Here is a 144,179-nt window from a genome sequence, read left to right as displayed (position 1 = left end):
GTTGTTTTTGTTTAAATACTATACCTAACAAAGATTGTGAGTCTCACCGTGTGCGTGCCTCGGTTAACAGTCAATCCATTATGGGACATGTATGACTGTAATAGGGTCAGAATAGATGCTGCTGGCAGCTTTCTGGGCCAGAGAAATGCTTGTTGAAGACACGGGGCAGCGAACACAACGCTTCACTCCAACTCCTTCCTGCCAGTCTGTCAAAACTCGGGCTTCACAGTCAGGAGAATGCTAAGATATTAAAACAGCTTACCAGCTGTGTGACTTTGGACAAATGACTTAAGCTCTCCCTGCTGCAGTTTCCTCCTATAAGATGGGAATATAAATAGTACTCACCTCATAGGGTTATTATAAGGATATGTTGCGTTAATATACCGAGAGCTTAAAACCTCTTCTGGCCCAGAGCACGTGCTCAGTAATGTTAATTACTTCTCATTATTATTATCATCACACCAATTCCTTTCTTAAAAATCTTTGGTGACTTCCAATGAGAAGTGTTAAAATGAAAAACAAATGAAGAACAACCTTGAAAATTCCCTGAGCAGACAAAAGCTGTTTCATCATACAAGCAAAGCCTAATTTAGCTTATTTTGCAAGACAACTTGACCTAGGTCATTTCTTGCTTATGCCTCTGGAAATCACAAGCAAAAACTTGAACTATTTCCCAAGGTAACCACTGACCAATTCCCTATATTGAAGAAAACTCTAGTATTGTAACCAATCACTGTGAAGAATAAACAGTCACTACTCTCTCACTAAATAAGCTGCTTTGTAACAATATATCCCCGAGCCTCATTCCATGTTTTGGTTTGAGTGCTCCCAGTTTGCAAAATGTCTTTTTGATGTGGGCACAATAAACTTCTACCAATTACTACTTTGGGGATTCATTGGTTTTACTTCCGTTATTTATGAAATTTTGACAGAAGCATTTAGAATAAAACCCCAGTTCTTCGCCATGACCCTGAAGTCCTTACTCGATCTGGCCCCTGCCTGTCCCTTCAACCTTATCTCAGCCCCACCCATCTTCTTTCTGTGGGTTTTTTTTGTTTTTCTTTTTTGTTTTTTTAGTGCGATAAGCCCCCTCCCACTTCAGGGCCTTTGCACATGCTGTTTCCTATCCCCAGAACGCTTATGGCTATACTGTCGCATCCTCCTGGACATTTACCCTACCTGCCACCTGCTCAAAGAGCCTGAGCTGACAACCCAAACTAGAGCATCCCCCTGGTCTATTTCACTGGCACAGCAACCTGATCATTTCCGTCACAGCCCTCATCACAATGTTATTTATCAATTTGTGAATTTACTTTCTTATTGTTGCCTTTCCCCTGGTGGTTCTCAAGGTGGGAGGGAACTACTGCCCATAATCAGGTGGGCTTTCAGAGTGCATTATTGTCATTTAGGGTGCAGGGCTAGGGATGTTCGGGCAATCCCACTCATAGAAAGGCTGCTAGTGCTCTGGTCTAGAAACACCATCTACAGGAATAGAATGTGAGCTCTTTGAGAGCAGGGACCCGGTATATCTTGTCATTGCTGTGTGCCCACAGCACCTGGCTCAATGACTTGTAACCTGTAGGTATTTAATAAATATAAGATGAAAATGTTCCTCTAGCCTCATTATAATTCTGAGAACTGCCATATGAGTTGTTATCCTTACTAAAAATGCCCTGGTCCTTACGGCTTTTTAGGTAAAATACAACCTCCAATGACTTATTTGCTAAATGATTCAATTTCTTTCAGATTCTGCTTGAAGAAATTGTAGCTGTGCCCATTCTCACCAGGACTGCTGTGGTTTTGTTTTTTTTTTTTAAAGGTTTATTTTTATTTATTTTTTAAAATTTTTTGGGCTTCCCCGGTGGCACAGTGGTTAAGAATCCGCCTTCCAGGACATGGAAGCAACCTAAGTGTCCATCGACAGATGAATGGATAAAGAAGATGTGGCATATATATACAATGGAATATTACTCAGCCATAAAAAGAAACGAAATTGAGTTATTTGTAGTGAGGTGGATGGACCTAGAGTCTGTCATACAGAGTGAAGTAAGTCAGAAAGAGAAAAACAAATACCGTATGCTAACACATATATATGGAATCTAAAAAAAAAAAAAAAAATGGTTCTGAAGAACCTAGGGGCAGGACAGGAATAAAGATGCAGACATAGAAAATGGACTTGAGGACACGGGGAGGGGGAAGGGTAAGCTGGGACGAAGTGAGAGAGTGGCATGGACTTATATATACTACCACATGTAAAATAGATAGCTAGTGGGAAGCAGCCGCATGGCACAGGGAGATCAGCTCGGTGCTTTGTGACCACCTAGAGGGGTGGGATAGGGAGGGTGGGAGGGAGACGCAAGAGGGAGGAGCTATGGGGATATATGTATATGTATAACTGATTCACTTTGTTATAAAGCAGAAACTAACACACCATTGTAAAGCAATTATACTCCAATAAGGGTGTTAAAAAAAAAAAAAGAATCCGCCTGCCAATGGAGAGGACACAGGTTTGAGCCCTGGTCCGGGACGATCCCACATGCCGTAGAGCAACTAAGCCCATGCGCCACAACTACTGAGCCCGCGTGCCACAACTAATGAAGCCTGCGCGCCTAGAGCCCGTGCTCCACAACAAGAGAAGCCACCGCCATGAGAAGTCCCTGCACCACAACAAAGAGTAGCCCCCGCTCACCGCAACTAGAGAAAGCCCGCACCCAGCAACAACCCAACACAGCCAAAAATAAAATAAATTTACTAAAAAAAGAATTAAAACAAAATCAATTCAAATAATACCTTGCATAGAAAGAGCAAGATGCAAATTTACCCAAAGCCAGTTAAGCCTTAGGGCCACTGACTTGCACTGGTCCCCTCCAAGTCCCCACTAATGTGTTCACAAGGGCATTTTTTTTTGTAAATTGTACCAAAGTAAAATATTTTAACTACCATTGGTTAAGACACTTTCTTCGTCTACTTCAACCGTTCCTCTCTTGGGCTTCCTTTGTGTTGGGTGCCGTTGGAGTGGCTGCAGGTATTCTGGGAGTCCGGCCAAGGAGAAGATGAGCTGGGATATATTTGGTTTAGATTTAATAGAATACATTTATGTGATTTGCCATCACTTCCATGTTTGGTTATTACTAGCAGTCCTGGTTTAGGAATGGCTTTCAGAAATTCTTCTATCCACTTTGCTGACTCACCAGCATAAAGATGCAAAGGTCAGAGGTCATACCCCAATAAGGATGTGCCCCTGGGGCACCTGGCACCAGAAGTGTGAGTAGTAGAAGAGAAAGTTTGAAAGGCATGGAGCCAGAGACCATCTGTGGAAAATTCTTCCAGTCATCAGAAATGTAAAATTGTAAAGAGAGAGTTTGGTTCTTATCTGTTATCTGGCCAACATGGAAGCTCTCTCCTGTCTGGACTACACTCTAATAACATTGTGGTGGCTTTCGCAGTGTCGGCCCAGCTCGGCTAGGACCACTTCTCCCAGAATTTCCTTGCCTGTGTGGTACCGGGTTGGGGTCATTCACAAGAGACATTTGCATGAGCTCTGGAAGGTGGAGGTGAAGCAGCAGGTCACGTGCGCTCACCCTGCTGACACGGGGCAGTCAGTGTTAACTTCCTCTCTTTTGAGATTATCTACAGATCTCATTACTTTATATCCACCCATTTTTTTTCAACTCAAACATTTATCGACATGATTCCTGACCTCAAGAAGCTAATCTGAATGAAATTCAGGCACGTGCTACAACATGGATGGACCTTGAGGACATCATGCTAAGTGAAATAAGCAAGTCACAAAAGGACAGATGCTGTAAAATTTCACTTATATGAGTTTCCTAGAGTAGTCAAATTCATAGAAACATAAAGGAGAATGGGGGTTACCAGGGGCTGGAGGGAGGGGAAATAGGGAATTAGTGTCTAATGGGTACAGAGTTCAGTTTTGAAAGATGAAAACAGTTCTGGGAATGGATGGTGGTGATGGTTGCACAACAGTGTGAATGTACTTAATGCCACTGAGCTGTACACTTAATATGGTTAAAATGGTGAATTTTATGATGTTCATATTTTACCAAATAAGAAAAAAGATTTTATTTACTTATTTATTTTTATTTATTTATTTTTAAACGGAAGTATAGTTGATTTATAATATTATGTTAGTTTCAGGTGTATACCATAGTAATTCAATATTTTTATATACTACGCTCCATTTAAAGTTACTATAAAATATTGGTTATATTCCCTGTGCCATACATTACATCCTTGTATGTTATTTATTTTATACCTAGTAGTTTATACCTCATAATCCCCTTTATCTTGCCCCTCCCCCCTTCCCTCTCCCCATTGGTAACCACTAGTTTGTTCTCTGTGTCCATGAGTCTGTTTCTGTTTTCTTATATTCATTCATGTGTTATTTTTTAGATTCCACATATAAGTGAAAACATCTAGTATTTACTTGTCTTTCTCTGTCTGACTTACTTCACTAAGCATAATACCCTCCAGGTCCATCCGTGTTGTTGCAGATGGCAATTTTTTATTCTTTTTTTTTTTTATAGCTGAGTAATATTCCATTGTATGTATATACCACATCTTTATCCATTCACCTGTTGATGGACGCTGAGGTTGCGTCCATATCTTGGCTATTGTGAATAATGCTGCTATGAACATTGGGTTGCATGTATCTTTTCTAATTAGGGTTTTCATTTTCTTTGCATAAGAAAATGCAAACAGGAGTGGAATTGCTGGATCATATGTAGTTCTATTTTTAATTTTTTAAAAAGGAGATTTTGAGAAGAAGCTATCCATGAAAGAGGTAGACAGGTGTAAGTGGGAAAAATGGGTGGGTTCTGAGGTCTGCTGGTGATATGGAGAAAAGGGATATGGAAATAGAAAGGATGCTGCAATTCCCTCTATGTGAGAGGGGCAGGGAAACCAGGAGGCTCTGCAGAGACGGGACAGCTCCCGGGACGTGGAGAGTGAGCCTGAGAGTGTTAGGAGAAAAGCAGAGCAAGCAGAGTGAACACTGCTCCAGGTTGTAAACCACAGGAATGCCCAAGTCTCAACCAATGTTGCCCTACAACATACAGGTCTCCTGAGTGGAAACACGTTACATTGTTACCACGTGGTGTTATGTCATGAGACTCGAATAACTCTCACCGCTAACCGTCGAAATATTGAGTTTTTGTACTGGCTCAACTACAGCTACAGTTTTGGAAAATAGTCACACCCAAGGAGATAGTGGATAAAAATATCTGATCAAACCATGGTTTACTATAACCATTTCGAGCTTAAATAACTTAAATAACCACTTAAAGCCGTAACAGTTAGGAAAATGAGGCTGCATTATTCTTTTGTTACAAACACCAAAGCCTCTTTATCATAATTCATTTTCCCCTTCCTTTTGGTGTCTGGCTGATGTAGGTTATTTTCGCCAAAGTTGCGTCTCAAAGGCTGGAGGGCCAGTGTCACTGATTCAAGACTTCAGAATGTTGCACTTAGAAAGAGGAATATTAGAAGTTCTGTGGAATAATTTTTCAACAGTGGCATAGATGGAACTGCACTCTGAAATCATCCATCCCTCCTGCTGCTCTGATACAAAACCCTCCCAGCCTTACCTCCTGGCAGGCGCTGCCTTTGATAAGGTGATGACTATGTCTGGCTTTCCTGGGGAGAAAGGAGACTGTCTCTCAAATTTAGGCCAAATGCAAAATAACTAGCGACCACATTGTGGACCTTCTGAGCCTTAGCTTTCTCTCTATAAACTGAGGAAGTTAGACTAGCTGACCTCTAAAATTCCTTCTGGCTCTCAAATGCTGATTGTATAAGATCCTTTTCTAATCTCAGCCTCCAAAACTGTGCTGCAGTGCCGCCTAGTGTCATAGGCAGGTTCTCCCCACCCCCCCGCCCCCACCCCGCTTCCCACACACTCTCTGGGGACTCTCCCAACCCTTCCCCTGATCCACTTTCTTTTTTACAAAGCACTTATCCACTTCTAAATTACTAGATAATAGGCTTATTGGTAATGTCTTTGTTGAATGTAAGCCCTATGAGAACAGGGATTTTTGCCTGTTTTGTTCACTGGTGTATCCCAAGCCCCTGGAACATATCCTGGCACAGGGCAGATGTTTAGAATTAATTTGTCCAACTCAAAGTGTTGAATCTTGAGGCATCCTCTGCCAAGATTATCCTTTACATCAGGGAGTCTCCAACCCCTGGGCCACAGACCTGTAATGGTCTGTGGCCTGTTAGGAACTGGGCCGCACGCACAGCAGGAGGTGAGCGGCAGGCCAGCAAACGGAGCTTCATCTGTATTTACAGCTGCTCCCCCATCACTTGCATTACCACCTGAGCTCCGCCTCCTGTCAGCATTATGGTGAGTTGTATAATTATTTCATTATATAGTACAATGTAATAATGATAGAAATAAAGTGCACAATAAATGTAATGTGCTTAAATCATCCCAAAACCATCACCCTGCCACCACCCCGTCCATGGAAAAATTGTCTTCCACGAAACTGGTCCCTGGTGTCAAAAAGGTTGGGGGCTGCTGCTTTACATAATTTTCCCTGTTATTTTAATTCACTTTATATGTTAAAAGTTATCTTCAGTTGCTGTTTCTTAATTGCCTACATGGTGGGGTGAATAATAGCCCTGAAGATGTCTGCATGCTAATTTCCAGAACCTGTGAATATGTTATTTTGCAGTTTTGATGAAATTATGGATCTTGAGATGGGGAGATTATCCTGGATTATGTGGGTGGGCCCAATGTAATCACAGGGTCCTTGGGACGGGGAAGCAAGAGGATCAGAGTCAGAACAAGATGTGACATGGACTCAAGGTCAGAGTGATGAGAGGCCACAAGGCAAGGAATGTAAGCAGCCTCTAGAAGCTGGACACGGCGAGGAAACGGCTTCTCCCCTCCGGCCTCCAGGAGGGACAGAGCCTTGCCGACACCTTGATTTTATCCCTTTGGACTTGTGACCTCCAGAACCCTAAGATAATAAAGCTGTGTTGTTTTAAGCCACCAAGGTTGTGGTCATTTAATACAGCAGCCACAAGAAATGAATATACTTGAAACGGAGCAGGACCCTGTGGTCCTTCCCCCTCACGTCCTCCACCTGCCTTTGTCTATGGAAAAACTTTAGCCAAATAAGTTTAATCAGAGAAGTGAGAAAATGCAGAAACAAAGGAAAACAGTTCAACAGGACTGAATACTAATAGTTTAGTCATTAGCATAGTCAAGGACCTGTTTTATAGATACTGAAACCCTCACCAGGTGGAAGAAGTTAACTACATGATGACCAGACTGTAGCCATGACATAAGCTGCCACAATTCCAAGAACTGGCCTCGAGGAAATGGGAAAAAACTGACCCCGGAAAGGAAGATTAACTGTACTTAAAACAATCAAGATGACACCAGTCAGACCACCACATGACCAATTTCAAGATGACCGTCAGAGCTGACTGTGCTGTTTCTACATGTAGCCTCCTCCCTCCATCTATAAAAGCTCTTGCCCACTGATTGTCAGTGAAGGGGAGTCGGCCTTTGGACAGGCGTCCACACCCCCCCTCGCACCCATTGCCAGCCTCTGAAATACAGCAAACTTTCCTTTCCACCAACATTGCCTCTTTATTGGCTTTTGAGTGGTGAGCAGCCCGACCCCACTTCCGGTAACACACCTAGTAAAAAGAAAACCTTCCCAAGCACACCTCCACAGACAAACTGGCTCTTAAAGAGTGCTTTTAACGCCAGTTCCAAGTCCAAAGTGACACTGTTGGTTCAAATGACCACAAATGTCTCTGTTAGTGTCAGACAGAATCAACAAACTTTTGCTCTGGCCAGAACCTCCTTGACTGAAAGTTTCTAAAGAGAGCAGCTTAAGTAATTTTTCAAGCCAGAATTGGAATCCTTTTTCTGTATGTCATTTGAAAAGGACTCTCCACCCCTGAACTGATTAAATAGAGACACCAAGCACTTACCACTGCCTGAAGTCACATTACACACTTATTTGCTTATTGCCTGCCATTTCTGTCATTCGTTTATGGTGTGTTGCTTTCCATTAGAATGTAAGCCCCCTGAGGGTGGGAACTGAGTTTACTTTGTTTGCTACTGTATTTTCAATGCCTAAAATGATGCCTGAGACACAGTAGATGCTAAATAAATATTTGTTGAGTGAATGGCTGCGAAGTTGACTTGCTAAGAAGATGTAAGAAATCCTTCAGCACCACTTTGCCCTACCTCTGAGAAAAAACAAATGATAGCAATTCAAATGCAGCTGAAAATGATGAGATTAAGAAGAAGAAAAAAAAAAAAGCAAGCAGTCCCAGGTTGTTAGTTTTGAGTGATGGGAGGAAATGAAGGAGTCACATGAAGGTAAGAGTGAGAATGCGGGTGGCACAGGAGTTACAGACAGGCTTCAAAATGATCCCTTGCCTGTCTCTTCACAAATTACGCATTGAGGAAATAAAAGAGATATTTGCCTACTGTAAGAATCTATTAGGTTCAGCAATCCCACTGCTGGAGTGGGATATCCGGAGAAAACTATAATTCGAAAAGATATATGCACCCCTATGTTTGTTGCAGCACTATTCACAATAGCCAAGACATGGAAGCAACCTAAATGTCTGTCGACAGAGGAATGGATAAAGAAGATGTGGTACATACATACAATGGAATATTACTCAGCCATAAAAAGAATGAAATAATGCCATTTGCCACAGCGTGGATGGACCTAGAGATTATCATACCAAGTGAAGTAAGCCAGCCAGAGAAAGCCAAATATCATGATATCGCTTATATGTGGAATCTAAAAAAATGATACAAATGAACTTGTTTACAAAACAGAAACAGACCCACAGACATAGAAAACAAATGTATGGTTACCAAAGGGGAATGGTGGGGAGATAAATTAGGAGTTTGGAATTAACATATACACACTACTATACATAAAATAGATAACCAAAAAGGACCTACTGTATAGCACAGGGAACTATACTCAATATTTTGCAATAACCAATAAGGGAAAAGAATCTGAAAAAGAATATATATATATATATATATATAAAACTGAATCACTTTGCTGTATACCTGAAACTAAACCAACATTGTAAACCAACTATACTTCAATTTAAAAAAAAAAGAATCTATTAGGAATTTTGGTTATTAATGTATGGAGCCAGGGAGAGAGGCCCATGTCTTGGCCACTACCAGGTAGCCCTATGAAAAGTAAACAGTAAAGATGTTAAAAAAAAAAAAAAAGTAAATAGTAATAACGTGAAAGAACTAATGTGCAAGGTTATTCCCTATATCATGGTTTGTTATCACAAAATATTGGGGAAAAAAAATCTAAATGTTCATCACCAGGGAACCGATTTTTTAAAGTATGGTACATGAAACAACAGAAAAGTATGCAACCATAAAAAGAATAAGGAAATAAATTATTTCCTTAATAGTTTATTTCCTTATTCTTTTTACTAATATAATGTACTAATATAGAAACTATTTTGTTATGTATAATAGAAGACATTGCTAGTGAAAAAAGACAAGGCACAGAACAATTGTATTATATTCTATCTTTTGTGTAAAAAGAAGAGTAAAATAAAAATATGTTTCATATTTTCTCATAGTCAATTATTTAAAAACTCTGAAAGGATAAAATAATGCTGCTAATGACAGGGGTTACCTGTTGGAGAAGGCAGGAACAAGGCAAATGGAGAAAGGGAAGGGAAAGGTTTTCACTGTATCCCTTTTGCAATTTTAAAACTTTTGAATCATGTATATGTATCATTTACTCAAAACACTAAATTTAAATCATATGAACAACAAGGCAAAAAGAAGAAAAGAGAAACCACAGTCTCACCCAGCTAGACCTGGGTCCCTAACTCAACCTGATGCAGAGCTCCCTGCACCGTGTTTGTATGTGGACAGTGGGATACCATATACATTTTAGCATCTTTGTGGCCACCGAGCTGTGTCTGTTTCATATCCCATATTGGATTAAAAACTCCCAAAGTCCCAGCCTGTTTCCCGGAGTGAGGGCCCAGGGACTTGCACAGCTGACAGAGTCTTCACAGCCTCTATGGACAGGAGACTTGATAAAATGTGTAACGTTGAAACATATAATGAAAGCTGGTTGGTTAAGACCCTCTGGCTTTGGTGGAGTAATCTTTAATGCACCAGACAAGAAGATTGCTAACCAGCCTTATTACTGACAATTTCCTAATATCCCTGATAGGGCAGGCAGGTGATTTGAGGATTATCCAGACGCTGACAAATCCCCTGGGCCCTGACAGTCTCGTTTACAAAAGAATCAAATCTGTTTATTGCTGATAATAGATGGTACGCCTTAAGGTTTGCTTGTAAGTAACATGTGCGTCGCTTTTTTTTTTTTTCTTTTCTTTTGGCAACAGGAACCAAACTTGGATTCATCCTGATGAACTGGGCATTTGGGACTTTATGGGATGTAATTGCTCTAACAGTTTCCTAATCCCCATTTGCTAAACCTTTGCACCCCAGCTCACCATGGCATAAACGGCCTTGATCCAGGGCAAAATGGTCCATGTAACCAAAGAGCCTATTCTTGTGGCTGACATTCACTAATCATTCTTCCTCGTTTTTATGTGTAGTTCTGAGAATTATTTAAAAGGACAAAGCAAGTCTTGAATTTGTAGGTGTGACAAGCTGAACTCTCTTCATTTGTCTCTGTATTCCTTGCAACAGGTACAGTAGCTAACACACTGTAGATTCTCAAAACCAGTTGTGGGATTGCCTTGTTCATAAACTATCATCATTTCTCCAGTGAAATGTTCTCAGATATCTAAATTTTAGCAAACTACAATTGGAAACCCAAATAGAGAGTAATTTAAATTAGCTTTGTCATTCCTTTTGATTTATAAGTAAAATGTCATCTGCCAAATTCTAAACCTATGCATATTGTCAGTATTTAATCTTATCCATAACACCTCAGTGAAGGTGGTTATTTTTTAAAGTATTGCTGCATAAGAAAAATTTTCTAAGCATAAGTTAATATCTCACTTAGCAAGATCTGCCTGACCTTTGATCTTATGACTATTTTCCTATGTAAGTTGCACCTGAAACTGATAACACTAGCCCAGACCCGGAGGGAACTCTGGGCATCTATACTTTTTTTTGGAGGGGGAGGCACCTATACTTCTGCACTTTGCATACTAGTCTAGCGATCCATGAGGACCTGCCTGGTGAAGAATGCAATCGTTGGTATCCAAACTCATCCTATCCCATCTGTAATATTCTTCATTCTAATTTTCTGCCTAATGAAACAATACAGCTAGCCATAGGATTTCCAGCCTTCAAACAAGGCCCCTTCTGAAGGTTTTGTCATTAGTTTTCTCAAAATTAGAGTTTTAGGATTCCAGAAGTTGAAAAGGCCCAACTGTTAAATGTCTGTCTCTCTTTTTAAAATCCCATTTAGTATTCAGTATATGTTCATTATAGACAAATTGAAACCTACGGAAATAAATCAATAGGGGCATAGGGAGAAAGTTAACATCCCAAGGTAATTGTTAATATTCTGATGGCTTCCTTATAGACATGTTCTTATGCATTTTTCTCTGTGTGTGTGTGCATGTGTGTGTGCGTGTGTGTGTGTATCTCTTTTTCTCTCTCCAGAGATGGATAATTAACATATATAGATAGACACACACACACATACACATATATCTTAAAAATAACATCACATATACATTCTGTTTTAAAACTTGTGTTTTTCCTCTCAGTAAGTCACTGAAACATATATTTTAGGTAATATTGTAACACTCCAACCCACATGGAGATACTCAGACTTCTGTGGAAAAGAAATCAAACAAAATACATATATAAAAATACTAAAGACAAATCCAGGGAGAGACCATATGTAAGCTGTGAAAATGAGTTCAGAGTATTAGAAAATTACTTTCTTCTAATTCAAATTTTTTTACTCTGGTAAACTTTGAAAAATATTTTTCACACCGTAAAATTTTTATAGGAACACAGCTAGGAAATTCTCCTATTGTCATGCAATCCTAAGCTTAAAGTTCGCAAAATCTAGTTTTTGCTTCTTCTTTTTCTTCTTCTTTTTTTATTTTAAGCCTTTTAATTTAACTTATTGACCCCAGTATTTTTGCTACATCCATTGCTAGGATCAAATCGTTATTCTTTTCAAAAGCATTTCTTTAACCTGAGGTCAAACAAATGTGAAATATGAGGAAGTTATAAATAGACTGAAATCTAGAACAACCATAACCTTGATGTACTTTATCTAAATTTTTATAACTTTGAAGTGCACCGAATACAGAAAGAATGCAGAGCTTTTCTTTTCCAGCCAGAGAAACCACACACACAAAAAGAATAAAAAATGATCTCTTTCTCATTTCTGTAGTCAATTTCTCAATCCAAAAAAAGAAAGGGGGAGGATTCAAGTCAATCCAACAAAAATAAACTGTTGCTACTGTTTATTGAGAAAATAATTCCTTGAGATTTCTTTTTCCCCAAAGAACTACAAAAAAAAAAAAAAAAAACCATAAAGAAGATCTCTGGCTTAGTTTATTTCCTAGAGGAAAAATTGTTTAACATCTGTTTATTTTGTAAAACCTACCAATAGCAAGTGGGCCCATAAAATTTCCCCCTTTTTTGTGTGTGGTGGGAAAGAAGCAGGGGGCAGGCTAAGTTTGGCCTGCAGTTGGAATATAGTTTGCTGTCTGGAATTGCCCAGTCCTGTTTGGTTTCTATAAGATTCCCAAGGTCCATGAACTCATGTGTCCCAGATGAATAGCCCAAAGGAAGGGGCTTGGGTTGGACGGTTGGAGTGAGACCAGACAGTGGAAGACTCCGAAATCCAGGCAATAGAGTCTAGACTTGACTCTCTGTGCAGTGGATTGGGTTGACTCCAGTTCTCCCCCCTCTCTACATTTACACCTTTCCATAGGCTCAGAGTAGGTAGAGTATCTCTCCTTGTCCCTTGACTTTGTGCTTGGCCAATGACAACAGTGTATCAGTTCCAGCTCTAGGCCTTGTGAGGCCTCACATCTTTCTGCATCATTGTGAGAAGAGCATACCCTGGCAAAGCCCACCAGGAAGAGGAGGAGGGGGAGGAAGGACCTGTGGAACAGAGCTTCCCCACAGACCTGCAGTAGAAACAAAGCTGCCCCAGCAGAGAGCAGAGCCCCCAGCCCAGTCCAGACTGGCTGAACCTCAGCAGACATATAAACGCTTGCCAGTAATAAGTACCCATCGTGTGACACCCCTGAGTTTTGGAAGGCTCTGCTGTGCTGCATCATTGCACTAATACAAACTGATACACGCCTTTAACCAAAATAAAAATCATTAAACATTTTTTTAAGAACCTATACTTTAGGGAGTTTAATGTGTGGCTGTGTACAGGATGGATGAGATGGGGAAGAGATAGTATAGTAATCCGCATGTCAGGTGATGAGCCCGGAACACGTGTGGAGGCAGCAGGTCAGGTACAGGATGAGGCAAGACACTGACAAAGGATTCACGGTTAGAGAAATGCAAATTATGTAAAACGAGATTCCCCTTTACACCCACAACATAGGAAAAATTAGAAAGTCAGATGATAGCAATTGCTGAGAACGGTGTAGGGAGATGGAAATTAGCATGCAATGCAGATGGGAGTGTAGACTATGCTATCTTCCAGAGAGCAGCTCAGCAGAACTCAGTAAAATTCCTATGTGTACACCCCATGACCCAGCAATCCCATGCCTGGGTGCAACTCAGGAAGTTTATCCAGGTCCGTAAGAGGAGGTAGATAAGGATGCTCATCCCAGCAGTTTGTGGGAGCAGGTTGTTGGCGACAACCTAGTAATATCAAAGGGAAGGGCAGACAGCAGTTAGTAATGAACAAGAGGTACGTATAGCTGCATGGGTAGGTCATGCTGTGGAGGAGAGAAAAATGAAAAGAGAATGAGACCCATAGCCCAATACTGTATGTATGTACATATGTGGGGATGTATGTGTGTGTGTATATATATATATATATATGTATATGTAAGTATATGCCTGTATTTTTCAGAATTATGTACATATGGACATATTCAAGGACATACACCAAACATATTACAGGAGGATGGAGTAAAGTGGGAATGGGAGCGAGGTTTGGAAATTAAGAAAAAAAATAAGAGAAGGGTCTTACATATACAGATGATACTAGTGGAATTAGCTAAATTCTGGTACCTGAATTCCAAACATATGGATGTGAACTTTCATCAGAGAAAGTGGTGGCAGCTTCCAGACTGGAGGAGAACTTGAGTGAAGGGACAGGACTAGAGATGGTTTGAGAGCTCTCCATAGAGTGTTACCACTGGAGCTCTAACATGAATGAACTTTCATTCGTATAAATACGTGACTTCACTGGTTCTTCCATTGCAGTATATCCCATTTGTGCCAGCTATCGATTTATTGCCTCAGGGCTCCAAATCCACCTTACTTTGTCCTGCCCTGTGACGCTGGAGCTGGAACCCTGTAAACATGTCTCCTTTGCCTCCTGTCCCAATGGTAAGTTTTATCAGTAGCAGGGACGGGAAGGACGCTGCAGGTGAAAGGGACTTTTTTTCCCCTAGTTTCAGTGTCTTTTTTCTTGTTGCTACAGCGTAAAAGCCAGTGGGGCCAGCGGGAGACCCAGTGACACACACAGAGTCTGAGAAGTTTCACTGTCACTCCAGTAGGTAGCCTCCCAGGGTATTTCACCATTATCCCAACTGCTTTGCCAGGGGGACCCAAGCACCCCAGCAAAATGCTACCCCATCCAGTGGCCTCGGTCATACCCTCCCCAATAAGTTCTTAACCTGTATGTCTTCCTTGGATAATCTGCCTCTGCTCTAGAGGTAGGGCTTTCTCCCTACAGCTGTGATTCCTGTGTCTTCAGAGTTCTCTTTACAGTTAATTCTCTCTTACCAATTTAGTCATCTCTATGCTAAATTTTCCCTGTTCAAATTACTGGTGTGGTTTCTCTTCCGACTGGACCCTTCGAACAGTAAAGCAGGAAACAGCACAGCACAAGCCTTTCCATGCTTCTCACCCTTCACAGCTAACTCGCACTGTCTCCTCTGTTTGTCTTCTTGATTCATCGCAATCAGAAATTTCATTGATAAATTCCTAACCGTCCAAAAGTCATCTTTCAGACCTTTTCTCTCTTAATTGCTTCTCCCTGATACCTACCATGTTTCAGATCATTCCTTTGGAAGCCAATATGGTTCTATACGGTAGCAAGAGCTAGCATGTTGGAGTTGGACAAAACTGCTTTGAAGTCTCAGCTCTGTCAGTTACAAGCCTGGTGACCGTAATCTTTGTGAGCCTTGGTCAGCCTTCTCATCTGTAAATTGGGGAATAATGATGTTGATACACAGGTCACAGATTATTTTAAAGAATAAATATGGTAATTTATGTAAAGCACCAAAGCATAGGGCCTGGCAAATAGTAGGCGCTCAACAAATGCTGGTTCCTGTATGTTAATGGCCCTCCACCATCCCCTCCCCAGTGGATTCTAGGCTCCCTTCTACAGCACCTTCCTTGGGCAATGTTACCACACAGGAGACTCTAACTACCACCCACTTACTCGGTCATGCCTTCTAGATCTATCTTCCTCCGAGACCTCTCTTCTAACCCAGCGAGGGGTCTGACATCACCTGAGCACCTAATCACACCTACAACCCCCTTGCGAACCCCCCAACACCAAGCACTTTCTCGCCTGCACCTCCATGTGTCCTGGTCACAGCTGACCAGCCAGGGACAGGCACTCCAGCAAGAGCTACACCTCGAGGCCGGCCACAGCAAGCCTCCACCCAAAGCTGGGGGTCTCTCTACTGACACAGTGACCCTGGAGACCCAGTAGTCCCTCTCTGTGGGCTCTTTTAGTGTGAGACAGAGAGGAACATGGTATGCACAGCCAGAACTGAAAGAAAACAAGAAAAGCCAATTTGCAGATGCCTCATGGCGATCACGCCTAGGGGTAGGCAGTGGCATTGAAGAGAAGGAGAAAGAGTCACAGAAGAAGCAGAGATGTAGCAAAGCCCTGTCATCGGGAGTGGAGTTCCTACAGAGCCAGCAGCAAAGGACACCCCGTGCCGGGCAGCTGGAGCGGCTGGGAGCTCCTGCTTGTTGTGAAGAACATGCCAAGACTCCAGGGAGCCTAGATGCTGAGATGACTTCCCGTCTTTCCTACTTCCCATTGCTTCACTTCACTCATTCATTCTCTCTGTCTCTGTCACTCTCTCATAGAAATAGCTTCATATAGCTTTACATAGCTTTTCCCCCCCTGATTGTAGTAGGAGATGCTCATTATCATGGTCTTTACAATAAATGCTGCCACCTGAAAAAAACCTGAAAGCGTCTTTGCTCCTTACAACCTGAAGGGGCTTAACAACATCCCAACAGAGCTTCAGACTTGTCTAGATCCATCTGCCAAACTGACCATAGGAGACCCTTTCCTGGATGTCTGCTGAGCGTGTGCATGAGTGCATACACACACACACACATGCACGCACACGCACACACACACTAGCAGGGGGATACAGGAAGAGTGAGCCAGGATGGGACACAGTAAAGAAGCAGCTAGAAAGGCAGGTAAGTGCCTTAAGACAAGGCATTGAGCAGATGCCAGTAGATTCAAGCTCTGGTTCTCAGACATCAGGGGGCATCAGAATCACCTCAATGGCTTGTTCAACCTCATCTTGCTGGGTACCTCCCCACCCCCTGCAGAGTTTCTGATCCAGCAGGTCTGGGTCCGGGCCTGAGAATATGCAGTTCTAACAAGTTCTCAAGTGCTGCTGCTGTTGTCGACCGGGGAACCACACTGAGAGCCACCAGAGTTTCAAGAAGAAGCGAATGGCTAAGAAAATCGAATACCTCAGAGGCTTGGCATGAATTACTGGACAGACTGAGGAAATGTCTATGCTGTCAGTTCAGATAGTAATTTCCAGAGAACAGCAGATTGGTGGCTTCCTGTCCCCTGAAAAAATACCAAAAAAAGCTATTCCTGTCCCCTGGGAATACCCCATTGTCAAAAGCTGCAGGCAGCGTGGGTGAGCCCTCTTCATTAAGGCTGTCATCAATCACACTGCCCCAGTGCCCAGCCCTGACTAGGACAGTCGCAGTGGGTTAGCGGGTCAGTCAGCGTTTGTCACCCTCAGCATCCTGCACTTTTAACCAAACCCTCAGGTCAAAAGCCTTCAGTGCGATAAAGGCATTCGTGGTCTGAATCCACATTTCAATAGAACAGAAACTGAAAATAAGCAAAATCACTTTGAAAGGTGATTAAGAGAGTCACCCCTTGAAAACAGCTATTATTTGTCCATCATGCAGGTTAGAGATCAAAATAGGAACGAGGAAGCAAAGGCTCTAGAGCTCCCTCAGATGGACATTTTAATTTCAATTCTGTCCCCACTTTAGAGCACATTTCATTACTTGCTGAATATGGGAAGTTATTGGTTGCCTACCGTTTAGTTTCCTAGAGCTGCCATAGCAAATTACCACAAAACAGGTGGCTTAAAACAACAGAGGGACTTCCCTGGCGGTCCAGTGGTTAGGACTCCATGCTTCCACTGCGGAGGGCCCAGGTTCGATCCCTGGTCGGGGAACTAAGATCCCGCAAGCTGTGCAGCACGGCCAAAACAAAACAAAAAAAAGCCCAAATCAAGGTGTCAATAGGGCCACACTCCCTCTGAAACATGTAGGGGAGGGTCTTTCCTCGCCTCTCCCATCTTCTCGAGATTTGCTGGCCATCCTCGGCATTTGCCGGCTTGCAGCAGACATCATCACTCCAGTGGCTCTTAGTCATCACGTGGCATCTCCCTGTGTGTCTCTGCCCTCACATGGCGCTCTCCTCTTCTTATGAGGACACCAGTCATACTGGATTAGGGCCCACCTAACGCCAGTATGTCCTCGTCTTAACTAATTCCATCTGCAAGGACCCTCTTTCTAAATGAGGTCACATTCTGAGGTAGAGGGAAGGGGGAGGAGGGCGGGTAGGACTTCAACATATCTTTTCTGGGAGGACACAATTAACCCATATTATCTACCCAGGACCCTTTACTCTTTCCTGATGAAACCCAAGTTTTCCCAGGATTTCCCTGGCAGTCCAGTGGTTAAGACTCCGCGCTCCTAATGCAGGGGGCCCGGGTTCGATCCCTGCTCAGGGAACTAGATCCCACATGTTGCAACTAAAGATCCCACATGCCACAACTAAGGCCCGGCGCAGCCAAATTTATCTAAAACCAAAAACAAACAAAAAACCCAGGTTTTCCCAACAGCATGTTAACTGATACAACTATGAACAAAAATATCCAAGCTGAGACTGGGAAGACCCTGCCCATGTGGCAATGGCTTGTCCCAACAAGTCATTCCTGTGTAAAAAATAGCTACCTGGGGTAACCCACAGACTATTCTCTTGAAGAGCTTACAGCTATGGGGACTCTGGGCAAAGTGACAAGCCTTTAAGAGATGGGCACATCAGAAGGCCATATATAGTCGTGGCACGTCTCAGATCATTAGTGTGCCAATTATCTGCTTTCCTGGATTTATCCCCGTTAGTTGGGGGAAGGTCGACCCTTTAAAAAAAAAATCTATCTAAGCTCTTATAATAAAGCCTAACATATAATAGGCACTCAAACTGCATAAATGTTTCAAATATTGCTAAATACGTTTATTTTGCTAAATCCTTTTTCTGCCCCATTGTGAGCAGTTATCTGCCTATGCCACAGAACGAGTGAGAAAGTATTTTACTAAAGGAGCAGATATTGGTTTTCCCAACTCGGAACCGAGGAAGTGGATGCAGAGCCTGAGGGACAGCTGTGGGTGATCAGGCTGGGACCACGTTCAGTGTTTTTGCAAGTAGATTAAATAAGACAAAGTGGCAAATGCTGAGGCAGAAAATGCTGGAATGTTGGCAGAGAGTCTGTGTTTTTCCTCAGGCACCAAGTAATAGTGGGTCCCCAGGGATTTGGATGTGGCTCAAGTGGGGCTCAAGTGGCCTTGGAAGGAGGTTGGGTAATAGGATGACTTTAGCTCAGCCCAGGAAAGACAGCGTGGACCAGACCTGCAGGGGTTTGAGTTCAGGTGCAGTCAGGATTTAGTGACAGTTTCCTTCCCATCCATCCCTGACCCACAAAGTTGGGTGCAAACTCAAGGAGACTTTGATGGACCCACTTACACATTGCAAAACAGATATGCTAGGAAAATTGTTAAAGATTTGGAAATGGGCAAAAGAGATTATTAGTATCCTTCCAATAAAATGCTGGGGTGTTTTCCCCTGACCATAAAGGAGTACCAGATCCTATAAGGTGTGTGCACCTCTGACTGTCTTTGATTGGACTAGTATACACTTCTGTAGAGACAGAAGTAAAGTTGTAGAAAATGGATAGTCAGGCAAACGTTTCCTGTCTCTAGCAATGCCAGTGAGTCCTGTTCATAGTAACGCAAAAGAATCTTATCCAGTAGAGAATATAAATCCCTGTAAGTCTCAATCTCATTTGACCTGGTTATAACCTCTTACTTGTTCTTTCATTAATTAATAAGTTAAATAAAATCTTTAACATGCAAGCAGTTTATATTTGTCTGAGAGTCATATTTTACCTTTCAGGATATTATACTTTAACAGGTAAAGAGGTAAATAGGAGTAAAGTGAGGATGGCATGGATGCCTGGAGTCTCAAAGTTTCAACATACATGTAGTAACTATGGAGAAAATCAAGCCAGTGTTGGGGAGGGATGAGAAAGTAACATGTTGGGGAAAAAATTCAAAAGCGGTGAAGTCTGTCATTGGACCTTTCCGATGCTCTTTTCTCTAACCTCCTAACACCCTAACTTTCCTCATCTTGCTGACCCAAGGCTATATAAATCTCCTCTCTAGAGACCCCACCAGGGTCTGAACCCACCCCACCATCCCCAAGATCCAAAATTCCTTCTTCCTTTCCCAGCAAGACCCTCTGCCTAACTAAGAGGTTGACACAGTACAATTCCTCAAGGGTATTTTTTTCTTTCCTTTTTGAGAAAAAAAATTTTTAAGTTTAGATTTATGCCAAACTGGTGAAATTGTGGTAGAATATGTAACACGATAGTTACCATTTTTAAGAGTACAGTTTAGTGGCGTTAAATACATTAATAATATTGTATAAATATCATCACTTATCTCTACCTAAAATTTTTTCATCTTCCCAAACACCAACTCTGTAGCCATTAAACGATAACTCCCACCCCTGTTAAGTCCTACCCTACTTCCTGTCTCTATGAATTTGACTACTCTAGGTACCTCATATTAATGAAATCATACAGTATTTGTCCTTCTGTGACAGGCTTATTTCACTGAACATAGTGTCTTCAAGGTCTGTCCATGTGGTAGCATGTGTCTTAATTTCCTTCCTTTTTAAGACTGAATATTCCATGGTATGAATATACCACATTCTGTTTATCTGTTCATCTGTTGGTGATCATTTAGGTTGTTTCCGCCTTTTGGCTAATGTGAATAATGCTGCTATGCATTTTTTCTCTTCTTTTTAAATTACTTGGCCAGAAGAAGTTTTAAAAGATCTCTCACTGGGGCAGTGTGTGCAGTATGAAGACTAGGAATTCCACTTTGCCTTGCCCTCATCTCCTCACAAACCAGGATCTGCAAACTGGCATCCTGCTGCTGAAAGATGGCTGCCCTCCAGCATACTTTCCTGCAGCATATGCCAAGGAATGCTTGCTACCTCCCCTCGCTCCCCATCCTATTAGCTGGTATATTAGTTTTGTACGGCTGCCATAACAAAATATCACAAACTGGGTGGCTTAAAAAATAGAAGTTAATACCCTACAGTTTTGAGGCCATAAGTCCAAGATCAAGGTGTTGACAGGTTTGGTTTCTCCTGAGGCCTCTCTCCTTGGCTTCTAAATGACTGTCTTCCCTCTGTGTGTGTCTGTGTTCTCATCTCCTGTTCTTATAAGGACACCAGTTATATGGGCCCACCCTAATGACCTCATTTAACTTAATTACCTCTTTAAAGGTCCTATGTCCAAATACAGTCACATTCTGAGGTACTGGGGGTTAGAACTTCAACATATGAATTGGTGGGGGGGACATAAGTCAGCCCTAAACAGCTGGTTCAGGGTTGAACCAGATTGACAGCATATCACTCTCACACACCCTGAAAGTTTTTACTCTGCTGGTTTGATGAAATTGGGCTTATGGAATAGGTGCGCACATTTATTGACATAGCCTGGAATCTGCTTAGTGGACAAAAAAAAAACACTTAAGACCAGACCGAAACTGCAGAAATCCCTGGAAGGAAATTTCATTAACTCACTGACTCAACTGCATCCCAGGACAGGGTTTTCTGGCTGCTTCCTAAGAAGAATGTCAGGATGCTGCCAGCGAAGGTGGTAATGGGGGTGGGAAGGAAGCTGGCTGTGGACTTTGTGATTTTGGGTAACTTGCTTAACTTACTGGGGCTTCAGTTTCCTCCTCTGTGAGAGGGAGGGTCTCTTTAGGCCCTTCCTGAGTACTCAAACATGGGCCAGGAACTCCAGGCATCACCTGGAGCTGGTGAGATGTGCAGAATCTCTGGACCCATTCCAGGCCCGCTGAATCAGAACCCGCATCTTAAGATCTCCAGGTGATTCACAGGCACATGGAAATTTGAGAGGCACTGATTTAACACTTGTTGGGTCTGGCAGTCACAGAGGGAGATCAAGGAGCCTGTCACTATGAAACAATTTCTCCCCTCCTTCGTTTCTTCCCCTCAGATAGATAGCAGGTTGGAGGAAAGACGTTCATCCCTGCTTCTAAGCTGCTGTGAATACAGGTAGGAAAGGCTCCCATCCTACAGGCAACTGTCACCCCATTCAGAGCAGAAAATAAGGTTCAAATGCAATGGCCCCCTGCCACTTGCTAATAATCCTTGGCTGCGAGATCCAGGGAATGAGCAAAGACCAACAGGATTACTGGGTTCATTTCAGAACTCCCCCCGACCCTGCCCCATCTCCACCCTGCAATCTGCCATAGATTCATGTTATAAAAAGGGAGAGCTGAACTCAACAGTAAAAAACAATCCAATTCGCAGATGGGCAATAGACATTTCACCAAAGATGGCAAATAAGCGCATGAAAAGATATCCATTATCAGTAGCCGTAAGGAAAATACCAATTAAAACCACAATAAGATGTCACTACAGGGACTTCCCTGGTGGTCCAGTGGTAAAGAATCTGCCTTCCAATGCAGGGGACGCAGGTTCGATCCCTGGTCGGGTTCGATCCCTGGTCGGGGAACTAAGATCCCACATGCCGTGGGGCAACTAAGCCCGTGCGCCGCAACTACTGAGCTCACGCGTCTCAACAAGAGAACCTGCGTGCCGCAAACTATAGAGCCCACGTGCTCTGGAGCCCGTGCACAACTGCAGAACCCACATGCCCTGGAGCCCATGTGCCACAATTAGAGAGAGAAAACCCACACGCCACAACTAGAGAGAAGCCCGCGCACCACAATGAAGACCTGATGCAGCCAAAAAAATAAATAAAATAAATATAAAAAAAGATGTCACTACATACCTATCAGAACATAAAAAAATAGTGACATCAGCAAATGCTGGTGAAAATGTGGAGAAACTGGATTTTTCATATGTTCCCAGTAGGAATGTAAAATGGTACAGCTACTCTGTAAAACAGTTTGGCAGCTTCTTATAAAACTAAACCATTTGACCCTGTGATTTCATTCTTGGGCATTTATCCCAGAGAAATGAAAACTTATGTTCACAAAAAAATCTGTATAAAAATGTTCAGGGAGGCTTTATTCATATTAGCCCCAAACTGGAAATAACCCCAATGTCCTTCAACGTGGGTAACAAACTCTGGAACATCCACCCTCTGGAATTTTCTCAGCGATAAAAAAGAGTGAACTGCTGATGCACAATACGACCGGGATGAATCTTCAGAGACTTACACTGAGTGAAGAAAGCCAGTCCCCAAGGTGACATACTGCTTGAGTCCATTTAAATGATATTCTTGAAATGACAGAATTGCAGAAATGGAGAATGGATTAATGGTGGGAGGAGGATGAGGGAGGTGAGGGTAGCTATACAAGGCCAACCTGAGGGATCCTTGTGGTGATGGAAATGTTCTATATCTTCATGTATCAATGTCAATGTCCTGATTTTGATACTGTGCTATGGTTTTGCAAGATGTTATCACTGGGGGGCGGGGAACTGGGCAAAGGGTACGCAGGGTCTATCTGTGTAGTTTTTTACGATTTCATATAAATTTACAATTCTCTCAAAAGAGAGACAGAAAGAGAGAAAGAAAGAAAAAAGAAATTATTCTTTGAAAAAAAAAAAAGACATAGAGACCTGGGTCCTGGTCCTCCTTAGAGAAATGTGCTTCAATTCTTTGCCAGTTGAGGAATTCTGGTGCTTCTGCTGGGTGTGAAGTGGGAAGGGAGAAGGTCAGAGAAGGGGAAAAGGAGGACTTTTTTTTTTTTTTTTTTTAAATAAATTTATTCTATTTATTTTTGGCTGTGTTGGGTCTTCGTTGCTGCCCCTGGGCTTTCTCTAGTTGCGGCGAGCGGGGGCTACTCTTCGTTGCGGTGCGCGGGCTTCTCATTGCGGTGGCTTCTCTTGTTGCGGAGCACAGGCCCTAGAGCGCGCGGGCTTCAGTAGTTGCAGCACGCAGGCTCCAGTAGTTATGGCTCATGGGCTCTAGAGAGCAGGCTCAGTAGTTGTGGTGCACAGGGTTAGTTGCTCCGCGGCATGTGGGATCTTCCCAGACCAGGGCTCGAACCCGTGTCCCCTGCCCTGGCAGGAGGATTCTTTTTTTTTTTTAAATTTATTTATTTATTTAGGCTGCGTTGGGTCCTCATTGCTGCGCGTGGGCTTTCTCTAGTTGCGTCGAGCAGGGGCCACTCCTCGCTGCGGTGCGTGGGCCTCCCATTGAGGTGGCCTCTCCTGTTGCGGAGCACGGGCTCCCGGCACGTGAGCTTCAGTAGTTGTGGCCCACAGGCTCCAGAGCACAGGCTCAGCAGCCGTGGCACACAGGCTCAGTCGCTCCGTGGCATGCGGGATCCTCCCGGACCAGGGCTCGAACCCGTGTCCCCTGCACTGGCAGGCGGACTCCTAACCACTGCGCCACCAGGGAAGTCCCGGCAGGAGGATTCTTAACCACTGCGCCACGAGGGAAGGCCACGGAGGAGGTTTTATTTATTCTCTAGAAAGCCCTACATTTCTAGGCTAAGCAGACAAGTGCTTGGACCATCCTTCCTCAGGAAATAACTGGTTGCCAAAGCCCAGCCAAACCTCAGAACCCGCCAGAAATCCTAAGAAACCTACAAAACAGATCTTCTGTGCCCTCGTGGGCACCACATGTCAGAAGCCCTGTTTGTCAGCAGGATGGGCCCGGGGGACACTGCTCTGCAGTCTCCAGATGTGGGAGAAGTCTGTCTGGGGTGTTCCTTCCACCACACGCCACCAGGAGGCTAGGCCTGGCTCAGCTGTTCTTGCATCAAGGCCCTGGGCAGCTCCTAAGACCTGCCTTTGGCTGAGGGGCTCATCAAATTCCACTTGAAGACAAGAGGGAGTCTGTGGGACAGGTCATCTCCCTGATGACTGCCGGGTGCCCAGTCGGAGGGTTCTGTAACTTCCCTCCCACCACATCCCTTGGCATCCCACCTACTTGAGTCTTGCCCCTTCAGTGTTTACAGGGTGCTCACAGACTAGTGGAACTTCAGCTTCCTGCCCTGCGCTGCACAGACAAGGATAGGAAAGGCACGAACCAAGGGCGACACCTTGGGCTGCCCTGCAGTGCACAGGGCAAGCGGCGGGATGACGGGAGCCAGGCTCCATAAACGGAGAGCAAGTCACTGTCCTCCCTTTACCTCCCCACCTTTTTCTGTCTCAAAGACAGTGGCCGTTCAACTGCCACACCCTCTCCTATATTTTATTCATGTTTTCTGTTCACCAGAAAGCCAGCAGACTGGGCTCCTCGACCAGCAGGTCCCAGTCAATGCACATTGCTGGGTCAGCCTCCAGTGGTTTCCACCACCATCCCTTGCCTTGACTCGAGGGGCCTGGGGCTCGCCTCCACCGCCCAGTCAGCAGCTTAAACCCTCAGAATGCACCACAGGTTAGCTCCTTCTTGCTGGGAGCAGGATCAGGGTGTATGGGGCTCCCCACCTCCCAGCAACGCTCACAGCTTCCAGCAATTTCTCTCCTTCCGATAGCGGCCACGTTACGATTTTAAGAAAATAAAGAGTAATATGCTACTCTGGATAACGCACACATAGAACATCTAGAAAAGCTGGTGAAATCAGGATAAAGGTTGCAATGCCAAACCATTGTGTTTGGGTAACTAGAACATTGAGAGGATCAGAAGGAACTGTGGCTTAATATAAAATGACATCCTGACCCAACTCCCGTTTAGCCTTTCGTCATTTGCTGACAGAATTTCACATACGTTTACTCACGCATACCTCATAGCAGCCTGAAGATTAAATATCTGAATGTAAGTGCAAGTCAGACGGGATCAAAGTAGATTTTACAGATTTTTCACAGCTCTGAAAGGTAGGCTGCATCTTCCAGTGGAAGAGGGCAGCTCACGGGCACTGTGTAGGGTCTGCGCTTCCTTCCCTCGGGGCGCATTTCACCAGCAGCACCTTGGGCTTTGGTTGGTGGGGGTCGCCACAGCCTCCTGGGACCATCCTAGGAGGCCAGGGCGCAGCAGGGTGAGCCTGGGGAATTGCCGGAACCTGGAGCCTGAGCCGGGAGTGTGTCTGAGGCACCCGTGCGCCTGGGCTTCCGGCCACAGCCTAGGACAGTGAGGGAGAACACGGGGAGTCCCTTCAAACCCCGGAGGGGCTGCTCCAGCGCGTGAAGTCAGCCACCTCGGGGGAGCAACGACGAGGTGCCGAGAAGGAGCTACTCCCCAGCTGTTCACACCGATCCTTGGATATTTTTTCCCCCGGGAAACAAAGCCCATTTCACTGTTACTCACATGGCTAAAAATGCAACCACCCTGACATGGATGTAAAAACAAACGAAATTCACACCTGAGGTAGAAATAAACCACATTGTGGCTTCTCCTGCAATTAAGCTTTGATAAGACTGGGTGGGGAGGGTAGGTGGAGAGAAAGCCGAGGAAGGGCACCCAGCTGCTGAGGCAAATGGTGCACGCGAGTGTGTGTGCACAAGCGCACATTTTAGCCAGGCATCAGGTTGTTTTTAAGTCCCTTTTCCAGAGATCAGTAACAAGGGGCCACATTTCTGCACAGCAATTCGTGGAATCAGATGCTGCCTCCATGAGCTGGGATCTTTTACTAGATCTCCTGTCATTGTGTGCTGTCTCTGGGCAGTCGAGCTGGAGCAACTAGCCAGCTACGGGACAAGAGAATTTTCTCTTCAAATTTCTTTCCCCAAACAGGTCCTAAGAAGTGGTCTATACCACTTTACAGATTTATTAAATGTCAACGAGGTGACTTTTATAACAGCGATGCTTTGTACTAATATACCAAACATACCCAGCCCAATAAAAAATACAAACTCCACAGCTGCTTTCTTAAAACTCTCACGCCAATTCTGAAACCAGATACTATTAATACTGTCAGTTATAGGAATCAAAAAAGAGGTTTCAAGTAGGTAAATTAAAAACGAAGTTTCAGTTTCTGGAAAGAAACCGTTAACAATGATTGTCTCCAGGGGAGAAAAGTCAGTGACTGAGGATGAAAGCAGACTTACTTTTCTCTATATTCTCTTGTCCATTTTGAACTGTTTACCATGTGCATGGATTACCTATTCCAAAGAAAAATTTAAATTAAAGTGAAAATTAAATATTCAGAATCTAAACTGAAACTGTGAATACAGACTATCCCTGTTAAAGTGCTTTTTCTTAAACCTTCAAAATAAAGGGAAACAAGCTCTGCTATTTAAAAAAGCCCTCCCTCCTGCACCCCCCCCCCCCCGCATTTCAATCGCTGTGTATAATTCCTTTGAAGAGCAGAGTAACCATGTGTGGGAGTTAAAAATGCATTTAATCATTTCTCCCCAAATTTGACAGAAGTGTGGCAAGGAGGGCCATCTGTTTTACTTGAATGAGAAATGACCCAGCATTCTGATTTCAATTAGCCTCTTTGTAGCTTTACGTTTGAGCTGATTCCATGGGTAACAGTTCAAACTAAGTGTAGAGAGAAGCTGGCCAAGTTCTGCCAGTGCTGATTTGTTTTAACAACTGTCAATGAACATAGAACAAGTGTACAAGACGATGTTGCTGGAAGCACATTAAAATGCAAAATTTTACAGAATCAAAACCCCACATTCTGGAATCTGAGAGCTAAACAAAAAATTGAAATAGTGTCTTTATATCGTTATATCAAATAATTTAAATATTTAAAATCAGTATCACTTATTTAAATTCTTAGTTTCAAACGGCAAATATACGCCTACGACATGCAAAGTCCTGTTATGCCATGGGCCTGAACCGAAGATGATACAAGTAGTGGTTCCTGCCCTTGAGAAGTGCGTGATCTATTTGCAAGGATAAGCCTGCAAAGTTATACAATAATTTGAGTAATATTTAAGACAATAACAGAACTGTCAAACACCAGTACTGAAAAAATTATTATGAATTCTGAGGATGGAAAGGGAATACTTTAGTCAAGGGCTTTATATTGGAAGGGATCTGCTCATTAGTGGTAGAGCAGGGCTGAAACACACACACCCCATCTAACACCTGTGTCCCTTCCACATCACCTCTACTCCCTTTTTACACACAAGCGCACGCACACACACACACGGCAGGTTTACAAAGGTGGGTGCACTCCCTCTAGAATGGTCAGAGGTAACCCAATGATGCAACACTGCATTGGTGATGGTCCAAAGCCACTCCCATAGCTCTAGGGAAGCCAGCCTGAACCTCAGCTCCAGTTGTCACTGCCTCCCAGGGTGTGTTTGTCAAAAACACCAGATTCCTGGGCCCCCATCCTGCACAGGTTGACTGCCCAGTTCTCTGATAAATTCATGTAATGGGTCTCAAGGAAGTCATATGAATGGGGGAGGGGGAGAGTCATTTTTGATGGCAGCTAGTTTGTGCAATTACTGATGTGCAATTTACTGGAAGTGTAACTGATTCACACTTTCCCACGGCACTCAGGTGTTCCCAGTCCTTACCATCTGCTTTCTTGATGTCCTGGAAAGAAGGTTCTGTGACCTCGGTTCTGCAGCTTCCACAGTTACTCAACATGTCCCTCCTCAAGGAGTTGGCCAGTTCTCCAAAGCCACATCATCCAAGGCAGAGGAGTCATGGTGGTGATGGCCACTGAGAGGGGACCCTGTGGCAGGGCCCTGGCTCAGCGGCAGAACCATGGGATGGATTCTGAGTCCCCAGCTCCTTCCACCCGAGCACTGCTGAAGCAGGAAACAGGGAACTCTCCACAGTGCGGCTAACCCAGCCCCACCTGCTTAGTTTACTGCCATACATGAGACAGTCCCAGTCAACATGCTGCAACACGGTTATTTCTTAACTCTAGGAAATCCAAATTAAGACAATGTAATCATAAAGAAGAAGAATCGCTAGTCATTGTTAATGTACAGATCATAAAAACTGACTTTTTAAAAAAATAAAAAATACTGTATTTTGAAAAACAGGTAAAAAATATGAAATTCTTAATGGCAATGCAGTAAGGCTCATATTAACTACTATACTTACATAATTTATCTGGCTAGATCTGCATGATTAAAATTTCTGTTACTGCCTAATAGTGAAAAATTTTAGTTTTGTTACAAAGCCCAGGAGACTGGAATTTCATTTAGCTCTAAACTCAGAAAGTATTACATTAGCAAAAATCAGTAAAATCTGACATAATAGTATAAATCATTAAAAACACCGTTGGTAAATGGATTTGTATTTACAGAATCTCCATGAATATGCAATGAAGACGTTTTTACAATATTTATTAAGATAAGAATTTTATAAATTGAAAGACTCAGAGGCACATAGTTTAAAAGGCCAATACCATGGGAATAATGACGTCAACACAGAAAAGAAGATATGAACAGTTACAACCAAGACAAGATTTTTTTAAAAGCCACATCCCCCCAATACACATCATACGAATTATCCTTCAAAATTACCATGATAAAAAGTTACTTCCTTCAAAGAAAAATAATTCTTTCCACCTACCAAGCCTAGAAAATCCTATTTACAATGAACTGTCCTGTATTTCGTCAGTATTGTTTAATATGGCCTCTTCTACTTTGTCATTAGAGTACTGAAAATTTTATAGCTATTATATTTACAAATGCACATAATATTTAAATTTGCTCTTCACTGAGAACAACTGAAAATATACTTAATCAAATCACAATACAAATGTTTTAGTGTTGATAATACATTCTGTGGAGACAGGTGTATGGGGAGAGGTGTATTTAGAATTATGTTGTTTCTGAAGGATTACTAGGCCAATAAGTCTGATAAAACTCAAGGTAGTCACAAAAACAGGTCTTTGTTGATGAAGAATTTAATTTATTTCTGTTTTAACTGGACACACGGGGCTTCTTCAGTCAACCTTCACCACACTGTATATTTTGGTAACAAACCAAAAGCATGCAAAGAAGCCAATTGTTCCTATAAAAGAAAAAACAAAAATAAATCCCTTTTCAAAGGCAGCTTCATGATTTACACAAAAATACAGGCTTAAAATGATTGGTTCCTTAAAAAAAAGCCACAAAACTATAAATCATTACTTAACAGGAATATACCATAGATCCGTGAACTTTTTTGAAAGATACAGAATTCAAATCAAATTTCTTTCAGAAACTGATAGAAAAAACTTTTTATGCTATACGATTACTGAACGCTTTCTGTAATATATTCTTTTTCTTATTACATGGAAAAGGCTAAAATTGAAGATGAAAAGGATGCCAATTTTTCTTTTCTATTTAAGAATATTTTCATTTTTTTTCCCCACGTCTTTTTTGGGAGTATAATCGCTTTACAATGTTGCTGTATGACAAAGTGAATCAGCTATATGTATACATATATCCCCATATCCCCTCCCTCTTGCACCTCCCTCTCACCCTTCCTTAAAAAACTAAAAACAGAACTACCTTACGACCCAGCGCAGCAATACCACTACTGGGCATATACCCTGCGAAAACCATAATTCAAAAAGAGACATGTACCACAATGTTCATTGCAGCACTATTTACAATAGCCAGGACATGGAAGCTGCCTAAATGCCCATCGACAGATGAATGGATAAAGCAGATGTGGTACATATACAATGGAATATTACTCAGCCATAAAAAAGAAATGAAATTGAGTTATTTGTAGTGAGGGGGATGGACCTAGAGTCTGTCATACAGAGTGAAGTAAGTCAGAAAGAATATTTTCTTAACACAAAACGGAAAACTGCCATTTTAATTAATTCAACATATGATATGAATGGCTTAAATATCAGAATATCAGATTCACAGAGTAATTAAATGGGGATATTTTCTAAGTACAGTTAGCGGGAATGATCAGTTTTCAAAGAATTACAATAAAATAACTCAAAAAGATTTTACAAAGTGTTGAAAGTGATATGATTAGAATAGTAACAAAGGCACACCCCCTCTGAAATGAGAGGTGGTGTGGTACTGGAGGACAGAGCAGCTCTGTCACGAGCTGTGTGTATCATCTTTGGATTAGACACCTGGAATCTCCAAGCCCATTTCTTTATCTTATTTAAGAGGGATAATTTTATCTGCCCTATCTCCATAGACTGTTATGTAGAGTAAATGAGATGATTCATGAAAAAATACACGCCTTAATTTTCAGGTATTTTCGTCCCTCTACATGCCAAAAAATCTGAATGCTAGACAGGTGACAAAAATGAGGCTCCAAGGAGTTACGTAACTGTCTAATGGCCTGTGGCTGGTAAGAAAGGCCAGAATTCAAATTCACTTTTTCTGACTTCAAGTGTAGCATTCTTATAAACTATACCATGCTTAGATTTACTAAACATAAATTCAGAGACTCCGTTTTAAGAGAATATATTCTAAATTGTGAAACTAACACATTTTTAAAGCTGAGGCATAGCTTTTTTCCCAAGATTACCCCCTGAGAAATAGTCACTAGGTAGGGGTGCAGAAGAATACAGAAGGAGATACATACATGCCCCTTGTGGAAGTTTTACCTTTAAAGTTCCAACAGTTTTCACCATTGTTTTAAATGTAATATAAACAGAAAGTATTAAAGTAGATTTTCTAAGTCAAGAGACTATACATGGGCCATTACTACAGAAGTTATGAATGTTATTATTCTCACATCATACATGTACCGAGTACCTACTCTGTGCATGTCATGCACACTGCGTGTGTTTTGGAGGACACACAAATACACCTTTTGGATATTCAAAGGGTCATTATTAAGACTTGGGAAGAGGTTGGGGTTAATTTCGGAAAAGTAATGGTGAAAACATAAATATATTTAAACAATCTTATGGTTAGCAAGAACTTCAAGATAATAAAAGGTTATTTTAAGATGAGAAAAAACATTTTATCATCATTCTAGCAACCCTAAGAAAGTTAAGTTTATTTTGTTCTTAACAAAATACTTCTAGTATTTTATTTTGTTCTTAACATTGAATAGATATAGTATACATACTAAAAGTGGCATCTTTCCTTATGTGACAGAACAATTATTTTGTCTTGTATAATAGATTGACTTAAATAAAAGCTGTCAGTTCAGAGTCCTGAAATAAATACGGATATCCCCACTTCAGAAAAATTCAAGACACTGAAAGGGCTCAGCACTCCTATGTAGAGAACCTTTTCCACAAAGTGAAATACACTGAAAGTTACTGGCTTAACTGGTTGATTCAATTTGATGTGGCTCCAGAATTTAGATTACAAAATTTGTTTTACTCTAAATAAGTAAAAATATGACACTTTAAAAATCAAGAACAATAAAGTTCAGGTGATGGTTAAATTATCATTGTAACATATGCCTGGAAAAACAACAAGACATTCACCAAGATCATTATTTTTTGTGTGTAACAAGGAATAAATTACTCTATATATGCATGCATGGACACAGATACAGATGCACAAAAACAGTAATCCTTGTTTCACAGGCTATGACTGTTTTACAGACATTTATTAAGACTTATGGCTATGGACCTAAATCTATCACATAGCATTCAAGATATGCACCCCCCAACTTCTACCCCACTATGTCTGACCAATGAATGACCTGCAGTACAGAATTGATGTAAGTGCCTAAAGCTTGTTACATACTGACATAGCAACAGGGGCACTTCAAAACTCTACCTAATTTTCTTAAATGTTAACAGATGAGTAAAAAATAGAAAAGTTCTAATTTTTTAGAAAGTTTTTTTCTGGGACTTCCCTGGAGGTCCAGTGGTTAAGACTCCGTGCTTCCAATGCAGGGGGCACGGGTTTGATCCCTGGTCGGGGAACTAAGATCCCACATGCCGTGCAGCCAAAAATAAATAAAAACTTAAAAAAAAAATTTTTTTTTAAAGTTTTTTTCTTTTCGACTCCTATATTTCCTGACATAGCATGCAACACAATCTTAGATAAAATTTTACATGTACATTTTTTATGACAAAGAAAGGTCCCCCCAGTCTTTGTTTTTTTTTTTTTTTTTTGGTGTAGTCCTTCCACAAATGCTGACCAAGCACCCACAGGGCTCTGAGATACAGAAAACTTATCTAGGTGGACAGAGAAGATATACACATAGAAATACCAATATAAAGCACGCTGTATCCCATTAGGTACTTGGATTTTAAAGTGGAGATATAAACCTGTAGTTTAAAACTTCTAGAATAAGGGATGTCCTATGATTATCTTTTCTTGATATCATTTATTCTCAATCTCATCTTGACTTCACCGCCTCAATTTCTACTTACTCCTAAACTTAGGTAGTTAGAGCTTTTTATGCTATTTCTGAAATGAGCAGAAGCAAGACTGTTCCATTAAGAGATTAACAGGGGGGACTTCCCTGGTGGCGCAGTGGTTGAGAATCTGCCTGCCAATGCAGGGGACACGGGTTCGAGCCCTGGTCTGGGAGGATCCCGCATGCCGCGGAGCAACTAGGCCCGTGAGCCACGGTTACTGAGCCTGCGCTCCGCAACAAGAGAGGCCGCGATAGTGAGAGGCCCGCGCGCCGCGATGAAGAGCGGCCCCCACTTGCCGCAACTAGAGAAAGCCCTCGCACAGAAACGAAGACCCAACACAGCCATAAATAAATAAATAAAATTAAAAAAAAAAAAAAAAAAAGAGATTAACAGGGGAAAACCTTGAGAACTACTGGTTGAGATGCCCCTGTACTTGCAGCACAACAATGGACCCCGTTTAGTCTCCTCCCCTTAGGTTCTGTTTTCTCACCTTCGGTTTACTGATATTCACCTCACAGGGAGGCAGACCAAACTATGCTTAGCTGCGCTCAAAACTAAATACAGGAGCACTGAGTAGCACAAGCTTTCATGTAATTGTAATGTGCCTAAGAGCTTGTAATTTGGATGCAAGTTAAAATAATTATAATCTGCCTAAAAACTTATTAACTAAAAATAACTCGTTCTAATTCTTACCTGTAAAAAGAAAGAAGATCAAAACCATTATCATGGTATAACCAAAGTACAGAATTGTACTTGCTGTTCCTGTGATTTGCAGTTTTGAAAAGAAGTAGTGTATTGCATATATTAAGAAATAAACTGCAGTAAAGCCACTGGTAAGGAATGAACGCCATTGCCAATGATAATCCTGGGTAGAAAAGAAAAAAATGAAAGATCAAGAATTACTTTCCAATTAATAGATAACGTGCAGTAGAATAAAGTTATAAAGCAAACACAGCTAAGTGAAATAGCGCCCCAAGCCTAATTTTTGCTATTGGTTCCAGTCTCTTTCTCACACTGAACTTTGCCAATTTCCCTCCTCACTAAAGGTGCTGAGAAGCACCCTCTAGCTTTGATGGAACTACTTAAAGACTGGCTAAAAACGTGTAGAAAAATCTTAAACAGTTTATGAATAATGAAGCATTAGGCTATATTTTAAAATGTATGTTTCCCAAAAAGAAAAGAAATATACGAAGAGCTTAGTTACATAATTCAAAATTAGTATTACTTATAGTCTAGTCATCTCTATGTTAGGAAGAAGATTATCCTCAAAAAAAAAAAAAAACCTGGTTGAAACCCATTTTTAGTTATTACTAACAATTTATATAAGGTAGGTTTTTAAATACAGCTTCTCTTACTTTTACATAAAGTGGCTTACAGCTTAGCAGGAGATCTTCTAAAAGATACTTCACTATCTTACCCTTTGGAATATGTAAAAAATACATATATATTTCAAAAGCACACCAAGATTAGCAAATCCTAAAGAATCCACACACGAACACTACTACAACTAATAAATGAATTCAGCAAAGTTGCAGGGTACAAGATCAACATGAAAATCAGTGTTTTCATATACTGACAATGAACGATCCAGAAAAGGAAGTTTAAACAATTATTCCATTTACAGCAGCATCCAAAAGAAAAAAATACCTAGGAATAAATTTAACCAAGGAGGTGAAAGATTTGTACACTGAAAACTACAAAACACTGCTAAAAAAAAATTAAAGATGATTTAAATAAATGGAAAGCCATCTGTTTTCACGGATTAGAATACTTAATATTGTTAAGATGGCAACACTCTCCAAAGCAACCTACAGATTCAATGAAATCCCTATCAAAATTCCAACAACCTTCTTAGCAAAAATGAAAAAGCCAATTCTCAGAGTCATATGAAATTGCAAAGGGCCCTAAAGAGCCAACATAATCTTCAAAAAGAAGAACAAGGTTGGAAGACTTACCCTTCCCAATTTCAAAACTTAATACGAAGCCATGGTAATCAAAACAGTGTGGTGTTGGCATAAAAACAGCATATATACCACTGGAACAGAATTGAGACTCCAGAAATAAACCCACACATCTATGGGCCAATGTGTTTTCAACAAGGTTGCCAAGGCCATTTAATGAGGAAAGAATAATTTCTTCAACAAAAGGTGCTGGGAAAACTGGATAGCCACATGCAAAAGAATGAAGTTGGACCCCTAACTAATACCACATACAAAAATTAATTCAAAATGGATCAATGACCTAAAACTATACACTTGGAAGAAAACATGGGGGTAAATCTTCATGACCTTGGATTTAAGCAATGAATTCTTAGAAACAAAAGAAAAAAATAGATAAATCAGACCCTCAAAATTAAAAGTTTGGTGCAAAAGACATCATGAAGAAAGTGAAAAGACAGCCTACAGAATGGGAGAAAAAATTTACAAATCATATATCTGATAAAGGTCTAGTATCCAGAATATAGAAAGAACTCTAACAATTAAACAAAAAGATAAACAACCCAACTTACAAATGGGCAAAGGAATTAGACATTTCACCAAACAAGATACCCAAGAAAATATGCTCATCATCATTAGTCATTGGGGAAATGAAAATCAAAACCACAATGAGATACCACTTCACACCTTCTAGGATGGCTACAATTTAAAAACCCAGAAAATAGCAGGTATTGGCAAGGATGTAGAGAAACTGGAACACTTGTGCATTGCTAGTAGGAATGTAAAATGGTGCAGCCACTGTGGAAAAAAACAGTTTGATGGTTCCTCAAAAAGTTAAACAAAGAATTACCATATGACTCAGCAATACCACTCCAACATATATACCCCAAAGAACTGGAAACAGGTACCCAAATAAATATTTGTACACGAATGTTCATAGCAGCACTATTCACAATAACCAAAAGGTGGAAACAAGCCTAATGTCCATCAATGAATGAATGAATAAACAAACTGGAGTACATCTATCTATGCAATGGAATATTACTCGGCTATAAAAAGGAATGAAGCACTGATTCATGCTACAGTGTGATGAACCTTAAAACATTCTGCTAAGTGAAGGAAGGCAGACACAAAAGGTCACACATAATGTATGATTCCATTTACATGAAATACCCAGAACAGATAACTCTGCAGAGACAGAAGCAGATTGGTGGTTGCCAGGGTCTGAAGGGGAGAGAAGAACGGGAAGTAACTACTTAATGGGTACGGGATTTTATTTAGGGTTGATGAAAATATTTTGAGACAGAGACAGTGGGTGCACAACACTGTATATGTAGTAAGTGCCACTGAATTGTTCACTTTAAAATGGTTGATTTCATGTTATGTGAACTTAATCTCAATTTTTAAAAAAGCGTCTCAAGTTTAACAAAGTCAGATTTTATCTCCCGTATAGAAAACAACTATGAAAGAATGATTTAACACAATCTAAATCTTTAGAAGTGACCTAAGGACACCAACACACATCACCATGCTGCCAAGTATATAACTCATAACAATGTAATCTCTGAAATGTTTTAATAAATTTTTCCACTTAAAATGTTTATTTTCACTAAATTTTCAGTCTACAAGTGTCTGTATCACAAAAAAAGAATATTAATTTTAAAGTCAGACAGTTAAAGAATAAAAATTCAGCAAAATGTGTTATTCTCAGGAAATTAACATTTTAAAGTTAAGCTCTAAATAAATAAATATACTGAATTAGGATACTATCTTAATTCAATCTTAAAGAAGGCTACATTCGATTTAGGAATACAGGTCAATTTCTACCTTAATAACACATATTTACAGAAATTACTTCAATTACTGTTAAGTCCCCTACATATGAACCTTCAAGTTGAGAACTTTCAAAGATGCGAACGTGCATCTGGTTCCAGCAAGGAACCAGCACCTGTGCCATCAGCGTCAGGCGTGAGTGAAACTGCAGCTTGCCCTCCGTCTCCTACTGCTGACGATCCTTCGGCTCTACCACCTCCCACCTCCTCTCCCTCCTCCAGTCAGTAACTCTTCTTGCCTGTTCATTCCATGCCAGCCCCTGTATGCCAGCTGTTGTACTGTACTAGTGTACTTTTCAAGGTACTGTACTGTAAGATTAAAAATGTTTTCTTTTTTTGTGTGTTTGTTTTTTTATGTATTATTTGTGTGAAAAGTATTATAAACCCATTACAGTACAGTACTATACAGCCGACTGTGTTAGTTGGGTACCTAGGCTAACTTTGTTGGACTTATGAGCAAACTGGACTTATGAACGCGCTCTTGAAACACAACTCGTTCGTATGTAGGGGTCTTACTGTAATAGTATTCAAAGTGGCCTTATGCCAAAATTATAAATACTGTCCACAAATTAACGTAATTGAATATTGCTAATACATACCTCTGCACATAGGTGGAAATAGCAAAGAAGTATAGTTGCTTCAGAACAGGTAATAACCAAAATGATAAACACCAGGAACAGGAAGCCAAACATGTAATACATCTGGTGTGACCTATAATCAAACATATCAAGATGAAGCTATAAATATTTCCTCTTTGACACAGAAAATGACAAAATCTTCTTCTCATTTTTCTTGAACTGAAAATGTTTGCTTTTTCTCCCAACTAATCAAAGACAAATTCTCATAGATTTAGACAGTGATGGGGCGGGGATGGGGCAGGGGGAGGAAGGATGCAGCAGTGCTATTGGACTCTGCCTTCCTGTTCAGGGAGAACCTGAAACTCTTATTTATTCAAATATGCTTAGCCCATCTGTCTACTGGTGAGTCAGACAAATTTGATAAAATTAATGTGAAGACAGAGCCAAACTAAGAAAAGGTTACATTTGGTACATATTGTTTTCTATCATATATGATAAAAATCAGTTGAATTTGGAAAAAACACTAACAGTCAGGAATGAAAGACAAGTTCTAATCACTAAAAAGCTCCAATTTAGTTCTAACAATGCTACCTGGGACCTTGGTACTTTCTGTAACATATGTCAATGCGATCAAATAAGGATCATAATATACTGCAATGTACACACCCTAACAGTGAGGCTCAAAATTGCCACTACGTGCTTTCCCATTCAAACAAGAAATCAGAGAGTGAAGGGATCTTGGGATAAGAAACGACTTTGTAATTTTTTTTTCCCCCCTTTGGCTGTGCCATGCGGCTTGTGGGATCTTAGTTCCCTGGGCCCTCAGCAGTGAAAGTGCAGAGTCCTAACCACTGGACCACCAGGGAATGCCCAAGAAACGACTTTGAAGGCTGTCTAGCTCAACCCTTTCTCCAATATGCTGGCTTGAATCCCCTCTATCAAGAGCTCAGAGTATCTTCTCTGAAGCACTACATACAGATGACTTACTAAAGAGCACAGGTTTGGAGAGATTTAGGTTAATTTTCTGTCATACAGAAAATGTAGCTGTGTGACACAGGCAAATTACTTAACCTCCAGAATCTCATTTTCACCTCTGTAAAATGGCATAATACCCACCTTACAGAGGTCTGAGAATTAAGTAAGAGTAAGAAATAATAAGCCCTTGATTAATAATAACTTATCACAATTATTCTTTCTCACACTGAAAAGATAAAATAACCTTTTGTCTCTTAAGATTTCCGATAATTGGAGAATGGCTTACATTTATAAGGTATAAATAGTAATCCATATAAACAAAAAGAGAAAGCTAGTACTACATATAATGGGAATGGGAATAAGAGGACTTGACTTAGTCCTTAGCTTACCAAATACTATTCAGAATGAAGAAAAGCTGTATAAAGATGCACCCAAAGGGCAAAATCCCTCCCATGATAATACCAGGTAACGGCTTTGTGTAGAAGGACTGTTCAGGAATTTGACGTGGAATCTGATTGGTTCGAACTGGGTGTTCAATGGCCTTCAGAAAAAAACAAAAGAAAGGATTCATAATTATATATCTATAATCTAGTACAGAGAGGAAAAAATTCTTCTCTGTACTAGATTATTTGCCTGCTTTTTCTCAGCTTCCATGCTGACACAAATGGCGATACAAGTCTACCTGAGTCATCCAAGTGACATTTGTATTTAGAAGCAACAAACCAGACACCACCAGGTACAATATTCAGTCTGTCTTCTGGAACAAGCCACCACTGTTTCCAGCAGTGATCCAATGACTAATGGCTTTAGACAAAGTAAGAAACACACAGGAGGAGATAATATAGTACTCAGAAAATAGTACTTAATAAAAAGGTAGAGTTAGGTTTTTCCTTTTAATTACATACTTGCTGTAAGAAATCAGCTGGTTCTGAAACTGTGGTCAATGTATTTTTTTTGGAGATGGACAATGTCATCTTTATTAAAATTGCTCAACTTTACTAAGACTTAAGAACACGAAGAAGATAATGAATGGCTCTATGAAGCTTTATAATCCTAAGTTATTGGTGATGTTCTCAATTATTCTCCCTTTCGTAACACATTATATGGTAGTATAAAAACAAATGGAACCTAAAGTACCTAAACAGTTACATAAGAGGAAAAAAGAGTACATATGTAGAAATTCATTTTCTTGCAAAAAAGTTCAAAAACATACTTCTATAGTTTTTGTGATGACATACCAAAATTTAAAACTTGATATTCTCATTGAGATTATACTCCTGTGGACTAGATTATTTTACATGTAGGTGTATGTGTATATAGGCAGAGAACCACTAAATCGTTCTTCAATTTTTATATTTTTAGAATTTTAAGTACTTATTTAATCTACGTAATTAAAAAAAATTTCAAACCGTATCAGTTTACTACTTATGCTATATAGATTTTAAGTCTTAAGTTAAACAAAATGCCAAAGAACTGAAAAATCTTTCAGTAGCCTGGCATGGTAGGTGCAGTGGAGACTCTGAAGTCTCTTAAAAGTCAAGGTAGATAAAGTTTCTTCCAGGGTTTTTTCAGGTCCCCTCACAAAGTGTACTACACTACGTAATTTCTCTTAACCTTGTGGAGATACTTTCAGAGGAGAGCAAAGATAGTGAAGTGGAGTTAGAGGAGGACACTGAAGAATTCTCATTTTCCTCTTAGCCTGAGGGTAGAAAGGGGGCAGCAGAGGTGGAGACTGAAAGACTGAGGAACTGAGACTTGATTATATTATTTCTTAAAATCAAATATTAGCAGGTAAGCATATAAAATTTATTCCAAAGCTACATATTAAAAAAATTGCTACTCTTACTGTATAGTCACTTTTGTTACAGCTTCACTTCTTAACCCATACTCAGTTTTACCCAGTTTACTTAGTTAAGTAATATAGATTAGAAACACTTATGGCTAAGAAAAAAATGCATGTACTTTTTAGATTAAAAAAAGTAATAATTTATTTTTAAATATATTCAAATTTTTCATTAGTTTAAATTAGCATTTCACTTCCTATTAATCCATTTTAGTTTCCATTTCCATTTACTTACAAAACTTTGAAATCTAAGTTTACATCCATAACCTCTCTCTACCACACTCTTCTGAGTACTATTTTAAGAATGACTGCAATCAAACTAGGAAGTCATCAATTTTCTATGAAATCCAGATCCCACAGGACTAGTTTGTATCTTTTAGATACCTATGTCTTTTAAGGTGGCATATGCTAATTTCCACAGTTGAGATTCATTTGAATACGTTAACACCTATAAACTTACATTCTTCTTAAAACCAAAGTATGCACCAATAAATGTTAGAGGCACAGATATGCAGAACCAAAGAGCCAATATGGCAACCAACGTCCCAAAAGGAATAGCTGCTGAAGATCCTTCTCCCCAGAGAATCAGATTCATTATAAAGAAGTCAGCAAACACAATCCTGAAAGACACAATAGGTTTTTGGGTAAAACCTGAGGTGGAAGCAAAATGATATAGTAGCAATCATATGTAGTTAATATCATGATTTCTGTGTTACACACAAGGAAAGTGGAACTGCTGAGTCAAAGGGTATGTGAATTTAAAACTTTAGTAGAAACTGCCAAATTGCTCTTCAGATTGGTTTTGCCTGGCTTGAACTCCTATCAGCAGCTTATGAAATTTACCTCTTTCCATATTTTCATCATGCTTGGGATTGTTAACTTTGTTGTTTTAATTTGCATTTCCTATTGACAACTGCAGCTGAGCATCCTTGTGTCTGTTGGCTTTCTAGGTTTTACCTTTGGTGACTTGCTGGTTATATTCACTGCTCATTTTTCATTTGGGTCGCAGGGCTTTTTGCAAAGTCACATATGTGAGTTATTTATGTACTCCAGCAAATAACTCCTTGTTAAATACCTTTCTCCTAGTTTATGACTTTTAAGAACCCAAACATATGAATGTGTGTACTTCGTCCCTTTCAGTCATTCTTCTATGAGTACATTTTTAAAACATGGCTGTAATAATACTATAATCACTTCTGTATACCCCCCCGCCACACACAGTTTTTAATGTTATCAAAGTGATCAATTTTTTCCTTTACCTTCTGTGTAACTTAAGAAAGCCTTTCCTAACCCGGGCTCGTAAAAATACTCTTCTAAATTTTTGTCTAACTGTTACACCCGTTATATTTAGGTTTTAATCCACCTGGAACTGATTTCATGTGTGTGAGGTAAGAAGAGAATTTTTCTCCCTTCATGTGGACAATCAATTGTCCCAGCATCATTTTACATTGTTCCTCTGGTTGGTGATGCCACGTCTAGCATGCTTCTGTGTATACATGGTCTACTTCTGTGTTCTCTGTCCTGGCAGCCATAGGACCTCTCCAAATGCCTTTGCAATACTTGGTCTTCTCATCAGGTAACATGGTGAATTTGTATGTATCTCTAACAAGCTTTGTAGACTTGTCCTATGGACTGTCCCTATTTTGAGAAGTTACTTCAGGTGTTGCAAAGTTTTTCTGTTGCTAATACTCCTGTGAATACAGTCTTTTCCCCATACAACTACCACTTCCATTAAGATGTTTCACTTGCTACTGGTGGTATTCATAATCTTGAAATATTAGCTGATATCTAGCCATTCTGCCAAACTCTTTTACTAATTCTACAAGTTTATAGCTCAAATTTATGTTCTCTGTATACAAATTATGTCACCAATAAGTAATAATATAATCTCCACCTTTCTTTTTGTTTCATGTCTTAATGTAACTAGAACTTAAATAACTGAAGCCCTAAAAGTGATTTATGAAAATGTCTCTAGTGTTTCATCATTAAATGATGTTGGTTTTGAATTAGAGATGAGATTTTTACTAATAGAAGGGAGCACTTCTCTCTCCATTAAATTCTTTTTTAATCTGGAAACAATCTTTAATATTATCAAATGCCATTTTGCTGTGCCTACAGCAATAATTATATGCAGGTGCTTATTTATAAAAAAAATTTTATGAATTGATTTCATATTATCAAATGATCCTTCTTTTCCTAGATGATCACCAATTCCCTGTGCCCTGGGGACTTGGGTTCTTGGCTCTTCTCCTTCTCTCTACTTACCTCATCATCTCCTGGTGAACACCTGTTTTTAAGGGTGGGATGAAGATGATAAATCAGAGAAGGTTTGATCAGAGATGTAAAAAACTAGCATAGGATAATTTCTGTGAAGGCAAAAAAGGAAGGAGTTTCAAGGAAAAGGTATTCCAATGTTACACAATGTAAAGAGGTAAAGACAGGAAAAATGGTTTCTAAATTTGAAAATGGGAACATCTTTGGTAACCTTAGACAGAAGTTCACTAAAGTGATGCGGGAAAAAGATTATGTGGGTTTACAATGTAAATATATGCTAAAAAAATCAGAGTAAGGCAGTATAAACTATTTCTTCAAGGCATTTTGTTGAAAATTGAAAAGAAATAAAGACAGTAGACTAGAAGATGCTTATAGGAAGCTCTTTTTAGAATATGGGAAACGTAAGCATATTTGTAGGAAGAGATGAAACACATGACCAGAACACAGAGAAAGCGAGAAATGGATTATGTCAGAGATTGGGGGGATGTTTGAAAGGCAAGATTCCAAAGGAAATTGTGGCTGACAGTCTTGGTAAGGAGGGGCACTTCTTCAACTGTCAGCAGAGGTAAAGAAGACAAAGGATATGGCTTGAGGAAAGCATAAAAATCTGAATAGAACATGAATGGCTGAGAGGCATGTGAATCTTCAATGGAGGTGAAAAGCTGAGACTATTTAACCCAATCATGTATAAAAATGCCAGCTATTCTTTCATTTCTGGCCTGCAAATGGAACAGTCTTGGCTTCAAGATTTAACCCTTGGCCTACTTTATTGCTGCTGATTATTCAGAGGTCAGTTCTTGCCCTCCATTAATCTGTGAGCCGGGGATAAACTGGGTTCTATTTCTAGGACCAGACACACATCAGATACTTGATATCAGAAGCTATCTTCCAAAGCACCACAGATGTTCTGTTTTTTTATGTTGGTGGTTGTTTTTTTCATTTTTGGTATATGTTACTCTAATCTAATTAATGGAATATGCTTAAAAGTAGCTATACTTATGATAAAAATCCGCAAATGTATGCCTGCCTGAACGATCTTCAGGTGAGGATTCATTTCTGTGATTAGGTCAAAAACTTTATATGCAGCCTTACATGACAATATGCCAGACTAAGAAACAGACTTTTAAGAAAAGGAATATAAAAATTTCTCATGTCTAAAGGTAACCTTTCCAGATAAGACATGTAGTTGCCATTCTGCAAATGTTTATTAAATATTCACTTTTTAAAAATTAAATTCATTTTCTTGGGTACATAGAGACAGAAAAAGATTAGACTTACAGGACAGAAATTCTGGGAACTAAAATATGACTATGTCAAGCAAGTTATTATTGAAAAATTCACTTACCCAGGACAAAGAAATGATGTTAATAAAACGTTTGTTTTCCACTTCTCACCTCCAAAGGCTGTAGAAGAAAACAAAAGTGGCATTAACATAAAGACTTTTCTTCAAAGCAAACCAAATATCCATACCTCAGGTCTCATATTGGACAAATTAACAGACAGCACTGGGTGCCTATTCCTAGAAAATGACACTAGCAAATGTCCTAATACTCCCTAATCAAATGATCCAAATCAGAGATGCATATCACAGGACTGCCCTGGATAAGTCCCGCTCTAAAGATTGTTTCAGCATAAAATAAATCTAGTGTCAAAGGAAAGTCATCCAAACCAGTTTTTCTTTTCTAATCTTTCTTTTAAACTTCAAAACAAAACAAACCCTTAAATTCTAACCCAGTTTTAATGAATGGGACTAGATGGAAAAAGGGTGCACTGCAGATTCTCGTTTATCCTGAGGTCAGTTTCAGAATTCGTTATAAAACTAGGAACCCTCAAGCCTGACATGCAACACACTTCAATGCCCATAGTAGGTCTGAGTCTCCAGGATGCCTCCAGCACTGTAGTTTCAGGTAGGCCGTGGGTGGCGGTGGGGAAACCAGTGTGTAGGATCAGGTGACCAAGAAGAGTAGACGGGTTACGGCCACTCGACAGAACAAATTTACTTACAAACTTTTTACTCTCCTTTGCCCCTCTCTAATTTTTTTCCCCACTTTATTTTATTTTTTTATAAATTTATTTATTTTTTATTTTATTTATTTTTGGCTGCGTTGGGTCTTCGTTGCTGCGCGCGGGGGCTACTCTTCGTTGCGGTGTGCGGGCTACTCATTGCGGTGGCGTCTCTTGTTGCAGAGCACGGGCTCTAGGCGCGTGGGCTTCAGCAGTTGTGGATCGCGGGCTCCAGAGCGCAGGCTCAGTAGTTGTGGCGCACGGGCTTAGCTGCTCCGCGGCATGTGGGATCTTCCTGGGCTAGGGCTTGAACCCATGTCCCCTGAATTGGCAGGCAGATTCGTAACCACTGCGCCACCAGGGAAGCCCTCCCTACTTTAAAAAAACAGTTAAAAACTTAAGTCTCCAGACTAAACAAAAAAAATGAAAATACTCCTCTGCTCCTAGTTTAAAAGTTGGAGATAAAACTAGCTGAGATCTGAAAATTGCTTTGATTTTTAAAAAAAGTTTTAACAATTTATAAGCAAGTTTAAGTACCTCTTGCCCTAAAAGAAAACAACAAATTATATATATATGATTTGAATTCACAGCATTACTGATAGGCTATTGTGAAATTATGAATTTTGGGTTTAATACAACTCTACTCAAAATCCTAATATATTTTTTGAAACATTAAAAATGCTTCTGTAAAATGAAGCATGTTTTGACTAGGGCCACGTGACAGTGTGTCTCAGAATGTTCTGCCTGATTAACATCCTACTTCATCTGCAGCTAGGAGAAATGAAGGACGGAGAGAAGATGAAGGGGAGGCGTGTCTGTCGGGCAGAGAGTACGGATCAGAGCTCAAGCAGAGGGAACAGCATGTGGGAAGGCAGGTGCACAGGCTGACTGAGGAACTCAAAGAAACCCAGCGCACAGCAACAGTGAGAAAGGGGGAGCAGGCAGGGGTCCAAGCGTACCTCACATGTGTTAAAATACACCTGACCACCCTAATCCTATGTCTATTAGTAAAGAATGAAAGAAAAAAAGAACTCTGACAAAATTCACAGAAATTAAACACACTCAACACACACATACATGAATACAGAACTTCACATACTCTATGCATCTAGCAAAGTCTAATATTTCTATTTGGGGTTGAGTCTAGCCAACCACACCTTAAGGCCACCTGTGTAACCCTACCATGTTTTAGGGTTATTCCCTAAACCTTATGCCTATCAGAAGACCTTGGGCAACCCTAGCCCTGCGTCAGCATCTCCCTGGCATTTAAATTCACAGATTACCTATGGGACCGTCTCAACGGGACGACAGGATTCCTGAGCAGGACCCCGGCAAAGCTGCTTTCTAAGTCATCTAATCATATCCCCATCCTTACTCTGTGGCTCTGATCGTTTTTTTCACTGAACTTTATTTTACTTCTGGAAAGCAAGAATACAAGAGAATGCAACAAATCATGCTACAAAAGTAACTCACTTCAGGGCTCTTTAAAACAGTGAGATCTTAATTTACTTTAAGTACAGTTTACTTTTATAAATATTAAACTGATATAAGTACGACCTCTCTCATATAAGGTATTCCTGTATATACTACTTGTTGGTTTTTTTTTTTTTTTTTTTTTTAAAGTAGAGGGAAGGATTTTTAATTAATTAATTTTTTTATTTTTGGCTGTGTTGTGTCTTCGTTTCGTGAGAGGGCTTTCTCTAGTTGCGGCAGGCGGGGGCCACTCTTCATTGCGGTGCGCGGGCCTTTCACGATCGCGGCCTCTCTTGTTGCGGGGCACAGGCTCCAGACGCGCAGGCTCAGTAGTTGTGGCTCACGGGCCTAGCTGCTCCGCGGCATGTGGGATCTTCCCAGAACAGGGCTCGAACCCGTGTCCCCTGCATTAGCAGGCAGATTCTCAACCACTGCGCCACCAGGGAAGCCCCTACTTGTTGTTTTTTAAAACTTATTTATTTATTTTTGGCTGCACTGGGCCTTCATTGCTGCGCGCGGGCTTTCTCTACTTGCGGTGAGCAGGCTTCTCACCGCAGTGGCTTCTCTTGTTGCAGAGCACGGGCTCTAGGCGCACAGGGTCATTAGTTGTGGCGCACGGGCTTAGCTGCTCCGCAGCATGTGGGATCTTCCCGGACCAGGGCTCGAACCTGTGTCCCCTGCACTGGCAGGCGGATTCTTAACCACTGCACCACCAGGCGGATTCTTAACCACTGCACCACCAGGGAAGCCCTATACTACTTGTTTTAATGAATAAATCAGTGATACTCACTCGTACACTTTTTCCTTTATTAGTCTAAATATGTTTCTATGAATGTAGCAAATCTAAGTTGTTCAGCCAAACCTGTGATGTCAAAACTTAAGAAGGAGAGACGCGATGATGGATAAGCAGCACCCAAATTTGTTTAACCCACTGTTTAAGCATGTTTGAACGAGCAAATCTAGGGACAGTCATCCACTTCACAAGGTTCATTAAATAAGGATACACACCTATAACACATATTGTTTAAAGAGCATCAACTACCAGACACAAAGGCTCAGACAACTGATGTAGCAGGTTAGACTCCTGATCTGAACACCCAGCAGGGTGGCTTTTACTTACACTTATAGAACCTGGCAGCGACATAGCCTGCAGGAGTGCCCAGCAGCACCCATAAGACCACAGCACAAGTCATCAGTGCTCCTCTGTTGGCAGGTGACAAAAATCCCAGGCAAGCAAAAACTAAAAAATAAAGTTATGAACTTTATTATGGTTTCCTTTGAAGTGATAGAAGACCCCTCTCATTTTTTAAACAATAAACTAAATACAACTTCATGAAAATATGCTCTCTTACCAGGCAACCACACTGAAACTTAGTAATATTTAAGGCACTGTATCTATAGGATCACACATAAAGCAAGCTCCAATTTGGAAGTTTCCTGTCAGGGTCCATAAGACCCCACCTTTCCTGTTATCAGTGGAGGCTCGCTGGATGCTCATGAGTGCTTTCAGCTCTTCTGAGATTCAAGTACAGCTTTTAAAATTAACATCAATAAAAAATATTCCCACTATAAAATAGTCTCACTTTTTGTTCCTTGTAAAAACAATACTGAGTCCTCTGGGGTGAAAAAAACCTTGTAACATTAAAACATAAAGAGATAAGATAGAATCTAATCAAAGAACAAAACAGGGGAAAAAAGATTTCAGTACTGTTCGCTTTGTGAACACAAGTTACTGAAGGGCTTGGTCAATGACTTGGGAAATTCTGGTTCCTACCCTTATTCAGCTAGTTCGTTTTATTTGTTCTTCCCTATATAACCCTCCCAACTAATAAGAAAAGAAGTACTATCTTATATTTATAGCAATTCCTAGCTTTAAACTGCAAGTCAGAAGTTATGGTCTTCTCAGAAAGAAATCCAAGAACAGATGCAGGTGGCTTTCTAATCCCAGGAGCACCAAAGTTCCCAGTGTTTCCCCTGGGTGCACACAGCCAAGCACACACCATCGCACACCCTCTGACCAGCACCAACTGAAGAGGAGAAACTCACGATCGATGACAGGAAACCAGACAGGGTAACTTTAGACGGTCTACTGGAATTTCAGCTAAGGTGCACCCCCCACCCCCAATTCCTCCCAGGCCTGAGAAATGGATTGTTCTGAAGCAAAACAGTCCATATTCAAGCAGTTAAAGGGAAACAGTCCCTATCATTTTCTAACCTAGGCTCTCTGAAACGTTCCTTCCTTACAAGTTCACTTTCTAGCTGACCCCAACAAAGATCGGAGAGGGGCAGAAGGCAGCTCTCAATAAAATTTTAAAGCAGAATTTCACCCTCAAGCATCCATTCTGCTCTAACGCCACCTCAGCTCTCTGGGGATTCCATGCAATCGCCTGTGTCCAAACCTCTTTCATGACTCGTTTTCCCAACGTACCCTCTTCAGTGTAATATACTTACAAATGCTAGTCTCACCCATCACACCGGCATCTCCTTATGTAAGTTGTTAGTAGATAAATATGTTCTAGTTAGTCTTCAAACTGAGCTGAAAGGTGCAAATCGGTAAACCCCAAACTTATTCAGGTGCCAGACATCTGGCATTGATAATTCTCTTCCCAAACATTTATGTGGTTAATTGCATCATAAAAACTTAGAACAATTTTACTAACAGAAAATGATTATAGTATTAGGCATTTAATATGCAATCAAACATAAGAACAAATGTTTGCTAAAAAAATTATTGAAAGGTCAGTGGTTTCTGAATTCTTCTAGTAATATTCATGTGCTACTGTTCATCAGTAGCACGCAACAATAAAGGAAACAGGGGGAAATGAATGCATAATTCAGAAAATTCTTTTCATAAACATTTTTTTCTCTTGTAACTAGGAAAACTGAAAGACCATGGCATTAATATATTTCCAGAGAATAGTCTCAGAGCCACTCCTGCAGCTGGTGAATACCTCTAAGGGATTTCTATTTTTAAAAAAAGAGAAGAAAAAGATTGTCCTAATTGACAAAACCTTAATAAAATTTCTGAAGATCTTCAGGTGGCACAAGGAAGAGAGACTTTTTGTGTAGGAAGATCTTTCCTGAACATTGCTAGAGAAAGAAAGAGGTCTTGCTTCCTAAATCCTGCCAAGGTGGAAAGGTCTACAAAGAGCTTCCTGTCCCATCCCTTTCTTCTTTCTCTCTCAGTGGAAGCCAAGAAATCTTACGCTCTGGTGGGACAGGATAGTCAAACTGCGTGACCCTGCTGCCAGGTTGCCCAGACTCAGACCCAGATGGTCTTTGAGGATCTAGTCATCTGCAGCTGCAGTGCTCCCACAACAAAGGCCTGGCCTCTATGCAGCTGTGAGGGAGACATGAAGAGTCAACTTCTGGCACAGCTAACCTTGCCCCAGGTCACTTATGGCCAAAGCACACAGATTCTGAGAACCAAAAGGACTCTCAGAAACAACCGAGCCTAGCTACAACTTAGGAAAACTGGATTTCAAGTAATTATTTAGAGAAAGTAATTTCTAGTTTGTAATTTTCACGGAACACTTACACAGAGTCACGAAAGTCATAATTAAAATCTGTGTCCCTGATCCCAGGAAGACTGACAGCAGCATCCCTTTTCTTGGAGGACGGAATATATCACCATGAACTAGCTTCCAGCCAAATTCTTCCTGGGCATCCTCCTAGAAAGGGAATAAAGTCGTTTAAGTGCCATGTGGTATCACCAAGAAAACTAGACAGTTTGTTCACTGTTGAATATGCGGATATGGAAATTAAAAAAAAAAACCTTACAAATGTTAATATTTATTTCAGTTTTGAAGTATAAAGCTTGACTCATGGAGCTTTATAGCTTTCTTGAATTATTTTGAAAGGAATGTTGTGTGTTAAGGTCTATAAATATAGTTACTGAGAAACTTTAAGAAGAAATACAAAGATAATGTGATACCTAGTTCTAGCCTAATAAGTCAAGCTTTATGATCCAATTTGATGGCGATTTTAAGTCATACTCTATAGTCTTCTTCTTTTTTTTTTTTTCATAGTCTTCTTAACCTACACTTACTAATCTCCAAAACAAGCAAATGGTATTAGGTCTCATAGCTACTTTGCTTGTATAGTAGGCTTGGCTGTGAAAATATTAATAAGCTTGTGTCACCAGCCCAAACTGCTCCCCTATGTCCAGACACACATACACACCTGCCTAATCAACAGCTCCACTGGGTTGTTTAATGGACACCTTGAACAGAGTTATCCACAGTGGAACTGATTCTCTCTCCCCGCCTCTACCTGCTCTACCTGCACTCTCCCTCAGTAGATAAAAGCTCTATCCTTCCAGTTGCTCAATCCCCAAAACCTTAGAGTCATCCTTGATGCCTCCTTTTGTTTTTTTCACACTTCACATACAATCCTTTAACAATTCTTACAGTCCTAGCTCTAAAATATATCCACAGGATCCACCACTAGCCCCTGGTTCAAACCATCCCTTCTCACCTGGCTCTCACGGACTTCACTAAACTAGTCTCTGTTTCTGCCCTTGTCTCCATTCAGTTGATTCTCAATACAGAACCAGAAAGATCCTTTTAACTAATTGGGTGGTTCAGACCAGAAACGTGGGGTCATTCACTGGCTTCTCTCCCTCTTCCACCCTTTCCACAGTCAACTGGTCGATCAGAATTCCATCCCACCTCCTGAACACCCTCTGTATCTATCTGCCCACTTCCCTACTTCTTCCCTGCCACCATCCCCTATCTCTGCGAACTCTCTAACAGTCTCCTGACTGGTTTCTGTGCCTCCAATCTTGCCCGGCTCCAAACGATTCTCCACATAATGTTCAAAGTGATTTTCCTAAAACATGAATCTGGCCATGTCACTGCTGTTTAATATTCTTCAACAGCTTCTCAATGACCTTCAGAATGCACAGCTTAGAAGTCCTTCAAAATTTGGTCCCTGGTATTTTTTCAGCCTCCTCACTTAACATTTCATCCAGGGTACATCTGTATCCCTCCCCCAAATTCCCACTCAAATTTCTATCTTTGCGAGCGGTAGACAAAATTTAAAAAATAACATTCTAGTATTTCATAGTTTCACATTTTCATTTAGATCATTAATCATTTCAATATAAGCAATAAAGTTGGAATCTACCTTATTTTTTTCTAGATGGCCACCCCCCTAATCCAAAAGTATTCATCAAATCTATTTTTTCTTTGTTGATACACTTTTGTTAACCTCCAAATTTAGACTCATTATTATTATATACAGAAAATACTTACTTGGAATTTCTTTGTTCACCAATCCTCCTAAATCTCTCTTTAGGATTGTTATTTATTTATTTTCTACTAAAGTATTTCTATAGTAATTCCTTCAGGTCTGATAGACTGATTCACTGCTAAAGTATTTCTACAGACATTCCTTCAAGTGAAGGTCTGTTTGTGGTCAACTGGTTTTGTTAGTCTGAAAAAGGTATTTCATCTTCATTTTTGAAAGACAGCATCTCTGAGTACATGATTCTATGTAAATAGTTAATTTCTCTCACTGCCAATTTAAAAATATTATGTTTTGAGCTTCCATGGCCAATTTAATTGTTTTTCCTTTGCAGATGCTCACTCTTTTTCCCCTCTGGCTGATTCTAAGATCTCTTTTCTCTGGTGTTCTGTGGTTTTGCCCAGTTGATCTAGGTGTGGATTTCATTTTATTTATTACACTTTGGATACATTGCCTATCCTTTATCTATGGATTCTTATCTTTCATCTATGCTGGAAAATCGTAGCTGTTACTTTTTCATATATCTTATACTCCGTAATTAATAATCTTAATATCTGAAATCTTTGGGACCTGGTGTAAATTTGTTGTTTATTGTAAATTTTTGTGAATTTCTGATTAATAGATCATACTTTATTGACCTTAAATGGGGGGAATCCTGCAAATCCAAATTTGAGAGACTTTCCTTCAGAGTATTTCTACTCAATTCTGCTGAGAATCAGAAGGCATGTACTAACCTAGAACCATTTTGCCCCCCTTCAAGAATCCAGGCTTAATACATAGGAGATCGAGGTTCACCACTGACCCAAGGTTTAATGTCCCAATTGGTTAAATACTTGATACAAGCACGGACCTAAAGGAGAACTTCAACTTCTCATGCTTGTACTGCTTCCTGCTCTGGCCTCACTCAATTTGGGGGGATGGGGTGGATTTGGGGGAGTCCTTGGATACCTTTTTTTTTTTTTTTTTTTAACCTATCATAAGCCCAGCAATGCATCAAGTCTGGTACATCAAGGGCTAATTTGTTTATTCATTCATTCAACAAATATCTGTTGATCACCAACTATATGCTTGTCACTGTTTAAAACACCAGAGATACTACAGTGAGTACAACAGAAAAATTCTTCTTCTCATGAGTACACCTTCTCATTGGAAAGGCAGACAATAAACAAAATAAGTAAAATATATAGTACTGTAGATGGTGATAAGAAGTATGGATGTGGGGTGTGGGTGGAGAGGATGTAATTTTAATGGGATGGTGAGGAAGGTCTCACTGGGAAGATCGTATCTCAGTGAAGACCAGAAGGACGTGAGGGAGCTCTCTGAGGGATGAACACTTGAGGAACACAGAAAAGCACCTGTAAAGGCCTGGAGATGGGAACCTGCCTGATGTGTCTGAGGAACAGCAAGGCAACCAGCATGGCTGGAGCAGAGCTCCAAGAGCTACTGCAGAGCCTTATGGGCCACTGTAAAGACTATGGCTTCACTGAGTGCAGTGGAAGTCACTGGAGGGCTGTGACTGGGAGTGAAATGACCTTGAACAGATGCGCTCTGATGGCTATGATAAGAGACTGGCAGGAGGGAAAGAATGGGAGCCAGACTGGAATAGGGTTTCCTGGCCTGTCCCCCAAAGCCACCTCTGTACAAATAAAGAAAAAATTCCATTAACTCAGCAATTATTTGGAATTGCCAATTATGAACAAAGTATTGTGAAATTATTTTAATCAAATATTTAATAAGGCACACAATCAATAAAATCGTGGAAAAGAAACTGTGGAGTACAAGTGCTAAAAAGCTTCTAAACATTAATATGTTCTTTTTTCTAATTAGAACAGGATAGAGAGATGGGGGGAGCTAAGAAGCTGGGGAAGAGAAAACAATGAAAATCTGAGTTTTATGTATTCATTACAAGTAGTAACTCCTGTGGAAATTTTGTTAAAGAGCTGCTAGGAAATTAAAAGGTATAAAATATAAAACATGATGCAACTTAAAATGCGAATAAATGAAGTTGAGGCATTAATTACTTTGAATCCACCAAAAGGTTGAAATGATAAAAATTCAGTTTAAATTAATTTAAAAAAATTAAACATACACACATATAACAATTGCTTGGGAGCTATTCTACTCAACTTTGCTGTTTCACAAACGGAATGTCTGCTGGAAATAGAGACTCTGACAGAGCTGATGGCACATAAGTGAAAAGAGGGCAGAGCTGGAGCTGTGCACCTGCACCCTTTCTGCACCCTCTACTGATGCAGACGAGGCCGTGAACAGTTCAGCTCTGAGAGCTGCGGTCACTAAATTTCTACAGAAAACCAATCCTTAAGGATCATTTCCTTATTTGAAAATGTGAATTCAGGGTAACTTCTGAGAAGAATGTTGTAAAAGCAGATTCTGTCTAAAGCTATTATTTAAATTTTTTTCAAAGAAAAATAAAGACTGTCCTCGGCAGACCAAAGAACAGTTCAGATGTTTCACTCACCGTAGAATCCATCTGATTATATCTGGCAATATCTTTATGCAGCGTCCGTAGCATAATCATAGCCACCATTCCAGACAAGAAGAGGACAATGACCAAGGAATTCATGATGCTGCAGAAATAAGCATGTTAGGATTAATCTGCAGCTTAATCTTCAGAACAGCAAAGCTCTTTAAAAACTATTTACTGAGTAACATTAAAACAGCATTAATCAAATTAAAAACTTGACCTAAAATCCAACAAATTCAATGAACTGTGTTCTGCTACACAGCCTTCTAGTGGATACGTAACTGATAACTGTATGTACTTATCATAATTTTGTGGTCTGTTGAGAACTAGAATTTTTTTTCTCCATGGTCAACATTAATAACTACTGTGCCCAAATTAGGGCAACATAAGCTGCAAGGATCAACAATGGACTGGTCTGTACCCTCAAGAAATCTACTGGAAAAACAAAGTTACTCAGTAAATTAATGAGTATCAAAAAAGATTAGTCAGTGAAGTAGGAAAAGGAGAGTGATGGCACCATGAACAGCTCTCTAGATAAAAGTTTTGAGTCATGCTTAGAAGAGAGAATAATAATTAATAATAATAATAATAATAATAATAATAATAATAATAATAAACAGTCGTAACAGCCGCAGCGGCTTGTCTATTGAGTCCTCTTCCGTGCCAGGTAAGGTGCTCAAATGCTCTGTTTCATTACCTCCTTCAATCCTCAGAATAGTCCCATGAGACAGGTTATTTCTAGATAAAGAAATGGACTCTGAGAAACTGGGTGATCTAGCCTGACTCACAACCAGTGACTGAAAGCCAGGACTGAACCCAAGTCTATCTAATTCAAAAGCCCAGCCTTCTGAATAACTGGAGAATCAGAGTGAATGGGATGTTCAAAGGGAGAGAGAATAAAATAAGGACAGAGCATAAAGAAGATTAATTCTATACTCTTACCTAAACCACTGAATGTGGGTATGAGGCATAGATTCCAGAATGTAGTCCCATCTAGATGCCCATCTGATATTCTTATCTTCCTAGAGGGATTTAAAAACACACACACACACACACACCCTTTAAATAAGAATTTGCCAATGAAGTGTATTAGGAATCCAAAAATTTCCATTCACAGCTTGACATTCCAGTCAACAGATACAATTCCTCATTATCATAACTTGGGTTAGTCATGAGACTGATGGACCTAGATTTACTCAAGTCTCAGGAAAATTAGGATAAAATTAAGCAGTAAATAAAAAATAAGAGTTCCTAAAAGTATCTAGTTACTTGTATTTTTTTAAAGTCTTACTTTAAATCTTAATTAGCAAAGGCTTATTTTAAATGTCAAGATTTAGAGCTTTAGAGTATTTAATTATTTTCAGAAAATTGAGTGGAATAGCTTATTCTTTATTCTCTTTGATGCTATCTATCTATACCTATGAGACATCTAACCAGACCAGAGTCTAACCTAGGTACCCTGAGCATCTGGCAGGTGTCACCCACACTGAGCTCTTAATACCTAGAAAGAAATATGTACAATTTACTGCACCAGGCTTGCAAAATTACACACTATTTAGGGACAGTAAACGTCACAACTATATTGGATTGCCAAGATAGTTTATTAAAAATAGAGGTGGAATATTGCCCAAGATTCTCATAAAATGAACTTTTACTTTCCTCCTAAGAAAACCCTCCCTTGAATTACCTAGGAACCTATACAGATCATCTACCATCAGGAAACTCTCCATTTAAGCTTACACTCAAATCCTGATTTTAAAAATGGTGTTGTTTGCCCAAATGCTTGTTGCATATCTTTGACACTTTCATACTATCCTTCATGCCTAATTTCTACCTTTGGCCTTGTTTGTATCTCTTATGGCTTAACACTTTTAATCAGGCTCAGTTCTCCAATTCCCCATACTTCTTATTTAAACGAAGACTTAGTTTTGAGTGCAATTATGTTGCCTGGTGCACTGACAAACTATTCCAAAAATTAACTCATTAAAAGCTTATCTATTTGACAAGCTAATCATATTTTTAATTAGTTTAAGTAATATGAATTTAAAATCAATTTCTGAGTTATACTAAAGATAAAAATCACACTCACCTGGAAGCTAACAGAATAAGTATAGGCAATTCTGATCTCCCCAGAAGCCTTGTTACTTATATCCATGGGGGGTCCAGAGCAGTCTGGTTTATCTATATGGGTATGCTTGAAGCTGTGGGAAGAAACATTTTGGCAAGATGCTGATAAAATAGTTTTTTAAAATGGAGTAAAGGTTAGAGATTTTGTTCGTATTTCACAATGCTGCTGATAGTCAAAAGTGATTCACATCACACTGAATAGTACAAATATTTACTTCATATAAATAAACGGCTTAGTTATTATAAGTGTACAAAATTGTTACTCAAAATAAGAACCAAACTTTGGAAAACATTACTTGAAGAGCACTAAATAATCTCTAAAGAAATCAAAACAAACACTGAGGGAGTTTAAGTTAACTGCCATCCTATTATGGCATGCATTGCTTTACCACTAGTGGCACAAGAAAATGGCTGTATCAGTTGGGTGGGGGGGGGTGGGGAGTCATGGAAAGAAAAGAACACTCAACCAAAGAAGCCTCTCACAAATAACTGCGGAGTACCTTCACACTAAAAGAGCTGACAATTTGAAGAGATGCCCTTGCAATGACTTATCACATACTGGCATCTAACACTGCACGGAGACTTCTGAAATGACACACTAATCAGCTCCTTTGGGCCTCTGAAAGCCGCAAATATCTGAGGTAATGCTTTTCCACTGTAAAAGGGAACATGGTCCTAACCACTTATGCTCTCCGTTCCAAGCTGACATAGAAAAGCTGTCAAAAATTGACTGAAAAACAAAACAAAAAGGCACCTTGGCTACTTACCATGACAGGAAAATAAATATTTGTATGGTTTCTCTGGGCAACCCATAACTCAATAACAAATCATGCTAAAGGGAGTTTTAGTAAAATCAATTAAAATACCAAATTATATGCCAGAATACTGATTAAGGAAAATGTTAATTGGTCCCAAAATATTTATTCTTTGGGTCTAAATTTCACTTACAGTTATTTATTTTTATCTCTTGTATAATTACCTTTTTGGTTCAAGTTTAGCAGCCACTAATCTTGCTCCCATGGATCCAGTTTCAACAACATGGTAGTGTATTTTGATGTCAACATGGTTAAAGATGTAAAATGTATCTCTTTCATGGAATTCTGACTGTGGAGCAGAACTTAAAGTTAGTGGTAGAAAACTGGCTATAAAAGAGTCAAAACATAAAATTTTAAAATGAGCCAAAACAAGTAAGAAAATTTGAACTTGGACAGAATTTTAATCCTTCCCCATAAAAATGTGTAAGTTTTAAGTTTAAACTTTTTTTTTTAATTGAAGTATAGTTTTTAATTGAAGTACAATGTTGTGCTAGTTCCTGGTGTACAGCAAAGTGATTCAGTTATATATATATATTCTTTTCCATTGTAGGTTACTAAAAGATATTGAATATAGTTCCCTGTGCTATACAGTACAACCTTGTTGTTTATTATATTTTATTTATAGTAGTTTGTATCAACTAATCCAAAACTCCTAATTTATCCTCCCCCTCTTCCCCTTTGGTAACCATAAGTTTGTTTTCTATGTCTGTGAATCTGTTTCTATTTTGTAAATAAGTTCATTTGTATCATTTTTTTAGATTCCACATATAAGTGATACATATTTGACTTTCTCTGTCTGATGCATTTCACTTAGTATGATAATCTCTAGGTCCAACCACGTTGCTGCAAGAGGCATTATCTCATTCCTTTCTGTGGCGGAGTAATATTCCACTGTGTGTGTGTATATACCACATCTTCTTTATCCACTCATCTGCTGATGGACATTTAGGTTGCTTCCATGTCTTGGCTATTATAAATAGTGCTGCTATGAATACTGGGGGGCATGGATCTTTTTGAATTAGTGTTTTTATCTTTTCCGGATACACGCTCAGGAGTGGGATTGCTGGATCATACGGTAACTCTATTTTTAGTTTCTTAAGGAACTTCCATACTGTCTTCCCTAGTGGCTGCACCAACTTACATTCCCAGCAACAGTGTAGGAGGGTTCTCTTTTCTCCACACCCTCTCCAGCATTTATTATTTGTAGACTTTTTGATGATGGCCATTCTGACCGTTATGAGGTGATACCTCACTGTAGTATTTTGATTCTCATTTCTCTAATAACCAGTGACGTTGAACATCTTTTCACGTGCCTACTGGCCATCTGTATGTCTTGGGTGGAGAAATGCCTATTTAGGTCTTCTGCCCATTTTTTTGATTTTTTTTGTTGTTGTTGTTGTTGAGTTGTATGAGCTGTTCGTATATTTTGGAAATTAAGCCCTTGTCAGTTGCATCATTTGCATATATTTTCTCCCAATCTGTAGATTGTCTTTTCATTTTGCTTATGGTTTCCTTTGCTGTGCAAAAGCTTATAAGTTTGATTAGGTCCCATTTGTTTATTTTTGCTTTTATTTCTATTGCCTTGGAAGACTGACCTAAGAAAACATTACTACATGAGAAAACATGTCAGAAAATGTTTTGCCTATGTTCTCGTCTAGGAGTTTTATGGTGTCATGTCTTATATTTATAAAGTCTTTAAGCCACTTTGAGTTTATTTTTGTGTATGGTGAGGGAGAGTTCTAACTTCATTGATTTACATGTGGCTGTCCAGCTTTCCCAGCACCACTTGCTGAAGAGATTGTCTTTTCTCCATTGCATATTCCTGCCTCTTTGGTTGAATATTAATTGACCACAGGTGTGTGGGTTTATTTCTAGGCTCTCTATTCTGTTCCATTGATTCATATGTCTGTTTTTCTGCCAATACCATGCTGTTTGGATTTCTGTACCTTTGCAGTATTGTCTGAAGTCTGGGAGAGTTATGCCTCCATAAGCTTAAACTCTTTATAAGCCAAAATTAACTGGCAGAGGTACAAATTACACTTCTTTAATGTTTTAATTTTTACATAAAACTTTAAAAGTACCTGACAAGACATCTCTTATTGTCTAGCTTTTCCCTTAGAAAATAAAAAAAATAAAATTTAAAATATTATATGTTATGACCATGCTAAATGTTGCACATTTTAACACTTTTCCTCCATGGAAGTTTAAAACTTCAGAATAAACCAATAACCTAAATTATTCAAGAGTCCTTGGTCAACTCTCACAAAAGCATTAACCAAATAACCAGTTTCATGATCGAGCTCATGCTAACTTCTACGACCAGGTCATATTCATTAAGAGATTAAATCAGGTTGACTTCATTATACAAAATTTAATATATATCCCCAATAATTTTGATTACTTTCTAAATTAATGTCTTCACTTTATTATTTTATTTTTTAAATTGTAAAAGAATGGCCTCAAAGATTAATACCTTTTAAAAAAGGTATAATACCGAACTTTTACAATACAATATTCTATGGACTTAAATTCGCAATACAAATTTCATGGACTTCTTATGAGGTCTTTTTGGCAGTCAACCATGAATTTTTTTTTAATATGTAAGACCTATGAATTTAACTTTTAACAGAGTCAGAACATACAAAGTCCTAGCCCATAGCACAGTGTTTAGCATATAAGAGACACTGCCAGTAAATGTTGAACTGAATCTGAATTATTTTAGTTCTAGAGTTATGAATTGTTAATCTGGCTTAAATTTAAAGACTAGGTATGGGAATTCCCTGGTGGTCCGGTGGTTAGGACTCAGCGCTTTCACTGCAGCAGCCCGGGTTCAATCCCTGGTTGGGGAGCTAAGATTCTGCAACCTGCACATCACAGCCAAAAAAATAAAAAAAGGACCGAGTAGTTGTCCTTCAGAACATCTGAACTGCACTCATTCGATGAATATAACAATTTTTGTCCAGATAAAGATTGACGCCTTTTACCAAAAAGCCATATTTTAAAAAATAGTATAGAGTTAGTTTATCACAAACTTACGTTAATAACACAGGCATCTTTTGCATGGCCTTTATCTGTAATGTAACAGCCAATAGGAAATCCAGGATTACAGAACCTCTGACCATCTTCAACATCATAACACCATGTTACCGGCATATTATCCACAATCCTATGCACAGAAATAAAAGTCAAGTTAGAAACCACCAAACATGACTAAGAATTACTTCCCAAATCTGTGTCAACACTTTGTAAAATTTAAATGTCTAAAAATGCCTTAAGGTGTCAAAACTACAATCAAAGAATTTTGATAAAATGTGGTACTTCGTAAGTAATAGTATTGTGCCAATATCTGACACACTGTAGTGGGAAAAAAAATCTCTATACCTTCTTTGAAAGGGAGTAAATTAAATAAATTAATTTACTGCAATCGCTAATATAACAATACCATTATCTAGACACCTAAGTATAATTTACCTTCAGCGAACACTCAAAAGCTCTGAATAGGTGCAAAGCAATATATTTAGTTCCCTGGGAACAGTTTACGGAATAGTATAGAAACAAACGTCTTTTATTACTCAGGTAATTCAATAAAAAGGAGAAGAATATAACTGCAAGATATGGGGAAATATTCAACTTAAGGGCCACGCGAAAAAGTGAAAATAATAGTATCATCTATTAAAACTGTGTAAATCCAACTTATGTCTAAAAGAAATGTTGCTATAAAGTTAGAGAAATAAACCTTTCAAGTTCTATAGTGAAAAGAAACTTTTTTTAAAAAAAGGATAAAAGTAAAGAATAAAATTTTGTAGTCCTGTATAATTACATTAAAGTGCGAGCATGGGGTCCCCTATGCCCAAAACACATCACAGGATACAAATTTTAAAAATTACTAAAAATATACTAGCTGTATTACAGTCATGAGACAACACTCCAGGGCATGTTTTATTTGTGAATTAATGTATGCCTTAGGAAGTAAAATTATGATTCTATATTCACCCAGGGTGTACGTTAATGACCTAATAAAACATGTCTCGTCACACTTAAATGCTATTTAATAGTACCCAATGTACTAAATTTTAGAATCACCTACACTGTTAAGTTGCTTATTATTATAGCCAGCAGGCTAGTAGTTCCCATGAAAAGACTAAAATATCAGAAGCATGAAAACCATGTTATATAATATAAATAATTCAGATTTTCTGGAGGCCTCAAGAATCAGTTAATTGCTTTAATTTTTTAGATAGACAATGAAGTTCAATCAATGAATATACACTTGCAATATGTTAATTTTAATATCTTTACACTATCATATCAGAGAGAGTACTACATAAAATTATAGTGCTAGTTACAAAATGAGAATTAAGGGGCAATTTAGGTTTTCTTTTAAAGGTGAATGTCCTAAATTTATCATTTATATAATGCCTTGACATAACCTTTGCCTGGCTGGAAACAAAAAAAACCCAACAAACCCTTGGAAGTAAATGTAAGAAAACTTAAAGAATATAATTTTCAATTACTGCCTTGCTAAATTGGGAAGTAGTAGCTATGGAAATTCATAACACCAAAAATATTTAAAAATTCTACTTTCAATCTGATACCGTGAAAAAGAGTATAAGAAGAGGACTCAAGAGGTTAAAGGTCGAATGACTGGCCCCAATTTTTTACCATTAAGGACTGCATTCCATTATTTCCCTCTACCCTCATGGGCTCCATCTGAAACACTTCTAGCAGTCAAGCTTCATTTATTAATAACTCAATTTTCCCAATAAATTAATTTCTAGAGTTTCTGATCAGAATGGAATAAACCATGTGGCCACAATACACTCAAAAAAAAAAAAAAGTGCAGCCAAAAGCAAAGAAACTTGGCATTTAGGTTATTCCACATAGTTTTTTTTTTTTTTTTTCTTCACATAGTTTTAACATAAGTTAATTTACACTATCTAATTAGGGTTTTGAATTTTTGAAAATAGCACATCATTCCCCGTTGCCAGCCTACTGGGATCCAAGATTGGTAGTACTCACTGGACTAAAATATCTTCAAAGACCCCTCTCTGTTCAATAAGCCAGAGTCTGGTGGTTTTATGGTACTAAAAAAATTTAAGTACTTTGATAACTAGTTAAATAAATTACACTTTTATAAATAAAATGTCACAAAGACTTGGAAACTTAGGCAAAAAGTATAATCACAAACCTTGCAGAGTACAGGGAATTCAAGTGTCTGCTGCTGGTATCAAAACATTATAGTCAGGGGACTTCCCTGGTAGTGCAATGGTTAAGGATCTGCCTGTCAATGCAGGGGACACAGGTTCAAGCCCTGGTCCGGGAAGACCCCACATGCCGCGGAGCAACTAAGCCCACGAGCCACAACTACTGAAGCCCGTGTACCTAGAGCCCATGCTCAGCAACAAGGGAGAAGCCACTGCAATGGGAAGCCTGTGCACCGCAGCGAAGGGTAGCTCCCGCTTGCCGCGACTAGAGAAAGCCTGCGTGCAGCAATGAAGACCCAAAGCAGCCAAAAATAAATAAGTAAATAAATTTATTAAAAAAAAAAAAAATCAGTCAGTCTCAAGAATCAAGAAGTAGCTTAACGTTATTGACAGAGTAAGCCAAGAAGATCCTCAAATTACATTCTAAAGTCCCAAATAAGAATTAAAAGTATTCATCAATTTAGATATGAAAATTAACTATTGTTAATTAACTGACTGTTCTCTATAATGAGAACAATGAGTTGGTGCACTAACTAACAGTCATTTTAATCGTTCAGAAGGTAGTGTGGTTAAAGTGTTATGGGGGAAGAACGACAGTTCATTCATGTGATGGAATGCTATACATTACAAAAAGAATGAGGTAGATATAGATCTATAGATGTGCTTTACATGGAAAAATGCCCATATTTTCTTAGACAAAGTGATCAATTTGCAGAATAATGTGTACAATAATTCCGTTGTTATTTTAAAAGGTACATACTCTTATATACCTACATGTGCATAGAAATCTGGAAACATACAGGAGAAATAATAGTGCTACCTCTGGGGAGCAGGATTAAAGAAGTTTGAGGGTAGTAGAAAACACTTTTTATAATCTTTCATATTTCTAAGGGTTCCTGCTATTTTATCTCTGTCAATTCTGCTATCTATGCTTAAAAGCAAATTACATAGTAAAAATGTCTGAAGCCAGCCAAGGACAGAAATATACTCAACTAATGGTTCATATAAATTCATCAATATGAATCAAATATTTTCTAAATGTGTAATGAACTGATTTAAGGACTAAAGCCCATTGCCTAGAATTACCAGACTGTATATCTGTGATATGGCTTAGATTTTTTGTTAATGGATTCAGACCTGAAATCATAAACTCTTCTGATTCAACTACAAAAATCACTATCCACCAGCATTGTTCCAGTTTATTTTTTTAGGCAGAATTGTTTAAGTCTGCAACTATTTTAAATTATTCTTCTTGATATTAAGCATCTTGGGATCAAAATAGTACCTATGTTAATTGCATCATAAATAAGTTAAAAATATTTCTAAGTACTTTATTGTCAGGAATCTACTGAAGAAGAGGTGCTTCTATGATCTTTAAGAGGAAGACTCTAAACAGGATTCTAAGAACAGAGGGTAGAAGAGAAAGCTAAAAATCACCCATAGTGGCCTAAAGAGTCATTCTTTCAATTCAGTCAACAAATGGCCAGCTGCCAGAGTAAATGGAGGTAGAAGGGGTGAAAATGAGCCTTAAGGCTCATAAGGACTGAGCCTTAAATATGATTTTGAAGGCCGGAAAGAACAATTTTAAGCAAAGAGAAAAACACCAAGGGAAACTTTTCAATTACTGATGAATGAGAAATGTATCCCGAGTTACATTAACTCAGCAATTAAGTAGTATTCTCACAGTAGCTTACAGGAAAAAAGCTCTTGGCTTAGCAGAAACCAAAGAAATGAAGAGATGGAGGAGACTTTCAAGTTCCTGTTAGCACTGAGGGTCAGATGAGAAAGAAGCTGATGCAAGTGTAACGGGCACGTTTCCTTCCTTCTAACAGAGCCCTGCTATGGGAGACTCATTTCTGTGTAGTTCAGTTGTATTTTACCCAGGTCTAGACAATCAGAGTGAATCACCCTAATCACAGACTCGTTCATGAATGGGCATGTGACCCAGGGTTGCCCCTCTCTAGGACTTTTTTGTTCTACGTGTACAGAGGGGAGGATGGGGAGAAACCAAGGAGGCAAGAGGGAATGAGAGGTTCCAACAATCCTACTGAGCCACAGGATCTGGTCATGTCCAAACTGAAATCAATGGTTCTCACCTCCCTAAGTGAGGGAAAACGGGTCAATCTGAGATAGTGACAGGACAAACATTCAAGAGGAAGTCTATGAAGATAGTCTTCCTGTTCACCACCTCCAGCACCTTACACTTTTTGGAAGAGGCAAAACATATGTAAACCATGACCACCATAGAACACAGGCATTTGCTGGCAAAACTATCTGGAAGAATAACAATCGGTTATATTTGAAAAGTTGGGTTTTCGAGACCCTTTTTTAATACTGTTTTAATATTGTATAGTAAGTAAATACTACTGGGGAAGCAAAAAAAAAGTTTTAAATGCTTTTTGATTATGATGCAAACTGGTAAAAACATTGTTAATGTTACATCATGTTTATAAAATAAAAAACAGATTACACATATTACAAGTATTTTTGTTGGAAGAAGATGCTATTTCTCAAATATCAAATGAAAGTTAAATTTTGTTTTCCTATGGTCTTTTTCACGGCCTGCAAATATAAAATAACAGTATTCTTCTAGAAGACTGATCCAGGTCCTTTCCCAAAGCATAAATATGCTCCTTTTAACTACGTATGAATAAAAGAAGTGCTCTAGGAAACAGGTCTGTGTACCTAAACAAGTACCAGATATTACAATAATCTGAGTGCAGAAAATGATGATACTTTAAGCTGTCAACCTTAGTAATCCTCTGGCAAATAAAAGTCACTACTTCGTATTACTAATAACAAAAAAAGGAAATAAATTAATTTGCTATTTTTATAGAGTCAATGAAGTATTTACACATTCAATGAAACAGAGGTTTCTTCTTGAAAAGGAAAAAGCCCAAAATCCCAAATCTCCACGTCTTACCAGTGATGTTGATAATTCAGTAACATGCTTTTTTTCAAGAATTCTAACTTTTGTTTGTCTTCAGCTTTCTCTGTATGGTACGTTTTTGTACAAACAAGCTTACAGGTCTCCTCCTTATTAAATGTAAACTGTATTAAAATAAAGTGGAAAGCAAATTAAGAAAAAATATCCAGGTCCTTCATGCCTGTAACATAAATAGAGTAAAAGCACTGGTCTCCTTAAATTACTTAAGTGCATTAATATTGATGAATAAACATATAGAAATTCCCCACAGATCAATCAGATTTAAATTTCAATCTTATTCTGTTTCTCTAAAAACCTAAGTCATCAATTTTTCTTTTAGTAAGTAACAGTTTTTATTTTTACTTTTGATAATTTCAACCAACCCATCTCCTAAATATAAGTGAGCCCTAGGAGGGGAAAAAACCCACACATAGAACAAAACAACATCAGTATCTCCATAATAATGTCCCCTGATAATGTTTTGGAAATTATGGATTTGAAGACTTTCTATTAATAAACAGGTAAGGTTTTATGTCTATGTAGTCATTCAGTGGGTGTTTGTTAAGTGTCTCCTATGCACCAGGTGATGGAGGTTCAGCAGTGAACAACACAGACTGTGATGACACAAGAAGTCGTCAAATCTGGATGTCTAGAATCAGAACAAATGTGATTCTTTTTACTCACATTTGAAAAGATTGTCAATTTTTAGGATGTTATGTAATAACAAAGCTGAAACAAAAATTGATCATTTTTTAAACCGAAGTTTAAAAACTAAGGAGTCCTCCAATTCTGGAGTCTAGGACTTATTTCATGAGCATGAACACACACACATTATATTATTCACAACATGTTATATAATGTAGGTTTACTTTACCAGGGCCTATTTATGTCTTAATTTTAAAAATTTATTTCCTAGTTTTCTTAAGGCTATAATTTATTAAACTAATTATATATATACTCCATAATGTAACTATATATAGTCCAATACACCTTTTAATAAATTCAAACTTTATTACAGGGAGTAAAAAAAAAACCCCAACTTGCGTGTGTTTCACTTCAACGTAGTCCATCCTTTTATACATTATTTATTAAAGTCCCTAAACCAGTTACTGTGCATCCTCTGACAAACCAATGTCTCAAGTGTAGTTCACTGCTGCCACCTGTCAGCCAACAGTTTCGCTCTCAAGGCATTGCTATTCTGTGAATACAGCAATATTTACGTAAATATTTTAACGGTTTAAATCTTATATGAACCTTATAGGTTCCATCTAAAAGACTGGGAAATGAAAAAAACAAACGTGTACATACGAAGGAATCAGAGGGATAAGTGTCAAACTTAAAGTAGAGAGAGACATTATTAGTTACCACAAAAGTAGCAAATCTTACACCGCAGTCTGACGCTCACTGGGCTCAGGCAAGTCAACGGTGTGTTCAATTGTGAAGGAAAACAGCAACCCTAAAGATGACACTTAACCATCATAATAAACGCTTCTTACCTCATGTAACCCTCCCAACAGCCCTATGACGAAGTCTTCTTTGCTGACTCCTCCTCCGTCTTCCTCACCCATTAATACCAACTGCCCCAAGGCCCGGTCCTTGGAATTCTTCTCTTCACTATTTTTACCCACTCCCTTGGGGAGTTCATCAATTCCTGGCTTCAAATACCAACTATACACTAATGATTCTCAAATACATGTATCTAGGCTGAACCCCTCCTCCAAACTGCAGACACGTATCTTCAACTGTTAACTCAACATCCCTACTTGTATGCCTACCAAACATCTCACGTCATGTCAAAACAAACTCTTCCCCATTCCCTCCAAACCTGCTCTTCCCCCAGACTTTCCCATCTTAGAAAACAGAAACTCCACACCCCACATCCCACCTCTCGGCAAACTGTCGGCCCCAACTTCAAAACACAGCCAGTTTCTGAGATGCTGACCACTTCACAACTCCCACCCTTACCCCAATGATCTGAGTCACCATCAAGTCATGCATATTTTCATGACTGATTGTGAGAGACTCCTAACTTGCCTCCTGGCTTCTCCCTCTCCCACGGTCCATTCTCACTGCAACAGTCCTGGTGATCCTGTTAAAATCTAACCCTACCCAAAACCCTTCAATGCTAACCATCTTGCCCAGATGTACAGGTCAAAGTCTTTACAATGGCCTACGAGTGGGCTACATGATGTGGTCCTATTACTCCTTTGCCCTCATTTCCCACTATTCTCTGTCTTGCTCACCTGCTTGAGTCGCACCAGTTTTTCTCTGTACCTTGAATACATCGGGCGAGCGACATCTCAGGACCTTTGCTTTTGCTGCTTCCTTCACCACATCCTCCCCTCTCCCCACGTATTCACATGGCTCACTCCCTTACTTGCTTCAAGTCTTTTGCTCACCTCTCAGGTGAGACTTTCTCTGGCCTATTTAAAATTGAAAATTCTCCATCCACCTTCCCTGATTTATCTTCAATAGTTCTTTCATCAGCAATTGACACAGCATGTGTTTCAGTAATTCGTTTTGTTTCCTTCTCCTCATCAGAATACAAGTCCACGAGGACAGAGACTTTTTTGGTTCACTGCTATACCCCACAACTACCACAGTGCCAGGCACGTGAAAGACATTCAGCAGTTGTGTTAACTGACTGAATGAGTGAATATGAGTGGTTAGACTTGAGATTTTACAATCCTATGATAGGTGGCTCCAGCTTCACATAATGCACACGATATCTTGCACTGTTTTTTTCCTGACCTCAGCAAAAGTCATCGATAAAAGATGGCAAAGCAGATTTGGGGTTTTATTTTGTTGCTGGTTGCTACCATTATTTTTACTGCAGATCTAAAATAAGGCAAAATTCTTTGAAAAGAAAGGACAAAGAATCAATACTGAAATCAATGCTGAAAAATACATCAATACATTTATGGTTGCCCTGGGGAAAAAAATCTGATATCTTGGTCCCATGTTTCTGTTAACCTATGCCTTGATCTTAAGAAATGCTTGCTCTGTCTCTTTAAGCTTGGGGCTTAAAGAACTTGTTTTAGCACAAATCTTGATCCTAAAAAATTCTAGAAAACTCCGGGAAAATGTTAGGTGCACATTCTTTCTCCATTTTAAAACACTCCTTCTGTTCTTCTATTTTACCTCAACTCCTAGGACAAAATTAAATCTGAAAAGCACTAGGCCTGGGCTTCCCTGGTGGCGCAGTGGTTAAGAATCCGCCTGCCAATGCAGGGGACACGGGTTCGAGCCCCGGTCCGGGAAGATCCCACATGCCGCGTAGCAACTAAGCCCGTGAGCCACAACTACTGAGTCCGCAAGCCACAACTACTGAAGCCTGCATGCCTAGAGCCCATGCTCCACAACAAGAGAAGCCCACGCACCGCAACGAAGAGCAGTCCCGCTCACCTCAACTAGAGAAGCCTGCGCACAGCAACAAAGACCCAACGCAGCCAAAAAAAAAAAAAAAAAAAAAAAAGCACTAGGCCTAAAAGAAGGGTCTTTTGCATAAGCAAGGCATAATCTTTACATAAAAATAAATGAACCCTGAGTAGAAGCCTACTAAAGAAGTAATTTGCCTTTAAAGTCTACACCAAAGGGACAAAACTTCTCTATGGATTTGCATATTTTGCTGTTTACTGTTAGAGACTCCTGTTGTCCCTCAAGTTCACTGAAAGTGTTACTGATGCTCTTCCCGCCTTCCAACATTTCTTAAGATCAAGGCATAAGTAAACAGAAAGATGGGACTGAGAGACCAAAGGAGTATTTTAAGGTAGTTATACAATTTAATAAATATGCTGAAAATCACCCTCTGCTATAAAAAGAATGCAACAATTTCCCAAGTAATCTTTCAAAATATCACATCAGGGAAATATTATACAATTAATATGCTTGCCCTACTCAATACCACCCATGTCCATATATTTTGAGTTCCTTCTTTTCCAGTGACTTCATCTCATTAGGCCTTCAAATCTACTGTCTTTGAAAAATTAAAAAAAAAAAACAAACTCTGGCATCTTTACAGTAGAAAATCTCAAATTAAAACATTTTAAGAGGACATATTTACGGCTGAAAACTATGAACCTGTAGTGAATTAAAGGTGTACAATTATGTCTTCCCCCAGTGCTTCACGGTGTAGATACGGTGCTGTAGTAAGAGGGTTAATGGGACTAACCGAGGCTTTTTGGGGATTTGCTGGACAGATGCTCAACGTAGTAAGGGCCAAGGGAGACAGACGGTGGTGCTTAGTGAGAAAGCAGGCAAGGCAGCCAATCATGGGGTCACAGAAGAGACGGGTGTGACACCAAGAGAGGGAGCTGTTAGGCTGGGGTCAGGTTACAGTCACTGAAATGAGTGTGCCCACATGGACAGATGCCCACAGAGTTAAAGAAAAATGCACAGTGCAGGATAATATTTTAAAACATAAACACACACATTTAATTCTATTTATATATGCTTGTAAGTACATGGAAAATTTCAGGAAAGATTAACAAGAAACTGTGATGTGGAACAGGGTGGCGCGGGGAGAGAAACTTACTTTTCTTTTTATAGTCTGTACCATTTAGTTTTATATACGGTGATACATTATTATTATAAACTAGTTTAATTTTTCTAAAAGAGAGAGATATATTAGTCTTTGTGCAGCAGGAGAGCAGACGGAAAATGAACACGGGACTGTGAAATTCAGAAGGATAACAGGCTTAAATTAAAAGATAACAGATTTAAAAGGCAGAATAATTCTGGATGATGAAGTACATATACTGAAGAGAATATCCTATATTGTTCTTAGCTTGGTTCAACTGATGTCCTAAAAATGTATCAAAGATGTACCAAATATACTTCCACTGATCAAAACGGAAAGGTTAGCTTCCCCAAAACCCAACGGGAAAGCTGAAGTAGCGCTGTATCTGCTAATAGGGAAATTCTAGGGAATCTGTCCCCAAATGAAGCTGCTGGGACAACTCTTCATAACTGAAAGCTGGGTTCCAGGTCCCTCTGTAAGGTGAGGCAGGGAGTCTGAGCACTTTTAGGCCACCACCTTATCATTTATTGGTATAATACTGACTGTAGGAAATGTTCCTTTGAACAAACTTATTTATGACATATCGTGAGAAGGGGAGGGATCCTTCTAAACTGTGACTTTAAGAAATTTTTCCTGGATGCAAAAGAGAAATGAATTCCTTCTTAGCTAAGTTATCACAGGCTTTTCTACAAGGGGGGGGAAAAAAAAGAAAAAAGATGCAACTAAATAACTTTTATATAACACTGAATACAAACCTTATATGGTGACGGTTCAATTCTTTCCCCAAATAATACCTGACCTAGATTTTCAGATGGGCGTTTTCCTTCTGATGCTTGGCAAAAATCAAACCTGCGGGCAAGAATATTTAAGTTTTTAAGCGTAAAAGGAAGCAATGAGATATCAAACGCCTAGCCAACCTAGAGGACAGATTAGGTACTGATCACTCCAGCAGCTCTAGTAGATGAATAAGAAATATATTCCTACTGCAAGTTCCATGTACCACATCTCCCCAAAACAAAACAAAACAAAACAAGAATCTGAAAATTATGCCTTAGAATGCTTTGATTTTTCACTAATACTTTTATTAAGATGTAAATTATAGAATTTTAAAAATGGACACATTATAATTTATTGTTCATTTCAACGATAAAATTATTTACACCCTAGTCTTTGAGGGAATTTTGTGTAACTCACCTCCTTTTATCTTTCTAATTCAAATATTTACTTAATGCCATTTCAAGAAGATGTATTAACTACATGGGTTTCTGTCTCAGCCCAATATACTGGCCAACATGAAAAGCAGGCTAGACAGACCCTCCGAGAACATGGAGCTGTGGAGAGGCCATAACCAGGCAGCTGTAAGCTTCTCTCTGTGCTATAATTTCCTTCCTTGTATTACTAACCAAATTTTCATAAAGTTTTGTTTGAACGTTACAGCCTAATCTCAGCCTTGCTATAGAATATTAAAGGGCAGTTCTGTGCTCACCATGGTCACCATGGTTGAGACCAGCACAGTGATGGCTACAGACTAGTTAGATCCCTAAGAGGAAGATGAATCTTGGGTGATAAAAAACTGGGGCTGGGAAGTCCCCAAATGAGGATTCTCCATCTACTGGATATAAGAGATTCACTGAGTTTTCCCAAGAATAGCCACAAAGATTCAAGAAGAGAGATTTGTTTATTTAACAAAACAAAAACTAGAAAAAGTCTCCAATAGTTACATAAATTATGGTCCATTCATTCATGAAATTTGTATTCTCTTCTTACACATGTTTAGGCATATGGATTCTCGTAGGATAGTCAAACTTTTTGTGTGTGTTTTCTACAGTAAACATATTTTCTTTCAAAACTCTTAGATACCAGAGAAATTTAGAAGCCAACTAAAATTTAGGAACATATTTTATACCCAATATGGCATATAGTGCTCAAATGAACAAAGGATATTTATGCAGCATTTTTTATAATATCAAAAAATGGAAATAATGAAATGCTCATAAATAGAGAATTAGTGAAAGAAATCATACACAGACTCTATACAATCTCTACAAAGGGATAACAAACAGCTACTAAAAAGACTGAGGTAGCTGTGTATTAACATAGAAAAGATGTCCACATAGATTCAGTGAGAAAAACAAGGTGCAAATAAAATATATAAACCTACTTTCATTTAAAACAAAAATGTATAAATGTGGTTGTGTACGTTATAATAAGCAGAGAAAAAATGCAGGGAGCAGACAACAAAGCAGTTATTTCTGGGGATTGATTATGTGGGACATGTGGATTTTGTTTAAAACTATGTGGGTTTTTTTATAATCAAAAAAATTAAAACAAAATGGCCATTTGTCTAGTCAGGTAAAAGAGGAAATCCACTGTTTTAGTTGGTGCTTCTGTTGCATTGCAAAGTGACATCAACAGATCACATTTCACATTTTAACCCTACCTTAGAACTAAACAATACCCCTTTTAAAAATGTTTTCAGGCCCTGTACGTTTTTAAAATGCATATGAATTTATCCATAACTGTGGAGAAAGTAAAGTTCTAAATGTACAAAATTCTGATGAGTCATAAAATTTCATATAAAAACCAAGCTGAAAAACTTACGCTGTATATTCATAAGGGAGAACAGATTCCACTGAGTCAAGCCTGTTCACAAATAGTTCTATTTCAGCCTGAAAATGAAGAAACACAGAATTAGAATATAAACAACTAGAGACCAAAACTTAGGTCATGCCTAGAATTAAAAAGGAATTTGACTTTTGAAATGAGAAATTTTATGATATCCAACTCACTTTAAAAAATTACTTATAAATCCATTCACTGAGTAGATTTATATGCATTTAAATTACAATAAAATAATTTTCACTTGTAAATGTCTCCAATAGTTTCTAAATGCTTTAAGTTCTAAAAATTTCTAAAAAATTAAATAAGTATTTAAATTAAAGAAGGTATCATTCACTACATCAATATAGATTGTTTTTAAAGATCTGGTTTTCAAATTCAGTATTTCATTCTGCAGCACAAAGATAATTTTTATTTTTAAACCGTTTTATAAAAACATTCTCGGGGCTTCCCTGGTGGCGCAGTGGTTAAGAATCCGCCTGCCAATGCAGGGGACACGGGTTCGAGCCCTGGTCCAGGAAGATCCCACATGCCGCGGAGCAACTAAGACTGTGTGCCACAACTACCGAGCCTGCGCTCTAGAGCCCGCAAGCCACAACTACTGAAGCCTGGGCGCCTAGAGCCCATGCTCCACAGCAAGAGAAGCCACCGCAATGAGAAGCCCGCACACGGCAACAAACAGTAGCCCCTGCTTGCTGCATCTACAGAAAGCCCGTGCGCAGCAACGAAGACCCAATGCAGCCAAAAATAAATAAATAAAATAAATAAATTAAAAAAAAAAACACAAAACATTCTCACAGCATTCAAGGAATGCTGTCAACAAGAAGAAAAAAAGAAATGGATGCATCCAAGAAATATTTTGAAAATAAATTTGATAGGACTGATGGGTTTTATGTGAGAGTAAAGATAACACACGCCTTAAGTTTAAAGACGAGAGATGCTTTAATTTTCTCATTTTGACAAGTTACAAAAGGGACACTGGAAGAGGATTAGGTTTGAGGGGAGAGATCATGAGTTTGTCTTTAGACATGTTTTGTTTGAAGTGCCTTTGAGATACCTAAGTATAGAAGGATAAACAGTCATGGCATTCAGAAAAAAAATCTGGAGATATGAATTTGAGACACATCTGCAATTAAATTCAATATGAGACCACTAAACTTTGGCTAAAAGTTTTCAAAAGCTATAACACCTGTGGCTCTTTGAAATGTGAAGTGGTTACAGCCTTTTGGAAAGCAAAATACATATATTCTTGCACCCAGCAATCCTACTTATGAGAACTTACCTCCTAGGAATAAAATCATGTGTGCACAAGAGATCATGTATAAGAATGTACACTGCAGACTTGTTCATTAAAAAACTAGAAACATATTGTAGTATGCCTGTTGATAGTAAATTAGCTATTAAAATAAACACCATGGGACCGTTAAAGAAAAAAAAGAAATGTTGCCAGGTAGGTAAGAAATTTCTAGATCAATTGTACTAGAAACACAATCTCATGCTCTTAAGCAGACAGGAGACAGACAATGACGACATGGTTTAATTCTGGAGAACTGCTTTGATCAATTTGAGAATGCTTAACTACAAAGGTAGCAACAGAGAAGAAATTCATAAAGACCAAATCAAGTTCAGCAACAGGGGAGAGGGAGAACAGCTGTACCAACTTCCTAGGAAATATGGGCTAACTCAAAGCCACACCTTCCTACTGAAGCTCCCAGGATTTCTTCAACGTATATTTGAAGTTCCAAAGGAACTTGTACCCGTGTACCCACTCTCCCAATAGGGGCTCATTGCTACTCAATACAGAATTCTTTAGTTGAAAATGTCAGTAAGTAATCTGTGCCCTGAAGTACTTTTGGTACTAACCAAAAACAATTAAATAGGAGCTGTTTACCTGTATTTTATAGGGTTAGATCACTATGGCTGCCTCTGGACTCTGATCTGAGGCTACCTGGAAGGGCATAAAGCCACACTTGCCATTTTGATCTCATTTACTAGTGCTGTCAGCAGTCCGCTATACCTGTTAATAACCCAAAAGTGAGACAAGATGTTCAATGTACAAAAACTAATAATACACTGTCATTGGAAAGACAGCCAAACACAGTGGGCAAAAGTAGACCTCTGGGGCCAGTTTGCCTGGGTTCAAATCCCAGCTCTACCACTTATACTTGGTCAAATTATTTAACATCTCTGTTTCCTCATGGGCGCTTCAGTTTCTTTATCTGCAAAATGGGGATAACAGTAACTACCTCACAGAGGTATGAGGATTAAATGAGTTAACACTTATAAAGTATGTCAAACAGTGCCTAATACATGAAGTGCTATGTATTTGTTAAGTAAAGAAAACCAAATAAATTTAATGATATTCAGAATAGGGAATGCCTAAACTACACTGCTCATCCACTAAAATGCTCATCCAATATTCATGATATACAATGGAAGACATTAGCCTTTGTACACGGTACTGAAAACAAACATAAAACCCCTAAAACCGTACTCAAATAAAATGACAACTCAACGGTAACACTGTCTCAAACACAAAAATAGTTTAACTGTGTCTCCTTGTACAAAATATTCAAGACTATATCACTGGTCTTTTTGGCTAAGAAGATAATGGGACATGATATTTAAGCTTACAGAATGCTTGAGTAATTATCACAAATTTATATAACTGTTGTGAAGGCAAAATTCCCCGTTGATAGCTTACTCTGCCAAAATAATTTTCACTAATTATAAGGGGTCAACACTGCTATGAAGAGACACCAGAATCCAAGCGCTCTATTTAATGTATCTTAATGAAGACTGAAAGTTTCTAAAAAGCTAATCCAGTTCACATCTTTAGATTTCTTTCTAGGGAGGAATGCAGCTATTATATTCTACACAACTTTCTATGTTTTGAGTCTCAAAATCCACAGATCCACATTTTCATCACATAAGCTAACTCCCTTGTGCCACAATTAAGCATATTCCTTACTCTCAGTACAAAGAGATTAAGAACACAGACTCTGAAGCTAGGCTGCCTGGGTTTAAATCCTGGCTCTGACATTTACTAGCTATGTGATCTTGGGGAAGTTACTTCACTTCCCTGTGCCTTGGTTTTCTCATTTGTAGAACGGAGGTAATAATAATCCCTGTTGCAACTGGTTTTTAGAAGATTCGAGAACAGTGCCTGCCACAAAGTACTAGGTAAGTATTTACTATTATGCAGCAACGTCCAATAGAACTTTAAGCAATGATGAAAATACTCTTTATCTGCTCTGTCAAATACAGTAGCCACTAGCCACACGGGGCCATTGGTCACTTGAAACGTGGTCAGCGTGGCTGAAGATCTGAATTTAAATTTTTATTTAATTTTACATTTAAAAAGTCACAGGAGGGGGCTTCCCTGGTGGCGCAGTGGTTGAGAATCTGCCTGCCAATGCAGGGGACATGGGTTCGAGCCCTGGTCTGGGAGGATCCCGCATGCCGCGGAGCAACTAGGCCCGTGAGCCACAACTACTGAGCCTGCGCGTCTGGAGCCTGTGCTCCGCAACGGGAGAGGCCGCGACAGTGAGAGGCCCGCGCACCGCGATGAAGAGTGGCCGTCGCTCGCCGCAACTGCAGAAAGCCCTCGCACAGAAACGAGGACCCAACACAGCCAAAAATAAAATAAATAAATTAATTAATTAAAAAAAAAAAAAAAAAAAAAGGTCACAGGAGGACTTCCCTTGGTGGCGCAGCGGTTAAGAATACACCTGCCAATGCAGGGGACACGGGTTCGAGCTCTGGTCTGGTAAGATCCCACGTGCCGCGGAGCAACTAAGCCCGTGTGCCACAACTACTGAGCCTGCACTGTGGAGCCCACAAGCCACAACTACTGAGCCTGCATGCCACAACTACTGAAGCCTGCAAGCCTAGAGCCCGTGCTCTGCAACAAGGGAAGCCACTGCAATGAGAAGCCCACACACCGCAAGGAAGAGTAGCCCCCGCTCGCCGTAACAAGAGAAAGCCCACACGCAGCAAAGAAGACCCAATGCAGACAAAAATAAATAAATAAAATAAATAAATTTATTAAAAAAAAAGTCACAGGCGTCTAATGGCTTCTATATGGGATAGCACAGTAATGGAAAAGAATAAAATGCTGCTTAGTACCCTTTATATACCCTCTTCATATACTTAATATTTTACTCTAGTCATTGCAATCTTCCCTTTACTTGGAAAAATAACTCGAACGTTAGTCTATCCCAGAGGTTGGCAAATTTTTTTCTTAAAGGGCCAGAGAGTAAATATGTTAGGCTTTGCTGGACAAGCAGTCTCTGCCGTTGTAGTACAAAAGCAGCCACAAACATTACATAAGTGAATGAGCCCAGCTGTAGCCCAATAAAACTATTTACGGGGATTGAAATTTGATTTTCATGTAATTTTCACTCATCCCTAAATATTCTTTTTCTTCTAATTTTTTTCTAATCACTTAAAAATGTAAACACAGTTCTTAGATTGAGGACCCTACAAAACAGACAGCAAGCTGGATTGGACTCCTAGTTCATCCTTGAGCTCTGTTTACTAGGTATTTTTCAATGTTCTTTAAATTCATATCTTAGGAAACCCAAAACAGGGCAAAAGGTTCAGAGATCTGATGCCATTTAAAAAAAATTTTTAGGACACTGTTGAAGAGCATATAAATTTAGGGTAAAAGTTTCTTCCATTTCTACCCAATGGATGAGGCAAGAATTTATGCTTAGCCTATGATGTTCTCTCTGAAGTTTCATGGTACATCTCTTAGCTATAGGATTATAAGATTGAAGGAAAACCTTATTCTCATTTTCTGACTTCTCTCATCTCTCCTTTGAGTCTTAATCTTTCAAAATGGAAAGGTCTTAATCTTTTGAATCATCTATCTCCTTGATCATGCCAGCTGCTTTTCTCGGGACCTTGCCCTACTCTCACATCTTTCTTAAAAGGTATAGCACTGAGAATTACAGGCAGAATTCAAGGTATAGACATCAAAGCTTCATATATGTATAGAATGACATTGTTACTTTTCATTAGCCTTTTTGGCCAAAAGCATAAATTCTTCAATGACACTCTTCATCTCTTTCCAATGTTCTGTAACTGATAGTTTAAAGCTCATCACCTCAAATATATAATTGTTACCTGTTTTTCTTCAAATATACTTTAACTTGTCCATGACCAAATTAATTTACTACCTTTTGTTCTCTCATATAACTTTAAGAGAGCTTCTGGAAGTATATTCCCAGTGGCTTTATATTACGTTGATACAAGAGTTTAATACTACTAGCTAATTAAAACATTTCACATTCATTCTTTTTGCTAAATTTAAGATCCAAATTAGCCTCAGGGACTTCTGGAAGTCTGTCTCCATTTTTACTATTCCCCATGGTTTATTCCCTACCCCTGCTCGCCCTTAAGCTAACCCACACCACTTGACATTCCAATTTAACCTTTTTAAAAAACAATCTTGTCAAAACTTTAGACATCAAATTCACTGGCTCCCTCTAAGTCTACTTTAAGTCTCTGAAGCAAACTCCAGAAGCCAGGAAAATTTCTCTTTTAGACACCATGCTAGTCTTCTGCTTATATAATTTAGTATCATTTAAACTGATTATTACCACACTTATTCCATTTCAGTCTACAGCCCAAAGACCCACACGCCCTCCCTATTTTCTTATTTGTACATTGTTAATTTTTATCCATCTCACACTTGGCATTTTGTCTACTATCAACTCCCCATTAAATTTACCTTATCTATCAACTTTTCCTGATCTGGTGAAGTAGCTTCAAATTCTACTCCAATAACAAAAATGTTAACGTCACTGAAGAAGCATGTTTCAGCCTTGCTGTGTGATTCATAAGGATGTCTACAATTATCAAGGTCTGTCCACAAAATTTTCCAAACTATTGAGAGCAAAATTCAAAAACAATTCTTCTCACAAATCTTTCACCTAAAAACAAAACTAATTTTAACACACAGCATATAAATAGGGAACACAACTTCAGTTTGGAGGGAGAACAGAGTCAGACTGCTGGGTTCATTTCAAATCCTAGGTCTATTGCTAATAAATATGTGCTTATGGGCAAGTAATTCTGAATGTGAGGAATGAATGACGTAATAATAAAACAGAAAACGGTATAGAAGCTGGTTTATAGTTGGCACACAATAAGTTAAATGTTTAACTATAAGCTAGATAAAGATAGCTATTATTACCTATTATTTTAGAGAAGCTGGACCTTCCTCAATCCAGATATGTATTAGTATAAGGATAACCTTGAGGGTTTCTGTGAGAGGCCCTCCTTCCTCCCTCCCATAAAAGGACGCTAAGGATAGTGGCTTCTGATCTACTGTTTATGCCTCTTCGTTACTCCCTTCTTGGCTATCAGTCTAGGGAAGGGGAAGATAATTATCAAGCTCAATTCTCATAATAGCCTTATGAGCTAGGAATTCCTTGCTCTACTTTAAGACAAATAAGTTCAAAAACTGGACTGCTGGCTCAAAAAAGTGAGTAAACTCAACTGCTGCTACCATTTTTAATTTTTGCTGCTCTCAGTCCTCCACTTTTCTTCCTTCTAGTCTCTTCTGACACTTTTCCACACTTACTTTTACAGGAAAGTTGGTCCATCATAGATATCACCACTAAATTATGGACCTTTTTCCGTCACTGGGTGAACTAATCAAAACACACCTTGGATGTTCAGTTCATTTTGGCTATTTCTGTAGCACTTTCATTCATTCTTCCTTTTTTAAACTGTGAGAATTTGAAAATTTAAGATTTATCTCATTTAAAACATGCTAAGAATTGTAAATTTAAACTGATACATTTAACACAGAATAGAGCAATTTACAACGTATTTGTAAATAATGCTACATTTACAACACTCTATTTTAAATATTGACCCTTATAGTGAAACAGGAAAATTTCAAAAATATTATAAGTATTATAAGAATAATATTACGAGATCCTCGTAATATGACAGTAGGACAAATGTTAAAAACAAGAAAGGAGACAGGAAATGAGACTGCTAGTGAGTTTATGTGGTTTCATGAGGGGCAAAAGTATGTTACAAACACGACATTCGTCCCTAAAAAATATAAATATACACACAGATAAAACAAATAGAAGAAAATATAAACAACTGTTGGCTCCAAGGGTCTCGGTGGATATACAGGTGATCATTATACTATTCTTTCAACTTTTTTGAATTTTGAAAATTGTCACAATTAAAAGTTGGAAAAAGAAAAGGCTTTAAAGATGAGAGTAGACTTTAGTCATACTATGAAGTGACAGAAGCCAAATCAAAGCAATAAGAAATAAAGACTAAAGAGTAAAGTTTAGTGTGGGAAGATGTTAGAAGCAGGAAAGATGACTTCAAAAGAAGTAATAAATAGGGGGAAATAGTAGAATTTGCAATATATGTGAAAACCCAAGAACATTCACAACAACAAACCCTGAAAAACCATGAGAAATTCATTCAATCAACACATTTATTCAAAGCCCATTACGTCCTGTACTAGACACCGTGAATGCCATAATAATATAAAACCCATGAATGGTTGCCTTTCAAAGAATTTATAATCCAGATGGGGAGATAGGGCACGCATTCAAGGAAGTAAAAGAAAAAAGTGGCAAAGCTATTTATGTGTTCTTAGGGTAGCTAGTGGAATTTAGTTTTCTTATTAAAATAGCAATCGCTGTAAGAGGGCAATATTTGATTAATTTTAAGGTTATTTTCCATTCTAAACATCTTCTTTATTACCCATCCAAGAGTTAATTATGTGCATCTCCTTCTGGAGATAGCCAACTCCAAGATATCACTTACATGACTCAAAAGAGCCTTAAAGGTTATTTCTTCACATTCCCACTTTCAAACTGTCCCAAAATGAGTTATTACAAGCATGAAAAGTAGTGACAACATTAACCATTTTAAGAAAGGTACAGATTAATCCTAAAGCAAGACTGTAAATTCTAAAGCAAGACATAGACAAAACAAGACTGATTACCACCCTAAGAAATCTTTTATGGAAATGCTTTTATTTAATTTAGAGCTCTATCATCTCCCTTTTACATCCTTTTCCTCCCAAACGTACAATTTTATTTCTAGTCCCCATCTGCCCACTCTACTTCTGATCCCAGCTTTGGTCACAACTACACCCTATTTTATTACTTCAAAGCATGCCATGCTATAGGACTGCATTTCCCCCCTATTTCCTTGTTCCTTTGTTTTGAGTCTGCTTTTACAACTGCCATCATGTATGTCCCACCCGACACCTACAACTGTTTTTCAAGGTAGAAAGAAATCTCAGTGAAGAAATATGACTTTGTACAATGATCAAAGCAAGTGACTAGTCACAAAAGTGTCTGAGATACCAAGGTACAGCCATAGAGAAGGAAAACTATGGAAGCTTCAATTACTTTAATATTGGAGAAGCCCACAGTGGGAAAAAGTCTGAGGAAGGAAAACCTTGGCTCAGATATAATTTTAAAATCCCAATAGAAATGCTGGAACTCACAAATGGATGTTCATGAGCTTTGAGTTACCTGACCAACAATGCCCAGAAGCTGATCTCCTAGGTACTAAGGTTCTTCCTCCACTTCCCATCAAAAAATAAAATTTCAACTTTAAACTGTATCAAAGAAAGGAATAAACATAAAATGTGACTGGTTAAAAACTGATGACATAGGTAAAGAGCTTTTTGTTGTAACTGCAATAACTGTGGAAGTCCAGGATTACAAGCAGCCCAGGATCTGCAGGGCAGGGCAGGAGAAGAGGTACAGCGCTCAGCCTAAAAGACCCAGGAGTACCCCAATGTGGTGAAGAGCCTAGACTTCGGACTCAGGCACTCCTGGAGTTGCATCTTAGCTTTGCTACTTATGAGGTATGTTTGCTTGAGAGGGTACTGCATCCTACCCAGCTTCAGTTTCCCCATCTAAAAACCACAGGATTGTTTGGAGGATTAACTAAGATTAATATATAACTGGCACACATAAAATACACAAATTGTAGTGTCCATCATTGTTATTAGCAAAGGGCACTAAATAGGTATGAAAGGTGAGAGTAAGAAGAACAAAGAAAAATATATTTCACAAATTTCTTACAAAGCCTTTCATCAAAACTTAGTTAATTTTCATGGCAACAGACAATGGCCTTGTAGAGTACATATATTTAGGTAGCTACAGTTAACTACAGTACAACACTACGAGGACACTGCCATAGAAAACTGCAAGGAAGAATAGAAGCAGGGGGTTGGGGAACTGGGCTCTAAGGCTGACTGAGCTCAGACCAGTTTCTAGAACTTATGTGTGTCTGCATGTGGAGCACGTGTCTGTGGTTTTGTTTCAGATGTTCAAGAACACACCTCTTGAAAAGGGCTTCCCTTTGTAGAGAGCAGTCGGACAGTATTTTATCTGTATCAACAACGCTTGCTTTCCTAATCCTAGCTCTCACATCCACTATAATGAACGATCAGTTTTAAAATAGTTTTATTCGACAGTTTAATTTCTGAACACCAACCTTCTCAGTTCCGTGTACTTTTTCACAGGAACAAAGAACAATCGTTGGAATGTGAATTTATCCAAAGTCATTCTTTCCAATGCCAGACTTCGTATGTGAAACAATATCAGTAACCCTCACACGCTGATTAGTTTCCAGTAGCTAAGAATCAATGCTCTTCTTCCAGAAAAAAACTATGAAAACATAAAACTAAACATCGATAAATATATACTGATTATATTGTTAGGTACACATGTAAATTATATTTTTTCTTTAAATATTTCAAAATCTTCAAAATCTCTATGGTCAAGTTAAAACAGGTGAATAATACATTCATTCTTGTGTTTGTTCAGAGCAACGTTGAGAACTGTTTTCTTAAATTTGACTAATTCCATATTTATAGGCAACTGCTCCCAAAATAACAGACACAGAATTTATTAAAAGCTTCTAAAAGTAACTACTGAGAAAGGAAATTTAAGAGTGTGATTCTGATTTTTTTATAAAAAAGTTGTTAAACTAATCCATTTAAACTTTTTTTTTTTTTTTTAAACACCAGGGAGGTATATTTGGTCATTTTTCCTTACTGGACAGGAAAGAAAATCTTACTCTTTCATCTAAGAACATGATCTGTTCGTGCACACACATCATCAAACAGTAAAAAAGTGGCAAATGCCTTCTAGAGTTAGTTGTTCATGTTGACAAGCCATTAAATAATTGCTTGAAAGTTAAAAGCAGCAAGGGTGGACTGCTCACTAACCTTCAGTTATCAGCCATTAGAATGCCACTCAGCACACTTAAGACTCGATCTAAAGGTAACTTCACATTTATCTATTCACTTCTGACCAGGGCTTATTCTACTTAACTGCAGTCAACATATTATCCCCTGAGCTTAAGAAAGCAAAATGCTAGCAGAAAGGAATACCATGGTTCAATTCTTTAATACTGTGGTTCGAAAAACTAACAAAACAAGACAAATAAGAGAAGAGAATTGAAAGACAGAGAAACCTCAACAGCAGCAAAAGCAATGCAGCATTAAAAAATGTTTTAGGTACCATCACATAGCTATTAAATTGATAAATAAAAACTATAAAATACTGTGAAGACACGTGGAATCATTTCGCTAATGGCATTGTAAATCAAACCTACCTTTCTTCAGAGAAGCCTGGTGATATTAAATAAGAGCTATAAAATTGCTTCTTGCCTTTGACCTAGTGATTTGTGAATATGCAATGAATTCCTGCTAAATACATTCTAGCAAAGTTACTTACAATAGAGGAAAATCGGGACCAAACTAAATGCCCTACAGGCAAGAAACAGCTAAGCAAACCATGGTATTGTAATACTACAATGACATACTGTATAGTCAATGAAAAGGTTGCACTATGTTGATATTCAAATGTACCTGTAATGATAGCAAGCTAAAAAAAAAAAAAAGGCACCGAACACACACTATTTATAAAAAGGCTAATGAAGATCGTAAACCAGAAGTTAGAGGAATATGAATATGACTGGACTCCTGTTTCTATGCCAGTAAACTGAACATAAAATAATTCTGAGAGGAGAAAAATGACCAAATCCTCAGGGCTCTTTTGATTGATTGATTGATTGTCTCTCAATATACATAGTGAGCTAAATAACGCCAGTAAACTGAACGTAAAATAATTCTGAGAGGAGAAAAATGACCAAATCCTCAGGGCTCTTTTGATTGATTGATTGATTGTCTCTCAATATACATAGTGAGCTAAATAACGCCAGTCAACTGAACGTAAAATAATTCTGAGAGGAGAAAAATGACCAAATCCTCAGGGCTCTTTTGATTGATTGATTGATTGTCTCTCAATATACACAGTGAGCTAAATAACGCCAGTCAACTGAACGTAAAATAATTCTGAGAGGAGAAAAATGACCAAATCCTCAGGGCTCTTTTGATTGATTGATTGATTGTCTCTCAATATACACAGTGAGCTAAATAACGCCAGTCAACTGAACGTAAAATAATTCTGAGAGGAGAAAAATGACCAAATCCTCAGGGCTCTTTTGATTGATTGATTGATTGTCTCTCAATATACACAGTGAGCTAAATAACGCCAGTCAACTGAACGTAAAATAATTCTGAGAGGAGAAAAATGACCAAATCCTCAGGGCTCTTTTGATTGATTGATTGATTGTCTCTCAATATACACAGTGAGCTAAATAACGCCAGTCAACTGAACGTAAAATAATTCTGAGAGGAGAAAAATGACCAAATCCTCAGGGCTCTTTTGATTGATTGATTGATTGTCTCTCAATATACACAGTGAGCTAAATAACGCCAGTAAACTGAACGTAAAATAATTCTGAGAGGAGAAAAATGACCAAATCCTCAGGGCTCTTTTGATTGATTGATTGATTGTCTCTCAATATACACAGTGAGCTAAATAACGCCAGTAAACTGAACGTAAAATAATTCTGAGAGGAGAAAAATGACCAAATCCTCAGGGCTCTTTTGATTGATTGATTGATTGTCTCTCAATATACACAGTGAGCTAAATAACGCCAGTCAACTGAACGTAAAATAATTCTGAGAGGAGAAAAATGACCAAATCCTCAGGGCTCTTTTGATTGATTGATTGATTGTCTCTCAATATACACAGTGAGCTAAATAACGCCAGTCAACTGAACGTAAAATAATTCTGAGAGGAGAAAAATGACCAAATCCTCAGGGCTCTTTTGATTGATTGATTGATTGTCTCTCAATATACACAGTGAGCTAAATAACGCCAGTAAACTGAACGTAAAATAATTCTGAGAGGAGAAAAATGACCAAATCCTCAGGGCTCTTTTGATTGATTGATTGATTGTCTCTCAATATACACAGTGAGCTAAATAACGCCAGTCAACTGAACGTAAAATAATTCTGAGAGGAGAAAAATGACCAAATCCTCAGGGCTCTTTTGATTGATTGATTGATTGTCTCTCAATATACACAGTGAGCTAAATAACGCCAGTCAACTGAACGTAAAATAATTCTGAGAGGAGAAAAATGACCAAATCCTCAGGGCTCTTTTGATTGATTGATTGATTGTCTCTCAATATACATAGTGAGCTAAATAACGCCAGTAAACTGAACGTAAAATAATTCTGAGAGGAGAAAAATGACCAAATCCTCAGGGCTCTTTTGATTGATTGATTGATTGTCTCTCAATATACACAGTGAGCTAAATAACGCCAGTCAACTGAACGTAAAATAATTCTGAGAGGAGAAAAATGACCAAATCCTCAGGGCTCTTTTGATTGATTGATTGATTGTCTCTCAATATACACAGTGAGCTAAATAACGCCAGTCAACTGAACGTAAAATAATTCTGAGAGGAGAAAAATGACCAAATCCTCAGGGCTCTTTTGATTGATTGATTGATTGTCTCTCAATATACACAGTGAGCTAAATAACGCCAGTAAACTGAACGTAAAATAATTCTGAGAGGAGAAAAATGACCAAATCCTCAGGGCTCTTTTGATTGATTGATTGATTGTCTCTCAATATACACAGTGAGCTAAATAACGCCAGTAAACTGAACGTAAAATAATTCTGAGAGGAGAAAAATGACCAAATCCTCAGGGCTCTTTTGATTGATTGATTGATTGTCTCTCAATATACACAGTGAGCTAAATAACGCCAGTAAACTGAACGTAAAATAATTCTGAGAGGAGAAAAATGACCAAATCCTCAGGGCTCTTTTGATTGATTGATTGATTGTCTCTCAATATACACAGTGAGCTAAATAACGCCAGTAAACTGAACGTAAAATAATTCTGAGAGGAGAAAAATGACCAAATCCTCAGGGCTCTTTTGATTGATTGATTGATTGTCTCTCAATATACACAGTGAGCTAAATACAGGACATGGACTTCAAGACTCTACTCCATAAAGTACATTTGTGCTGAAGATAAACTTGGTTCATCTCTACACTTATGACTATTGTATAATATTGCAACAATGATAAATATTGTACTTTCCCTCCAGGAAAGGCAAAATATCTTTCAAGCGGCATATATAGTAAGCAAATATGATTATCTCTATCTTACAGATGGAAGAACTGATAGAAACAGTATCAATGACTACCCAGTTCCTCCAACTGCGGATTCCCTAACCGAAAAGCATCTCTGGAAATAATCATTCCCATTTCACAACTCCCATTTCCAATTTTTAAAATAAGTCCTTTCAACTTTTCTGACAGCGTAGACAAGACTGTCTTCCTTAACAAATATGCAATGGATGAGAAAAAAAAATATTAATACCCCGATCGAAGTAATGAAATTTTAAACTGTTTACTGTTTTTCTCCTTTGAGAAGCAAAGACAAGAAATATGAACGTGTACTTCAAACTCCCTACACCAGTTAGTCAAATTCTAGGGAAAAACTGCTAAAAGTGCCTCTTTCTACTGGTCTAAGATCTGTTTCCACCGACCAAGATGTGAAAGCAGCTGGCAACAAAGACGAAATCCAAACATTTCAGAAAAATGATCTGCCTTGCCTGTTTTATCCCTATACCTGTGAAAACTAAAAATCCAAAAGGACTCCCTGAAATTAATAAAAAGTTAACTAAAAAGTAACTACCTAAAGAAGGACCTACTGAGGAAACAAAATCATCTAACCAGCAGACCACCTGTAAAGTTCACTCATACTCATGTCTGAAGTCCATCTCAAATGTCACTTCCTCTCTGTAGCTTTCCCTGAAGACTCCAATCCGCAGATGTTTCCTCATTTGTGTTTTAGAGCACTTTGGACAGCCATCTTTTATAACATATCAGAGTTTGATAATCTGTCATAAGCTTATGACCTCTGAGGTTCCTAGGAGACAGGAATATCTTTTTTGTGTCTAAGGCACTAGTTAGACAATATACGATTGCTGTTAAATTTAAAGACCAAATACTAAGTTTTAAAGGCTGATTACAAAAATATTTAATGGAAAAACCTGTGTGCTTGCGAGACTAGCTCTCTCTTCCACTTGGAAGTACTACTTTCTTTCAGTCAGAACTCTCAACGAGTGAAAATTTCTTGCACTGCAAGGTACGAGAGTTACAGTATTCAAGCACTAACTGTTGATGTGAGTACACCTAAAAGATCCTCAGACATTTTTAGAGATCCAAGTTTTTAAACAGAAACTGTAAAATGCCATGAAAAGTTTAATAGCTTCTTCAGTGCCCTAAAATAAGCTCAAAATTCAAAACTATAGTAAAGCTAGCAGTAATAAACACCAGCTTAAAAAAACCAAGCTTAGTAAATAAAACTACTCATAGATTGTAAAAGTTTGCTGAACGACTATTTGAACTGTTAAAAGTATTAACGGTTTCAAAGAGTTTCTTGCGCCCCAAAGGGTAAGTTTTAGCAACCTAAAATAACTGTGTATGTATACTTTCCTGCCCTCTACCTAATAACCTAAAAGCAGGGTACTTTACCTACGTCTCTTTTACTAGTGGTTAAACTGAAAACCTTGAGTTTAAGGTGGTAAGAGGTCAAAGTTTTCAAGATCTGCCCTAGGAAGAAAACGCCGGTTTCTCCTGTTGTCTGCTCCTTTTAAGTCTTTAAAACAATCTCAGAGAAACTAGTGGGATCTTACATATTTTTTGCACATTAAAATTCTTTTTTACACTTAAATGGTAGACATTAACTGTCTCAACCATCACAGCAACTCCTTATTAATGCAGTTTACGCGGTTCTGGGTGTTAAATCCCACAAACAAGGAAGCGACTGCTAACCGTGAGGTTAAAACACCTAAGTCCTAGAAAGAACAAGTCCTCATAACCAACCAGGGTTCCATAAAAGTAGAAAACGGGAAGCAATGAAAGTACAAGTTACTGGAAGACCTGGCCGTCCCCTTCCTTGGAGGCGGGACACGGGGCTGTGAGCGGACACTCGCCCGTGGAACGCTCGCTGACCTGCACGCCTCCAACGCCAAGCGACCGCCGTACGCACACAGTCCCTGTTCCGGGAAAACTGAACCCACCTGCTCGTGCTACCTGGCCCGCCGAGTCCGCCAGAATCTACCCCGCTACGGAGGCCGTTCCAGAGCCTGCGCCCCACAGCGCGGCCAACCCCACACGCTTCTGGGGACACCCGACCGCACCCACTGCTACGCCCCCTTCCCCTGGGACGCCGGCTCCCCCCGGCAGGGGGAGGCTTCCTCTTCCGACTGTGCACCGGGGGGGGTCCGCCAGGCCGCACCCACCTTGCACTCGTCGCTCTTTTTTTCTTCCTCGCAGAAGTTGACGGGCGCCAGGCCGGGCAAGTAGAAGGCGGCGCTCCGACGCGGGCCCGGGGTCGCCCCCAGCAGGAGCAGCGACAGCAGCAACTGCCACCGAGGCGGAGACGGCGCCGACAGCCTCGCGCTCATAACGGCTGTTTCGGGGAAAGGGCAGCAGAGCCGCGGGGGGTGAAGAGGGAAGGAGGGACGGGGAGGCTCGGCGACGACAACCAGGCCGCCGGAGCTGAGCCAGACCGGCCCCGCGACGGATAGTTCCGGTTGCGCTAGGAGACACCGCGGGCTCCGCAACACACTCCGAAGCGGACCTCGACGGAGCATGCGCAGCACCGCCTGCACATGCTCAGTGAGAGCGGCCGCAAGCGCCCCGAGGAGTTTCCGGGAGGGAGAGTGGAGGAAATCCACTTGCCAGGTTTTCAGCGGGTCGGCTGGGGTGTTTGCCGCGGGAGAGGGTCCAGCGCTCACGTTCCTGTTCCAAATTCCGATCTAGAGCCCCCTTGGGGCGTCGTGGAGCGTCTCACTTGCCCAGCGCCCCGTGCTTGCTGCCTTGCCCCGGTTTTCCACGGTTTCCTCACTACAGTGCCCAAGGCACACCAGCCCCTATTACAGAGGTGGTGCTCCAAAAAGTACTTGCTGATGGAGGCTGAGTTGGTGGAGGGAAGAAGTTTGGGAGACGGTTGGGTGCAGGATAAGGAAACCAATAGGGAGGAACTAGCCACAAATCTTCAAATAGACAGCTCCTCAGAGGTGTGTGCACGGACAGGTTCCCAGCATTGGATGTGGTGGCTCATTCTTGCGTGGGACAGTGATTGTTTGCATAGACTAAACAAGATCTCTTTAAAGAGGTGAGTGGAAATGAGGTGGGGGGAAAAATGGGAGTAGACAAATAGGAGCAGGGAGTGTTGACATTTCTTTGCAAAGGAAGGCAGGAGCACACCTGAGAGCCCAGTGAGAAATGTAGTTCCAGCAAAATAGAAATCTGGTATGATCATCCCTGGGCAAGTTTCTGTCACTTTTCCTATTGAAGTGATGCGATGTCCGTTTGTATATGCACAGACGTACTTGTGTGTGTTTGTGTGGTGCATTTTGAGTATTTTCATGGAGAAACTTGCTTTTCGTGACAAAGGAAAACACACAACATAAAAGACGTGAGTTAAATTTTATTCGGGGACTTTACTGAGGACCATAGCACAGGAGACCGCCTCTCAGATAGCTCTGAGGAACTGTTCTGAAGAGGTAAGGGAGGAGCCAGGATATATAGGAGTTTTTTGGCTAGAAGAAAACAGGTAGGCCAACATCAAAAGGTTACTGCTAAACACAGAGAACAGACATCTCAAGTTAAAGGTTTTAGTGCTTTTGTATGTATGAGAAGATGCAAGAATCTGAGTTCACTGAAATTATTCCTTAGGTATGCATCTTAACTATCCAGGGCCAGTATATAAAGCACAGAATATTTTTTCTCCATCCTGAATTCCCCTCAGGGTGCACTGTTGGTGCACGACTGCAGTAGCGAATAGCTTGATCCTTGTAGAACTGGACTGGTGGGCAACAGTCTTTATAAAGTCAACTCCTTTGAGCTTTAGAGTTCAATCGAATCTGCAGAAGAGTGCACCAACTTAGAGTACATAAGCAAGGAATCATAAACCAGAAGTACCTCCTGCTCAGAATTCAAGAATTGGCAAGTCAGGACTTCCCTGGTGGCGCAGTGGTTAAGAATCTGCCTGCCAATGCAGGGGACACAGGGTCGATCCCTGGTCCGGGAAGATCCCACATGCCGCAGAGCAACTAAGCCCGAGCACCACAACTACTGAGCCTGTGCTCTAGAGCCCGCGAGCCGCAACTACTGAGGCTGCGCGCCACAACTACTGAAGCCTGTGCGCCTAGAGGCTGTGCTCGGCCACAAGAGAAGCCACTGCAATGAGAAGCCCACGCACCGCAACGAAGCGTAGCCCCTGCTCACCGCAGCTAGAGAAAGCCCGCGCGCAGCAACGAAGACCCAATGCAGCCAAAAGTAAATAAATAAATAAATATTAAAAAAATAAATAAAACTAAACTTTCATAAAGTTATTAGAAAAAAGAATTGGCAAGTTTGCTAAGTGGACAATTCAGAAAAATATGGAGACCCATGCAATCCTATCTAAATTCTTGTGGGGATCTGCACATTTCCCCCCCCCCCCGGAAAGTTTATAACATTTATTAAATTTTCAAAGGAATCTATGACCCTTCAAAAAAAAGGCTAAGACCCACTGTTCTATTCTGTGGCATAACCAGAACAATGAAGGAATTCTTCCTTGCAAAGGTAGTTTGCACTATGAACTCCAGCTTTGGAACACTACTGTCTAGTTATGTGGACCTTGAGCAAGTTAATACACCAAGTCCCAGATAATAGGGGAGAACTGGGAAGTAGAGAGAAAAGGATGTCCATCTTCTTTAGTTTGTTGTGAAGTTTAAGGGTTGGGGGGGGGGGGATGCACATTAAGTGCTGGGCAGAGGAAAGGCAGCCATTTTTATAACCCAAACGGGGGTGAGGGTGGGTAGAAAGGTGAGGGGGGCCTGAGCAGTGAGATCGTGTCTAGGTCACTTCTCCCTCGAGCAAATCAATTAGCATATTTGTTGAAGTTACTTGGGCCAGGGAAAAGAATTTATAATATTCTATACTTGAAGTCATAGAGATTTCCAACGTAATAAGTAAGAAGAAGCAATGTTCTCTCCATTTAGAAAGGAAAGGGGCAAGACAACATTTTTTGTTCGCTATCTTCTAGTTACCTGGTGCCACTAAATACTTATTTTCACTATCTCACCGCTCCCATCCCAACCTTTTCCTCTTCCAGTGTTCCACAAAGCAGGAAATGGGCACCGCTGCCCACCTGCTTCTCAGGCCAAAAACCTGGGAGGTAACCTAAATTTCTCTTTCCCTCACTCCCCACATACAGTCCTTCAACAAGCTGTGCTCGCTGGGCCGCTAAACTAGACTAAATCCTTTCAATACTTTCCATGTCCACAGCTACCCCCTAGTCCAAGCCAAAATCTTAGTTCTCTTGCACTAGTACTTACTGCTATTAGCCTCTCAGGTTCCACTCTTGACAACAGCGATCTCATAAAATCTTTATCTCCCTCAATTCCACTCTTTGGCTTAACCCTGGCACCCCACAGTACTTATCACTACCTGGAATTAACGTGGTTATTTGTTTACTGTCTCACTCCCTGTTTACACGTAAACCCCATGGGAGTAAGGACCTCTTCTCTACAACCCCAAGCCTAGAGCAGCGTCTGGCACATAAAGGAAGGGCAAGTAACCGCAAAGCACTACAGGACTGGTACTGGCCGGACCGCATAAACTCTAGATCTGAATTTAGACTCTCGGACTTTTCAGCGCCGAAGTAAACCTGAGGTTTTCCACACGCGTTTAACCGCCTCTATTCACAGAGGAAAGAAGGGGGACTGACTGCCCGCAGTCAAACGGCCACTCATTGAGACCGAGCTTGCTGCAGTGGGGATGTCTAAGGGCGGGTGGTCCCTAACCTTCTTCCTTCCAAACCAAGCCACCGCCTCTATCTGCCGAGCTCAGCATCATCAAAAACCCGGAGAAACGGAGTCTTCCTCAGTAAAAATGGTCACCGGACTCCAGGCGCAATCCGGCCCGCCCATTGCGCGAATCGCGCGTGCGCACGGCCAACCAGCCGCACCTCGCCAGCCCCTACCCCGGCGACCTCTTCCCCGCTTCCGCCTCCAGAGTTCAGACACGTCATCCCGCAAGGCCGGGCCTAGTGGGAGGGGCCGCAGGGCGGGGCTCGGCCGCGGGGCGGAGCGAGCTCCTTACTTCCGGATCCGGCCTGGCCCCGGGTTCTCTCGGTTACCTGGCGCCGCTGTCTGCCAGGTATCCCGGAACTGGCGTGGGAAAAGCGCCGCGCTCCTCAGTCAGGCCGCAAAATGGAATCCCTTCTTTGTGGGCGCTTTTACCCTGGGCGCTGCCACGCAGAAAGGCTGAGTGGGGATTCTAGTTCCAAACTAGGAAGAAATGAAGTTTTGCTTCCATCCTCCCCTTGACTGTGACGCTTCCTTTCTCCCAGTACTAATACTTCTGACTCGGCTGTAAAACTTGAGGGATTGGATTTTCTCCTTTCCTCTGCTACAGGTAGCATTTGCCGGCTCCGATTTAAGGCTGTTAACAATCTGGCGTTTGTTTCTTCCACCCCTTTACGCCAAAGTTATTTGGACAGTGTGTTTTTCCGCATTTCCCACGTCTTCTGTGTCTTTACTCGCAAATGAAATATAGGATGCTCAGTTAAATTTTAATTTCAGATGAACAATGATTACATTTTTAGTCTTTGTACGTCCCAAATATTCCATGGGACATGCATATATTTAATCTGGCAACCCTACTTCTGTGTCACATTGTAGGAAGGGCAGCTGTACTCTGCTCGTTGTGTGCCTGTAGTGATTTTTTTAGAAGATAAAAATCACCTCATTGCCATTCTATATCTGATATAAAATTGTGATAGTCCAAGGGACAAAAAGTCAACCATTGTCCTCTTCCCTCCCATTCTAAACACTGAAACTTGCAAATAAAATTGGCCCTGAGGCTGTAAACACAACTCATGGTAGTTCAGAGCCAAGGTATCTTAAGTTTTAAGATGAAAAATGGTTCCAGGACAACATGATTTGTAGGCTAAAAGTAGGAGTTGTAACCAGAAGAGGGATTATTTGGCCAGCAGAACCTGGGAAAATGAAAGCCACTGAGGCAAACACTAAAGTATAAAGACGCCACATCTGCCGTGGTTGTAGCTCTGTGATGTAAATGGAGGTATTCTAATCATATAGCCAATTCGACTTGCTCTGAATTTATGTCCCTACCAACTTTCTGCTTACAATGTACTTGTCATGTAGTTTGATTAGAGAGAGAGAATGTTTGCTGGATTCATGTAGCTGGTCTCCCCTGGAATTGTTGTTTTAACAACTATATTGAGGTATAATTTATATACCATGTGATTCACTCACTTTAAGTATACAATTCAATGAGTTTTAGCAAATTGACTGAGTTACACAGCCATCGCCATAATACGGTTTAGAACATCACGCCAAATAAGAGGACTTTTAACATTTATCCCCCTTTCCACATACAGCTCCAGGGACCACTAATCTACTTTTGGTCTCTATAAATGTGCTTTTTTTCTGACTCCTCTGGGTTTCTTTAAAATTATTAATTAATTATTTTATTTATCCATCATTTCAGTGTCTGTGGCTAGTATAAATTCACCCTAGAGATAGGTCTCTTTTTAGCGTCCTGACAAGTAAATAGTCGCAGGCTGTTGGATTATCCTGAGTTCCCCAATGTCAATGCCCTCCAACCAAAGAACACCAGGAACACACCAGGAACCACTTGACTAGTGGTTAGGTATATCACTAGTCGACTTCACTGCTTGATACAGTGAGGGAGGATGCACACCCTGGGGAACCATGGGGTGTCTCAGTAAGAAGGTGTTAGAAGGAGACTCATTATAGGATTTGGGGCTTGTGCTGCATGACCTGGGGGAGTGTTTAAAGAAGTGGAGCTTTGCTCTGGGTTGGACGCTGCCAGGAAGCAGTGGTAATTCTTAAGACTGGATACCTTAATAAGTCTTGTCTAGAAGGAGGGCAGACTAGACTGAGGCTAAAGTTATATAACTGGTAAAGAAACAGCAGGCATTACTCTTAGCCAGAGTAGGGGGATGTTTGGTCATTCTGTGGTTTGGACAATGTTCAGGGTTTTGCCTGTTGTTTAGACATAATTACAGAGGGCTCCTGTTTTGTCTTGAACATGATCAGAGAGGCCTTGCTGATGTTCATATTCTGTGAAATTGTTTATACTCAACAAGGCCTACCTGTGATTACCAGGCCAACTCCTCCTGTCAGGGGCTGCTTTGCACTTTTTCACCAAGATAATGCCATCTAGTGGGCACTTTGTCTGGATAAACTAGCCACCCATTCACTCCTCTGTGTCATTAGATATATTTGCATTTTTCCTGAAACTTCTGTGAAAAATATTAGGCCACTGGGTAAACCCCAATCTCAAACTCAGATTGTGATAATTTTTATGGGTTTTTTTTTTATTTTAAAGATTTATTTTATTGATTAATTGATTGATTGATTGCTGTGTTGGGTCTTCGTTTCTGTGCTAGGGCTTTCTCTAGTTGCGGCAAGTGGGGGCCACTCTTCATCACAGTGCGCGGGCCTCTCACTATCGTGGCCTCTCTTGTTGCGGAGCACAGGCTCCAGACGCGCAAGCTCAGTAGTTGTGGCTCACGGGCTCAGTCGCTCCGCGGCATGTGGGATCTTCCCAGACCAGGGCTCGAACCCGTGTCCCCTGCATTAGCAGGCAGACTCTCAACCACTGCGCCACCAGGGAAGCCCTTTATGGGTTTTTAAATAGTTCACCTTCATCGTGTAAGTGAGGCAAGTGAACAATATTAGTGCTCTAGTTGTTTGCTTTCTTTCATGACCCTGCATCTTTTAAATGCAGTTTAGCAATAGTTGCTATGCATATAACCAACAAAAGTTTCCTATCCAGTACATAAGAACTCTTATGAAAGACAACTAAGTAGAAAAATGGGCAGGAGATAAAACAGATACATCAGAAGAATAGATAGCGAATGGTCAACAAAAATGAAAACATGTGCAACCTCATTAATCATGAGGAAATTGCAAATTAAACCCCAATGAGATACGGCTACACCCACAGCAGAAGAGCTAAAATTTTAAAACCGACAATATCAAGTGTTGGCAGGGTTGTGGAACAACTGAAATGCACATCCACTGCCAGTGGGCATGCGAATTGGTGGAAAGTTGTTTTGCACACATATTCTATAACCCAGAAATTTCACTCCTAGATCTAAATGCCTATTTACATTTACCAAAAGATGTGTTCACCAAGATAGAACTCTAATGTCCATCTACAGTAGAATGGATAAACACATTGTAGTATAGTTCTACCGTAGAATACTACACAGCAATGAAGGCAAATCACTGTTAAACACAACAAGGTGTTTTAATCTCAGAAACATATTAAGTAAAAGAAAGACAATGAGAATACTTGTATGATTCCATTTATATGAAGTTCAAAAACAGGTAAAACTAATCTATGATGCTAGAAGTCAGGGTGGTGGTTACCTTTTGGGATCTATAAAGAGGTAGTGATTAGGTAGGCATGTGGTAGGGCTGCTGCAGTGCTGTTAACGTTCTATAGCCTCACCTGGGTGGTGGTTACCTGGGTGCAGTCACCTTGTAATAGTTCATAGAGCTACACACTTATGATCTGTGCACTTTTCTGTGTGTTATACTTGAAAAAAAGCTTATTAAAAGATATAATTATTGTGGGCTTCCCTGGTGGCAGTGATTAAGAATCCACCTGCCAATACAGGGGACACGGGTTTGATCCCTGGTCCAGGAAGATCCCACATGCCGCAGAACAACTAAGCCTGCACGCCACAACTACTGAGCCTGCGCTCTAGGGCCCACGAGCCACCACTGCTGAGCCTGCGTGCCACAACTACTGAAGCCGCGAACCTAGAGCCCGTGCTCTGCAACAAGAGAAGCCATCGCAATGAGAAGCCTGCACACCTCAGTGAAGAGCAGCCCCCGCTCGTCACAACTAGAGAAAGCCCATGTGCAGCAACAAAGACCCAACACGGCAAAAAAAAAAAAAAAAAAAAAAAAAAAGATATCATTATTGTGTGCTCGCTTCAGCAGCACATATACTAAAATTGGAAGATATCATTATTGTGAATAATATCATTATTGTGAATGATATTGTGAAAAAGTTGGTAATCATTGAAGTTGGGTGTTGGGCACAGGAGGGTACCCTTCTCTCTATTTTATGCATTTCAAATTTTCCATGATAAAAAGTTAAATATATATGTATACATATACATATGTTTCTGTGTATGTATATTTGTGTACCTATATATTTATGTATGTGTATATATTTATTTGTAAATGTTTGAGTTGCTCCTTGACTTGCCAATCTCTTCAAAAGTGAGTAAGATTTTCCAGAAACCATAGCAATATGAGAAGAGCCATGTAATTCTTTTATACCGTGTTGGATTTGGAATTTGGCATTAAAGAAGTTCAGCATATTTAGACAGTATTAACCAATGAAAGCAATATATCTAATATGTGAAACAACCTGAGTGAACATTTTTATACACGTATTAATGGAAATATGTTGAATATATATTATATGTATATTATAGATATACATATAAATGAAGAGAACAGGAGACAATATGACAATGTCTTTTACTACAGGTCAAATCCTATTAAAATGAACCTTGGCAAGGATTACAAATTTTTTATTTCATCGGAATGTTTTAAATATGCTAGAAATAAATGAGATTTGAATGTCATTTGTGAATTGTGTTTGAGAGAAATAAATACATCATTCTGTTCATTTTGCTTTGGACTCCTGACTAATGATTGATTTGAAACTTCTGAGTGTCACTAGGTATAGTTCCCTAAAATGAAACGTTGGACAAAGTTTTCAGAAAAAATGTCCAGAAAGGGAAATAAAGAGAAAGGGTGCAGGAAACAGGACATGATTGCCCAACAAACCATATGAGGCCTGTCACCATGATTATTCTTAAGTAGCTGCTGAATGATCCAAAATATACAAGTTCCCCCACAAGAAGAATATTTGAGTAACTTGGGGTTAGAATGTTTACTGAAAATAAAATGTGGACTGAGGGAGTTGGGGAGTGTGGATTGAAGGGTAACTGTATAAAAACAATTCAGTGGAGTCACAGTGTGGTCATGTTTTCTTGAGCACTAACTTTAGAACATAATACCCATGTGGGATGAACCTCACTATTGAATCTTGTTGAACCACCACAACTACCAATAACCACTTGTTTAAACATTTTAGAAGACTGATGCAAAACAGAAAAAGCCTGTAGGCAGACAGGAACACTTTAACATCCTCCCCATACCGACTGACACAAGAGGGAAATGGTTTTAATGGCCAGCCATCTGCCCAGGGACTTTTCTCCTATTCCTGAGAGGTTCTTAATGTCATGGAGCATAAGAATTACCATATAAGGTAGAAGGCAATACTCCATGCATTCTGAACTTTGAGAGCTACTTAAAGGACTTTTAAAGGCACTTTCAGCCTTATACAATTTTTGCCAATTGTGCTGACTTTAGAACCCAACACGCAATTCAGCCATGTTCCATGCGGTTTTGACTCTTAGCTAGGGTTGCAGGTAAGGTACAGGGTGCCCCGTTACCTTTACACTTCAGATAGTTTCTAGTATAAGTATATGTGTCCCATGTATATCTGGAGCATATTTATTTAAAAAGTATTTGTTGTTTGTTTTTATTTGCCAAATCCAGCGACCCTAACACTGATGGATCTTTGACTTGCAAGAATTTGAACAAGGACTCAAAAGGGGCCTGCACAATTAAGGTACATTGACATAAAACCGGGGGAAAACGTTTGCAGTAAGATATAGTTCTTATAGAATAGTAAGAAAACGATGAACTACCCCTATATAAAAGTATACATGAAGAGACACTTCACACACACACACACACACACACAAAGATATACAAACAGCAAAACGCATTGAAATAAATATTCAGCATTACCTGTAATGAAAGGATGACATATTAGAAAAACGACATACTTTTTTTCCGAGCTACCAAGGAAGCAAAGTTAAAAAGCAACAATAGTGCCCCATGTGATTTCATATCCGATCGTGAGACTTAAATATCCTTTTTGGAGGACAGTTTGCATTGTGTATTGTTTTAAAGCCTTTAAAATGTATATAATATGAAAGAACAGCTCTGCTTCTCAGGATCTGTCCCAGAGAAATACTTAGCATGTGAAAAGATTTAGCTCTAAGTATGTTCACCAGTGTAATGTTTTTAAAAGTAAAAAATTTAAAAACAACCTAAATGTTCAACAGAAGAGTTTGGTAAATAAATTACAGTAGTACACCCATGCAAGGGCATACTCTACAGCCGTAAAAGTTATATTGACAAGAAGTAATAACATGGAATGATGTTTAAGATACATTGCTAAATGAAAAAAGTATATTATAAAACAGCACGCACCTTCTGATTTCAGTTTTGTTTTCAGAAAATATATACACACTGTTAACAGAACGAAAAGACAGACTATCGACTGGGAGAAAATATTTGTAAATCACCTGGCCGACGAAGGACTTGATTTCAATATAAAGAACTCTCCAAACTCAACAGGAAGAAAACAAACAACCCAATTAAAAAATGATGAAAGGCTTGAACAGACACTATCAAAGAGGGTGTGGGGCTTGCAAATAAGCACATGCGTTCAACGTCAGTATCCAATAGGAAAATGCAAATTAAAACCATGGTGAGATACCACCATGCACCTATCAGAATGGCTAAAATTAAATGCACTGGTAATACCAACTGTTGACAAGGGTGTAGAACATCTGGAAACCTCATATATTGCTGTTGGGAATGCAAGACGATACAGCCATTATGGAAAACAGTTTGGCAGTTTCTTACAAAGTAAACATACACTTACCATATGACTCAGGAATCCCACTCCTAGGTATTTAAAGTCTAGAGAAATGAAAACTTTTGTTCACACAAAAATTTGTACACAAATATCTATAACAGCTGTATTCACAATCACCAGAATTAGAAACAACCAAATGTCTTTCAATCTGTAAATACATAAACAAACCATGGTACATTCGTACAACGGAATACTACTTAGGAATAAAAAGTAATGCGCCGTTGATACATACGACACCTTGGATAGATCTTATACACACTGAGCGAAAGAAGCCAGTCTCAAAAGGTTACAGACTCTGTGATTCCATTTATATGGCATTTCCCAAAACCCAAAGCTATAGTGACAGACGAGTGCTTGCTAGTTCCAGGGATTAGGGGTGAGGGAAGGTATGACTACAAAGGGATCATGAGGGAATTTGGGGAGTGATAATATTGTGTACCCTGATTTTGGTGGGGGTAACACAATATATGCATGTGTTAAAACTCATAGAAATAGGTGTTCAAAAATGGGGAAAAAAATCGCTTATATGTGGAATCTAAAAAAGTGGAACAAGTGAACTTTTTTACAAGACAGAAATAGTCACAGATGTAGAAAACAAACTTATTGTTTCCCAAGGGTGTAAGGGGTGGGGAGGGATAAATTGGGAGACTGGGACTGACATATACACAGTACTATATATAAGAGAGATAACTAATAAAAGCCTACTGTATAGCACAGGGAACTCTACTTAATACTCTGTAATCACCTATACGGGAAAAGAATCTAAAAAAGAGTGACTATATGAATATGTATAACTGATTCACTTTGCTGTACAGCAGAAACTAGTACAGCATTGTAAATCAACTATACTCCAGTCAAAATTAAATAACTAAATAAAAATGGAGATAAATGTATAAACAGAAAAAAAGAATGGAAGGACACACATGAAAATTCTTAGAGTGGGTTATTTCTATGCAGTCAGATGCAGGTGATTTCCTCCCTCTCAGTTCTGCAGTATTTCCATTTTTAAAAATAATGAACATATGTTTCATCTGTAAAAATATTTTATATAGACAGGTTATATGTATTTAAACACATAAATATATATATTATATATATTTACATATATATGTAGAAAGATTTTTTTTATAGGAAAACTTGAGTGATACCTGCCATTATTTCTTTTTGGTTCAGCCTTTTGTGGGCAAAGAAACTTCACAGTGCTATTGGAAAAATATCTTTTAGATGAGATGTTTCTTTCACTTATGAAAGCACTGGCAGTGCTCTCATCTTCCCATAAATCTTGTGCTCTGCCCTGGGCCATAGCACAGTGTCCTGGCCTCTGCTGCACCATTAGGTTTGTCATTAGCATCCGTTAACCAACAACTTCCACTTTGTGGTATGAGGCCAGAATTCCTTCTGAAATGGAAAAATGTTGGTGTGATGATGCGATCATAGACTAAGTACTGTATCTGTTTCCCTTTCACATCATTCTAGTGTGTCTTACAAATGGATCAGAGTTCTTATCAAGAATTAAGCATTAGGAAGCTGCCAGGCATTGCAATAGCACTTGGCTTATTTGATTTTGCTCTACAAAAGTAACCAAGTTATGCTAGGTGAAGTTTTTTGTTTTTTTTTTTTTTTTTTTTTAATTTATTTATTTATTTATTTATGGCTGTGTTGGGTCTTCGTTTCTGTGCGAGGGCTTTCTCTCTAGTTGTGGCAAGTGGGGGCCACTCTTCATCGCGGTGCGCGGGCCTCTCACTATCGCGGCCTCTCTTGTTGCGGAGCACAGGCTCCAGACGCGCAGCCTCAGTAATTGTGGCTCACGGGCCTAGTTGCTCCGCGGCATGTGGGATCTTCCCAGACCAGGGCTCGACCCCGTGTCCCCTGCATTAGCAGGCAGATTCTCAACCACTGCGCCACCAGGGAAGCCCTAGGTGAAGTTTTTAAATGGCTTTATCCAAAAATCTAGAGAGAAGAACTTAAACCAAGTGCATGAGGCCTCCTTAGTCATTATTTACCTCATCCAGGACAGAAGCCCGAGATTCTGACCGCAGACTGAGCAGCAGACCCCTACAGGGCTGTGGCAATCAACATTCTAACCACTCCTTGAGGGATCCCAGCCTCCCTCATCTATTCCGACCATGGCCACCAGCAGGAAGTGAGGCCACAGGCATCCCACAGGCCAACTTGTTTCTCAAAAATCCACAGCTGTTATCGGACACTGAGCCTCTGTTTGACAGCTTGACCGTGAGCAATTGGCTGTCTTGAGAGCTATACCACGCAGGGCAAGGATATTCCAAAAGGCTAGGACAGGCAGGTTATAACTTTTTAGAGGTTTGGTCTTGATTCCCATTAACAGTTCTAGAACTCAAACCAGGACCAAAAATTCTGTATATTTCCACTGCTACTCAAACATATAGGTACATGCATAGAAAATGATCTGGAAGTAACAATAGTAAGCTCGAGGTGGGTGGGGGGACTTTAACTTTGTCTGTAACTATCGAAGTTTTTACAACTTATATTATCTATGTAATTTAAAGTAATTTAAGTCCTAGAGTTCTTCTGGGGCGGGTGGGGTGGAGAAAGATTGATAAATTCACCACTTTGTCATTTTATAAGAGCAGTTGTTCTGAAGGAGTTAAGGACAGGAGAATTTGAGAGAAGTGAGGGTCTTGCATTCTCTCCTTAACTATGGAAATCTGGAAGCGAACATAGCACCTGAAGAAGGAATTAGGCTCTGAGTAACTCTGAATAGGGAAGGTAGCTTCGTAGTGGGGGAAAGAAGCTTCGAGAAATGGGGTTTGACGGTCTACTGATCCAACAGTTCTCACATTGGATTATATCTGTTCTAACTGCTGAGTGAATGAGAAGTGGAAAAAGATCCAGAACAAAGAGTGACCACATGACTGAAGGAAAGAGATGACATCTGGAAGGGTGGACATACACTGGACAGTCCATGGAGGCAGGACGGCAAGCTGGGGACGAGGGGCAGGGGATAGGTGCCGAACCGTCCACCACCATATTTTCTTGCTAGTTGCATTGGCATAAATATTGTTCATTTTGCAGATTCAAGATCTTTCAGGTTGCAAGGAAGAGGGGCACATTCAATGGTAACTCAGGTAATAGGGAATGCACCATGTAGATTTCATGCAAACACCCTGAGAGCCAGGTGAGACCTTTAAGAAAGAACTTCACGGAATCTGTGTGCCAGCCTGAGAGGAAGGTGGCAGCATTTTACTGGTAGAAAGTGAAAAGAAAGGGCACCGTCAGGCTTTCACTGACTCCCCACTGAGGGAAGATTTCAAAGGTTCGTGTCCTTGAAGAGCTCACTGTTTAGTGAGGAAGCCAATGACGGTAATTCAGTGGACAGATTCCGTAAAGAAGTGCAAAGTGAGGAGGGAACGGAGGGGAGATTGTGACAAAATTATCTGGGCAAATTTTCTGAGGATTTGCTAACTGGGTTGGTGCGTGCAGGATAAGTGTGACTGAGGGGCGCTGAGGATTCAGCCCCAGTAGGACCAGAACCAGGACCACCAGGATCAAAGATTCAGACCTGGTAACAGAGAGGGTTGTAGAGGTTCAGCATAACAAAGAATAGCCTGAGGTCTGCTTAGAGGAACATCGTAAGAGGTACTGTGTATGAAGTTAATAACTCCTGCAGAACAGGCTTCCCTGGTGGCGCAGTGGTTAAGAATCCGCCTGCCAATGCCGGGGACACGGGTTCGAGGCCTGGTCCGGGAAGATCCCACATGCCGCGGAGCAACTAAGCCCGTGCGCCACAACTACTGAGCCTGCACTCTAGAGCCCGCGAGCCACAACTACTGAGCCCATGTGCCACAACTACTGAAGCCTGCGCTCCTAGAGCCCGTGCTCCGCAACAAGAGAAGCCACCGCAGTGAGAAGCCCGCGCACTGCAACGAAGAGTAGCCCCTGCTCGCCGCAACTAGAGAAAGCCCGCACGCAGCAACAAAGACCTAACACAGCCAAAAAAAACCTTTAAAAATAACTCCCACAGAAGAGACTGAATTAAAGAATCAATCTCACAAGAAAGCTGGAGAGTTGAGTCACTGTTTAGCATTTTGAGAAGCTCGCTTCTGAACTGGTTCAAAGGTGCTAACAGCAGACAGGCAGCAGGGGGCTTCTTTCTTTTCTCCTTCCTTCCCTCCCTCCCTCCCTTCCTCCATTCCTCCCTTCTTTCCTTCCTCCTTTCTTTCCCTCCTTGCTTCCTTCTTTCCATCATTAAGGAATTCTTTTTCAGGAGAATCAAGAATGAGAATATTTCATGACCTGTTATTAGGAAATTGCAGTCAGTGATTCAGTGCAGGAGAATGAGGTACTATGTTAAGCTAAAGGCAATAGAAGTTCACAGAAGTAACAGGGGCAAATGTTCCACCAGGGAGAAAGCAAGTCACTAAAATAAAATGCCATCGCTATTAAATACATCCCACTTGTAAGTATTCAGAATTTCCAAGTAAGAAAATTAGACTCCTTGATGATGCCCTTAAATTCTATTATTTTTATTCTGGGTACAATCTGACATGTCTAATAAGAAAAAAGTAATGGAATAATTAATATGCTCCTATTTTTTATACATATAATTGTATTTTTCGCTTTATTAAATCTTAAGATATTATTGTTAAAGACATTACTAAAATTACATGTGTATACTCAGTGTCTCTCAGAAAACAGAGTTCCAAGAATAATGGTGGGTCATTCTATATTTGAAGAAAAACATCCGTTTTTAGAGAAAACTTTCTTCCCTAATGCATTTATTCATTTAGTTCATTTGTTCTTTCCAGTTCTTTGCATGATTCTCTTTAGTAATACAGTGGAGGCAATTTACCCAAAGATTAATATTTTCTTGCTAGTTGCAGTGGCATAAATATTGTACATTTTGCAGATTCAAGATCTTTCAGGTTGCAAGGAACAAGGGCACACTCAGAGTAGCTCGAGTGCTAGGGAATGCACAATTAGGATGAGGGAAATGTCTCAATATCAAAGCCAGTAGGTTTCAAAGGAAATCAAAGCAGTACGAAAATCATTTGATAGGAGCTCAGAAGACACGGAAGTTGAGAGTCTGTTGTCCCCTAGGTTAGGGCCCTGTCCCCATGAATGCTCATCAGCGTCTCCTCATCCACTGCTCCCGTCACTATTGATCAGTCAACTCATTGAGCCTTGTCATTCTAACTCCCTTGAGAGGACTGAACTGATTTAGCCGTCGCTGTCCAGTAGAGGGCTCTTGTGGTAGTCAGAGTTCTTGGTTGCATGTAATAAACTGCGTCATTTTCTAGGGCTGCCCTAGCAAAGTACTACAATCTAGGTGGCTTAAGTAACAGAAATGCATTATCTCACAGTTCTGGAGACTAGAAGTCTGAGATCAAGGTATCGTCAGGGGTGGTTCCTTCTGAGGGCTGCCAGGGGAGGATCTAGTCCAAGACTCTCTCCTTGTCTTGTAGGTGGCCATATTCATGTTCACATGGCACTCTTCTTATATGTGCCTGTGACTGAATTTCCCCCTTTTATAAAGACACCCATACTAATGGATTAGAGCCCACCCTAATGACCTCATCTTAACTAATTACATCTGCAGTGATCTTATTTCCAAATAAAGTCACATTCTGAGGTACTGGAGCCTAGGGCTTCAAAATATGAATTTTGGGTGGACACAATTCAACTGATAACACAAACCCAGATCAAAACAGTTTAAGTTAAAAGGGGATATTACTGCAGATCTTCAGGAAGGACAGGGGCTCAGGAACAGTGGAAACCAGAGCCTGGAGGACCACCTTGACTCTGGTCTTTACTTCTCTGTAACAGCTTCATTTACTTCTCTTTCATACAGTTTACATCCACAGGGCAGGGGATGTGATGATTGACAACTCCAGAGATCCACATTTCCATCATCAGAGAAGAGATGAATAATAGATTCTCTGGCTGCAAATTAAAACATTTCAGGATAAGGGCTGTGTTGTTCTGATGTGGTTTCAGAGCCCACCCCTAGACTAACTGCCGTGGTCACAGTTCTTTCCAAACATGTGCCACATGGTCAGAAAGAATGTTTCTCAGAAGAAGGAGGATATTTTTCTTGGTGGAATAAACAAAAGATACCTATTACCCTGTCCCTGGTGGGTAGAGTTCTCACAAAAGACCATCTCCAAAACTGCTTCCTGCCATTGGACCAGGTCCCTAATAATCATCTAATCAGTGTGGCTATGGTCATGGTGCGCTGTGAAACCACCTGGTACCAAGCATGGCATCCTACAGGGATCTCTTTAGTAGGGATATATGGACAATGTAAGCTTTTTTTGTTTTTTTGGCTGCGCCGGGTTCTAGTTGCGGTACGCAGGATCTTTGCTGTCACGTGCAGGATTTTTAGTTGCAGCATGCAAACTCTTAGTTGCAGCATGTGGGATCTAGTTCCCTGACCAGGGATCGAACCTGGGCCCCCTGCATTGGGAGCATGGCGTCTTAGCCACTGGAGCACCAGGGAAGTCCCAAGGCAAGCATTCTAAGATATCTCAAAATTGCACAATATAGCAAGAAAGCCCATCATATAGATGAATTTTATAAAGCCAGTTTATAATAAATTGTTTTCTTATATATTTGCGCTCTCTACTTAAAGTCAAATGCAGAGGAAAATATCCTAGTTAATTGAGCACTGCACATGTAAGATTCTCCGGTTCATTCAGGTTTTACCATGTTTTACTTATTCTGAAGTGTTCTGGTGACTAGAGATCATGTGTCAGGTAAAAGAAAAACCGAACACTACATGTCCAGAAAACTTCTGTCCACACAAAAACCTGCACACAAATGTCTACAGCAGCTTTAGTCACAGTTGCCAAAACTTGGAAGCAGCCAAAATATCCTACAACGGGTGAAAGGATAAACAAACTGTGGTCCACCCAGACAATGTAATATCATTTGGTACTAAAACGAAATGAGCTGTCAGGCCATGAAAGGACATGGAGGGACCTCAAATGTGTATTGCTAAGTGAAGGATGCCAGTCTGAAAAGGTTGCATACTGTGTGTTCTAGCTATATGACACAGTGGAAAAGGCAAAACTATGGAGATAGTAAAAAGATGAGTGATGTGAAAGATAAACAAAGCCTGATGCTAGTTCAAGTGATAAGGATTTTGGTCGGTTGCAAAAGGGAAAAGAACCCAGCGTGGACTGAATTCAACCTTGATCCGTGCTGAGGTGACTGGGTGTTTAAAGGGAGAATGAAGGTGGGTGGAGGGGGAAGCAGGGACTTGAGAAGAGTCAGGGAAGTGAACAATTACAAAAAGTGGGAAATGGGGTGGGTCCACGTGAAACCATCTGGGTTTGCTAAGTTAGGCTTCTTCCCTCCCACAGAGGCTGGGAGAAGGGGGCCCTATCTTCAGGCGTTGGCTGGAACAGTCACTTCTTTGGGCAGCCTTGAGTTTTCTCAGGCAGGCACTTTAAGGGGGGAGGGGGGGTTAGGGTCATCCCAGGGATACGAACTTGAGATGTTAGAAACCATGCTAGTGTTTGACCAAGTCTTCATGGGCCAAGGTTGAGGCCTGGTGGAGAAGAGGGCTCAGAGGAGCCTGGGTAGAATTTGGAGAGAATTACTGTCGGTGGTTACCAGAAGTTTGGTGGAGCACAGGGGACTTCAGGGGTAGTGAAATTATTCTGCATAATACTATCATGGTGGATACATGTCATTATACTTTGTCAAAACCCACAGAATGTACAACACCAAGAGTGAAACTTGGGGCTTCCCTGGTGGCACAGTGGTTAAAAATCCACCTGCTGGACTTCCCTAGTGGCGCAGTGGTTAAGAATCCACCTGGCAACACAGGGGACACGGATTCGATCCCTGGTCCGGGAAGATCCCACATGCCGCGGAGCAACTAAGCCCGTGAGCCACAATTACTGAGCCTTTGTGCCACAACTACTGAAGCCTGCGCACCTAGAGCCCGTGCTCCGCAACAAGAGAAGCCACTGTAATGAGAAGCCCGCACACCGCAACGAAGAGTAGCCCCCGCTCGCCATAACTAGAGAAAGCCTGCGGGCAGCAACAAAGACCCAAGGCAGCCAAAAATAAAGAAAAAAAAAAAAAAAAAAAAAAAGAATCCTCCTGCCAATGCAGGGACACGGGTTTGAGCCCTGGTCTGGGAATTTCCCACATGCCGTGGAGCAACTAAGCCTGCAAGCCACAACTACTGAGCCTGCGCTCTAGAGCCCGCGAGCCACAACTACTGAGCCCATGTGCCACAACTACTGAAGCCTGCGTTCCTAGAGCTCATGCTCCACAACAAGAGAAGCCATCGCAATGAGAAGCCCACGCACTGCAAGGAAGAGTAGCCCCCGCTCGCCGCAACTAGAGAAAGCCCGCGTGCAGCAATGAAGACCCAACACAGCCAAAAATAAAATTCATTAATTAATTACACACACAAAAAAGAGTGAACCCTAGTGTAAACTATGGACTTTTGTTAATAATAATGTATCGACATCTGCTCATCCATTGTAACAAGTATGGCACATTAATGCAGGATGTTAATAATAGGGAAAATATGTATGGTGAAGAGGGGGGTATATGTGGACTCTGTATTTTCTGCTAATTTTTTTCTGTAAAACTAAAACTGCCCTAAAATAGTCTATTTGTTTTAAAATGGAATTTTCAGGTTTTTTCATTATGTTTGAGTGGAATCATTAAATTTGAAGTGAATAATGCTAGTTGTTATTTTAATATAATATGTTACAGACTTGAAGATAACTTTAGCATGCTATGTGTAAAGGAAAAGTTACGATTGAAAAGTTGATTGCTTCAAAAGTATTGCATAATGTTAAAAATGTTTAAAATAAAAGGTAGCTTCCTACTCCACCCAGGTGACTTCTCTTAGGAGTTTGAAATCTCCCCGCAACTACCCTCATTATTTTGGTCCTCACAAAATCTTTTTTTGTGTGTGACAGCAGGGAAGCTGATATAGTTCCTGCTCTGAGTCAGTGAGACAGTTTTCAGAGTTTGGTTTCCATGAGAAAACACCTATTCAGTGCCTGGCACAGAGGTCCTAAAGAAATAATATTTTCCCTCTCTATTGGAAAAGGTACCTCTTTATTTGGAAAAGGTACCTCTTTTTATTGGAAAAGGTACCTCTTTATTTGAGGTAAAGCATTTTAAAACATGCTCAAACAAAAAGACTGAGGCTCTAAAAGAAAAAAGTTTTTCCAAAAACTGAGACAGAACGCTGAGGAGCTGGGAGACTTCCTTCTTTATTTCCAGGGACTACTAACTTTATTAAGGCATTAGCACACCCAGTCCCAGGAAGGCATAGCCTTTTGATTGAAAATACCCAGTATTTGGTGAACATCGAGAAGGGCGCCCTATTTGGGTAATGACTCAGATTAGATATCCAGCTGTCAGTAATTGTAGCGTTTGCTTGGTTTTATGAAATCTTTTATTGACTTAGGCATTCTGGTTCAGGTTTTGTTTTTTCCTTCTCCACCTGTTTGTGGATAGATTTTTATGAGTGCTGTGGAATTCCTTATTTTACACATTTACTTACATTTCATGCTAGATATTTGATGAAGGAAATTGAGCTGTTCTTTCTATTGCCTTATGAGCAGGAGATCCTGGGGTAAACATTGCTGTGTGGCAAACCAGGACCAGTAGGAGTACTACGGAAACAAGCTTTGAAAAGAGAGGTAATTACCTAAAATTAGATCAAGCGAAAACTGCTCTATTAGGTAAATCCTGTTGCTAAATTGCTTACAGCAAGCGAAGCACGGGATAATACTGTGTTGGATGAAAAAAAAATTTTTTTTAAGCCTTAGCAACAGGAAAATGTGTCAAATACCTAGTGTTATCAAGTTCTCTCTTACTTTTCTTTCTTACTTTTCCAACTTGAAAGAAGACATGGGGAATTATATATAGACAACCGATTCAGGGCATGGGGGTGGATGACCCTGTTTTAAAAAGTGTTTGAAAATAAGCAAGTTAGTCACTTTGAGATCAAGTGATATTGCTGAGAAATTAGTGATCTTTTTCTAGAACTTAATGGACAGACTGTTTTCAAAACTAACCATTTGTTCTAGTTGCCCTACTTTCATTAGGGCATTATGAAAGGCTTTGAGGCATCATGGGGATTGAACTTCCTCAAGAAAAGGGCCATAACACAAGTAAGGGACCGGAGAACTGGGTATCTTGGCAAAGTTGCAATTACAGCTGTTTGTGATTTCTACAGGAGTTCCTTCTCCAGGGCTATGAATTCAGCCCAGTAGGAGAACTTTGAGCTATTGGTACATACTCTGTCTAGCTATCTCATGCCTGTTGGGGAAATCTACAGGCTGCAGGAGGTCCCAGTAAGTGGGGAGACAGTACATTGTATCGTTCTTTTCTCTCTCCCTCCTGCACCCACCACTTATAGCATAGTCATCTGACAAATCAAAGTAAGAGCTGATAAATCATTAAAATCATAATTTTGAAAACTATGTATAAATTTGGGAAAATGCTTATGACATCATATTACACAAAAGAAGCGAGACACAAAAATGAACTTTGCTCTACACCACTGTAAAGCAATTATACTCCAAAAAAGATGTTTAAAAAAGGAAACTTTGCTGTGATTACGACTGTGTAATAGTTACGGATACATATGAACGTGGTCTCCAAGACAGCAGGACAAAATGAAAAACATCTGGTTTCTGGGGAGATTTTTTAAAAGATCTTTGAGTTGGGTTTGCTTTAATCTTGCTGTAGTTGGTACAAAAAGAAAAAGAAAGGCAGAGTGACATTAAAAATATTGAATAACTGGTATTTTACACCACGGAGGCCACTCCAACAAGCAGCTCCCATAATTACAGAGCGAGCCAGATGGTGGCAGGTAAACACAGCCTTGCAAAGCCAGGTTGCACTGGGTGTTTCCCATGGGTCTGGGGGTTGGGAGTTGTTGCAGTCCCAGCGGGATGCTAGTGGGTAGATGCCCCCCAGCGATGCCTTGTCTGGAGCCAGAGCAGTGGGTGGGGTGCGTGTGAAGCACCGGGTGGACTCCGCCATCACCTAGTAACCAACCAGCACTGTACTATTTCCACACTTTGGCAACCGGTACAGCTGTACCAGTGCCTGCAAGCAGATAGGACTCCTGATTAAGAACCATCCTGAAAGAGAGAATGAGATGATGCTTTTAAAGCCCTTACTGACTATAATGTCCCGCACCTGGTAAATACTCCATACACACTGGCTGTTGTAATAGTGCTGCATTCCTGATTTCACTTTTATTCTTATTAATAAGCAAAAAAGCACACAGCCTAGGGGTTCCACCAGGAGAGTATGGAAGTAGGGTGTGCCCATCACACCTTTTTTTTTTTTTTTTTTTTTTTTTCACAGAAAGAGGTTTATTATCCCTTAATTTCGCTGTCCCTTTCCCCCAGATCTGCCCATCAGGTATCGCCTAGCCCAGCAGCCCTCTGGTCTTTGGTGTGGAGATGGGGACAGAGAAGAAGAAACAGCAGGGACTTGAACCTGGGAAATGCTGCTTAATGTCAGCACTATCCTTCCAAACAACATTCATGGAAACACATTTCCCTACACAATCAGGACAGGGACCGGGAGTTAGGAAACTCCAATAAGGGTGCCACGTACACACCAGAAAAGTAGACACAGTGCTACAGCTGTTCTTCTAACCTTCTCATTTTATACATGAGAAAACTTAAGCTCCAAGAGAGTAAGTACCTTCCTCAACTTGGTAAGTTACTCTTTTTTTTGGCAAATGCATTTTCTTGTGTGTCTTGTTCATTTTACTTTATAAGCACAGATACCTACTTCCAGGTCTCAAGAATGTGTTAAGAAACATAGCTGAGGGTTTCCCTGGTGGCGCAGTGGTTGAGAATCCGCCTGCCGATGTAGGGGACACGGGTTTGAGCCCTGGTCTGGGAAGATCCCACATGCCGCGGAGCAACTGGGCCCGTGAGCCACAATTACCGAGCCTGCGCGTCTGGAGCCTGTGCTCCGCAACAAGAGAGGCCACGACAGTGAGAGGCCCGCGCACCGCGATGAAGAGTGGCCCCCGCTCGCCGCAACTGGAGAAAGGCCTCGCACAGAAACGAAGACCCAATACAGCCAAAAAAAAAAAAAAAAATTAATTAATTAAAAAAAAAAAAGAAACACAGCTGAAAAGCACAAAAAAGGATCAACAAGGGTCTGTCATTACCCATAGTGCACGGAATGATTAGCATTCAAACGCATTCTGGAGGGGAACAGGCAGCCTAGGGATCCCCTCTAGCTATGGCAGGCACGGTCCCTCCTGGTGGAGGAAGCCAACGCCTGTTACTCGTGATCATCCATCTCACCCACCATGGGGAGAGGGGCGTTTCCATCACAAGCCCAGTGTGGCTCATCCTCTTCTTCCTCCCAGGAAAAGGAGCCTCTTGTGAAGATGCCCACAGAGTCATGAGCACTGCAGCCTCGTCAACACTCACACCTGTGGGTTTTCTCCCTACAACACCATCATTTCCAACAGAAAGCTGTGCTCTTTCTAGTGGCTGACATTTAGTGCGTGTTTATTATGTGCCAGGCATTGTAATAAGCAGTTTATATGGATTGCTTCATCCTACCCTGCTAGGAAGATATTCTTATTATGTGCATTTGCAGATGGGGAAACTGAGGCTCTGGATGGGTGGATAAATGGTGGGTAAAGCTGAGGTTCAAAGCCCTTCTTAACCATAAAATTGCCTTTATGAATGATGGTCTAAAATAAGGTAAATTCAAACTTCTTCAAATCTAGGGATCAATAAATGATAAATGTAAAATAATGATATCTAACACTTATAACAAGCTTATGAAATAGGTGCTATCATTACCTCTGGTTTATAGAAGTGCCTAAAGTACTTCAGGCTCTTTTGATAAAACCACATCCAGAAGAAGGAGAAACACACATAGATATAAGCACAAGACATAAGCAAATACACACGCATTTAGACTTGGATGAAGAAATATACTCATAGGCAGAAGCATATTGTTTTCGTCAGCTTGGGCTGCTATAGCAAAATACCACAGACTGGAGGGCTTAAACAACAGACATTTATTTCTCACGGTTCTGGAGGCTGGGAGTCCCAGATCAAGGTACTGGCAGATGTGGTTCTTTGTGAGGGCTCTTTCCTGGCTGGCAGATGGCTGGCTTCTCCCTGTGTGCTCACAAGGCCTTTCCTCCGTACCTGAAGGAGGAGAGAGACAGCTCCAGAGTCTCTTCTTATAAGGGCACTAATCCCATCACAAGGGTTCTGCCCTTATGCACTAATCTAAACCCAAATACTCTTGAGAGTTACCTCAGTAACCAGAGGGGGGAAAAATTTCCCATTATAAACAGGTATTTGTTTTGCAGACAAAAGAGTATTTTCCTTGGAACCCCTTACTAAGACACAATTCCATGAGAGAGGTATCATTAATCCCATATTACAGATAAAGAAACCGAGAATCAGAAAGTTAAGTAATTTACTCAATTGTTTTAAATGCTTGCCAAGTTCGGGGGACCCTCTTCTATGGAATAGGCATACTTTGATTCCCTCTCTCTCTCCTAAACTTTTTATTATGGAAAAATTCAAATTACACATAAATTGGGAGAAAGTAGAAGAAGCCTCCACGTACCCATCACCCAGCTACAACAGTCACCAACTCATGCTATCTCTTGTTTCAACTATGATTGTTTTTAACACTCAACGAGATGGAAATTTCTGCACAATGATAAGTAGCAACCAGACACATGGGTAGTGTATTTTGCCTTTTCTTTTCTTTTTTTTTTTTTTTTTTTACACTGTATTTTATTTTTACAAGAGATAAATAGACTGACACCAAGCATTGTACATGGATGACCACAACAAAAGCAACAATGATTGCAATTACCAAACATGAAACACACTCATACTATGTCATAATATTGACATTCAGTCCTGCCTTTTATTTTCTATCTCAAAAAATCTGTTCAACAAAATCTAGGCAATATCTCTATAACTCTCCAGCCCCTTGCTGTGAGATGAATTTTTCAAATGTCTAAGCACTGGGAATTCCCTGCCATCCAGTGGTTAGGACTCTGTGCTTCCATTGCAGGGTGCATGGGTTCAATCTCTGGTTGGGGAACTAAGATCCAACATGCCTTGTGGTGTGGCTAAAAAAAAAAAAAAAGTCTAGGCACTTCAGGGATTCTTCTTACTTGTTCTTAGGGACAGATACAGAAATGCTGCTTGTGACCCACAGCCAAGCTCTGTGGGGAGGGCAAGGTGCCAGCTTCAAAAAGGGGAAGGACTCAATTCCCTTTGATGACCTATCTTGGGGCAGTAAAGATGGGTCATGTGACAGCCAGTCATAATTCTAAATGAGTATTTCAAGCACTTTTGGGGGACACTTCCTTATTTATTCTTTAACACAAACGTTAAACAGTAAGAAAGTAATTTTTAGACATAATTTGGTATAGGAATTTGGTGAATATTATCCAATCTCTTTTCTTACTATAATACGTATAATTTATCTTCTGAAAAAGATGTATTACTGTGACTTAATACCAACATACAGCAGTCACAATTTGTTCATCCTATTTGTTCTTCACAAGAAGGAAAAAATCATTAGCTGTATTTAATTTATAAGCCTATAAAGGAGCATTTGACCAAAGGTCTTCCAGACCATGAGCTTCACTCAGCAAGCAAATGACACAGACACAATTGGAAGCCAAGGCCCATCTGTCTCATCTGTGTATCATTCAGCTTTGCATAGTAACAAATGGCCCCTGTAGAGGAGGAAAAACTTTTCTTCTACCCTCTTATTTCTGTCCCTGTGGCATATGAATTAAACTGACAAAAAATAGATTAATAGGAGGAAAACAGTAGTTTACCTATATGTGTAACACAAAGGATTGCTTAGAATTTGGGGCTTATATACCACATTAATAGGTGAAATAGAGGGGATGAAATGCACGTATGGGAAAGCAAATGACTTTTTGGAAAGATGAAGAGTTTTCAGGAGATAAAATATTGGTGATAATGTTTGTCTATACACGCATGAGTGGTCTTTCCATCTCCTGCAGGGCCATAAAACTCCCCTGGAAAAGGGATTTGGGGAAGGTTTTTTGTTTGTTTGTTTGTTTTTGATAAATTTATTTATTTTTATTTATTTTATTTTTGGCTGTGTTCGGTCTTCATTAGCACGTGGGCTTTCTCTAGTTGCAGCGAGTGGGGACTACTCTTTGTTGTGGTGTGCGGGCTTCTCATTGCGGTGGCTTCTCTTGTTGCGGAGCACAGGCTCTAGGTGAGTAGGCTTCAGTAGTTGTGGCATGCAGGCTCAGTAGTTGTGGCACACGGGCTTAGTTGCTCCATGGCATGTGGGATCTTCCTGGACCAGGGATCGAAACTGTGTCCCCTGCATTGGCAGGAGGGTTCTTAACCACTGCACCACCAGGGAAGCCCTGAGAGCTTCCATTTGAAACAGGCGTTTGTGACTACTGCTCACAATCCATTGGCCAAAGCAAGCCATACAGCCAAGCTGGAGGATAATGAGACAGGGAGAGCACACTCTTCCTACAGGGAGGCCGCTGCAAGTCACAGGGCAACTGGAAAGGGACTCTCAGCGATAAGGGGAGTGAATAATTAGGAACAATACTATTCATACAGTTTTTCAGTCTCTAAGATATACTCTTTCCACTCCATTCTGCTTAGAAAAGTTTCAAAGAGAAAGTAAGACTTGAGTTGGATTTTCAAGGATGGTTCTAGGCAGGGGTGAAGCAGATGTTAAGGCAGGAATATTTGGAAACAACAAATATATGAAAAAATGCCTAACCTCCATGTTACTATCTTTCACGAAACAAGATATTTTTTGCCCATCAGACTGGCAAAAATTTTTTAAATTGATAATATTCAGGATTTGTGGAAGTGCTATTCACTTATAAACTGCTGGCGGGAGTATATATGGTTTAGCTCGTGTGAACAGCAATATCGCAGTATCTACTGAAAATAAAAACGCAAATACCTTTTTTTAAATTAATTTTTATTGGAGTATAGTTGCTTTACAATACACACAAATACCTTTTGATCCACTGATTTCCACTTCTAGGAATCTCTCCTATAAAAATATTTGTTCATGTGCACAAACATATATGTACAAAGGATGCTCAATGAACTGGAGAGCCAAATGCATGTCCATCAAGGTGAGAACTGTAAAATAAGCTATAGCACTGGAATACTATGCAACAATTAAAAGATATATATACACATAAAGATACATATATACATTAAAAGGTATATATGTATATATATGTGTATATTACATAGGTATGTATGTATATATCTGCATGTATACATATATGTGTGCATAGATATATGTATGTATGTATATATATATACACACACATATATATACATATACACATTTAAAGATCATCCAAACCTTTTTAAGCACAAAAGGCAAGTCACAACATATAATAATCAAAACGCATAACATAATACCATGGAGACTACATATAACTGTAAAAAAAGTCTTAGCAGGATGCTCATTAAATTGTCACAGTTCTTACAGCTGCAGCAAAATTAGTTGGGATCAGTGGTGACAGTAGCAGTGTAGGACTTTACTTTCTACTCTAAACACTTTTGGGTTGTTTGAATCTTTTATGAATAGAACATATTCCTGTATTGTTTAGCATAATTAAACAAATTAAAATGCCTACAATTAAAATAAAATAATACCAATTTATTTTGTAATATTCATAAAATTCAGAGAAGTAAAAAAGATCATAAAAATCACCACTAGGGTCGTTTGAAAGTGACTCTAAAGGCAAACTCATTTGAAAGACTGGTCATATACAGGATTCTCTTGTTCTGCTAAGCTTCATTCTGAAAATCAGATACCCATAAGATAATATTTCATGAAACCCACCTCCAGATAGCTTTCATCAGTTGACTTAATTTTGCTGGCAGCTCATAAAGTCCCATCTCAAAACACTTCTAGTAACCACAGCTGATTGCAAAAGTACTGAGGGAACATTGTGATAGAAAGCTGAGCTGAGAGATGTCTAACGCAAGAGAAATTTCTCGACTGGTATTTAAAAGAGAGTTTGACTAAAACTGATGACTGTACAGCCTGATTCAACCAATCACGTGCGGCGTTCCTGCCAAGTTTATTACCTGCTTAAATCAAATCAATAATCTTGGTTATATAAAGCACGGTTCAGTGGTTTCAATTTTCTTTTGTCATCAGAAGGACTGAATAGGAGCTGGAGTAACTAATGGAAATTCCTTTCATTCTTCATCAAGCTGAGTTAGAGGTTTCCTGAAGCCAGATTTTCTACCAACTGTATAAACTGTTAAAAGCCTCGCACCCAGAAAGCTATTCACTGCCATTTTCTTCCTTGATGCACTTTTCCTTAGACCTGCACTGTACTTTTCTTTGTTAGCACTGTTACATTATTCATTTTAAAAGTCCCATTCGTTTTATAAGTGCCCTGGGGCTAGGATGCTTCTCCAATGCATTTTTGTTTGGACGGCTATCCCATTACCATATTTAGGCCTCATAATGCCAAGAAATCATCCTTAATGGCACCAGGTAACAAATCCAATACTATCTGCTAGGTACTTCTGTGATCTTTAGAAAACACCCAGCACTGTCCACATGAAGGAAAGGAAGCCCAGCGAGACTGGGTAACTTATCCAGCTCATGGCAGTCAATGTCTGATGGATCTCCAACTTCAAAGTAATTTTGCCTCAGCACCACCTGGTTTCTGGTTCAGGGCAGCATGATGCCTGGTATGCAGTGACAAAGGATGGAGGCTGGCTCTGAATCCAGGCACCCGAGGCAGTTTTCAGTCTCTCTACACCATTGACTAAAAACAGCTTTATTAAGGTATAATTTACACACCATAAAATTCACTAATTTTTAGTGTATGATTCAATGACCTACAAAACTTTTACAGAGTTGTGCAGACGTCACCACAATCCAGTCTGAGAACACATCCATCAAAAAAAGCCCCCCAGCCCATTTATAGTCACTCTCTGGTTCCCCGCCCCCATTACCAGCCCCAGGCAACCACGAATCTGCCTTCGGTCTCTATAGATTTGCCTTTCCTGGACATCTCACGTAAATAGATTCTCACAATACGTGGTCATCATTTTTGTCTTTCTGACCTCACAATGTTCAGATCATCATTTTGACGTGGCAGTGTATTCCGCTGACTGCTCTCTCTTTCTGCCACGTAGTCACATCTTGCCTTGTTGAGACTTAAGCTCCCTGTGGGTAGGTAGGCACAATTTCATAGCCCCTGTAGTACACTCTCTCAGCTTCCTGTCTCTTTCTCCTTGTTCAAACCATTTCAGTGCATGCCAGCCCAAGTTCAAACTGCTGGAAACTTCCTGTTTCCTTTTTAAGTGGAGGGCTGTCGGGCTATCTTTATGGCAGGGGCAAGGAATTAACTTCCCCTGGGAGCAGCCCTAACCAATGGCTGACCGGACACAGTGTATAAATACCCCAACTCTCTCACTTCTCAGGAGCCCTTGGAGGTATGTGTTCTGTACTGACTCTCAAAGAGTTTCCCTAGAGAGACCAAGTTCTCCTTGTCCACAGTACCTCCTGGCTTGATTGCTGACCCCATACTGGCTGCCTTGCCGCCTGGGTCTCCCTCCCCTACTCCCCTTCTAGTGTTTTCTTTTCCCTCAAAATAAACTACTTGCACTGGGATCTTTGTCTCAGTGTCTGATTCTGAGGGAACCCAAATTCAGACACTCCCCGCCATGTGCTCAATACATACTGAGCCCAGGGTAGATGTCTGTTCCACCCCAAGCTTCCTATTTCGCTACTTTCATCAATTCATCCCTGTTACATAATAGCCAACTGGTATAGGGTGGCTATAATAAAAAACAGATAATAACAAGTGTTGGCAAGGATGTGGAGAAATTGGAGCCCGTATATACCTGTGGGAATATAAAATGATGCAGCCACTGTGGAAAACAGTCTGACAGTTCCTGAAAAGATTCAACATAGAATTACCATATGACCCAACAATTCCAATCCTAGGTACAAACCCCAGAAAAATGAAAACATATATCCACACAAAAACTTGTACATGCATGTTCATAGCAGCATTATTCACAATAGTATGAAAGTGAAAACAATCCAAATATCCATCAACTGATAAATGGACAAATGAGATGTATTATATCCATACAATGGAATATTAGCTATTAAAAAAAATGAAGTACTGATTCATGGAAGTACAAATAGATGAACCTTGAAAACAGTATACTAAGTGAAAGAAGCTAGTCAGAAAAAGCCATACATTTATGGTTCCATTTATAGGAAATATCCAGAATGGGCAAATCTATGGAGACAGAGAGTAGCTTAAAGGTGGCCTAGGGTAGAGGGAGTGCAGATAGAGGGTCTGGGAAATGCCAACTAAAGGGTATTGTGTTTCTTTGCGGGGTGATGAAAATGTTCTAAAATTGATTGTGGTGATGGTTGCACAGCTGTGTGACTATAGTAAATTCACATTGAATTGTAATACTTTAAATGGATAAATCTTATAGTATGTGAGTTATATCTCAATAAAGCTTTTACTTTTTTTAAGAAATGCTAAGAAGTGTGGTTATTTAGGAAATCGCCCAGGTCACCCTCCACTTACATTCACAAACATGCCTTTGTATCTTGGCCCTCAGATTTCTGGCATCAAGATAAGATGGCAAATAAGTACATGAAAAGATGTTTCACATCATTAGTTGTTATTGAAATGCAGATTAACCATAATGAGATATTACTACACACCTATTCAAATGTCTAAATTTAAAAGACTGACCATACCAAGTGTTGACGAGGATGTGGAGGAACTACAGCACTCATGCACTGCTAGTGGGAATGTAATACGGTATAGCAAGTTTGGAAGCACTTTGGGAATTTCTTAAAAAGTTAAACAGACACCAGTCATATTATCTAGCCATTCCATGCACAGCTATTTACCCAAGAGAAAAGGAAATATATGTCTATACAAAGATTTGTACATGAATGTTCATAGCACCTTTGTAAGAGCCCCAAACAGGAAATAGCATTTTATGTACTGCATGTCTGTATACCCACAAAATTCATATGTTGGAACCCCAATACCAATGGGATAGTGTTAAGAGGTGAGGCCTTTGGGAAGTTATTAGGTTTAGATGAGGGCACGAGTATGGAGCCCCCATCATGGGATTAGTGCCCCTATAAGAAGAGAAAGAGAATAGAGCTTCCTCTCTCTGCCCTGTGAGGAGAGAGGGAGCTCTCTCCAGAAGAAGAGAGCTCTCACCAGAATCAGGCCATGTTGGCACCCTGACCTCAGACTCCCAGACTCCAGAACCATGAGAAGTAAAGGGCTTGTTGTTTAAGCCACCCAGTCTATGGTATTTTGTTACAGCAGCTGGACTGACTAAGACACAGCCCAATGGATAACAAATGGGTTAACAAGTCATGGTACATCCATACAATGGAATGCTACCCGGGAATAAAAAGGAATGAACTACTGATACCCACAACAACATGGATGAATCTCAGAAAAATTATGCTGAATGGAAGAAGCTAGACAAAGAAAAAGTACAACGATATGATTCCACTTATATAAAACTAGAAAATGCAAACTAATCTATAGTGACAGCTGATCAGTGGTTGTCTAGGGAGGGGGGTTAGGACGAGAGGCAGAGATTACAAAGGGGCATCATGAGAAGACCTTGGGTGTGATGGAGATGGTCACCATCTTGACTGCAGTGAGGGTTTCAGGGATATACACACACACACACACACACACACAAACTTAAACTGTACACTTCAAATATGTGCAGTTTATTGTATGCCAATTATATCTCAGTTTAAAAAAAGACATAATCTCCAAGCTCTGGGTAGTTTACTATAAAATGTGCTAATCATAATCCTAGATTTCCATATTCCATTTTTCAGGATGAATTTAACTATATTGTTAAAAAAACAGAAAACCAACCTTTTTAAAAAAATTTCTCTATGTTTTTTCTCTATTTTTGATTTTTAGATTACTATATGCACAGATTTCCCATGGTTTGCTATACTTAAATAACAAAACAGGGTATAGAAGAGAATATGAGTGAGCTAAAAACCATGCAAGGAAATACAAAGGTCATCTAATTTGAGGAACTATGCAGTTCATAAAAGTTTATTTTAACATTCCACCAAATGGTCATTTCAACTGTGCTTAAATTTTAAAAGATGAGGAACTCACCTTTTCCTGAGACAGTCTATTCCATTTGGACAGTTTTATATTAAAATGTTATCTACATATTGAGCTGAAATCTGTCTTTCTCTTTTTTTTTTTGGCTGCACCAGCATGCCATGCAGGATCTTAGTTCCCCAACTAGGGATGGAACCCGTGCCAGAAAACCAACCTTCGATACCTACATTTTTTTTTTTTTTTTTTTTTTTTTACTGGCTTAATATTTTTATTTTGGAAATACACAATTTCCTCTTTTTTTTTTTCTATTGTCAAAAATCATTTGCATTATTTTTATTTTTTTTTATTTTTTTGATACCTACATTTTTTAATCTTCAACTTCCCGCCTGGCTCTTGGGTCTGCTAGCCCCTCTGACTTTGGCATCTGTTGCAGCCACAGGTAGGAGATTCCCTTTCCTAATCTGAGCCCCAGAAGAGCTCCACCAGCTGGGCTACTGCTCAGTCTCCTGCAAAGAGCTTCCAGGCTAGAAAGGGAGCAGACTGGTGGTTACAACACAGGTAACAAATACAATGATAGAGCTCTGGGGCGCAAAGCCTAGGCCCTGACTCACCCTACAGGCCTGGAGGAAGGCTCTGAAGAGGAAGTGTTGTCAGAACTGAAGAGTAGGAACTGGTGAGGGAGGAGGCTGGAGAGCTACATGGGGTGCAACATAGCCAGAGGAGAGAGGAAGCCCAGTGGGTTTGGGGGAGCTCAGGCAGTGGTTGAGAATGGTTGACAGAAAAGAGAGAGATGGGATGGGTGGGTGACAACGGGGAGAAGGAAGCCGTGGCAGGAAGAGAGGAGGCTGGGGAGCTGAACGCCCTGGATCCGAGGGGTACCGGGGACCCACTGAAGATCTTTATTTAGGGGAGAGCTATGATCAGAGTTTCAGCTTAGAAGCCAACTTTGATGTAGGCAAATGCTAGGATGGTATAAATAATTCCAGCTGAAACTACCTGGTTTTACATCTCTGTATCCTTCATCACTGCTTGTATTAGTGTTCTGTTGCTGCGTAACAAATTGCCATATACATCATGGCTTCAAACAACACACACACTTATTAGCTCACAGTTTCTGAGTCCAGGCTGGCTTAGCTGGGTCCTTCGCTTAGGATCTCACAAGGCTACGCTGAAGGTGTCTGCCAGGCTGTGTTTCCACCTAAAGCCTCCACTGCAGGAGAATCCAATTCCAACTCATTCAGGTTGTTGGCAGAATTCATTTCCTTACAGGTATAGGACTGAGGTCCCTGGCTTTTGCTGGCTGTCAGCTCAGGTCCTAGAGGTTACTTGCAGTTCCCTGTCCCATGGACTTCCTCAGCAGGGCTTCTCCCTTCATCAAACCATCAAAGACGACCTCTGTAGTTCATGCCGGCAAGATAACACCTTATGTGTGTGTGTATATATATATATATATCTGTATATACAGTGATATAATTGTACAATGTATATCATAAAGTAATCATGGGAGTGATGCCCTACCCCTTTTACCATATAACATAACCTAATCAAGTGTGGTATTGGTTAGAAGCAAGTCAAAGACCCCGCCCACCATTCATCAAGTGAAAGGGATTACACATGGCTTGAACTTGGGGGACCCCCTGGAATCTGTCTGCTGCACTGCCCAAATGTAAGAACTTTCAGCCTCAGGCTCCTCACCCAGCACACAGCTCAGCGGGGAGAGAAGTATATATCTTCATAGTTCTTTGCTGCCACTTCCAGACCTTGCTCCTCCACCCTCTAATAAGAATATTGCTCCTTCAAACTCCACCATTTTTCTCTGTCCATCCTCTTTTTTTTTTTTTTTTTTAATATTTATTTATTTATTTGGCTGTGCCGGGTCTTAGTTGCGGCATGCAGGATCTTCGTTGCGGTCTGCAGCATCTTTAGTTGTGGCATGTGGGATCTAGTTTCCTGACCAGGGATAGAACCCAGGCCCCCTGCATTGAGAGTGTGGAGTCTTAACCACTGGACCACCAGGGAAGTCCCTGTCTCTGTCCATCCTTATTCTCTCTGCTACCCACAGACCTCCAGCCAAGTGTGGGTCCCAAGTCCACTGTGGGCAGCCCTGGGGTTGCAGAGGGAAGCTCTGAGCACTTCCTCTTCCATAGAGGAGAAGCAATTCTGTACCTGAAGTATCTTTACAAAGAGGGAATGGAAACCACCAGGTGAAAAACAGGGGGTGGCTGGAGAGAAATGTCCATTGGTATAAACTCAGGCTTCCTATTTATGTTTTGGACCCAGTTTCCCGAGTGGATCTTGTATCTGCTCATCCTGTTTTAGCTTTTTTCCCCCTGCTTTCCGTACTTCTAAATAATATCCTATTGCTTTTCCTTGATTTTTCCACTTTAGAAATTATCTATCGACTTCTTAGTATAGCAGGTGAGGGTTTGGCTTCTTCATACACTCTTTCCAACCCTTCCTCCTCACTCCCCAAGTAGCTACATCACGATTTTTGGTTAGGTTGTTAGAATTTACTAATCTTTATTGAAAGACATTTAATAAACAGAAAGCTACCTGTACTCAATGTAAAGATGGCACCTAATCATAGTGCAACCTGGTTTTTTCTTGTATAAATGTTAATTTTCTTAAATTTAATAATTGTTTTTGTTTTCATAATGTACCTATCACAAGTTCACCCCCATATTTCATATCAGAAATGTAAGTCTTTTGTTAATTATTCAAACAGATTAAGTATTTTCAATTCGCTCTTATTGGAGCCTCCTGTTTGCTGCACAGATGTTGTCCTAGAAGTTCCCTTCATCATCATTCTGGATCCATGTTTTACTCCCTGTTTTGGTGAAGTACATCCTCCAGGAGCTTCTGAAAGGGGGTGCGTGGAAAGTACATTTCTTGAGACCTTGCACATTTGAAATAGTTTTTATTGTACCATTACATTTGAATGCCAGCACATCTGGATATAGAATTCTAGGCTGAAAATAACTTTCCTTTAAGATTTTGAGGACATTTTGGTCACATTTCCTAACTTCCAGAGTTGCTGCTGAGAAATCCAATGCCATTCTGACCTTTAAGCCTTTGTGTGTAATCCGTTCTTGCTTCATAAATGCAATGTCTTCTCTTAACTCTCCCAGGATATGTATCTATCTGTCTGTCTGTCTGTCTGTCTATCTATCTATCTATCTATCTATCTATCTATCTATCTATCTACCTATCTATCCATCAATCCATCCATCCATCTATTTAAGACTTCCTTCTCCCAGCATCTCCCTCAGCTTCTCCCCCATTTTTCTCCTTTGTTTTGATCTCTTCCTTTCCCACTGGAAGCTTTCCTCGACTGTCTGGTGATCCCTAGCAGTCCTACAATATTTAAGGGTGGGGCCCTAAAAGATGGATGGAGCTCTGTAGTGGGTGGAGTTTGTTGACTGACAGCCTTCACTCTAGGGGTATCTGGCTGCCTGATTCACTGGGGCTCCCTGGAGAGGTTTAGAGAAGATACTGTGCTTTTCCAGTCATACAACCAGGAAGTGATAGAGCTACTAGAAAAACCCAGAGTTGCCCACAGAAGCTCTTTCTGTCTCATTACCCTGTCTCCCAGCTTCCCTCCTTTCCTTCTTTCTTTCTTATCTCTTAATGAGTTAGATAGTAATAATAACAAAAATATTAATAGTGTAGGGGAGGAAAAATAATTTTCCCCTACCCTTCCTAGTTCTCAGCTGGGACCTCACCTGTAACAAAAGACAAATTAACAAGAGAAAAACAGAAGTTTATTAACCAGTATACCTCATGTATACATGGGAGACACCCAGGGGAAAATGATTAGCTCTCAGAGGTGGTTTAGAACTCAAACTTAAATACTGTCTTCAACTAAAGACAAAAGAGAGAAGGGTGTGGAGGAGGCCAGTCATGGGGAAGTGACCAGGAAAGGCACGGTAAATATGAGTAAGGTTTGTTATGTAGAGTTAAGTTGGTGCCTTCTCCATTGATAAGGGCTTAAAGTTGTCTCTGGGGATTAACCTTTGTCCTTCCTGTTAGAGAAGGGAGGAGGGACAACTTTATAAATTTATGTCCTGCTTTTAGGCAAATAGGGGAGGACAGAGAGCTTTTCTTATAGCTGTTTCTTCTCAATTGCCTTCAGCTCAACATAATTCTTATGCCAAAGTGGCATATTTTGGGGTGGCATATTTTGTGGTAGCATATTCTGCCACCGTTCAATAGCTACAAGTCATTAAATATCAAAAAGTCCTGTGCTATGCTAGGGGCATGACATATATTAGATGCCCTTGAGAGCAGAAACTCTTCTGTGTCATATTATCACACCCTAGGTGATGTCAGGGCTTCAGAAAAAAATAAAAGCACATAGTTGTCCTTACATAAACATTGGAGACTTTTGCCAGACAGGACTGGGGTGTGGTCTAATACATGTCATTGAGGACAGTAAACTTCGTTTACTTAGAGTCAAATCCTTAACATTTTCTACTCACTAAAGGACAAGGGAAAATAGTGAGTACAAGATCCCTAACTTGGGAGCGGGTGACCCACATTTACCATGGTAGACACTAAATGTATATATTACTTCATATACTTTTTCTAATTACTTTTAAATTTCTAAAACTATCTTGAAAAATTTCAAAAATATAGCAAAGTTGAAAGAATTTTACAGTGAACACCTATATACCTATCACCTAGTTTATACTACTAACATTTTATTATATTTTATCAATATCTATCCCTTTATTCTTTCCTCGACCCATCTACAACCTATTCTATTTATTTATTTTTTTTGGGACAAAGTAAATTGCGAACATCAGTGCACTTTCCCTTAAGTATTTAATTAAGCAGAGTTCAATATCTGTTTAGTTTTTTTATTTTAGTGTAAAATTTACTTTCAATGAAATGCAAATCTTAAGTGCACATACACTGTTTTGAAAATGCACATTTAGGGGTGGGATAGGGAGGATGGGAGGGAGACGCAAGAGGGAGGAGATATGGGGATATATGTATATGTACAGCTGATTCACTTTGTTATAAAGCAGAAACTAACACACCATTGTAAAGCAACTGTACTCCAATAAAGATGTTAAAAAATAAAAAGAAAATGCACATTTACCTCTGAGAGCCTAGACTCTTAAGCACCAGCGGGGCAAAGATTAAGGTGCTACTTGCCTGATTTGCTTTTATTTAGGCTAGGTGGCAGGGCCAGGACTCACCCTCAGGGTCCTGCATGTAAAGTTGGATCCTCTTTTTATTTAAAATTTTTACATTTTGTTCATCATGGATTTTTTGCATTGATTTTGGTTTCCTAAAATTGTATTAAAATATTATTTATCTGAATTATGGAATTTTTTGCACGCTGGCGCCCCTTAAATTTTGCAGTAGGAGCGAATGCCTCACTCACCTACCCTGCTAAGTAGGAAGTCCGAAGGGAGGACCTGTTTGGAGCAGAAAAAGTCTGGCACAGGAGCTGAATCCACTTGCAGTTCAACACAGAAGCCAGGTGTTTCAATCAATAAAAACCATGGTTCCAGATCACTTCCCTTGCGTACTTAATTACTAACCCCGAGTGATAAGCAAGGCACGATCTGGCGATGACAGTCACAGGCCAAATGCCCATCCACTGGCAACGTTCAGCAGCCACCTTAGGACTAACATTTTCCCGAGCTCAGGAATGGAAGTGGGAGGGTCCCAAATTAGGTGGCGTGGCCTTCTGGTGAGTCTCAAGAATTGGAGAAGACGTTGTGGAAAGAATTGGTTTTGTATTAGTAAGCAGACCACCGGAGCTAGAAACTGGGAGCTAGTGGCGGCGCTCTGCTGGGCGGAGTGCCTTACCTGAGCAGCCCGCTGGGCGTGAAATTGACTCGGAGCCGGCCACACAGGTCAACTTCCCTGCCAGCGGGCGAAGGGCTGCGGCTTCCCGCAGGGAGATACTGCGAGCAGCCCACCTGCCCTGGCTGCAGCCCGGACGCGGGAGACGGGCTCTGGGGGCCTGAGGGGCTGTGCGCTGCTGGGACTTTGTTGCAACGCACTGATTCTTAGCAAACGGCTTTGTTCGCCTCTGGAGCCCGTAGCTTCTTTGTTCCAGGATCCGGGACCTTGATTTTTAGTGATTTCACAACCTGGGCCATAGCAGGGTAGTTTCTGTATGATCTAATTCTAGGAAGTACGAAATAAAAACGGAGCCCATTACTGCTGCACAGACCTTCAGCGGTAGGGAAAAAAAAGTGTATTCTAACGGAAAACGATGCATTGTCTATTAACATACCCTCTGTCTTAGCGGATTCTGATTTTTTACTTCTGATTCTGATTCTGAGCTATCTGACAACTCGAAGGGCAGCAGATAACTGGTAGCCATGTAAATTCCATCCTAACTGGAAGAGGTCCAGCTGACTCCCCCTCCTCAGCTGGTGGAAAAAAAACAGCTTTGCTTCCTTTACTATTCATTTCAACTTTTCTTTTACTCCATGTATATTTGTGCTTCTTGACTTCTGCATTGAAACAGTTATAAAATCTGCCTGATTCCCTCACTGAATGAGGAACTAAATAGTATCTTTGACACGTGTCCGTTTTTTTATATTTGAATGAGAGTCATGAGTTTATCTTCTCCTGAAATTTATCTTTAACAGCCTCCACTTTCTAAGTCTCTCTAGGATGATAAAGTAACACTCAAGTTGGTTTGTGCAGCCCCTCCAAGGGGAAAGCATGCGTTTTGGGGAAGCAGGAAGGGATGGGGGCTCACACTGACTGAATATGTTCTGTGCATCTGCTACTTTACAAACAAAATTGAATTGAATATGCACAACCCCAGGAAACAGCAATTGCTACTCCATTTTATGGAGAAGACGACTCATGTTCAGAGATAATTTCAGAGATAAATACTATTCAGAGATAAGTATCATTGGAGATAACTATTATTCAGAGAGTAGTTCAAAGAAAAGTAATTTGACCAATATCACTTAAGATTTGCAATTAAGATTTGAAGTCATATCCGTCTAAGCCCCAAATTATGCCACACGGTTGCCATCCGGTGTGAGAAGGTGGCCCTGCCACGTGTAGAGTTTTTAGGTTTGAGGGATATTTCTCTGCCATGTCCTGGGTCACAGGGATACTCAGGATACGGGTCTGGCACACTGAGGAGACAGTTGTTAATCTGTTCAACAGAGGAGAGGCCTTACCAACGTCAAAAGGAGAAATAGGTGGGGTCCACCGGTTACCGCATTTCCCTCATTCTCTGATCCTGTTCCACCAGGAAAACCGGGCAGAAAGCTGTCTGTGAAGTTTGCTGTCTGTGAAGTTTGCTGTCTGTGAAGTTTGCTGTCTGTGAGGGGCCGTGAGTTGGGGGTTAGACTACTGATGGGAGAAAGAGAAGGGCAAACAGGTCTTGCCTTCAAACTGGCCTCCCTGTCAAAACTGTTCTGGGGGGCTTCCCTGGTGGCGCAGTGGTTGAGAATCTGCCTGCCAATGCAGGGGACACGGGTTCGAGCCCTGGTCTGGGGAGATCCCACATGCCGCGGAGCAACTGGGCCCGTGAGCCACAACTACTGAGCCTGCGCGTCTGGAGCCCGTGCTCCGCAACGGGAGAGGCCGCGACGGTGAGAGGCCCGCGCACCGCGATGAAGAGTGGCCCCCGCTCGCCGCAACTGGAGAAAGCCCTCGCACAGAAACGAAGACCCAACACAGCCAAAAATAAATAAAATAAATAAATAAATTAAAAAAAAAAAAACTTCTAAAAAGAAAACCTGTTCTGTAAAATAGGCAATTGAATAGCCCAGCATGCAGTTTGTTGGGATAATTGAGCAAATATCAGGGTGATCAGACTCTCCGAGAAAAGACAGTTGGAAAGGGTTTCTTTCGCCAAGAAAAAAATGACTACGTTACGTACACTAGGAAGCCTTTAGATAATGTTCTAGCTGGGTTGGCCAAAGACCTAGACGGCCCTTCCATACCGTGATCACTATGGATCACAGTATTTGGTATTTTGTAAATATATGTATTTGTAATGTGGTCAGGTTATTCTTTATATTAATTTCCATTTTATGCTCATTGCATTCTTTCATATAGGACATAGAAATTTCAAAGTAGCTCCAGCTATAAGATACAGTTTAAAAATAACTTCAGTACCAACTGTTCATTTAAGCATTTAAAAAATGGTATGGAAATTCTACGAGTCAACAAAGAAATGGGACAGCAGGCCTGTAAGTATTTCCATATTCTGACCGTTGTGCATACATTACTACTATTCTAAAAATAATATGAATTTAAAGGACATTTTTGTTTCTCCGATGGGGGAAAATAACAGTAAAACAGGCAGCATTGTATGTGCAGCTTTGCATAAGTGCTCTAGTGTCTTCTGCTGGACACAGCTGAGTACTGCAGGTGAGGCTGAACTATTGGTCCATGGACTCCTTTGGCATTCTGCTCATGCCTACAAACTCTTTCTCAGGATAATGTTTTCAAATGCATAAAATAAACTAAAGAGAATAACAAAGGAAATAATTATATTGAGTAAATCAACTATAATTCCATTAAGAAATTAAATTAAAAATAATTATATTGAAATATAGTGGTGAGAATATAAAAATAGCTTAAGATTAATTTATAAGTTATTTATTACTCAATTAAATAAAAATATCCAGCTTTGGGTTTAATTACTGTAATTTCAAAATAGTGATGAGCTTAAGCAATATTTTGAGATATCTTTAGCAAACATAACCTTGCATGAAAATATCTGTGATTTCTATTGGTGACAAAGTTTTAGGTAGTGTGTGTATTCACTTCCTAGGGCTGCCATAATGAAGTACCACACACTGGGTGGCTTAAGCAACAGAAATTTTTTGTCTCACGGTTCTGATGGCTAAACATCCAAAATCAAGGTGTCAGCAGGGCCATGTTCCTTCTGAAGCCTCTAGGAGAGGATCCTTCTTCGCCTCTCCCAGGTTGTGGTGGCCCCAGCCTTTCCTTGACTGATGGCAATGTCACTCCAACATCTGCCTCTGTCTTCACATGACCATTTTCCCTCTGTGGCCGTGTGAATCTCTCTCTTCGTATAAGGACATCAGTAATATAATTAATATGATATAATATAATAGATCAGTCTAATTCAGGACACCCTGAATTCTATCCATGGAACATAGGTTAAGAACCTCTAAAAGTTATTTCCAGTTAATATGTATTTATCATGTTCATACTTTGTTCCCAGGAGAGTCTTAAATGGTGAGAAGAACATGAAAGATGTCCCAGCTTCCTAGAAGGGATAAGACTTATACCTGTAGGTCAACCAGAAAGCAATATCGGGCAGTGAGAAACATTGTGGGATGAATTTCATACTTTATGGGCTCAGAGACTGAGAACTGGGAGAGGTCACATGGATGGGACAGCTGGGCAAGTTTTACTGAGGACTTGGGACTTGATGTGGGTTTGGGATGGCCACAAGATGTGAATCATCAGGACACGTGTCAGACCGTGGAAACGGTATGAGCTAAAATAAAACCTCAAGAAAGAAAGTCAGACACCCCAAAAAGATTTAATAGTCATCTAGCCTAAAAATTAAGTTTGGAAAAGCTTACCAATTATAAAAACTTATCATTATAATCAAAAGTATTAATTGAATTCCCAGAAATAAAATTGCCTGGTGTGATCAATTAGAGTTGACCCTTGAACAGCTAAGGTTTGAACTGCATGTGTCCACTTGTATGTAGATATTTTTCAATAGTAAATACTACAGTACTACATGATCTGTGGTTGGTTGAATCCAAGGATGTAGCGGAACCTTGGATACGGAGGGCTGACCATAAGTTACATGTGGATTAACAATGAACTGTGTACAAAATTAAGTAAAAAGTTTCTGCTGAAATGATTTGCAATATCTATTTCATCATTGACATATCCCGTGCAACGTCTTAATTTTCCTAATCTATAAAGAGCTCTACAAGCCAATAAGAAAAAAGAACAAGAAAAATGGTCAAAGAAGACTTAACTGTACACAGATAGGAAATACAAAAGCCTCTTAAACATATACTAAGACGTTCAACCTCATTCTTACAAGAAACATTCAAATTAAGTTATATTGAAATGCCATTTTCATCTCTCAGATTGACCCAGATCAAAACATTGGATAATATGCTCCGTTGGTAACAGTGTGGGGGGATAGGCATTCTTATAATATAAGAATAGGGCTTCCCTGGTGGCGCAGTGGTTGAGAATCTGCCTGCCAATGCAGGGGACATGGGTTCGAGCCCTGGTCTGGGAAGATCCCACATGCCGCGGAGCAACTGGGCCCATGAGCCACAATTACTGAGCCTGCGCGTCTGGAGCCTGTGCTCCACAACAAGAGAGGCTGCGATAGCGAGAGGCCCGCACACCGCGATGAAGAGTGGCCCCCACTTGCCACAACTAGAGAAAGCCCTTGCACAGAAACGAAGACCCAACACAGCCATAAATAAATAAATAAATAAACAAATTTAAAAAAGAATATATTGGTATAATATCTTACACCAGTGTAAGTTGGTGTAATCTTTGTGGAGGTCAGTTTGGCAATATTTTATAAACGCTGTTAGCACACTTACCTTTTGACCCAGAAGTTCCACTTCTTTATCTTACAGATATGTTTGCAAGAAATAACTTTTGTGAAATTACTTTTGTGAAAGGTTATTAACTGCTCCATTGCTTGCAAGAGATTGGACATGATAGGAATGTCCATTAACAGAGCACGTTAAATAACCTCTGGCACAGATCTATGCAACGAGATGCTAGGCAACTTCATAAGACAAAAGAATGAGAGTTCCTTAAAAACTACTATGGAATGATTTCCAAGATACGGTGAAATGGAAAAAGCAATGATGTGTGCACATTTTGGCTCATCTATGCATGAAATATTCTGCAAGGACACACATGGCGCAGACAGCTCTGGTTGCCTCTACAGCAACTGGGGGGTAGGGGGGCGTGCATCTTTCTGCACCTTGTGAATTTCCAACTCTGTGGGTGCATGACCTATGCAACAAGCAGACTGCATTTTGGTAAGATTTTCAAATGACAAGTGTTGATATTAACTTACTTTTGCTTATCCATTCATTCTATTCATTCTGCCAGTAGTTATATGCAGGAACATAAGCACGGTGGGAAGGCCCCGTGCTCTCCTGGGAGAGCTGCTTCCAATCCACAGGTCTTTAGAGCTTCAGGCGTCTCAGGGTGGACGTCCCACTGCAAACCCTTCCCCGACTCACGGTGACCAACTCTCAACAGTGCAACCTCCGTGAGTTACGATGCTGTCAGTCTCCTCTGTGTCTCTCTCTGTCTCTGTATCTCTCTATCTCTGTCAGTCTCTCGTGTCTTCAAATGTCCCCTCCCCATAAGCAGGGGACTAAAAAAAGCAGGGGTTGTGGTGCAAAGTGCCATCCCAGTGCAGCACCATGAACCACTGAAGGGCCTGACCGGGGTGGGGCGTGGGCAGATTTGATTTTTGGAGATAAAGTTCTCTAGGGTGGAGCACGTGAGGGCAGGGATACGAGGTAGGTACCTACTGCAATTTTTCCAGTGACGTTCCACTTGAGTGAAAAGCAAGCACATGTAGAAAAAGATGACCGAGGTGTTATCCCAGGTTCTCTTCATTACGCATCCCTGGACGGGGAAATGTGAAACTGCTCTCCCGCAGAAATAAATCAAGCAGATGCCACAACACCTGGAAAACATTCACCAGCACTGAAACATAATTGCAGAATTCCCGAGGCCTGCAGTGACTTGCCTGCACTGTCATCCTGCCAGGCCTGGTCTGTGGGTCAGAGGTGTCCACTTGGTTCCATCAGACGCCTTTTGCCCTGGTGATGTCGGCCTCACCTCTGCTTCCAGCCCCAGGGAAGGTGAGCAGCTCTGCTCGGCCCTGATGGGTCTCACCTGCAGCAAGCGAGGCTTGCCTCTTGCTTCTCACCTGTGGTCGGCTGAAAAACAGCCCCCAAAGATCTCTCCATGTTGCAGTCCCCGGAGCCTGTAAATGTCCCCTTCTTTGGGAAAAGAGTCGTTGCAGTTGTGACTAAGGATCTTGAGATGAGGAGGATGACCTAGGTGGGTCCTAATTGCCATCACATGTCCTTATAAGAAAGAGGCAGAGGGAGGTTTGACACACAGAGGAGAAGGCAACGTGAAGGTGGAAGCAAAGGTTGGAGAGATGCGACCACGAGCCCAGGAACGCCGTGGCCACCAGAAGCTGGAGGCAAGGAGTAGATTTCTCCCTCGAGCCTCCAGAAGGAGCAAATCTCCAAGACACCTTGATTTTGGCCCAGCGAAACTGATGGTGGACTTCTGGCCTCCAGAGGTGTGAGAGAAAAAATGTCTGTTAGGCACCCAGTTTGTGGTGCTTTTGTTACAGCAGCAGCAGGAAATGAATGGATCACCCAGGGCATCTCCAGAGGCTGGCACTCCGCAGACAGCCTGGGAGGGCATGGGTTTCTGCCCCAGGGGACCCCTCAACCAGTGGGGGGCCAGATAATGAACTAAGCAAGGGGTGCCACCCTCCCAGTCCTCCCTGGGCAGGTGGACAACTCTGAGATCAGCCTATACCCTCTGCAGAGGCTTCTGGTGGGCAACTCGCAAGCCCGCCTTGTATGGTTTTCCCTCTTCTTATTTCCCTTCACCCGTCCTTCACTGCTGCCTTCTGGGATCACGTCCCATCAACCAAATTACCTGCAGCACACAACCTTTGTCTCAGCTCAGGTAGAGTCCCCCCAAGGCAAAGGCAAGTCTGTACCTCCAAGACTTGGATTCAAGTGAAATCCAAGAAAAGCCTCACGGAATTTTTTAAAATATGAGATTAAAGGATCAGCCAATCAGGAACAGTCTTACGAGCACTATCAAATGGGCACTGTGACACCAACCATTTTCTTCTTTATCCACATTCTAAACCGGTATTTCACGGACTAGGAGTTTATTAAAAATAGTTGTCAGAGTTGATGAAGGAGAGCACATGCCCCTTAAGAATTAAATTTAGCTATGTTTTCATTTCAGTGATAATCTAAAAAAAAAAAAAAATGGATAGGACCAACTGAATGACTCCATCTGGGGAAGCCCCATGCAGGGGGGTCTTTGTGATATGTGGATGGCTGTGATTACGCCCGAGATCACCTGTGCTTACAGGGTTTTACTTGTAACGCAGTTTCTCAGAGAAGTCTCAATTTTCTTTGGTTCACAAAGAAGTCTTTTCATTTAAAGGGGTCCACGTGTAACTCAGGTTTGTGACCTTGGAGTGTTTCCCTTTATACACACACACACACGCACTCTCACAAAATCACACACACACACATAAATATATCTGAAGGGTAGTTGGGCTCATCAGCACACAGGTGGAGGGTCACAATTACCAAGGACAGATTTCAGGAATCAAAAGTTACCAGCAGAATGTAAATTGGTGCAGCCACTATGGAAAACAGTATGGAGGGTCCTTAAAAAACTAAAAATAGAGCTACCATATGATCCAGCAGTCCCACTCCTGGGTATATATCCAGAAAAAATAAAAACTCTAATTTGAAAAGACACATGCAACCCAATGTTCATAGCAGCGCTATTTACAGTAGCCAAGACATGGAAGAAACCCAAGTACCCATCAACAGAAATTGACTTAAGAAGATGCCATATATATGTACACACCATGGAATATTAGCTATAAAAAGAATGAAATAGTGCCATTTGCAGCAACATGGATGGACCTAGAGAATATCGTACCTCATGAAGTCAGACAGAAAAAGACAAATATTATACCATATCACTCATATGTGGAATCTTTAAAAAAATAATACAAATTAATGTGTATACAAAACAGAAACAGACTCACACACACATAAAAAGCAAACTTATGGATACCAAAGGGGAAAGGAAGGTGGGAGGGACAAATTAGGAGTATGGGATTAACAGATACAAACTACCATGCATAAAACAGATAAGCAACAAGGATTTACTGTATAGCACAGGGAATTCTATTCAATACCTTGTAATAACCTATAATGGAAAATAATCTGAAAAAATATATATACCTATAATGAATCACTTTGCTGTCCACCTGAACCTAACACAATATTGTAAACCAACTATACTCCAATTAAAAAAAAAAGTCACCCACCAAGTCAAGCTTCAGTTATGTGAGAAGCACAGCTATGGTTCTGTTTACACTTCCAGTGTGAAATTGTGGACCCTGTATCAAATCAGGAGGACGTGTGACAGCCCTGCTGCTCTCCATAATGTGTTACTCTCAGCAAAATGCTCTTTGCATTGTTTTTTCCTAAAAATGCTTTGGATCAGATTAATTTGCCCAGCCTTGCAGGCCCACTTCACCTCCTGGCTGGGTGCCCTGGTTGACCTGCACAGGTGAGTGGTGCAGGGGTGCCGGGCACCAACAGCCTGCCCTCCGATTTCCCCTGTGAAACTTTGATCTGGTCTGGGGAAAGGACCCAGCCAGAGGTCCCAGCAGCTAGTTTCTTCTCAACAAGACTAAAAGCGAGATGACTGTATTTCTTCATCTAAATAACAGAGCAGAGAACAAGATGTCAAGAAACCCAGAGAAATTCTTTTCTCTAAATCATTTGCCTAACTTAAAAGGCACTCATCACAAGCTGTGAGGCTGGAAGTATCCCGGCAGCTTTCTCTGTTGCATTTTTGATAGGAGAGTGATTTTACTTCTGCAAGAAGTGTGCGACAGGCCCTGGTGTATGCAGGTACATCAACTATGGAGAGAGAAAGAGCTGTCAAATGTAGCTCTGCTATATAAGTAAGGTCTTGTCTTTGAGGCCTTAGGTGCTGAAGGGTTTCTCTAAGATGCTTGGGGCAAACGTTCAGGCAGTTGAGTAGAAGGGACTTGGGTACACATATGCATAGAAAAAAGACTGGAAGGAAAGACCGCAAAATATTAACCAGTGATTATCTCTGTATGTTAGGGTTGGCTATAATATTTATTTTCTTCTTTACGCTTGAGTACATATTCCAAGATGAATGCAAGGAGCATCAGTTACTTTTATCAGAAAAATAGTTTTAAAGTTCACGTTCTTCAAAGACAATCCCATCTGAGCTGGACACAGGTGAGTGCCAGGTGGGATGTGGATGAGATCAGGACATCAATTCATCAACACTCTTTATCCCAACCTCAGCGTGTGCCCAGCACGGTGCTGGGTGAGACAGGATGGGGAAAAAAAGGGAATGGACACTTAGTATTTACGAGATCCCAGACACAGTCCGTTCATATGTTACTCCCTTAACTCCTGCAAAAATCCGCTGGGTGGGCTGTTATTTTTCTCACTTTACAAGGAGGAAACGGAAGCCCAGAAAGTGAAGCAACTGGACCAGGTAGCAGCAAACCTTGCACCTCCCACCCTGGCAAGTCCGGGCCCATGAGAGTTCACTCACCTTGGGCAGAGGGTACAGCAGGAGGCGGCATAACCCAGCATGGGTTTGTTTCCTGCAGGAGCGTGCCCATCAGTCACTTACAGACCAAAACCAACCAAAACTGCCTGGACTTTCTCAGGAGGCAGAGCCCAGCTGGAGTCTGTTACCTGCCCGGCAATTGAAGGCAAACTGAGCTGGAGATGGGGGAGGGGCAGCAAGAGATGGGATGGCCACGTGTCCGCAAAGCCCTTGGAGGCATTGCCAGGTAATCAGTGAAATGCACTTAAAGCTTAAAGACTGGCTGCCAAGTACCTTATGAAACGGAATTCCAAGTTGGACTTACTTTTATTGTTCTCTTTGTGCTGTAAAGTCAGGCACATTACTAATAAACCTGGTAAAAGACTAAGGCATGCGTAAGACATTTTTTTTTAACATTAAAACCCACTAACCTCCCCGCAGATGTCAGACTTTTAACCTGATTCAGGGGCCGTGGTTCTCCTTCTCTGTGTGTAAAATCTACGTGAGCAAACATCAGCTTACTGCTGAGTGTGAGTCTTCTGACATCAGCAAAGAGCAGCTTGTTCTTCTGGGAAATTCACACTCTGAAGCCCTGTTTTTCTTACAGAGAAACAGTAAGGTCACCAAATAACCCAATAACCCATCCCTGAGTCCCGAGGCCTTTCTGACCTATGAGTTTTTGAAGGCACTTCTGTTTATTTCTCCTTTGCGGTGACAGAAGAGTGTGGGTGTCACCTCAGGGAGCCCACTGAAAAAATTCACTGAGTGAGGTCATTTGTATGAGTCAGCCAGGGTTGTCGTAACAAAGTACCACAGACTGGGGGGTTTAAACAACAGAAATTTATTTCCTCACAAATCTGGAGGCTAGAAGTCTGAGATCAAGGTGTCAGCAGGGTTGGTTTCCTCTGAGGTCTCTCTCCTTGGCTTGCAGACGGACGTCTTCTCCCTGTGTCCTCATGTGGTCTTCCCTCTGTGTATGCCTGTGTTCTAATCTCCTATAAGGACACTAGTCATATTAGATTAGGGTCCACCCATATGACCTCATTTTAACTTAATCACCTCTTTAAAAACCCTATCTCCAAATACAGTCACATTCTGGGGTGCTGGGGGTTAGGGCTTCAACAGATGAATTTGAGGCGGGGGGACACAGTTCAGCCCATAACATTGCTGGGAGGAACAGAGATGCCATAGAAATGCTCTGCTTTATCCTTTATGGATCAGGGATCAGCCTATGGGAGGCCCCGTGGGGAGGCGACTTTCTCCACCCACTGTGAGCTCAGGATGGAGGCCCCGGAGAGGATGCTCCCAGCCATCTGCTTCTACTAACTGGGACTCACACTTCCAGCTCGGACCATGCTCTGAGGAAAGGCATCCCTAATCCAGGCAGCTCAGATGCCCGCTAGGACCCTGCAGATCTCTGCGACAACACCTTGCCATCCCGGAAGAGGGCAGAGACATTCGCACCAGAGCAGCCCAGGTGATGGGCGCTCCACCTGCCCACTGCCTTGAAGCAATTCTGTATCCACGGGAGTTTGGGGGTGGAGAGGAGGGGGTCTTACAGGTCATCCAGAGTGCAGGGCACCATGGTGATTTGGAGACACAAATGCCACGCAGAGAGGCAGTCAGGGCCGCCCTATCAGGCTGCCCCCCCATCAGCTCTAGAAGGCTGCAGCTGGATTTATTCACTCATTCAACTGAAATCTGCAGGGGCCAGATCTGCGCCGGGCACAGGTGTTTGTGATTCATTCACCAGCGAAACAGACAACAACCCGTGAGCTCATGGAGCCTTTATTCCAACACCGAGGGATGGGAACAGATTCGGGCTGCACCCAGAAGTGTTTCCTGTGAAATGTCCACTCCGTCCCAGGGAAGTGGGGACTCCCGGCCTCCTCTGCTGACGGTTTCTGGGTGGTTTCCTGTTTCAGCCCCACAGCCAGGGGAAATTTCTGCTTTTTGCTCTTCTGAACTCTAAGCTGAGACACGCACATGCTTGATGAGGGATTTTTCTGGTCAGAGGAAAGTTTTATGTCCTGTGTGCACTTCTTAATATATCCTGAAAAACTCAGTTCAAGTGTCACTTCCCGTAAGAAGCCTTGTCTGAGCCCAGCAGCCCTGCTTCTCTGCTCCTGCAGCGTGAGTCACCGTGCGGTGCAGTTGTTTGTCTGGTTGAGCTGTACGCCTCCCCCAGCCCCTGGGTTCCACCAGGCAGGCTCTCTGCCTTACTGTCTATGTACCTGCCCTAGTGTCCGGCCCAGAGAATGTGCTGGATTAAATGACAGAACAGAAAACCAGGTGGAGTACCTCCACCCTGCCTTCGGTCTGGTCCTTAGGGTCCAGCACCATCATACTCTTTCTGACGCCCAGATGGTGGGTCTATGACCATGTGATTTCAAAGCAGCAACGAGTATAAAAAATATTTTGAGATATTGGCAACAACTAAAGTGTGGTGTGGAAATCTGTTATTTCTCTCGGCACGGCTACAACTTAGGGATCGTTGCCTGTGTTCATAATAGAAGGCAATGCTCAATTTCAGTGAGAGGTTAGGGAAAATAAAGATGTAGATTTTCCCTATTTAAGTTCATGAACCCTCTGAGTTCTAGTCATAGATTCTTTGAAGGATCCACATACATGTGATTGAGATCCTCCAGACCAGAAGTTTCATCCCCCAGGTCGTACTTAGCCCTTTCCCCTTGTAACCCGCAAGCCAGCTCGGGTGCAAGGTTCTGTCACCTCCCAAGCCTTGGGTTGATCTAGAAGTCAGATGCCCTCAGCTCCTATGCTCCACCGGCATGGCACCCTCCAGCTGCAGACAGAAGTTGGCCCCTTTCCTGCTCCCCCACTGGGCCCCAGATGTGCAAAAGCATCAGTCGCAGGTAATTACACCAAACAACCTATAGAGCCCAGTAGACAATCCCTTCTCCCCAGTGGCCTTCCTTGGCTGCCCCAATGCCAGGGTTTGCTTCCTTTTCTTTTTCTCCTTTCTCCCCAGCACTGCCCAGTCTCTTTGGCTTCCCCCTTCTACCTTTTCTTCCTCTCCTTTTCATGCCAGAGACAAGTCAGCTCTGCCCCAGCCCTGCCCATCCCAGCAGCTCAGGTTCTCAGCCCAACATGAGGCTCTTCTTGGGTAGACATTTCAACAATTGCAAACTGTTTATCAAAATGTTTCTTCCAAACGCACCTAGAACTCTCCTCGATATTAACTTGAATACAATTTTCTCCATCTTATTAGAACAGGGTCAAAGGTTCTTTGAAGAATCTTGCTCCTTTGGGATTTTCCCCCACTGATGTGCCCTTCTTGGAACAAGGATACAATCCGTATCCATCACTATCTCTTCTGTTTCATTAGCCATTGGCCTCCTGTTCATTTGGGATGATCTACTATATCTCAGTCTCTACATTAAACACAAATACTTCATGACAAGTAGGTTTATCAGGAATGGGTTATTATTAGGGAACCTATCCGTGTAATTCACTGAATTGAGGCATAGTTATTTCAGTAGACACCCCCAAAACATTTGACAAGCTGGATATTGTTGATAAACTCTTAGCCATGCAGGCACAGAGGCCACATTCCTAACCCTAACCAGGGTCTACCAGAAGCTTACACAAATCATGACATGTAATGGTGAAACACTAGAAAGAAGGGGTACCTGCCATCACCGCTTCTCTTCAACCTTGTAATGTGGATCCTTGACAATGTCGGAAAATAAGACAAAGGGGCCTGAATCTAAAATGAGAAGAAAAATATTGTCACTATTGCAGGTGATGTGATGAACTACCTAGAGAATCCAAGACCCCGAATGAAAAACTAATGGGAGAATTTGGGGAGGTGGTTGGACACAAGACCAACATACACAGATCAATGGCTTTCACATCCATTAGTGTGGATATTTTTAAAAAACAATAGAATATAACAAGTATTGGTGAGGATGTGGAGAAATTGGCTCCCTGTGCATTGCTGGTGGGACTGTAAAATGGTACAGACACTGTGGAAAATGGTGTGATGATTCCTCAAAAAATTAAACAAGGAGTTTAAATTCAAATTCTGGATATATATCCAAAGAAGTGAAAGCAGAGACTCAAACAGATGTTTGTACACTGGGTGTTCCTACTCTTCACAGCAGCAGTATTCACAATAGCCAAAAGGGTGAAACAACCCAAGTGTCCATTGACAGATGACTGGATAAAACAAATGTGACATATATGTACAATGGACTATTATTCAGCCATAAAAAGCAGTGGAGTGCTACATTGTGGACGAAACCTGGAGACATCATGTTAAGTGAGAGAAGCCAAACACAAAAGGACAAATATTGTGTGAGGTTCCTAGATCAAATTCATAAAGATAAAAAGTAGAAGAGTGGTTGCTGAGGGCTGGAAGTAGGGGGAACTGGGGTGTAAGTGTCTAATGGGTATAGAGCTTCTGTTTGGGAAGATGAGAAAATTCTGGAGCTGGATGATGATGATGGTTGCCCAACAACGTGAATGTACTTAATGCCACAGAACCATTTACTTAAAAAGGGTTAAAAAGGTCAATTTTATGTTATGTGTATTTTACCACAATTAAAAATCTACGGTTTTCTTAATCACTAACTCTAACTAATTAGAAAAGGTAAGGGGAAAGGGAACCTACTCACAAGAGCAACGGAATCCATAATTAACCAAGAATGAAACCACTGACTCTCCTGTTACAGTCACTATAGCTCTACAGGCAAATAAATGAACAAAGCTGAATGCACAGTCCAGAACTCCCAGACATTCCACTTCTGAGAATCTATCCTAGTAACAAAAAATGTAGACATGTGCATGGGTACATATGTACAGGGAGGCTCACAGAAATGACATTTGCAGAAGTGAGCAATGTTGAGAGCGATGTAGGATAAAACCCATGGTTCAGTGAGGAAAGTCACCTCCCATTTTGCAGCTGTTTCAGAGACGAATCAGAGCTGTGCATTCTGACATGCAACGATCTTGGTGATATATTGAGAAGCATGTTCACATAATTCCTCGAGCATAATCTCATTTGTTTATAGACAAAATAAAAGCTATGTAGTTGTATATTACCTAGAGAGGTAAATGCATGGAAAAGTGTCTACAAGTATGCATATCAGACTGTTGTGATTTGTCCTAGGGCAACTGTCCTTTATGAATTTTATATGAGAATGTATTCAGGTAATACTTGGGATTTTTTTTTTTTCTTTAATAAAGTAGGAAGAACCAGTTTTCTCAGTCCTGTGACAAGCTGGTCTTGTCTATGCACCTACCAGGTCCTCTCTGTGGAGCCAGCATTAGGGCATCGGTGGAGGAGGTGAGGACAATAGTTACAAGGCCTCCTGCTGGCCTTCCAGATGAGGAGGCCTGCGTGGGGCTGTTAGGGGAAGACCAGGATTCCACCTGAGACCCTCCCTTCTGGTACAGCAGTCGGTTACTTTGGGTGTCCCATAACCTTTAGCACAGTCATCCTTGACTTTGACCTTGGCTGTACATTGGAATCACGTGTGAGGACAGACAAGCTCCTGATCCTAATCTGCACCAGGGGATTCCCATTTCTTTGGTCGGGGGTGGCCCTGACCTTGGGCCATGCTGATGCATAGCCCATCTCTCTGAATTCAGGGCTCCTCTGTTCTCCTGTTACAGCCCTCAAGGTGTTATCTAGTCTGGCACTTCTCACTTATGCAAGTGATATTTGAAACCAAAGGAGAGGCTTTTTTGACATTTGACCTAACTGGTTTCTGCTCATCACTCTATCCCATTGAGATGTGTTTTAACTTTTTCCATCCAGTGAATCTTTCTGCGTCTCCATCACCATGATGGGACATCCTCTCTGTCTCCTAGGCACAGAAGCCTCACCCGGACCAACCTCTCATTCATTTGGGTCCTTGGAGGAAGGCATGGTTTCTGTATGACTGAAAATATCTTCCCCCTTCATTAGTAAGAAACCAAGACCCAGGAAGACTATTCAGCAACAAAAAGAACTAACTGCTGATACATGCATGCCACAACATGAACCTCAAAACCATTATGCTCAGTGAAAGGAGCCAGATGCCAAAGGCCATATATTGGATGATTCCATTTAAATGAAGCATCCAGAAAAGGCAAAAATATATGCAGAGAGAGAGCAGATTAGAGGTTGGCTGGTCTGGGCTGTAATGGGAGGGGGTGACCATAAATAGACACAAGGGATCTTTTGAAGGTGTTGATTTGAAACAAATCAACTGCCAGATATTTCTCCAGCAAAGATGGGTTTATTTGGGATCAGCAGAGAATTACAATTCGGCATCTGCAGCCATGGCGAGCCACGTGCAAGTCTCCACGCAGCAAGGGAAGGAGAACTCTTTTATAGAGGGGAAAAGGAAGTTTGGGGGCTGCTGTAGTAAAGAGAGCCCATGGCTTTTCATTGGCTGTCCCTGCCAGGAAAGAAGAGGAGTCTCTTTCCTTCTTGTCGGGCTCTGCTATGGCCACAGGACATGACAGCTCCCCCTCCTGACTATTTAATCGATGTTTCTGCTCATTAATTTTTTACAGGTGTAATAGGGATGTTCCAGAACTGGATTGTGGTGATGGTTGCCCAACTCTAAATTTACTAAATACCACTGAATCGCACTTCTATGGTATACAGATCATACTTCCGTAGAGTGCACCAGACTGAGTAGAATTAAGCCCTCTTTCAAATGGATGTTCTTGGGGACTGTGAGACAGCTGGGGTTCCACGGCTGCTTGGGGGGAGGGTGCAGTTCAGCAGCTCAAACAGCTCAGCCCTGGCTCCCAAACCACACACCCCTCTCAGCCAAACCAAAGCCCTAGGCCAACTGGACCCACCCACCTTTTTACACTGCGCCCTGGGGTCTCCCTCAGTTCCCAGTCACCTTGGCGAAGGTCCTCTCCTAACCTCTAACCTTTGACAGGGCTCCCGCCGCGGGTGGTGGGCTCTGCATCACCACCAGGTCCGCACAGCTGCCCGACTGGCCTCTGGCGGAGTGTCAGGTGCCCCTGTGAAGCCCGTGAGGCTTGTTCTCCGAGGGCAGCGGGAACCTGAGGGCACACCACTCACTGGCTCCCGCGCCGACTGGTTAGAACAGGGGAAACTGTAAACCCATTTTCAGGGAGTGACAGAGGTAGAGAGCCACTCAGTTCTTGCTGATAACTGGCCCCCCTCCCCTCCCCCCTCCCCCTCCCGTCCCCTCTCTTCCCCTCCCCCTCCCCTCCCCTCCCCTCCCCCTCCCATCCATCTTCTCCCGGCATCCCCTCTGCTCTCCTCTCCTTCCTCCTTCCCCTTCCCCTTCCATGTCTCCTACCTTCTCCCCTCCCTCCCCCCTCCCTCTTCCCACCTGTATTGTATTGGGCACCATCTCCTGTGCAGACACTGAGCTAGGAGGTGGGCATACAGCAGTGAGCAAAGCCAACCTGGACCTGTCTTCAGAGTTCACAGTTTGTTGGGGGAGATATTAACCTAATAATCACACAAATCAAACGCTGACACACACATAAGGGTTGGAAGGAAGGGCCCATTGGGCAACAAGAGGTTCTAATTTAGAGGGTCCTTGAAGAGCACTTGGCCAAACAAGGTGATACTGAGGTGGAGGCTTGAAGGCTGAGAGGAGCTCCAGGTGAGGAGCAGAGAGAAGGCTCTGGGTGAGGAGGCGCACCTGGGAGGAGTGAAAGGTGGTCAGTGATTGGGGGGGAGGGGGGAATCTAGCCCCTCCCCCGACAATCTCCACGGCCTTTCCGCCTCTTCCCACCGAAGCCAGGCCCCCGAGGAGAGATACACTCCCCGGAAAAACAGGGGATGCCGTGCAAATACAGCCTCACGTCACCTGCTCTCAACCCTCTTCCCTCCTGCTGCGTCCACCTGGTCAAAAATGATGAATCTGCTGTCGGTGGGCTGGGGGCGGGGTTTATTCTAAGATCTTGGGAAGGCACTGCTGAGGTTTGACTAGGGTGAGACACACCCAAGTGATGTTATGACACCGCTGATGGGTGAGGGGCGAACGACGTGGGAGCCCTTTTGAGCCGAGTGGCCCCGGGAACTTAGGTCCAAGGTGAGATGGATCCCTTTCCTCCCAGGGGCTGTCTTGGTGGACGTGGTGGTGGGGATTGGCTGGAGCTGGAACGTGGGGACCCAGGCCAGCGCACTTGGCGCCAGCCCTGGTTTTGATGGTGAGCAAGGGCCCCCCGAAAAGCCCTGCCAGGGCCCTAGATTTGGGGACGCACTTCCTCCTCCCCAGCCCTCCCTTCCCCTCCCCCCCCAACCGCGAGGCCCCTTCTATTTATAGCGCTTCCTCTCCAGATCTCTGCACTTGAAAAGTGTCCTTGAAACACACACACAAGAGAAAAAAAATTCTGAAAAATGTCAAACCACAGGTCCTTTCCCCACTCTTTTTAAGTTTCTAGGTTTGTACTATTCCTGGTTGACCCTAAAGTAGACAGGGTCAAATGGGTGCCCCGAGTTTTAATGGTTCAGAAGGTGCTGGTTGTTGGGTCCTGGCTCTGGCAGCCTCCTGGGGACCAACTCAAGGGGAAGGGGACTTGAGATCCTTTCTCGTGGGTAAAGTACGGGGCCACAAACACACAGCCCCATCTAGCCTGTAACTTTGACAAGATCAGCGGCAGTGATCTCAGGTGGTGAGATGGAAGTTGGAAAGTACACTGAATTGGAAGCCAGGATGTCATGGTCTAGTTCAAGCTGTGTTTAGAAACATCACTTACATCTCTGAGTGTACCTTCCACTCTGTAAATTTAAAAAGTTGGACTAGACCCGTGTTTTACAAGCTTTTTTGACCCAGAGCACACACACCCATAACAAAAGTCCCATGAAATATTCAATAGTATTTATGTTTATTGTGACGCATTTTTTTTTTATATTCTGTTCCATTTTTTAAAAAAATTTTGATCATGACCAACTAAAATAATTTCAAAACCTACTATAAATGGTTAAAATAGTAAATTTTATGTTATGTATATTTACTATAATAAAAAAATCGAAAAACCCATCGTGAATTTTACAATGGCTGAAAAATATTGGACTACACAATCCCTGAGTTCTCCTCCAATTATTATTTTTAAAATCTAATTGTGCAATCACAGAGGAAAAGTGCCTCTTTGATAAAACGTTCATTAAGCTTAAATTTTTTTCAGATAATTAAAAATGTTTTCTCCCTTGCTCTCTTTTTCTCTTTTAAATATCAACTAAGTATGGCATCAACTAAAACTGCACCCATGCATACTCTGTGGCCCAGCAATTCTGCCCTGGGCATATCCCAAAGGAAATGAGTGCATGTGTTCACCCAAAGATGTGCTCAGGAATGTCTGTAGCAGCACTATTTGTAACAGCCTCAGCTGGTTACAACTCAGATGTTCATCAGCAGGAAAATGAATAAATAAGTACTGATCTATCCCAGCAAAGGAATAAAGAGCAATGGGAGTGAATGAACTACAGCTATTAACAGTATGGATGAGTTGCACCAAAACACTGTTGAGCAAAACAAGCCAGAGCTGGAAGAACACATACCATGTGATTCCATTTATATCAAGTTCAAAACCAGGCAAAAATAATCTAGTATCATTACTAACATAGTAACCCTGGGAGATAGTGACTGGATGGGGCTGCTGGGGTGTAGAGACTGTTCTGGGCTTTTTATCTAGTTGCTAGTACATGGGTACATTTTGTAGGAGTTCAGAAT

General features: G+C 40.7%; 1 protein-coding gene across 1 annotated transcript; it reads right to left on the bottom strand.

Annotated features, from left to right (window-relative positions):
* Window positions 1-28,905: 28,905 nt before the first annotated feature.
* On the bottom strand, window positions 28,906-87,782 carry TM9SF2 (transmembrane 9 superfamily member 2). The gene is made up of 17 exons (XM_068526699.1): window positions 87,422-87,782; window positions 71,713-71,780; window positions 69,867-69,960; window positions 64,590-64,717; window positions 59,499-59,628; window positions 56,627-56,751; window positions 55,610-55,721; window positions 54,463-54,542; window positions 53,515-53,623; window positions 49,327-49,459; window positions 46,909-47,028; window positions 43,657-43,714; window positions 40,498-40,657; window positions 38,584-38,735; window positions 37,241-37,352; window positions 33,566-33,737; window positions 28,906-29,595 (listed from the first exon to the last, which is right to left on the bottom strand). Exons 1-17 carry the CDS (start codon window positions 87,773-87,775, stop codon window positions 29,528-29,530), a joined length of 2,175 nt encoding a protein of 724 aa, XP_068382800.1. The 5' UTR covers window positions 87,776-87,782; the 3' UTR covers window positions 28,906-29,527.
* Window positions 87,783-144,179: the final 56,397 nt, after the last annotated feature.

This window comes from Eschrichtius robustus, chromosome 18 (assembly GCF_028021215.1).
Source record: "Eschrichtius robustus isolate mEscRob2 chromosome 18, mEscRob2.pri, whole genome shotgun sequence".
In the NCBI taxonomy this organism is placed as follows: Eukaryota; Metazoa; Chordata; class Mammalia; order Artiodactyla; family Eschrichtiidae; genus Eschrichtius; species Eschrichtius robustus.
The sequence above is the reverse complement of the archived record's forward strand: the minus strand, read 5'-3'. Positions and strand labels throughout refer to the sequence as shown.

Coding starts and splice junctions, on each gene's coding strand:
- TM9SF2 (XM_068526699.1), bottom strand. CDS start 87,775: ATGCTCCGTCGAGGTCCGCTTCGGAGTGTGTTGCGGAGCCCGCGGTGT. Junction 59,629..64,589: donor CTGAATTATCAACATCACTG/GTAAGACGTGGA, acceptor TTCTGTGCATAG/GATTGTGGATAATATGCCGG. Junction 43,715..46,908: donor CGCTGCCAGGTTCTATAAGT/GTAAGTAAAAGC, acceptor TTTCTTCTACAG/CCTTTGGAGGTGAGAAGTGG.